Source organism: Aricia agestis, chromosome Z, assembly GCF_905147365.1.
Source record: "Aricia agestis chromosome Z, ilAriAges1.1, whole genome shotgun sequence".
In the NCBI taxonomy this organism is placed as follows: Eukaryota; Metazoa; Arthropoda; class Insecta; order Lepidoptera; family Lycaenidae; genus Aricia; species Aricia agestis.
In genome coordinates this window covers 8,043,478-8,187,656 of record NC_056428.1, presented here as the reverse complement: position 1 = coordinate 8,187,656, position 144,179 = coordinate 8,043,478, and the positions used below count along the sequence as shown (strand labels likewise).

Below are 144,179 nucleotides of genomic sequence, written 5' to 3'. Positions count from 1 at the left end.
TTCAAAGACCGTCGCAACTTCTTGATCATTAGTAATCTTTTTATTTTCAAAGTATAGTTCAAAATCAGAGCTGCGACAGGATACATTTCCAGTCTCACCAGCTATAACCTGCCATGTTGTTTTTATTTTATTTTTAGAGCGTTTAATTTTGTTTTTTATGTACAGGGCTTTAGCAGCTTTGCAAACTTTTCTAAAGGTTTTTGAGTAGTTTTTAACATATGCTTTAAATACTTCACTATTGTTAATACACCTTTCATCATATAGTTCATATAATCTTTTTCTACTAATTTTAATCCCCTTTGTTGCCCATTCAATAAATTTAGTTTTTTTATTACTGTTTCTAACTGTTTTAGAAGTAAATATTGAATTAAATTGAGTTCTTATCACCTTAAATAATTTATTAAAAGCTTCATCAGAGCTGTGTGACCTATCCAATAAATGGATATTTGAATTTAATTTACTTCTAAATTGCTCAATACGTTTTGTGGTCACAGGAATAAACACAAGATTTTTCTTCGCGTCACTGTCACATTTCAAATTAAAAGAAGCTATTTGTCCACAGTGATCAGAACTTAGCTTATTAATTATTTCTTTTTTATCAGGAATAAGATTAGTAAATATGTTGTCAATACAAGTGGCTGTAGTCTCACAGACCCTTGTAGGTTCCTGAAACAAACTGTAAAGGTTATACGATTGAAATAAAGATGTGAATCTAACAGTAGTGGAGGTTAAATCTAATAAATTAATGTTAAAATCACCACATATAATAACCTTTTTATTAGATGCACATATTTTTGACAAAATTTGTTCCATTGTTACTTCAAAAGAATCGTATAACCCTGATGGAGGCCTGTATACGCCCACAATGATTAGATGGCTCAGCTCTATGCAGGCCACCTCTATTATTCGTTCAGTAGAGAGACTCACGATATCCTTACGTTCCTTAAACTTCAAATTGTTTCTGATTAAAATTAGAGAGCCTCCTCTAATGGCATTTTCTCTACTGAACGAACTTGCTATCTGGTGATCATTGAAATTGAAAATGAGTTCATGTGATCTGAACCAATGTTCAGATATACACATAATATCAATGTTAAATTCCTTTAAAAATAACTCAATTTCAAGTTCTTTACCTACCATACCTTGTAAATTCTGATGCACCAGATTAATCAAATTACATTTATTTTTCCTCAGTTTAATTGAGTCTATCAAGTTATTGGTAGGATTTTCAACATTTAGACTTGAACTTAATTCATTTGTGCAAGAGATGTCCTCCATTGTCTTATTGACATGCCCTATTTTTCACTTCTTTTTTTTTTCGTCGAAGGTTTTCACATTTACCCACGTATCCCCACGCGCAACTTTATATATTATTTGATATCCTAATTATTCATAAATGAAAAATTAAAAAAATCAGCTGCGGAAGTTGGCGGTCCTGGAAGTTATGGGGAAAAATGTATAGAGGTCGGAGTAGATAGTTCGGTATCTTTTGCGGTTACTGCTGACATAGTTTACAAAAACAATATTAACCACAATATTTTGATAGCAATAGCTTATTATATTCTATTTTGCACTCGTCCTGCGTGAGTAATATGTAAATATGCATAACATTGATTTCATATCTAAAAAACCAGTATGTAAGGGGAAGCAAATATCTTCAAATTGCACACTTCAGCGTGTATTTCATATTAAGTGACACTTATTTAAATTTGTTATTTCCATTAAAATGTCAACTATATACGTGGGGGACCCATGCTTTGTCACGAATGGGCCGGCTCGACCGGAGAAATACCACGTTCTCACAGAAAACCAGTGTGAAACAGCGCTTGCGCTGTATTTCGCCGAGTGAGTGAGTTTATCGGAGGCCCAATCCCCTACCCTATTCCCTTTCCTACCTTCCCCTATTCCCCTTTTCCCTCTTAAAAGGCCGGCAATGCACCTACAGCTCTCCTGGTGCGGCGAGTGTCCATGGGCGACGGAAGTTGCTTTCCATCAGGTGACCCGTTTGCTCGTTTGCTCGCCCCCTTATTTCATAAAAAAAAAACTTTCAACTGTACTAAGGGCGATTTCACCGTTCCCTATATCGAGCGTGGCAGAACCTTGGAATCGTTGTCCATAGTTCTACAGCAAACATTAAATGTTTCTGAAAACAACTTGTATTTTGTAAATACTATGTATGTAATGTAATTGTTCTGGAATGATGATCGATCCCGAAAAATTTGGAGTTTATGCCTTAGAAACTGCTCGAATTTATGTTAGTAACTATGATTGGTACTACATGCCATCCTCCGTGCACAAAATACGTAGGTATACACGGAGAAAACGTGATCAAAATTTTTTCTGTTCTTCCTATTGGGCAACTGTCGGAAGATGCACAAGAGTCGCGCAATAAAGACTACAGAAATATGCGCCTGCACCATGCTAGAAAATGTTACGTTATATCATATAATGAAGACGTATTTAAAACGCTTCTATATAGATTTATAGTAACGCTTCTATGTAAACATTTCAAGTTTAAGAAAACCTTATGTGAGAAATGTGAAGGATCTTGATGAAGAGGCACTAAGTCTTTTGAAGGTGGTACCTGATGGTGATCCTACATTTACATCGGAAGTAATTTTAGTTAGGATTAGCGACATGGGGTACCGAGGAGGGGGCAGGGGGGGGGGCAGCTGCCCCCCCCTGGATCATGTTGACGTCCCTACTAAGTATATTATCTAGTACTTTTATCTATAAAAATTAAAAATTATGAACGAAATTTTGCCATTTGTTTGCAATACAATATTTTTACAACTAAAAATTAATAATTTTTTATTCTTTATAAACACCTAGCTTATGAAAAATCTGATTTGCCCCCCCCTGGCACCAGAACTTGGGTAATTTGCCCCCCCCTGGCCCAGAACCTGGGTACGCCCATGATTAGCGAGGATAATAACAATTAGATATAACATTAAGTAACTAAAACCTAGTTATATAAAACCAATAATATTATAAGATTTGTCTAATCTGAGATCAATTAGTTTGGTGTGAGGTATAGATAGGTACTATACGATTTTATAATTTTATGTATTTTATTATGCTTGTGTGATAAGTAATAGGCATGATGACTATTATTTTTTTCTTATCGGTAATTGAAAGACCCTTAAAAAATAGAAACATCGTTGAAAGAATGACTCTGATAGCTTAAAAATTCACCAAGATATGACAATTCAAATCCATACTAATATTATAAATGCGAAAGTATCTCTGTCTGTCTGTCTGTCTGTCTGTCTGTCTCGCTTTCACGCCAAAACTACTGAACCGATTGCAATGAAATTTTGTACACAGTTATTCTAGAGTCTGAGAAAGGACATAGGCTACATTTCGATGTGGGAAAATATCTTATTTCCATGAAAATATCGATGAAAATGAATTCGCATTGCGCGTGGCCAGCGCTCATCCCGGGGGTCCTGGGTTCGAGTCCCGCAGGCGGAACAAAAAGTTTTCAATGTTCCTGGGTCTTGGATGTGTATTAAAATAAAATTTCAAAAATCTTAAATACCTATATTTTATGTAAGTATAATATTATAAAAATCCAGAAATATATCGATGCAATGAACATTTGAGTTCTAATACGATTCAACAGATGGCGTTTTATTTTTGCTATAACAGCAAATACTAAAAACAAAATAAAGGAAATATAAGGGGGACTCCTAAACATTAAGAGACATGAAATTTTCACAAAATCCTCAATTATATACTTACGTACTTTAATATTTGATAATAAAATTGAAATAAAATAAATAATTAAGGGGGGCTCCCATACAAAAACACATTTTTTCCCCTCCTTTAGCTCTATTACAGTTTACAGTACGGAACCCTTCGTGCGCGAGTCCGACTCGCACTTGGCCGATTTTTTTTTGGTGTATTTCTTTTAGGTTTCCGTACCCAGAGGGTAAAAACGGGACCCTATTACTGATGATTCGATGTCTGTCCGCTGTCCGTCTGTCTGTATGTTTATCTGTCTCTAGGATGCATCCCAAGAACGGAAGAACTAGAGAGTTGAAATTTTCATCGATTATGTATTTGTTTTGCCGCTATAGCAATAAATACTAAAAACAAAATTAATTTAATATTTCGGGGGGCTCTCATACAACAAACGTGATTTTTTGCTATTTTTTCCTTTTGATAATAATAGATGTCTCTGCTGGTCGGCTACATCGTGATATAGCTTGCACGAACAGTTTCATATAGTTGATAATGCGCTCTAATCGACAAGAGATGTCACTGTTGGGCACCTACATCGCACTATCGATGACGCGAAGATGTTTGGTATAGCCGTTTAACTTTCTAGGCAAACATTTTTGTTTTTAACTAACCGTATACCGATGTTCTTTGCATTAAAAATATATTTTAAGACCTACTATTATAGTATAGTATACTAACTATCCTAAAATTCCTAATCAATCTGTTTCAAGTTTAAGTAAACTTGAAGTAGATTGATAGTTAAGTAACTAATTATTATTATTATAATTAAATAATAATAATAAATTAATGAACTATTCTTATTAATTAAATATTTGCAAAGAAATGCTTAGACTACGACTATTCTTTGAACTTACGTACTTACGTACCCAAAGGGTAAAAACGGGACCCTATTACTAAGACTTCGTTGTCTTTCCGTCTATCCGTCTGTCTGTCTGTCTGTCTGTCTGTCTGTCTGTCTGTCTGTCTGTCTGTCTGTCTCTAGGCTGTAACTCAAGAACCGCTATAGCTAGACTTCTGAAATTTTCACAGACTGTGTATTTCTGGTGCCGCTATAACAACAAATACTAAAAATAAAATAAAATTAATATTAACGGGGGGTTCCCATACAACAAACGTGATTTTTTGGCCTTTTTTGCTCTATATCAATAATGGCAACAGGTACGTACTTGAATTTTTTCAAAGTCCTTAGTTATATGTCTACTTTAATATTTAACAAATTTTTGCCTAATTTTGTTCTATAATGGTACGGATATAGGTTAAGTTGGGTTTGATAATTTTTTTGTTGTTTTAGTACCCTAACAGTTTTGAGTATCGGTGAGTCAGTGACCAAATTATGGGTTTTTGGACACCTTTAAAATATAAAGTATAATAGCTACGATATTCAAACTTTGCGCATTTAATAACTATACCCATGTCACTATATCTTAAAAATTTCAACTATCTGGCATTATTCAACCAAAGTTACGAGGGTTCAAAAATACGACGAAACGTTCCGAGAAAAGGTAGGTAGTGCCCTTGCGCGCATAGCTTGGCTCATCTTGGCGGGGGCACTCCCGTGCCCCCAGATATATTGTGTGCACACTGCACAGCTGTTTTTGGGTATTTTGATTAATAAAGGGCCGCGCTACACCGGAATGGCAGCGGCGAGGCGAGCACTTTCAGCGCTGCCATTCTGGTGTAGCCCGGCCCTAAGAGGGGTACCACTTACCAGGGTTTTAAAAAGTTTTTAAATTTGACACAAAATTTGTTGACACCGCGTGCTATAAACTAAAGTCCACGCGGACGAAGTCGCGGGCAACAGCTAGTATCTCATAAAAAAGACCTGCCCGAAACGCTCCATACAAAGTACTACGAAAGTATGACGTCAGTCTTTCGTAGTTTGTACGCATCGGGAGACAAATTTAGTATATTAAATATTGCGTTTATGAAAGTGGTTTCATAACAAAAGTTGCTTTTAATTGCATAAGTTATCGAATTGTAAACAAATATTAAGAAATTTAATTGAAAAAAAATTCGACTTGAGTATCCAACTTTGAAGGCGCATAACAAAAAAAAATACAAATGCTATCAAGCTGAAATTTTGGGAACACTTATTTTTATCGTGATTTATTTATTTTATTAACAAAATTTGCTAATCTTTGTCCTTGTCATCATCCCTATTGTTTAAGTTTTCTTAATTTTACTCAAATTAGTACTTATTTATAAAAAATAAACATATCAATTCTACTCGTATTACTTTTTTCTCTTTTCTTTTTTTTTAACCTAAAATAAATATGTATACATTGAAAAAAAAATACAAAAATTGATTATTTTTAAAATCTTTGTATATCACTGTATACATGTGCCAAATCTCAATACAATCCGATAAAAAACCTTGAAGTTACAGATTTTTGATCCGATACGGGCCCAAATTTTCCACTGTGCGAGCGGGTAACAGCCACTGTACAAGGCGCGCTGATATGAATGTTATTTTAATGTCCTTAACGTCGATATTCGTACTGACAGACATCGACCTGCTAATTTTAGGGACTACTGGGCCTCAAACTAAGTTAATATTTTAACACATTGACATTGTATAAAATTCTATAATTGAGAAACTGACCTAGGGGATTTTTAAAATATTGTATATTTATCGAGTCATTGAGAAAATACTAATTTGGCGATGAATCCACGTCGTCCTTTTTCACCTGGCATATGAAAGACGGGCCTGAGTGTGAAGAGAGAAGGAAGATGTTTGATTTTTTGTGTTAGTCGCCCTCTTAAAGACAATTCCATACTATTTTTCCGTATGAGACGCGGAACACAAAATATTAAAAAAGCCATTACATACATTCAGCATAAACCTTGTTGAACTCCTGGAAGTCTTCAATGTTCGCCATCAGGATGGTTGTCTTGACGACCGCCTCCATCTTGGAGCCGCCGGCTTCTAGAACATGGCGCAGGTTCTCCAGAGCCTTGCGAGCCTGGGCGCCGGTGCCGCCGGCAACCAGCTTGGTGTCAACATCACAGCCCAGAACTCCAGAAACGTATAGAGTGTTGTTCGCTACCACCGCTTGGCTGTAACGTGAAATTTTATTGTAATGGCGGTATTATATTGGACTTGCTGACTAGCCTACAACTCGGTAAAATTTTCACTTTCGTAAAGCGAGGGGATCTGCCTGCTCCTCCCCGATTCATTGTTACAATGATTTGGGGGAAACATTGTGTAAACTTAATAAAAGTTAAAAGCCTTTGATTGTGCAAACGCAAATTATTATATCAAGAGCATGATTCATTATACATAATTTCCGAACGAAGAATTATGTTACTTATACAGGGTGTCAAAAGACCGCTTCCGATAACTTCGTGGGGTTATTATAGGGCATGAAATATATCCATTGGTGCAAGAAATTTTCATGTAATCGCCAGTTTTTAAAATAGTCAAAATTTTCAACACGCAATGTATAATGCGTGCAGTTAATGAGCGATAATATCGCCCGCCGCCAATGAATGAAACCCCGGGCCGAGCCGGCCCCCCCGCGCCGCCCGCGCCGCCCGCGCCGAATACCGCGCGCGCGGCTCTGCGCTAGTCATGAGTTAAGACAAAACAGCTGATCGTGGTGTGCCCTATACCCTAGCCCGTAGGTAGTGAATAAACCACCAATATTGTAATGATTATTAAATTACAATAGTTTTCACGATTTAACAAAATGTTACAATTTATTAATTACCGTTTCTCAGGTTTTTACTCAAAAATACTCAGTTTTTACTTCCGGCCAAAAAGGAAAAGAAATCATAATTCACATCCGATCATCATCCGATTTACACATCTGTAAAAATACATACACAGTTACCTACTGCACCTATCAATACCTATCAATGGAAAACATACGTGATAACATGTTCACTGACCTGTGATCAGCTGTCTGCTTTTATGAAATGCAGTTCGAACTGTGCTCCATGATCCATCTAACTCGATGTAGATTGCAGAGTTATTCAACACTTAACAAAAGTAATTACAGGAGACATTCCAATTCTTTAAACACTTTTTATTGCACTGTTTAAACCGCACTATCGTCTATCGACGACGATGTTCACCTGTCCCTTAAAGCATCGCACATTCATCGGACGTATCTTGTCACGGCCCGTTATTAATTACAAACATAAAAAAAAAATAGTTAACAATACACAAAACAAGCAATAATATGACAACATCTAAACGTAAAATTACAAAACTTAACAAAAACGTCACAGTACCTACACCAGCACGGCGCGTGTTAGACAGCCGACTGAACAAAATTGAAGAAAAAACTTTGTAAAATAATAGGGATGTATCCCTGTGCAATGTGAATATTTTGAGTAATCGATAATTTTTTTATCGATAAATCGTATTAATTGTTTTACATACGAGTACGTATTGATTACTGTCAAACTAAAAATAAACAAATATTTACTCAATATTAAGAAAAGCGACAATAATTAAAAGTTATTTAATTAATTAGGTATTAAAGTATTTTAGACGCGCATAACGCGTACCACGGTATAACAATTTTAACACGGTATAACACTTTATCACGATAATGTAGGTATCGAATTTAAAAAATGAGATGAGATCTACTAAATAATAGTTATAATTTTTATTATTTAATGGTAATTTAAATATCGACTAAATAGTATTGAATTTATAGGGTACAACACTTAGATTGTCCTTGAAATGGATTAGCGACACGTGCGTCGGCACCTGCAGAGCGGCGCGCTTTGTCGGCGCCGCGATCAAAGCAAGCCGCCTTTTGTCGGTGTCTTTTGACTACTTCCGAAAGTCGATACACGACGAACATTATTTCAAAAATTAAAATAGATTTTTTAATTTAGTAGCCATTTGAGCATTGAGGTAATAGGTTGTTAGAGTTGTTAGGAGATAAGTTTGATTTTTTAACAATTACTTCAAGTATCAAAACGTGGTAGTATTGTGTAAAGTGTTAATAATTGATTATTATTTCAGTTGTAATAAAATACTTTGTGGTGTGAATTGTGATACATTTCGTTAACGAGAAGTTTTTTTGACGTTCTTGGTGGTGACTGGTCTTATTGCTTGGTGTTAAGGACTATTTTCAAAATGCATAAAGAAGTAAGAACACTTGAACTCAACATTTTTCACGTAAGTTAATTGCCAGTTTTATGTATGAGGTTTTTTCGTGTATCATCTGTTATTTCGATTGATAAGTGACGATTGCGGATAAACAGTTCATCCGCATAGGTTTCGTTACTTACGATGAACTTTTTAACGAGTCTAATAATCTTAGAAGTTTGCCATACTGTCGTAAGTTGTTACACATGCACAGACAGTTACTTACATTTTTCTACATGAGCTACCATTAAACTCTTAACACTGCAAGTAGCTTAGATGAGAGGTCAGAGGTCAGAGTTCTAAGTTCCACGTCATGGTGACCTTCATGGGTTTGAAATTGAAAAGACATACATTAGGGTTTCTGTGTGTTCTGTCGTAAGTCGTAACTCGTAGTGTATCGTCATTCGTCGCATACGACCTTTCGACTTAGCGTGCGTAGGGCGGAGCTAACAGCTGATTAACGCGGTCAACGTTCTCGGGTTTGTACCTACTCGGAACACGAGAACGTTGACCGCGCGCTTGCAAATGCTTATTGGGGTAAAAATAATAAAATTTAAAAAAATATTTTAAAATATTTTTCTATGTGGTTTATTATCATGTTTAAAGGGTTTTAATTATAAAAAAATAAAGAATAAAAAATTTAAAAAATTAAAAAAAATTAAAAAAAAATACATATTCGTAATCAGAAAATGTAGTATAATCATACCCCAAAGTTATCGGAAGTGGTCTTATTACACCCTGTATAATTATATATAATTATTACTACCGAACATCGTATCGGTAGTCGGTAATTCGGTATATATTTAATACCGACTACCGATACGACCTTCGGTACGACCAAATTATTATAATATTGGCAAATTATTGGTAAAGGTTTACACGGCTATATCGACCCCTCTGGGTAGAAACGTCGTAAAAGCCAAATAGCCATTTTACAGTACGGCCAAAAAACAAAAATCGAAATTTTGTTTCACGCATATTTTTTCATTCTTTGAAGTTATAATAAACCACTATAGCTCATTATGCTTCGATTTTCGGGTAGTTTACTATATAGAAACTCAAAATATTCTACATTCAATAGTTTCAGAGATCGCATGGCTTTTACTACAAAAAATCTAGTTGTAAATGGCTTTTACAACATATATTTTTTTGCTTCACAACTATAACCATTTATTCATTTGGTTGTATAAGACTTAAAACAACGTTTCATTGAAGGTATTTTTTGAAATAAAAGACCAGTGTAATAATAAGAAAGTGTAATTTGTGTATTAAATGCGACAAACATTAGTGTCGAATATCAAATTATTTTATAGTTTTTCATTATTTTAATGTATAATTGTACTTTTCCGAAAAAAATGAAAAAATGTTTGAAGTCGAGAAAATGTTGTAAAAGCCATTTTTGTTGGTTTCGTGTCTTTTACTAAAAATTTTTTGATAGTATTATCTTCAAGTATTGCATATATTATGTAGTATTAACCACGAAATTTCAAAAATTAATTGAAAAAATTGCGCATTACAACATTTTCAAAGAAGAAAACTGGGTTTATAATGAGTTGAAAAATGCTGTAAAGGACATTTTTTTTTTGCGAATTTGAACATTTCGAATATACAGATCGATAGAGCTCGCGAGTAAGAAACCGTTAAAAACTCATTTTGGTCAAAATGGCTTTTACGACGTTTCTACCCCTCTGGGTAGAAACGTCGTAACTCTGTACCTGGCGGCCATACCATACATATATATCGACCCCTCTGGGTCGATATATATGTATGGTATGGCCGCAAGGTACGGAGTTAACTCGACTGAGTTTTACTCACCTTTAACATTTTCGGAATTTTGAGGCAATGTCATCTGTTCTCGGCAAGTTATGTTCGGTATGGTCCGGTCTGGTCCAAGGTATCAATAGGCTGTTGTGAGTGGTTTAACTTAACCCACAGCGCCTTTAACCTAACCTACAGCGTGTTTTGTGACGGTCTTCACTGTGTTGTGGTCAGAGTTCTAACCTAACCTAACCTACTTTTGGACTTTCTGGATTGTGTTTCGACCATAAACCTATAATGCTAAAGACCAACAAAGAGTGCGAGAGAGAAGAAAATCCTTTATGGAATTATAACAAGATGAAAAGAGAGAGGCAGTCTAATGAAAATTGTAACCACTTTTATTTGACAGGTCGTCAAAAGTCGTCAGTCGTTTTATGCCCTTTCGGTATTTCCAATATATTGTTTAATTTGTTTGTTATTTTTAATAAAATAGTCGTAGATGGGTGTTCAATTTTGTAAATCTCGATTTTAATAACATACATTCACGCGGACGAAGTTTCGGGCAACAGCTAGTATTATTATATTTAAAAATAGTGACTTGCGCTGCAAGTATTAGCAGTGTAAATCATAAGAATAATCCTGAAAAATATACATTTCACAGGTAATTAATCTTCATGTCCTAATTGCTGCGATGTGTTTATTTTTGCTATACTTATCTATATGATGTGTTTATTTTTGCTATAAGTATATATAGTCTTTAGTTCTCTATTTCAAATAAAATATTGTGAATCCTCCCTTTTACTTTCATATTTTGCGTAACTAAAGGTACTATTGTATATATTTTGCGTAACTAAAGGTATATTACACAAATTTTGAAGAAAAATTTTTCATCAAAATTTTTTACATATTATGTAAAAAAATTTCATCAAAATTTTTAACATATTATGTAAAAAAAAATTAATCAAAATTTTTTACATATTATGTAAAAAATTTTGATGAAAAATTTTTCTTCAAAATTTGTAAACATAGATAGACACATAATAATTGTAAGTCATGTAGAAGTAGCCTTGCAAGCAGTCATTCAGCATTCTACTCCCAAGATGTGCCATCGTTTATGAAATCATTTTGGCTTTGGCACAAAACGTTCTTTGACTACTTTTTTTAATTTATTAATCGAAAGATTTTGAACGTTTTCTGGGACCATATGTTTTCATTTGAATATCAAGGAGTCACCTCGATTTCTCATGGTTTCCATCACCAGACCACCACTTTTGTGAACATGATACCTACTCGGAACAATACAATGTACAACAAAAGAAAAATTTTGATAATCGGTTCATAAACGGCGGAGTAATCGTTGAACATACATAAAAAAAATATCCACAGCCGAACGTCTAGACTCCTCCTGTTTGGAAGTCGGTTAAAAATAATTGTAATAAAAATTTAAGAAGTATTTAATTTAAGTATTTAATTTAAGAAGAAAATATAATATATTTTGTGTGTTGTTCACTTTCAACGTTTACTTTCAATGTAAGGGCTGATTTACCAGATAGATTATACCTGAGTAATAAATAAGTAACTTTATAATGTGTTATGTGTATATTATTTACCCCTATAAGAACCTCATGTCATAACATATCAGACGATTGAAAATCATTCCAAAAGAAAATGTGTATCTACTTTTCAATCGTCACCAAAATTTATGATACCTAATTTGAAATACAAATCTGTCAAAGTTGCATATTATTTATTTCTTGTAGAAACTGAGGTAAAATAACTCGAACGGACTATACTATCGATAACAAAATACTATACTATCGATAGTAAAATATACATCACTAGCACACGCACACATTGACAGATCGAAAATGGTCACGCATTTTCGGGTTGTCAGGTGGTCTATACGACAGTATATATTAAGTCTAACTTTGTTTTTGTTTTGGCGGAAGGCTGTTCCCCCCTAGCCCCCATTTTATTTTATGACGATCGCCGGCTGCTGCCGTAGCAGGCTCGCTGCGCTCGCTCGGGTCCCTCTGTGTTGTGGTCTAGGTTCTAACCTAACCTACTTTTGGACTTTCTGGATTGTGTTTGTTTTTGTTTTGGCGAGGGCCTGCGGCCCTTTAGCAAAACCCACTTTAATTAAAGTCATAAGGGCCCCCGAGACGATCAAACGGTTTGATTCAAACCTCACGTGTTTGATGTCAAACGACACGGCGCAGTTTGGTTCAATACGAGCTGTCGTGTACACGTCTTGTGATACAGAAGATGCTCTAGAGTCTAGATTCTATAACGGGGATCGCGATTTTCTTATCTTATGGTTATAACGTTAATATCCTGCGTCAGAAGAGAAAAAAAAAGAAAACTACTTTGGTCCAAATTTATGGTATGGCCTATCGACTAAGATAATATCGTTTTACCCACAAACATCTACAGAAAATGCTAGAAACTACAGCTTCTTTTTTTCTTCTTCATAATCCAGCACTAAACTAAGCGGGTTTGATCAAACACGTCGGAACACGATCAAACAGCGCATCAAACACAACGAAAATATGAAATTTCATTAAACAAGCTTCAAACACGTAAATGTTTGACAAACCGTTCAAACTAGCTTTGTAAACGATCAAATCGGTTTGAGTCAAACCAAAATTTACGTGTTTGAGTCAAACCGTTTGATCGTCTTCGGGGCCCTTTAAGAGCCCCCGAGACGATCAAACGGTTTGACTCAAACCTTACGTGTTTGATGTAACCGTTTGATGTCGGTTTGAACGGTTTGTCAAACGACACTGCGCAGTTTCATTCAATACGCGCTGTCGAGTACACGTCTTGTGAATAGGGATGATGACAAGGTCAAAGATTAGCGAATTTTGTTAATAAAATAAGTGTTCCCAAAATTTCAGCTTGATAGCATTTGTATTTTTTTTGTTATGCGCCTTCAAAGTTCGATATTCAAGTCGATTTTTTTTTCAATTAAATTTTCTAATATTTGTATACAATTCGATAACTTATGCAATTAAAAGCAACTTTTGTTATGAAATCCCTTTCATAAACGCAATATTTAATATACCTGTCGAACAAAGTTGTCTCCCGATGCGTACAAACTACGTAAGACTGACGTCATACTTTCGTAGCACTTTGTATGGAGCGTTTCGGGCAGGTCTTTTTTATGAGATATTTGAATTGTCATATCTTAGTGAATTTTTAAGCTATCAGAGTCATTCTTTCAACGATGTTTCTATTTTTTTAAGTGTCTTTCAATTACCGATAAGAAAAAAAATAGTCATCATGCCTATTGTGATGCAGAAGATGCTCTAGATTCTAGAACGAGGATCGCGATTTTCTTATCTAATGTTTATAACATTAGCAGGGCCCCCGCTACCATATGTGCAATGTGTGCAATGCACACGGGTGCCATCCTCTAGAGGCGCCAAATTGCCATCTTTAGGGGCGCCAAAACTAAAGTCCCAAAAAATTTGCCTAAAGGGGCGCCAAAATCCTTTTTTTGCACACAGGCGCCAGTAGCCCTTGCGGGGGCCCTACGTTAAGGCGGGGATCAATCTCAGACAAAAACGATAACCTTGCACACAACCAAAGACCAAGCGTATACGCATCGCAATAAGATTCATTTTAGCTTAGAATAAAATTGTAACAACAAGGCGGATCTTCTCTATTTTTCATGTTTTTTTTTAAATATCTTTGGAAATAAATATTAAGAAACAAAATTGTTCGGTTAAAGAAATTTTAATATACATTTACTAACAATTTATTCAAATAAAATGTATAATTATCCTAGTTAATACTTATATTTCGATGAAATAGAGTTTTTTCGGAGGTGAGTTTGGAAATTAATTACAGCCAAAGTATTACGTTTTATTAAAATGTTTATGGTTTAAGGTATTTTAAATATTATCCTTTATATCTTATATTTTTTAACACTTCGTTATTATATTGGAACTAGGTACACCGGGAGTCACGGAATAACAAATTGGGGTTTATCCTCGCCTTAATGTCCTCCGTCAGAATGGTATGGTAATGAATGGTAAGAATGGTATGGACTCTGGACTAACATAATATCGTTTTACCCACGAACATCTACAGAAAGTGCTAGAAACTACAGCTTCTTTCTCTTTTTCTTCCTTATATTCTAAACTAGCACTAAACTAAGCCGGGTTTGTTCCAACCTTCAAACGCGTCGGAACACGATCAAATGGCGCGTCAAACACAACGAAAATATGAAATTTCATCAAACACGCTTCAAACACGTAAATGTTTGACAAACCGTTCAAACAAGCTTTGTAAACGATCAAATCGGTTTGAGTCAAATTAAAAGGTGAATGCCCAAAAATGTATGGACCAAAAACCCGGAATCGATTGAAACCATTTATAAGTAGCATAGCAGACTACTTATACTGTATCCCAAATACAATGTCCTTTTTGGATTAAACAATCACCGAGTACTTTAAAAACGATCGTAACTAATTGACTTTTTTTATAGGAATCTATGATAGTTAGGACGACGCGATGCTGCAAACGATAGTGTGACGATTAGTACGTAGTAAAAACATTTTTAATACAGATGTACAGTGTTGTAATTATGTATTCATGAATTTTAAACATTAAATTTTTATCACTTTTTTATCTGACAGTATAGAATGTTAGTTTGGTATAGTAAATAATCTGTATACAATATGTACTGTTTTTTTAGGATTATTAAGTACACGATATCGGTTATATGATCGTTTTTTTTTTATAAAATAAGGGGGTAAACGAGCAAACGGGTCACCTGATGGAAAGTAACTATACTGTCGCCCATGGATACTCGCAACATTAGAAGAGCTGCAAGTACGTTGCCACTTGCCGGCCTTTGAAGGTTTGCAGGTCGTATTGAAAATATAGTGACAGTTTATTTCAGAGTTTTACAGTGCGCAGCAGAAAGCTACGCAAAAAACGCACGGTGGAAGACTGCCACTCATCAAAGTGATGAGGATGGTATATTTTTTGCGTGGAGCGATGGCGAAAAGTTGCAGGTGGTATGATACCGAACAAAGTCTTAGAGCACTCCTCGTGATACAACCGATAGAGGATGTAGAGTGAAGCCACTAGTGATTTAGTTTATTCTTAAAATATATTATATTTGACATACTTTTTTAGGGTTCCGTACCCAAAGGGTAAAAACGGGACACTATTACTGAGACTTCGATGTCTGTCCGACTGTCTGTCTCCAGGCTCTTACTCAAGAACCGCTATAGCTAGACTTCTGAAATCTTCACAGACTGTGTGTATCTGATGCTACTGTAACAACAGATACTAAAAACTAAATAAAATTAAGATTCAAGGGAGGCTCCCATACAAAAAACGTGATTTTTTTCCCTTTTTGGCTCCTAATCTATAATGGCTATATTATGATGATTTTTTTACGAAATCCTCAATTATGTGTGTACTTTAATATTTAATCGCAAAATTAAAATAAAATAAATAATTAAGGGGGGCTCCCATACAAAAAACAATTTTTCCCTACTTTCGCTCTATAACGGTACGGAACCCTTCGTGCGCGAGTCGGACTCGCACTTGGCCGATTTTTTTTCTATTTAATTGTACATTATAAATTATCTATCAACATCGCTTTAACGAGAAAGATCACAAAAACAAAGGAAATAACTAATTGATTCGAAGTAGATACCATACTGTGTATCTCAGATTTATTTTTTCAAATTATCGGTTTCGGTTATGGTTTAGAAAAAAATTAATTGCATATTTTCAATCTACTATTTATGCTCTACTTTGCTGTACATAAATTATTTTAATCGACTATGGGTTTTTTTTTGGGCATTGTCCTTTACGTGTTTGAGTCAAACCGTTTGATCGTCTTCGGGGCCCTTTAGAGTGAATTTTGATAATTTTCTTAATTTTTATCAAATAATTTTGAATCATATAGTTTTGGAATGATAAAATGATCGTCTTTTTTTACGTCCGTGCCCCCACTCATCACAGCCTTGCGATGCCTTGAAAACACTTCGTAAACACCAGAAAACAGATGACCTTATCTCAAGATTACGAAAATTTCAAATTCGAATTTCTTCTAAACAGGGGGTTTCCTGGCGGTGAAAGTGGTTTTTCTCACCCAAAACATCCCTCCTCAACCCATGTCACCACCACAAAATTTCCGTAGGTTTGTAAACCTTAGCCAAATTATTGGCACTATTCGACTCACAACCTCACGAATTAACAAAAGGGCATAAATTATTAAAATGTTACCTGTAGGGACCAACGGGTTTGTAAATTTTCGGAGATGTAACTATCGCTTTCACCACTTTCGACATTTTTGATGACAACAACTTTTGACCACTTTTGTTTAGAAAATTAACAGAACTTTTAAACATAGAGTAGCCACACACTCCCAGTGCAAGACGAGCTCGAGTGAAGTGTGATACTTCTGATAAGTAAATTTGTTAGTGAATACGTAATATTGCGTTAATTTAGAGGCCAATAGTTCAGCAGCGCGATAGCTTATCGTAGGTATACTGGCATAATATTATCACAATATAAATATACAATCCATTGTTTACTTCACATTTTTAACTATTTATAATTACTTACCTACTATCGCTATACACACGGCGCGGCGTGGCCTCCAGTGAGATTATTATTAAAACTAATACTAATAATGTTTTAAAAATTCCTCAGAATATCACACTAATCTTAAATCTGCATGGGGTACGGGGTGACAAGAGTATTCCTACCAAGATAAGAGAAGCGAAGCGCAAGGTGGCATACAGCCCTTGTCTGATGGCCTAGTTAGAATTTGTAATAAAAAAAATATTACTTTATCTATGGAAAAATGTCTCCGATTTTGACAGCTAAGTATGCTTTGAGTCAGTGTTGCCAATTTAGCATATTTTATGCAAAATTTGGCATATTTTTACGTTGTTTAGCATATTTATTTGTTGTTTAGCATATAGCATATTTTTTAGCATATAATTTAAATAAAAAATTAAGCATGAAACAAACGACCCGATTCAACTACTAAGCGTGTGTTCTAAAACAGAGTAATAATTACTCTGAAAAGAGTATTTATTACTCATTATTATCACTACCACATTCTAACGCCGAAATTGAACGCGTTTTCAGCCAAATGAATAAAGTTGAAACTTCGCAACCGTTTGTCAGTGAAAACTTTAAATGCTATTTTATAATTTTTAGAGAGGACAAGGAAATGCTGTTATTCTTACTCAATTCCGGATAACATTCCGCTCTATAGGTACCAACTACTGAGGAGAGTTAGAGTTTACATGTACATCAGCAGCATCAGCTATCGATGAAGAACAAGATATTAATATTTTGTCCGATAACGTAATTGAAAAAACATAAAATAAATTGAGATTTTGTTGACAATTAAAGATTTAAAATTAATAATAACTTTTTTTTACTTTGAAAAGTTTTAGCATAATTTTATAGCAATTGGCATAATTTTGGCAAATTTTTAACGGCAGTTTAGCAAATTTTGTATGAGTCGTGTTGGCAACACTGCTTTGAGTTTTGACATATTTTGACAGTTGACATAAAAGTTCTCGGGATTTTTGTGATTTCCGTACTTGAAAATTGTATACATGTTAACATAATATATTAATTTATTTACCACCTAATTCTAGTTTAACGTTTCTGCTACAAGCCACCAAAAACCTAATAATCAAAAGTATTTAAAAGTTCTACATTTTACCACTTTCATGATATACACATAACCTACAAACTAAAATTAATTATTTTTCTATTTTTAGGTAAACATGCAGAGAATACTTTCTTTAACAAAAACTATTTTTAGTTGGATTCCTAAGCCAGCCCATAATGTAACAGCAAATTTTAGCATGTTGAAGAATATAACTGCTGAAAAATTGTTACCAGTGCAAGTTCCTCTTGTAAATACAGTTTGCAACTTTAAAGTTAAGGGAAAGGTACGTAGACGTTGCAAATCATGTTACTTTGTGATGAGACAAGAAAGACTATATGTAATTTGTCCTGAACACCCCCGACACAAGCAAATGGCTCGGAAGCCAAAGCCTCACAACACATGGATACTTACTCATGCAAGCCAAAGCAAGATAAGGCCGTGGTAAATTCAATGTTAGCATAGTTTTATAGATAATAGTAATAAAGTATTTCCAAATATGATGCTTTTTTATTCCTAATGTACTTTTTTTATCAAAAGTTATAAGCACATGAACATGATAAAATAATAAGTAACCGATTTAATGCGGCGCACCTTTTTGAAGACTTTCAGATTCAGCCATAGCAGCATACAATTTTCTCGTGACACGTGAGCCGTGTCATACGCCATAGAAGTAGATGACACGGCTACCGTGTCACCCGCCACGTTCAAAAAGGTTTATTGTTTTTTTTGGTTTTTACGTGTTTATTAACTTAATTTATTTAATTGAACCCAAACCATTGAAGGAATGGAAGGCTACGTTGTTTTGAGTTGATTTAGAGTAGTTTTACTAAGTTTTAACCTGAAAATGGCAGGAAAGCGATTTTTTTATTCAGATGTTGCAAACCTTTTGTAGGTTTCAAAGTTAGAAAAATGAGTATATTAAATAGATATGGGTTTCCGATGTAAATTATATTATGTTTGTAGATAAATTTAAAGAAGTTCGTTGTTAAGTTTTTCTAACCGACTTTCAAAAAGGAGGAGGTTATACATTCGGCTGTGGATATATTTTTTATGTGTGTTAAACGATTACTCCGCTGTTTGTGAACCAATTTTCAAAATTTTTCTTTTGTTGTATGGGGTATTTGTTCCGATTGATCCGGTTCCGAGTTGGTACCATATTCACAAAAGTGGTGGTCTGATGATGGGAACCATGAGTAATATAAAAAAATATATATGAACTAGCCAATTCCATACATAAAAACTAAGTTTTCTCGATATAATATTATATCGATTTTCGATAAATTTTATAAGCACGATAGTTGGGTTGCAGTAATAAAGCTTTTAGCTTTTTAAGGCCGCAGGGAAACGTTTTATTCCTATGGATAAGGAAGTTTGCGGAAACAGCTATTTAGAAATATTTTCGAAAGAAACAACTTAAATTAAAACAAAAATCGTTAGTGGATTAGTAAGTAATACTTTGATGTCAACGCAAGTATTTTTCTACATTATTGTTTAAAAAAAATTGCGAGAACTTGGAAGTCTAAAATAATAGATTAATATGGGCTCCCAATAGGCCTCTTGGATATCGTTGCTAAGCTACGGCAACGCCGCGGGTCGGTTGACGGCGGAAACTCGTGACCGCTTTTCTCATATGATTCTCTGAATACAAGTCACTGCACTTTTTTGGTAATTGTTTATATTTTTAACACAATAAAAAGTAATGAGCCAAATTACTATTAAGTTTGGATTTCGGAAGATTTCCACAGACTTTTTTCGCGGAAAATCTGTATCGAAAGCTATATTTACTTAAATATACAAGATCATGAAATATTCTTTCAAATTCATTGAATATGATTTTTTACCGTGTATTTATTTATTTGTAAGATCATATTATTAGTTACTTACCTATTACATAGTTATTACTAATAACAGGTTGTCATAGCTGGGCATTAACTCGTTAATCCGTTAATCGTTAATTAACGAAGTTAACATTTTGATTAACGGATTAACGTTTAAGTTAACTTTTAAAAATATTAACGGACCCGTTAACTTCCGCTAATATGCAGAAGTCCGTTAATCGTTAATCCAATGCCTACTATTTACTGCACGGCACCGCGGCGCGGCGGGAAAACAGGTTCAGACAGTTAGTATGAAACGACAAGTGCCGTGCGGGCGGGCAGCACGACGTCGCGGCACGGCAGCAGCGAGTAAAACAAAAACAATAGGTACTAGATACATTTTCAGGCGCGTGAGAAGAGATTTGTTTCGTTTTATCATTTCATTACTCAGCGCCGGTGCTTATAGAGGGAGTGATTTGTTTATTGTTATTATAAATCATTTGCATGTTGATAAAGAAGAGTGCAGTATAATTTAGTTAGGTAGAATACAATAATTATAGAAGTATTTTGTTTTGTCCCTAATATTTTAACTTCCAAAACCTTAAACCAACAGGTTTTGTATGTACACTAACGCAATGATATAAGTTACAACAGGGCCATATTACATATTAACGGATTAACGTTAAATTGCGTTAATTCGTCCGAAATGTAACGCTTTAACGTTTAACGAAGCTAACATTTTTTTTAACGTATTAACGATTAACGAAGTTAACTATTTGATTAACGGTGCCCAGCTATGCAGGTTGTTTACCTAATTAAAAATTATAGGGCGCAAACTATTCCAAAGCAATCATGTTCATGAGGTCTTCGAAATCCATGATGATGGAGAACGAATCATCATTCATCCGTTTAAAAGTAATACCACAGACGAGTAGGTAATCGACTGTACGACGTGAAAGTGGAGCTATGTATTAATTGGAAAATTAATTAAAAGTTGAATAATGTAAACAAATATATTTTCAGCAACTATTTAACCGTACATGCAAAATAAAAATGGAAAATGAAGATATTGTATTTCATTATCAAAGAAAATTTTAATATGTAATAATATATTATACATATTAACTAGATGACGCCCGCAACTCCGTTGTGCCATAACTCTTTAGTCGCGCGGGTTCAGAAACCGTACATTTTCCGTAGACAAAAAATATCCTATGTCCAGTGGCGTAACTATAGGGCTGGCAAAATGCCACGGGCCTCCAGCCCAAAAGGGCAACATTTAACAAGGGCAATTTTTAAGTACATAATATTGTTTATTATAAACGTGACGATTTTTACTGATAGAGCCCCATCAATTTGCCACGGGCCCCGGATCTTATAGTTACGCCACTGTCTATGTCCTTTTTCGGGACTCTTAAGAATATATTATTATGGAGTTATCCATACCAAATTTCAGCAAAATCTATTCAGCAGTTTAGGCGTTAAGAGGTAACAGACAGACACACTTTCGCCCTTATAATATTATTAGTAAATTAGTAATATCAGTAATTAGTATATTAGTATGGTAATATTATAAATGCGAAAGTGAATATTGAAGGAATTAGTAATAAATATTGAACCGAAAATAATTTTATTTATATCGTTTTTTTCAATTACAATTGACAATATATTATTATACATAAAACAATGATATTAAAAATAACTTGCACGTGATATTTTATAAATATTAATGCGAGATTTAGATTTAAGCATGATTACTAATCGGCATGTTGATTTCGATACGTTTCCCAATTCCGTCTCAGAAACGAATAAAACGTTAATTCACGAATCCGAGATTGGAAATTTTTGCACCCTACAGGCTACAACACAACAGTACCTCGTCAGAGTAGACAGAATGATAGAGTATGCCGACTTAGAACTGATGTTGAAATTTTTAAATTTGACGTATTGTGACGAAAATCGTCGCTAGGGTTGTTAACTTGTTACCTACGAATTTAAAACTATGACATATTCGCTGGACGTGTTCCTCTTTGGTCGTATTGTTGTTTGTGTTTTGGCACATGCGATTAAAATTGTCAGAATCCAATTTTGAAATCTTTATTTTAAATATTTAAAAATAAATTATCATCAGCCAGCGCGAGGCACATTCCGTTCATAATCCTAGTGAAACCCGACGAATTTGACAGATATTGAAACCTGTCCGTTTTTTTGCAGTCGAACTACTGGTCGTTATGTCTATTGTGACCTCGTACCGCCCATATTATTTTCCTTATTCAGAGCACTTTTTAACGTTTTCAACGTGTTTTCATTTTTAACTAGTAAACCGTGTTTCACAGCTGATCGCACTCTGACACCCACGTGTTGCCTGAATCTGCCACTCGCCGCGTCACTAGAGATATCCAAGTGGCCTATACAAAGATATTTTACTACAAAATATCTTTGGGCCTATATTACTTCTTTATTTTCTTAAAAGTTTACTCCTATGATATTGAATGTACTGTTACTTCTTGGTGGAAATTCATCTTCAATTAAATAATTATACACTTTCCTTGCATTTATTCAACTTTATTTTAAGATATTTAAGTACAAAATTGTTAAATACACGACCGGTTTCGAAAAAACAACACCTGATAATGATTTTTAATTTTTTCGAAACCGGTGGCACGACGCACTGACGTAAAAAAACGGTCGTGTATTTAAAGTGCAAGGAAAGTGTATAATTATTTAATTGAAAGTTTACTCCTACAAAGCCCGGCCGCACATTATCCGAATTTTTGATCAGAAAAATCAATGAGTTTCTAAAAGTTTCTAGTAGTAGTTTCTATGTTACGTTAGTAACATAGAATATCATTGAGAAAAATACATTTTGACACTTCAGAATTCTGATAGTATGCGGGGTCCACAACAAAATGTATGAACAGAGTGCGTTCCGGCGGTGGTCCGGTGGGCGTACGGTACGGTACGTAAAAAAGAAGACCGCCCCTACTTTTTTCAATTCACAGAATATTCAGAAACGAAGCCTATAGGCTTGTTTTACGTGGAAAATTAAGACGGTTTTGTTCGGAATAGAACCTTCTAAAGTGTAATTTGAGGGAGATACAAGCGTTTTTTAAATGACACGGCTCAGGTGTCATACGCCACACGTAGGGATTGCAATCATTTTCAATCCGGACTGGATTTGACCGGATTACTGTCAATCCGGCCGGATTGATGAAATTGAACTTAAAACCGAAAATCATCGTATTTTTGTTTTCTAATTCAAAAACAAGGCATATTATATGCATCACTTGTAGCAGTTGTAGCTGATTAATGCAATATTTTCAAAGCGAGATAAGGGTGATTCTACAATTTTTTTTTTATGAAATAAGGGAGCAAACGAGCAAACGGGTCACCTGATGGAAAGCAACTTCTGTCGCCCATGGACACTCGCAGCATCTGAAGAGCTGCAAGTGCGTTGCCGGCCTTGTAAGAGGGAATAGGGTAATAGGGGAGGGTAGGGAAGGGAAGGGAAGGGAATAGTTGAGGGTAGGGAAGGGAATAGGGTAGGGGTTAGGGAATTGGGCCTCCGGTAAACTCACTCACTTGGCGAAATACAGCGCAAGCGCTGTTTCACGCCGGTTTTCTGTGAGAACGTGGTATTTATCCGGTCGAGCCGGCCCATTCGTGCCGAAGCATGGCTCTCCCACGTATAAAAATTGGGTAACTCGCTGTCACCAGTCAATATATATTAAATCACACTATATTTTAAAGATTTTATACTTAATTTTAAAAGTATGTAATCTCCTTTAGTTAGTCACTCAATTTCAGATACATAATTTAATTAGAAATTGTATAAAATTAAAAGAGCATGCTCAAAACGTCAGTACTTTGGCCTGTCACAAACCCAAAAACGTTCAATCAAGAGACTGTACATCAGATTCTACAATTAATTTCTGAAAACTCGATATATAATTACAATCTTTAATGTACGTCATAATGAATGAGAGGACTTTCATAATGTAAAAATATTTACAATGTATTTAAAAAAGAGAGGAAACTTTGTCATAGGTTTAATTTGTCAGTCCTTTGTGTAACTTTCAAATGCGATAATTTTCACCAAAAAAGACGTACCTATACATGGTCAAATAACTATTAATTATGTTTAGTTGGTAATATTGTCAGCCAAAAACTGCAGCAAATCTTTGCCACTATTACAGTATGTGTGCTAGCTCGTCGGATATGACATAATCTTGCGCAGGGCCAGTCAAAAACTCAGTACTGTGGGTAAGTCGTTAATTCCTTATAAATCTTAATTTTATTTTGATTTCCATACTGTTTACTATGATTAGTAAAAATTTAATATATTGAATATTGATATTAGAAAATACGAATAGAAACATTAACTTTAATTATAACCTTAAATTTATATCGAAATCATCAGTCCGTTCGTCCGTCAGTTTGGCGTCAGTCCTTTGCCTGAAATCGTGGCCAACGGACTGACATGTTGCCAGAGTACTGATGTTTTTTTGTTTAAGATCACTTTTGTCACAACAATTAAGGTGTGTTACCCATTTCTTTATTTATTTTAGTGTAAAACATAATGTCGCCTACCACAAAAGACAAATTTGACCGAAGAATAATATATTAAATAAGAAAAGTGAAGCTGAAAAGACTTTCTTGCCGAGAATCAATCTACCTCTTCAAATAAGCTGAATTAGCAAAGAAAGACATAGATTATAAAATGTACTTAAGAAATGGAGAAAGGGCAAAGAAAAAAATATTAAAGAAACCTCGGAAGCAAACGGTTAACTTGAAAAAATTGGTCAAGTGCGAGTCAGTCTCCAGCACGAAGCCCTCGTGCCATAAAATGGCTATTTTCGTATGAGAGCTCCCTTTAAGTGTTTATTTTATTTTAATTTTACTATCTACTATTAAAGAAGAAAAGAAAAATAGTATTTTGTGAACATTTCAATCGCCCACCTGGTGCCATTATTGACATTGAGTTAAAAGGACAAAAAAGTATATTCTTTGTATAGGAGACCCCTTAAATATTTTATTTTGTTATAATATTATTGTTTATTATTAAAGTAAGAACAAAATTAAGTATTTCTAGAGTATTTAAAATTACCTGGTTGCATTATTCACATCGAGCAAAAAAGGGCACAAAAATCAAGTTTCTTGTATGGGAGCCCTCTTAAATATTTATTTTGTTTTTATTTTTGTATTATCGTTATAGCTGCAATACGTCATTTGTGAAAATAAAAACTATCTAGCCATCGCTGTCCTTGAGATACAGCCTGGTGACAGACAAATCGATAGACAGATGGACGTACTGACGGACAGATGGACAAAAAAACGAAAACTTTTATTCTGTTGTTTGTCTATATTAATTATTAATGTATACTGTTAAGTAAAAGTATTTAAAGTAAAAAAAATGTTTATTACAATTGCCAAAATTCTTATAAAGGTGTGATAGTGTTTTCCCCACATTATCACCAAATTTTTTCGATATTTAACTTACTAAGAACTTGATACATTAAAATAATTAAAGTGATATACTTAATTATAGTTTATAAGCGTTTAATAAATGCCACAAATGTCATATATTTCTAATATGTTTGCATTATATATCAGTATTGTGTCACCCTCGTCAATCCTCTGGCAGTCAAATTCAGAAAAATCGAAATATTTTAAAAACTACTATAAAAAATGACTGTCCCGATTTGCAACAATATATTCATTAAATGTATTACCCATCTTTTAAACCCAAAGATGTCTAAATTTACCATAAAAACTACAGTAAACAAAATAATATACATCCATTTGTTGCTCATCATTTAAAAGCGTCACTTAGCACTATAACTTCTAATAGAGCTGCTGCGGTTGCGTAGGACCACTAGTTTTTGATAATTTTTGTATAGTCAATAAATATACATTTATGACGTATTTTACACTACTAACAACATCTTTTCAGTCACGTTCAAAGGAATTAGAACGAGAAGTTCCTTTATACTTCGTCGAATACATTTTTTTAGTTGATCAACTATTACTCAATAACTTTGAAGTCTTCTTAGCCGTGACAATTTTCCTTTTAAATTCAGCACATTTCCTACTCCCGTGATTTTTTCACATTTCTAGATAGTCTCTGAGCAAAACCGCGGACAGACAGACGGACAGACAGATAGACGGACAGACAGACCGAAACTATAACGGTTAATTGTTCACTACAGAACCCTAAAAAAGTGAAAATTCATGCAACCATATTAAAGCATATTATTATTTTTAGCAATATTCCACGAAATAAACCTCATCTTGTAACACACTCTCCACCGTGATAAATAAGTTTACTACTGAAATAAAGCTAAGTAGAAATAAACACAATTTAAAACCCTGGATCACGCCGGGTATTATACGATGCATGCGTCATAGAGACCGCCTCCATCTAAAAGTAAAGCACGACCCCAATAACGTTACCCTAAAAGTCACTTATACGAGATACCGCAACTTCTGTAACAAATTATTTCGGAAACTCAAATCTGACTACGACAATAAAAAACTAACCCAAAATCATCACGACCCTAAAAAATTATGGAGAACCATAAAAGAAATATGTGATATACCCCAATCCAAATCGGATAATTCAGAACTTTTGGTAAATCAAACATCACCACATGAGGCCGTGGATTCCTTCAATAGGTATTTTGCAGAGGTAGCCCCTAAACTAGCCGCGAATATACAACAAAACACCCCAAAAACAATGGCGACCCTACACAATAAACTTCAACTAGACAAACATTACGAAGAATCTATTTTCTTATACCCAACCGACATGAACGAAATTGACAGTCTTATCTCAGACTTGAAACTTGACAGCGCTCCTGGCTTAGACTCCTTCTCACCTTCCCTCCTAAAACACATAAAAAGAGAGATAACTTTACCTTTAACGTACATCTGTAACTTAAGTATCGAAACGGGTGAATTTCCAGACTGCTGGAAAACCGCTATAGTGCGACCTATACACAAAACAGGTTCAAAAAAAGATATTGAAAACTACAGACCAATATCTCTGCTACCGGCCCTGTCGAAAATTCTAGAAAAGGTCGTAAACAAGCGTCTGGTCAACTTCTTAGAGAGCCATCGACTGATATCGGACCGTCAGTTTGGTTTTAGGCAGGGTCGCTCTACCGAAGACGCAGTTGAACTCCTAACATCTATTATCTCTAAAAATCTAGACGAAGGTAAACGGTCTATAGGAGTATTTTTAGACCTCGCTAAGGCCTTCGACACTGTATCCATTCCACTCCTTTTGAATAAACTTGAAAGTGTTGGGATTCGAGGAAAGGCCCGCTCGTGGTTCAAGAGCTACTTAAGTAATAGACGGCAAAGGCTAAAAATCGGAAACCACTTGAGTAAGGAACAAAAAATCACAATGGGAGTTCCACAAGGTAGCATTATTTCTCCAACTTTATTTATAATTTACATGAACGACATTTTACTGCAAGAAATACCTAACACAGAAATTATATGCTACGCTGACGACACGGTCGCAATATTTCAAGGCAAATGCTGGCGAAGTGCTTCCCACGCTGCCGAAAGCGGCCTTTTCCGAATCAAGGAATGGCTAAATCGGAACCTTCTCACGCTTAACGTGTCAAAATCCAACTTTGTAGGTTTTCACATAACCGCCGCCACCAAGCCAACAGTCCACAAAATAAAAATGCACCAAAAGAATTGCCCGGTTTTATCGTTTCCCCTCTTGCAGAGATGTCCTTGCGATAACATAAGCAGAGTTGCATCGGTAAAATACCTGGGCATCCAGATTGATCAAAATCTCTCATTCAGACTACATATCACCAATGTGGCTAAAAAAACACGAAAGCTTATATTCCTAATGAGATCCTTAAGACCAGCTTCAAGTCTTCATATAAAAAAACTTGTCTACAGTGCACTCTGTCAATCTCTGTTGCAGTACTGCATCGGAGCATGGGGTGGTGCGGCAAAGTCTTATATGATTGAGCTTGAACGGGCGCAGCGCGCTGTCATTAAAGTTGCTCTTGGTAAGCCACGTCGCTACCCGACTGCAGAACTGTTGCATGAATTTGACGTGCTCAGCGTGAGACAGTTGTTCGTTCTAAAAAGCGTAAAGAAATACTTGAGACGTTGTCATGAATTTCCATCCGAGGTGGTGCTACCAACTATAAGATCAGTATTCGCGTCGCGATTACCGCCGTATATCCATGCATTCGTCACCCGATCGGTAATGAAGAAAGTAAACACTAACGATAATACTCCGGGGTTGTCGATAACATCCAAAACAAAAACCTGGCTTTCATCACTATCTTATGCGGAAACAGAGCTACTAGTGGAAGTACGTTCAAAGGGCATAAATAATTGTAGCATCTCAAATACTAACAATGATTAATATAGCACACGATCTTAAATGGCGTATCACACTCACTCATTCACTCACTCTCTCTCTCTCGCTCACACACATACTGTGTGTATGTGTGTGAGCGACACACACACACACACACACACACACACACACACACACACACACACACACACACACACACACACACACACACACACACACACACACACACACACACACACACACACACACACACACACACACACACACAAACACACACGCGCACGCAAGCACATCACATTAAATTAAATAATTTCAATTTGTATAATATGTTTCCATTCTTAGTGATTATCCTTGTATGCATCTAGTATTACTGTGTAGATTGTAGGTAGTTTTTGTAAAATGAATACTAAAAAAAAAAAAAAAAAAACTTTTATTCTAGCTGTGGATAATAATTATGATCAAATCGTAAGCGCTGCATTAATCAGTAAATTATGTACTGGAAAGACTAAGGACCACCAAGATACAGGCTCTGCCTAGTTTGGGGTCCATTGTAATTTGTATGGCTTACTACATAACTAAAACAAAACTGTATAATAAAACAATTTACCTAGATACTTGTGTGTAAACAAAAGTTACTTTTGAAAAATATTGTAAAAATGTTATGTTATGTAATGATTCAGAAATAAATAAAATAAAATAAAAAATAAAATAAATACTTGTAAGTACATGAGCGAGTGTACGCATATTATGCATGCGCAGCACGGCATACACACGATCATTTACTTACAGGTTGATGTTTAATTCGCGGAATTTTGCTAAAAGTATTAATATACAAAATTTTAAGCTATGGATTTCCGCAAAGTAACGCCCGATTCTATTAACTATTGCCACAAATCGCTAACACCGGATCCAGTCTCCGGATCCGGTATATTGGGACCGGATCCGGTACCCGAAAAATAACGCCGGATCTGGCAAATTTCCGGATCCGGTTTTCCGGATTGCAATCCCTAGCCACACGTTAAAAACACGTATGACACGGCTCCCGTGTCATCCGCACTGAATCGGATTAGTCACATTCCACAAAGAAATTCATTTTGGTAAAAAACCATATACATTTTTTTAGACTACCCTATTTTCGTTTTTGAATGTTTCCCTACTAAATTCAATGAAATATGTTAAGGTCGGGACAATTTGTCGTTTTGATCGATCATCAAGAAAATCGTCCAATCGATCTTTTGAACGTAAAATCGTTTAAGATATTGCTAGACACGTACAATTTGTCGTTCGATTTTAACATCGAGGAGATTAAATCGTTACTATAATTGTCCCGTGTATGACCACCTTTATTACTTAAATCATGTTATAAGATTAATGCTTCAACTCCCAAGCAGCATGCAACCGCGATAACAATAGATAAGCTATTGTGTCTGGTTTTTCGATGATCGAGGTATTAAATGAAATTGTTCAAACCAGTTTTTACAAGTAAAGAGATTTTATCCAATATCAATATTTTTGGGACTGGTTGGAAAAGACAACAATAATAACAATCAAGTGTTGCCAGATGGACGGCGCGCGCCGTACCCCTGAACTAATTTAATTTCCCCCTAGAAATCCCCTAGATTACTTTTCTATAATATTCAATAAAAATATATTACAAAACGTTTTTTACAGCTCGACAAGGCTTTATAAGAACGTGGCGAGAAAAGGAACTAACGCTTCTATCATACAAAAACGTCATTTTTGACAGTTCTCCTTTACCAGCAGCGCCCATTGATATCATTGACATATTCATTTAAAGCCTCCTCGAACTGTATTCATCTTTTCAACTCGATTAGTTGTTGTGGCGCTCAAGTAATTTAAAGATGGTTAAAAAAAATTAGGAACGTGATATTTGGCAAAAAACTGTATTTGACGTGTATTTTGAATTTCCCCTAAAAAATCCCCTAAATATTTTTCCCCCTGTTCTGCCCCTAACTTGGTCAAAAACCCCCTAAATCTAGGGGGAAATCCCCTGATCTGGCAACACTTAAACAGATAATTAATTCAATCAAAGTGAAAGAGATAAGTTGTTGATAAATAAATATATTTTTTCAATGTTTCCAAACATTTTACTGAAACTTAACAATATATATTTTTTACAATAATCTATCATAATTCCTTCACAACCTGTGGATTATCTTGGGGCATCTCTTCTTGCATCATCTTCAATGTTGATGTTACTGAAAATCAAACTCAATTTTAAGTCATTTAGTATAAATTAAATAAAAATTATAGAGCATACACCTTTAAAAAATTAAATTTAAGTGTCTAAACTCTAAACACACCATGCCGAAGTTTCGTGGCGGAAGTTCGGCATGATCCCAGATTGTCACAGCTTAACCGATTCGTTGCCACCTTCATTTTCACTAATTCTCTCTAAGACTCGCCACAGGCCAAGCAGTTTGTTCGATGACGCGCCATAAGCGTCATCGGCCCTGCTAAACGATGAAGCCCCACGGGCGGCATTGGCCACTAGTTATGTTAATATGTTTTATTCACATTTTATTGTTAATAGGCGTCAGAGAGAGAAAAGATAAATTTTGTGCGTTCGTGTTAGTTGTATTCAAAGATATGGCGTATAAATGGAGTAATTCATACTGTTAAAAAAAATTATAAGTAGTCGTCAACCTTTGGTACAAATTTTGCTCAGATGTAGGTATCAATAATTTTAATTACTTCTAGTTACTATAGGGTTGCCAACCTGTCCCAGGACATATCCTAGTTTTTGTAGTGTCCTGGGACGTCCTGAATAGTTTTTAAGCAGCGTCCTGGGTTGTCCTAGCTTTTTAGGGTTCCGTAGTCAAATGGCAAAAAACGGAACCCTTATAGATTCGTCATGTCTGTCTGTCTGTCTGTCCGTATGTCACAGCCACTTTCCTCCGAAACTACAAGAGCTATGCTATTGAAAATTGGTAAATACATGTAGTCTGTGAACCGCATTAAGATTTTGATACAAAAATGGAAAAATTATTAAAAATTTTAGGGGTCCTCATAGGCAACTGAGGCAAAAAAAAAAATTTCCATCTAACCTATGCGTCTGGGGTATCTATGGATAGGTCTTCAAAAATCATATAGAGGTATCTAATATCATTTTTTTCTAACCTGAATAGTTTGCGAGAGAGATGATAAGTCTAAAAAATATATATGATGTACAATACTTTAAAATCTACCAACGAAAATTGTTTTTAACGAGATCTAGCAAGTAGTTTTTTTTTATACGTCATAAATGGTAAACCTTAAATTAATTTTCATTAAATCAACTTACATATAAAAATTAATCAACAACCTTTTTAACCGCCTTCCAAAAAGGAGGAGGTTATATGTTCGGCTGTGGAGTTTTTTTTTTTGTATGTTCAACGATTACTCCGCTGTTTGTGAACCGATTTTCGAAATTTTTGTTTTTAATTCCATAAAGATAAACTTTATTGCTGCTGCGGAACCCTTCATGGGCGAGTCCAACTCGCACTTGGCCGGTTTTATTAATTTGTAGTGTTGCTAGTAAGGAATAATTTCTCAAAGTAATCATATATGACAAACTCAAGGAAAGTGTTGTATTTCAATTTATTGCTTCATATTTCAAAGAAATGTATGAGAAAACAATAAAATGCTGAATGTCGAACCTTTGCCTGATTTTTTCGTTAATTATCACTTTGGAGAAATTGTTTATAATTAGCAATACTATTAATAAAGGATGTTTTTTTATTTCTAAGGAAAAAATAAAATACCCTGTATTATTGCACCATCCATTAGCTAGTATTGCTTATTATAAACATTTTTTCCAAAGTAACAATATACGGTAAAATCGAGGAAAGGTTAGATTGTTGAGGTTTTATTGTATTCCCATACATTTCTTTAAAATATGAAACAATATACTGAAATACAACACTTTCCTCAAGTTTGCCCTATTATACGATTACTTTTCAGAATTGATTCCTTACCAGCAACACTATAAATTGATGCAATAATACAGGGTGTTTTTTTGTGATTTTTTCTTATCTTCTACCTTCATTAACTTTTTTCTCTCATGGTTTAGGGGGATATTAGATTATCATATATATTGGATCCGAGATCATTGAGTCAATGATATTGGATAATGTAATATAGACATATGATTAATTTCTTCCTTGATCATAGATTTTTGACATTTGCTGAGAGATTGGATCCAATACGGTCATAGAAATAGGTGTTGCCAGTTATTTAATATAAAAAATAGTTTTTAATTTCTTGTTCGTTAATATGTTTCAAATAATGTAATGTAATTATTTTTCTAATTATATACTTGGATAATATTGCTGAAATAACAAAAAACAAGCCATATTAAAAATGACGATGTCTTTTGACAAATCGAATTCTCTGAGATCTAGTAACCCTGACGTCAATACCTGTCAGCGTTAGCGCTCTACATTGACTATTGAAACCACATATGACGTAAAATAGGATCAATGAAATATGATAATGTAATATGCAGATATGATCAAATGATCATATATATTGGATCCTATATATTATATCATATAATTGATATGATTGAATATCATATATATATTATATCATATAATATATCATATAAATGATAATTTTTCGGCATACAATAAAATGTTCAACTTTTCAATCCCTATCATATTTTGGTATATGTCTCAACGTGCTACATTGGTGGGTACGAAATTCGCGCGCCTCTTCTCAAATTTTTAAGCTACGAGCAGAGCTATTCAGAGAATACAAATAAAAGTAAAAAGAGACTTGTAAATCTGTTGTAAAGAAGAAGGATTAAAATTGCCCCCCGTCCTACAGAAAAGTTATGTACCTACCTCAAAAAGTAATAAAAAAATAATATAAAAATATGGCATACTTCCGAACGCCATCCTTACTGTCTGACATACGAAAAAAAATGCTATGAATATTCTTTCAGGCGCAATATAATTCATTTAGTATCTAAACACACTATGCCGAATTTCCGCGGCGGAAGTTCGGCATGATTACGTCAGCAATGTCAAACGCATACAATATAACGCGACGGAATTTCAGCATGGTATATCATCGGTAATTTAAAATACATTGCAGGCGGAATCATGCCAAACTTCCATTTCGGAATCATGACTTTTTTTTTTTTTTTTTTTTTTAATTTCTCATCCCCCCTAACTGTGTCAGGGCTTGTTGCTATCTTCTAGAATCATGACATTTAAGAAACGCTTACACGGGCAATAATTGCTCGACGACACAAATGGAGCGATCTGGAGCAATTACGTTTTATTTAATTACAAATTAATAAATACGATCGATCGTATAGAGCATTGATTCCCAAAGTGGTCCAGGTGGACCCCCAGGGTTCCACGGGAGTCCGATAGGACGAGTCGTTAACGGGGTCTATGAAAATTAGGTGACCCGACTTGACTTCTATGAATTATAGGCAGAAAATATTATATTAGCAGCTGATTAAATATTACAGAGCGAGGAGATTTACGGTTATACATAACTAAAGTCAAGACAAATATTTTTATAATTTGCTGTCAATTCACCAAGTATAATATGCCTCCCATTAAAATTATAACTTTTATCTCAGATTACAATTGTAGAAGTTTAAAATTTGATTATAATTGCGATTTACTACTGTTTTTAAAATAATAATCACGGTTAGTTTTGATATTAAATTGATTCTTCTATGATATAACAACATACAAGTAAAAGTGTGATAATTTTTGTGTATGTAGTTACAAAACAAGAAAATATTTGCGTTTACTTTTACCACCCCGAAGTGGAAGCTTATTGGAACCTTGTACTGTGACTGTGACGGGGGGAGATGCGGGGTGTCCACCTGATCTAACAAAATGTTAAAGTGGTCTATGAGAAAAAAAGTTTGGGAAGCTGTGGTATAGAGTTTAGACGAATCGAATATATGGGGGCTACAACACGACGGAATGGTGTGTCATGGGTAATTTAAAATACATTGCAGGGGGAATCATGCCTAACTCCCGGAAATTCGGCATGGTGTGTTTAGACACTAAGAAATAATAAAACCAACCTCACACTCTGTGTCAAATCAATCACATCATCTGCAGATTGAGGAGAGTCCGTGTTATCAGCCACATAGTTTTCACCAACAATTTCAATCTCTTCAGTCTCATTATCTACACTATTTGAATTTACATCTTCAGAATTTTCTTCATTTTCATCATTTCCTACGCTAATTTGTTTAATTCCAGCTATGCCTGCAACAGTTTGTTAGTGAAATAAGCAACACCGTATAACAATTTAATTTATACTTTTCAAAGTCACATCATATATATATATATATATATATATATATATCCATATCTATTGTCTGGTATCTGTAACACAAGTCCACAAGTCCTTCAGGTACTTAGCACGGGACCAAACTGATGAAACTGATGAATCTTACTTATGCATGCCGTCCTAGTTACCTTTTGCTGGTAAAGTTGGAACATCTCTTCTAACTTTTCGTCGTCTAGTTCTGTCACTACGGCGTACCTGGATCATATTTTGAAAGTCTATACTGTAAGTAGTGCCCGCTAGTAAGAGGGAGCATTCAGTTTCCCCTGCGTTATATGAAGCTTCTAGCTCACTGTTGCTTCTTTCATCATACTTCCACCATCCTATGAATAAATAAATAAGTAACAATAAACAATGCAAATTAACCTAAATGTTTTGATGCAAAATATAATTTTATTTTTTAATCTATCAATCCCCAAGTGGCAGCCGGCTGCCAGCATAATAATTGAAAATCGATTGTGTCTGCTATACCCACGATGGAATAACAGGTTAAATTAGTACTAGCAAAACTCTTTCTTACCATTTCTACCTTCATAGTACCATTGATAGGAATCACCATCATTTTCTATGGCAAATGCCTCTGCATTACTTTTCTCTAAAAGAACTGGGTTATCCAGATAATCAGATGGTATGTGATTTCTACACAATGCACACTTCCTGCTTTGTATGGCAATTCCCTATAATTTAATTATGCAGATTCAATTAGATCATAACAAAAAGTCAAAAGTGCTGTCATAACATTTCAATTAATATTCCATACCTTCACACACAGAAAGCAAAATATGTGACCACATGGTAACTTAGTGGGATGGTGACATTTTTCCCTGCAAATCGCACAATCTAGATCTGAAAGGTAACAAAATTTTCCTCTTCAAAATAAAAAAAAAAAATCAAAATTAATTTATTTCTGAATAAATTTAAAATAAATGTTTTCAGAATGTCCTACATGATGCCTACCACCGGTTCGGGAACTAACCCGGCGTAAGAAACTCGCACGGGGCCCACTTTTTTACCAAAAAAAGTGAGAAAAAAATTAATCTTTTAAAATAAAGTTTAATATTTTGTAACTAAATATTATATACAATATCTACATGCACAATTGTAAGTCCTATAATAATGAAGAAGTAGCCTTGCAAGAAGCCATCCTACTCCCAAGGTGTGCCATAGTTTATGAAATCATTGACCTTATAATAGGCTTTGGCACACAAACATTCTTTAACTACTTTTTTAAATTTATTAATGGAAAGATTTTGAACGTTTTCTGGGATTTTGTTGTAAAGGCGTATACATTGACCTTTAAAAGATTTACTGACTTTACTAAGTCTGATCACCGGCATATCTAGCTTGTGCTTATTTCTAGTATTCCTAGAGTGAATGTCACTTTTAAGTTTAAATTTACTTATATTTTTTCTAACATACATTACATTATCCAAAATGTATTGAGAAGCAACAGTTAGAATACCAATTTCTTTAAATTTATCTCTCAGAGATTCTAAAGCAGACATTTTATAAATAGAATGTATGGCTCGCTTCTGCAGCACAAATATTGTATTAATAACGGCAGTGTTTCCCCATAAAAGGATTCCATACGACATCCTACTATGAAAATAACTAAAATATACTAATCGTGCCGTGTCTTCGTCAAAAATTTCCCTAATTTTTCTGACTGCATATGCTGCAGAACTAAGCCTACCTGCAAGATTAACAATGTGAGGACCCCACTGTAATTTACTATCAAGTGTAATACCTAAGAATACAGTGTTGTCTACTAAATTCATCTTCTCATCATTTAATACTACATTGGTTTGGACTTGCCTAACATTGGGCAAAGTAAACTTTATACATTTCGTTTTACTAGAATTTAAAAGTAAGTTATTAACATTAAACCAATGTACTATTTTTGAGAGAGCACTGTTTACCTCGTCGTAGTTCGACTGTTGTCGCTTCACTTTAAAAATAAGTGAAGTGTCATCAGCAAAAAGCACTATCTCATTATTATTACCCTTACCTAGATAAGGTAAGTCATTTATATAGATGAGAAAAAGAAATGGGCCTAATATAGATCCCTGTGGGACACCTAATTCTATTTTGGTTCCTTTGGACCTTTTACTATTTACCTCAACCCTTTGAGTCCTATTTTTAAGGTAAGAAGTCGAAAGGCTGAGAGCAGAGTCTTTAATTCCGTAGTGGCGCAATTTCCTGATCAATGTAGCATGCTCAACACAATCGAAGGCTTTGGAGAGATCGCAAAACACACCTAAGGCATCCTGCGACTCCTCCCATGCCTCAAAAATACTGTAAAGAAGTCGAAGAAAGGCGAAGAATTTAAATTTTTTGTGGTTGAGACCGGAATGTCAGCAAAAAACTTTTCAAAGACCGTCGCAACTTCTTGATCATTAGTAATCTTTTTATTTTCAAGGTATAGTTCAAAATCAGAGCTACGACAGGTGACATTTCCAGTCTCACCAGCTATTACCTGCCATGTTGTTTTGATTTTATTTTTAGAGTTTTTAATTTTATTTTTTACATATAGGGCTTTAGCAGCTTTACAAACTTTTCTGAAGGTTTTTGAGTAGTTTTTAACATATGCTTTAAATACTTCACTATTGTTAATACGCCTTTCATCATATAAGTCATATAATCTATTCCTACTTATTTTTATTCCTTTTGTTGTCCAATTAATAAATTTAGTTTTTTATTACTGTTTCTAACCGTTTTAGAAGTAAATATTGAATTAAATTGAGTTCTTATCACCTTAAATAATTTATTAAAAGCTTCATCAGAGCTATGTGACCTATCCAATAAATGGATATTTTAATTTAATTTACTTCTAAATTGCTGAATACGTTTTGTGGTCACAGGAATAAACACAAGATTTTTCTTCGTGTCACTGTCACATTTCATATTAAAAGAAGCTATTTGTCCACAGTGATCAGAACTTAGCTTATTAATTATTTCTTTTTTATCAGGAATAAGATTAGTAAATATGTTATCAATACAAGTGGCTGTAGTATCACAGACCCTTGTAGGTTCCTGAAACAAACTGTGAAGGTTATACGATTGAAATATCAATACAAGTGGCTGTAGTATCACAGACCCTTGTAGGTTCCTGAAACAAACTGTGAAGGTTATACGATTGAAATAAAGATGTGAATCTAACAGTAGTGGAGGTTAAATCTAATAAATTAATGTTAAAATCCTTTTTGTTAGATGCACATATATAGATCTTGATTATAATGTATGGCCAACTGTTCATAACTGGTTTGAAAAATACCTGGACTGTCTGAATCCATTTTAAGTCTGAGCTTATTATATATTTTTAGAATAACTTGTTAAAACTTTTGTTATGTCTGCTGTCTTCCATATAATTTGTTTTATTAAATTTGCAAACAATTTATTTGCAATTTTACAAGCATGACTGATTGTTGTTGAAACTTAAATGCACAGACACTACTATTTTTTTTTTAATTTATTAGGAGCTGGAAACGAGTCCTTTGCTCCAAAAAAAAAATACAGGCACTACTATGCACAGCAGGGTTGCCAGATGCAATTTTACGATTTCCCCCAAACTGATTTTTATATTTCCCCAAAATGATACGTTTTCAAAAAAATATCCCCAATCGCTTTGTGTAACAAAGCGATTGGGATTTTTGGGGAATGTGAAAAAAAGCGAATATAAAATTGAAACTACTTTTATTCGATTTAGTAGTTTCAATCACTCGACAGTTAAACAGATACACAACACATGGTCGCTCGCTCGACCAAAGAGACAATTTTTTTGAGGGGGTGACAGACGTGCGTGTAAGTACGCGGACTATGGCTCGACGATCTTAGGAGTTAGGCTGGTATATAGATAATATGGTCTCAAGACTCGGTTCGGCTCTGTGATTGGTCCAAATTTGGACAGCCAACCAATCACAGAGTCTGAACCGTGTCTTGAGACCAAGATGCATTTTGAGTTCTGACTATTTATACCAGCCTTAATCGCCTGTGTGTCAGCAAAGAGCCGCGAGCCGCGAGCCTGGGGGCATGGTAATCCGGTGTGAGCGATTTTCGTGTGTCACCGACGCGAGCCGAGTAAGTTCGAGAACTTAAAACCCGCGTAATTTAAGTTCGTACGTCTGTCAGGCCTTTTACGCACTCGACCAAACAAACCAAAACAAACAAACAACAAATTTACCAGGAAGTTAATCGAATGAAAAGGACTTGGTTTCATTTGTTTGTTATGATTTTAGAAGTGCTAACCCCAAAAAATCCCCATAGTGTATTTATTTTCCCCAAAGATACTGTTTCCCCAAATTTTCGCCTAGAGTCAACATTTTCCCCAGAATTGCGAAAAAAACCCCCAATCTGGCAACCCTGATGCACAGATTACTAACTAGAATTAATGTTGACCAAGTATATAATAAAGTACTCTGTGATGTTGACCACAGGGCACAGATTACCATAGACTTAATAATATATATTTACTAGTTTATATATTTTTTTTGTTTGATTTTTGGCACTGACACCTAGTATATATTTGATGGCTGATGATGACATTATTGACAGCTAATTTCAACTTTTTTTTCTTAATATGGCGCTCAGTTTTTTAACCATGGCCAGTGTCAAGTAAAATATGGCGGGGAAAAAAATCATAAAAAGTTTGGGCATTTCTACGGATTTGGATTATTTACTTGATTCCCTGGTACATTTTACATGAATGCAATAATAGAGCCGGTGGCGTCGTTACTTATATAAATAACAAATGGTCACCTGAAGTTACAGAGCCACAAATTGATGGAGCTGACTGTCTCTGTATTTCTGTTAAAAACAAATTTTCTGTTCTATATAGCTATTTACAGGTCGCCATCTTTTACCAATTTGGATCCCTTTTTAAACTCTTTTGCAACTGCAGACCTGTCCATTGTGAATACCCCGTGCGTAGCGGTAGTAGGAGATATAAATATAAACATATGCTCAAATGGAACTACTCAGCTGGATGATGGAAGTAATCGATACCTCTATCTAGTAGCTGAATTAAATTTAGCACCCACAATCTCGAAACCAACACGAGCTAACTCTTGCCTAGATCACATAAACGTAACCTCTAAATTTCAGACTGAGTCAGTAATCTGTAAAACGGACATCACATACCACGACATCGTTATAGACCAGGGTAGAAGCCTTTAAAAATAATGAAATGTGAAAAAAAATTATAATAGAATGAAACCCATTAGAAAAGGAGGGAAATATGATAAAAATGAAAGGAAAAATAATTTACGGGCGATCTGAGGTTGGGAAGGGGATGGGGGTGAGTTTTTAAGGGTAAAAAACGGATTTTCTCGATTTCCGACAAAACTAAAAGTCCTATCGAAAAAAGTCAAATGGAAAAGTTGTAGATAATAAAAAGATCTAAAACTTTTGTATTTACACTTTTTTCACATAACCTCAAAATTTATGTGAAAAATTCAAAAAACCAAGTTTTTGGTTTTTTATTTTTATCTTTTACAAAATTTTTTTTTTAACGAAATTTTGTGAAAACTTACCTTTTTATGTCCCAAATACGCTGTAATTTATTTAATTAAAAATATCTATTTTTTCACCTTATTTTGAATTAATATCGAAAAAACACCCTAATTTTCAATCGAAAATTCACCCGTCAAAATATCAGCTTTTTTCAAAAAGTTGGTGTGGTTTCTGTTCGTTGAAATCTCTACTTTCCGATGGTGAAAAAAAATATATATTTTACTATGGTAAATCTTCTCAGAAAACGCAAAAATTAAAAAAAAACTTGAATTTGAATTTTTTTTTTTAATTATTATAAATAATTTTGAGCTATTTATTAAAATTTAGACTTTAATTACTCGAAAAACGTTAGATTACATGTGACGTTGATAACAAAAAAATTGCAAATAAAAATATACTACTATAATTAACAAACAAATAAGTTAATTAAATTAAAATTTAATAAGACATCTACAATATTTGGAGAAAGTTGTCTAATTTTCGTTAAATTATATGCGTAGATGCTTATTTATAACTATTTTGAGATAAATTATATATATACCTGAGTAGATATACCTGAGTGACCTACGAAAAATTGTAGCCCATCAAAAGGTATTTCGTGGAGAAGTGGGGAAGGGGCTAGGCGGGTCTGGGTCTTACTACATACATACCTACTGTTATATACTATATATTTCGTAGCAGCTGTTACATTAAATGATATTTTAGTACAAGATAAAAAAATAATTATCTCCTTAATTTTGCACAAACAAATTTAGTTAATCCCATGAAAAAAAATATATTTCAAAATCTATAAAAAATATATTTAAAATCTATAAAAAATATATAAAATATATATCGTAAATATATTATTTTCTAATAAAACAAACTTTTGGCCGATTTTCATATATATTTTATACTTTTTTATAGATTTAAAATATATTATTTATACATTTTGACATTGTTTTCTTTAATTTTTTTTTTCATGGGAGTTTATTCACGATTAAATAGTGAAGACATTATTAATTCGATTTTGTCTTTTCAGATTATCAGTATGGATGAATCTGTTTGTATCATTTGCAATAAGGCAGATGATAAGCAAGTGTATGCAATAAAAAAAGCAGCTTTGAATCGTTTAGTGGTATCCAGCAAAAAAAGAATCGACAATAAATACAAAAAATTTGAGACTTTGACATCAGCTTTTATTCATCGAAGTTGTCAAAGTCAATATAATGACGAGACCGCAATAGCTACATTTTGTAGTTCAAGACAAAAAAAAGCAAAGGAAGGAAAAGAAGTAATTAAAGATGCTCTTAGATTTAATTTTGAATCTCATTGCTTTATCTGCGGTGGATTTTTCGGTAATAAATCAAAAGAAAAAATTTCATGTGTTCAAAGCAGCGATACAAGAAATAATGTATTACAGTATATTAAAAAACAGAACACATTAAATGATTTTGATAAATGTAATTAGAATTAAATAAATCAACTTTTTAATTGAAACAAATTGCAGCAATCACATTTTTTAGATGAAATTATTTATAATAATTAAAAAAAAATTTTCGAATACAAGTTTTTTTTTAATTTTTGCATTTTCTGAGAAGATTTACCATAGTAACATATATTTTTTTTTTACCATCGGAAAGTAGAGATTCTAACGAACAGAAACCACACCAACTTTTTGAAAAAAGCTGATATTTTGACGGGTGAATTTTCGATTGAAAATTAGGGTGTTTTTTCGATATTAATTCAAAATAAGGTGAAAAAATAGATATTTTTAATTAAATAAATTACAGCGTATTTGGGACATAAAAAGGTAAGTTTTCACAAAATTTCGTTAAAAAAAAAATTTTGTAAAAGATAAAAATAAAAAACCAAAAACTTGGTTTTTTGAATTTTTCACATAAATTTTGAGGTTATGTGAAAAAAGTGTAAATACAAAAGTTTTAGATCTTTTTATTATCTACAACTTTTCCATTTGACTTTTTTCGATAGGACTTTTAGTTTTGCCGGAAATCGAGAAAATCCGTTTTTTACCCTTAAAAACTCACCCCCATCCCCTTCCCAACCTCAGATCGCCCGTAAATTATTTTTCCTTTCATTTTTATCATATTTCCCTCCTTTTCTAATGGGTTTCATCCTATTATGATTTTTTTTGGTTTTAAAAATTATCGACCCTGGACTATTATCACTGGAATTACCTTAAATTGTCCGCGCTCTACAGAAAAAAAGCGGATGCATCTAAAAATTGACTATCAATCAATTTCGGAAGACCTTAAAAATGTGGACTGGAGCGATGTTACTAAACTAAATATAGTAGATGATGCAGTTCATTTGTTCAGCAGCAAAATTTCAAGCATAATCGACAAATATTCAACTAACGTACCAATTAATCGATCCAAATTTACTTTTAAGCCTTGGATGACACCGGGCCTTATTAGATGTTCGAAGCATAGAGATGCTCTGCATGCTAAATTGCGTGCTAATCCAAGTGACCCTATAACAAAACTTATTTACACACGATACAGAAACTTCTATAACAACATTATCCGAAAACTAAAACAAAAACACGAAGAGTTGAAGCTAGATAAATATAAAAAGAACCCGTAAAAGCTTTGGGAAACAATTAAAAATATAACTCACACAAATAAAATCAAAAGGCATCCAGTAGAACTTACTGTAATTAAACCTAGCATATTGGATTCACTTGATCACTGTAATAACTTTTTTTCTAATGTCGGTCAAAATCTAGCAAATAAGATACTTACAGTTAGCAGGGAAAATGAAGCGTCACTTGCATCTAAAATTAAAATTAGCAACTCACCTACTCAATCCCTTTTCTTCCAGCCCACAGATGAAAGTGAAGTGGATTCAATCATTAAAAACCTGAAAATGGATAGTGCTCCAGGCTTAGACGGAATTACCAACAAACTGCTAAAATCAATTAAAAGTCACATCATTATACCATTTACCTTTATCTGCAACCTTAGTTTATCTGAAGGATTTTTTCCTTCAATGTGGAAGACAGCAGCTGTTTCACCGGTATACAAGAATGGTAGTAAATCAGATGCTAGTAATTACAGACCTATTTCTCTTCTGTGTTCATTTTCTGTGTTCAAAAATTTTAGGCATAATTGTCAAAAAAAAAAATAATAATTTCCGACAAACAATTCGGTTTTCGCGTAAACAGGTCAACAGAAGATACAGTAAAATTATTGACGCATATTGTTTCAGGACGTCTTGATGAGAAACGTACGACGAACGACGTGTATTGGAGCATTTATAGACCTCGCTAAGGCGTTCGACACAAATCCGTCAAAATCTTATTGCGTAAGTTAGAATTAATGGGAATAAGAGGTAACGCCTTAGCCTGGTTCAAGAGTTATTTAATTAATCGCAAACAATGTGTTAAAATTAACCATCATAGAAGCAATTTACAAAATATTAATTTTGGCATACCACAAGGGAGTATCTTAGGCCCTACACAAGCAATTTACAAAATATTAATTTTGGCATACCACAAGGGAGTATCCGTACACTCTTTATTTTATATATGAACGACAATTTAATATAAAACTCCACAAAACCGATATAATTTGTTACGCTGATGACACAGCAATTATTTTTTATGGAAATATTTGGGCTGAGGCAGTAAGCACGGCGGAAAATTCACTTAGAAAAATCGCTAGGTGGCTCCAAGATACTTACTCTGAGTATCCCAAAGTCTAAAATTCTATTCTTTCATAAAACAGGAGCATCAGCACCTCCTGTTAATCTTAATGTCACGGTTCATACAAGTCCTTTAAATAGTCAACAATTATTAGTAAAATGTAACTGTGAGCAACTAAAAAAAGCTACCTTCGTAAAATATTTAGGGGTCATGGTTGACGACAAATTGACTTCCAGGAACATCTTGTCAGCACATCTATAATAAAAAGATCCGAAAGCTTATCTACCTACATATTCAAAAACTTACGTACATGTGCCACTCTACACTTACTTAAAACCATTTATATATCTATATGCCAGTCAGTGATATCATACTGCATACTAATATGGGGAGGTGCAGCAACCTCTAAAATGATAGTCCTGGAAAGAGCGCAGAGGTCAGTGCTTAAAGTAATTTAAAAAAACCCATCTGGTATCCAACATCAAGTGGCTAGTGGTGGTGGTGGTAGTAGTTTAAGGCCCAGTAGTCCCTAAAATTAGCAGGTCGATGTCTATCAGTACGGATTTCGACGTTACGAACATTAAAATAACATTCATATCAGCGCGCCTTGTACAGTGCCTGTTACGCGCTCGCCGCGTGCCTTGATAATAGAAAATAGGAGTAAAAACCTTTTGTTTTTAGTATTACACAAATCAAATATATCAAATCGTTTAGGCAAGGTTACGACACATATACTACATTTTTTGTTTTTTCTAGAAAGTATGTAATTTAGCCATAAAATGATTTAATTATGAAAATCAGCGTTATAACAGGGCATCTTTGAGATTTTTTTCTATCGAGCAGAATTTTTCAAATTATGTACTGATATACCTTTGCGTATAGGAAAATTTCTCAATTTTTTAAATAATGACATCTCCTTTACTATAAACGTGATAAATAAAACCCATTTTATGTAGTTGCAACAACCACAGCGCCTTAACCGATTCCGTGCGGATGTCGCCGCAGGGGCACCATGGGTATCTTTTCTGTATGGCGTGTGACGCCCGAGAGGAGATAAATGTTTACCTGTAAAACTATGATGAAATTACATTTTTCAGAGGTTTCCCCTCAATAAAAGTGGCTTTATTTGTCACGTACTTTATGTGTAGTGTTAGTTTTAGGATATTGCATAAAAACTTACACTCCAGGAGTCTTAAACATTATCAATTGGTAAATAATATGGCCGACGAATTATTTTATAAATATATAACGCCAACACCTGCAAAATCTCACATTTATTCTTATAATTAACTAGCAAGCAGGGGTGGGCCCCTGCTTCACACCGGTATGAAAGAAACATATTTCATTCAAAAACTACAACTTATACAATGTTTATTTGTTTGTAAAATGCTATAAAAAGTAGTTATACATGACTAGCAAGTCAAATGTAATATCCCATTCTACAATATCATAGTAGTCCAGATATGACATTTGGTAATCTTTTCAAATTAATTAAAAACAATTTTGATACTACCTTCACCTCTAAGACAGTTGGAAAAAACAATAAGAGTAAATTTAGTGAATGGGCTACACCAGGTATTATGAAAAGCAGATTAAAACTGTATGACCTTTATAATGAACTAGCTGTTGCCCGCAACTTCGTCCGCGTGAATGTATGTTTTTAAATCGTTTTGAAAAATCCTTTCTTCGAAGACCGCTTGGCGTGGACAGGGGATGGGGGCCACGGGACAGGGGAAAGGAACATGTGACGGAGATAGAGGATAGACTTCTGAAGACGGGATGTAATGTAGGCATCTATCCCTCTTTAACCTACATCTTATTCTCAGTTTCATAATCTACAAATAAACTACAACAAAATAACTCTTGAAGTTGTTTACTTACTTACCCACACTGTAATTTCTTTATGGGCGTTGGCCCACCGGCCACCACACATTCCCACCACTGTAAGTATCTACTTTGGTTGTCGTTGTAAATTTCGAGGAGTTTCTTCAATTCCATTACTTATCAAGTCACCGTTTTTAGGGTTCCGTACCCAAAGTGTAAAAACGGGACCCTATTACTAAGACTTCGTTGTTTGTCCGTCTGTCTGTCTTCAGGCTGTATCTCAAGAACCGTTATAGCTAGAGTTCTGAAATTTTTACAGATTGTGTATATCTGTTGCCGCTATAAAACAAAATAAAATCAACATTTAAAGGGGGCTCCCATACAACAAACATGATTTTTTTGGCCTTTTTTGCTCGATATCAATAATTACAACAGGAAGCAGTTGAAATTTTCACAGAATCCTTAATTATATGTGTACTTTAATAATTAGTAATATAATTAAAATTTAAGGAGGGCTCCCATACAAAAACACAACTTTTGGCCTATTTTTTTTTCTCTTTAACTGTACGGAACCCTTCGTGCGCGAGTCCCACTCGCATTTGGCCGATTTTATTATAAACATGGTATCAAATTCGGGCAATCTATACAACAAAAAAAGAATTTTGAAAATCTGACCACAAACAGCAAAGTAAACATTAACTCCTCCTTTTTTGAAAGTCGGTTAAAAAAAGTATCTAAGATTTTGACCAGGGATGTAAGGTATCATCATGCCAAATTTCATTGAAATCGGTCCAGCGGATTCAGAGATTAGCCTGTACAAACAGACAAACTGACAGAGAAACAAAAATTTCAAAAACAGTTAAAAGGTGTTCTACTACTCTTCTAACATGCCCCTGACTCATTTTTTCAAGTTTATTTTCAATGTACAAAAATTTTACCTCTACGATTTTATTATAAGTACTAGCTGTTGCCCGCGACTTCGTCCGCGTGGACTTCAGTTTATAGCGCGCGGTGTCAATAAAATTGGTGTCAAAAGCTTTTTAAAACCCTGGTACCCCTTAAATCAAAATACCCAAAACAGCCGTGTAGTGTGCACATAATATGATTTTTTTTAATTAAACTTTTTTATACCTTTTAAAGCTTATTTAGCGTTACACAACTTAGCTGCATAATGCATTACACAACTTTAGCTTTGCCCAATAGCCAATACCCATAGGCCATAAACTATTTAGTATTTATTATAGGTAGGAAATCGTTTCTGATTTCTATGTTGGTACGTAAGTTATTTAATAACATGTATAACAATCGGAAGAATCGAAATATTAACTCAACATGGTACCACCTCTTATAGAAATACATATGAGCAAGCGATAGCGCGATCTAGGCGACTCTTGGCGCCATCTGTTCCAGTTTTTGGAACTAACTTAATTTGAACAAATTTACGCATAAACACCCCCTTACAATCCCTTTTTCCAGTAAGAAGTAGCCTATGTCCTTTCTCAGGCTTTAGACTATCTGTGTACAAAATTTCATTACAATCGGTGCAGTAGTTTTGGCGCTGTTGTTTTTGAATTTGATATCTAACCTAAGTTGGTAGGTGAGTTCTTAGTTAATATCGTATATAACAATCGAAAGAATCGAAAAACCTAGCTTAACATGGTAGCTCTTATAGAAATTCGCATGAGCAAGCAATAGCGCGATCTAGGGGACTCTTGGTGCCATCTATTTTGAGTTTTTGGAACTAACTTAATTTGACCAAATTTACGCATTTTCACCCCCTTACAACCCTCTTTTCCAGTTAAAAAGTAGCCTATGTCCTTTCTCAAGCTTTAGACTATCTGTGTACAAAATGTAATCACAATCGGTTCAGTAGTTTTGGCGTGAAAGCGAGACAGACAGACAGACAGACAGACAGAGATACTACTACGCATTTATAATATTAGTATTTAATTTTCGCATTTATAATTTCATACGTGGGAGAGCCATGCTTCGGCACGAATGGGCCGGCTCGACCGGATAAATACCACGTTCTCACAGAAAACCGGCGTGAAACAGCGCTTGCGTTGTGTTTCGCCGAGTGAGTGAGTTTACCGGAGGCCCAATCCCCTACCCTATTCCCTTTCCTACCCTCCCCTATTCCCTTCCCTTCCCTACCCTCCCCTATTACCCTATTCCCTCTTAAAAGGCCGGCAACGCACATGCAGCTCTTCTGATGCTGCGAGTGTCCATGGGCGACGGAAGTTGCTTTCCATCAGGTGACCCGTTTGCTCGTTTGCCCCCTTAGTTCATAAAAAAAAAAAAAAAAAAAGATAGATAGATATAGATAGATGTTCCGCGCGGCTTTGCTTGCGTTATTTAGGAATTTCACATACGTATACGTACATTTTTCCACAAAAAATAGCCTTTATCCCTTCAAGTGGTATATTCTTCATGTTTGCTAAATAACATAAAAATTGCTCCAGTAGTTCTTAAGATAATAAGCAATTTCAAATAATTTTCCTCCGCTTTTTCCACATTTTCCTCTATTTCTTTGCTCTTATTAGTCTTAGCGTGATAAAATATAGCCTATAGCCTTCCTCAATCAATGGGCTATCTAACACTGAAAGAATTTTTCAAATCGGACCAGTAATTTCTGAGATTAGCGTTTTTAAATAAGCCCTTTCATATAATTTCCCACTTTTTTCCACATTTTCCTCTATTTCTTAGCTCCTATTAGTCTTAGTGAGATAAAATATAGCCTATAGCCTTTCTCGATAAATGGTCTATCTAACACTGAAAGAATTTTTCAAATCGGACCAGTAATTCCTGAGATTAGCGCGTTCAAATAAGCCCTTTCATATAATTTCCCCCGTTTTTTCCACAGTTTTCTCTATTTATTCGCTACTATTAATCTTAGCGTAATAAAATATAGCCTATAGCCTTCCTCAATCAATGGGCTATCTAACACTGAAAGAATTTTTCAAATCGGACCAGTAGTTCCTGAGATTAGCGCTTTCAAATAAGTCCTTTCATATAATTTCCCCCGTTTTTTCCACATTTTCCTCTATTTCTTCACTCCTATTAGTCTTAGCGTGATCAAATATAGCCTATAGCCTTCCTCGATCAATGGGCTATCCAACAGTCAAAGAATTTTTTAAATCGGACCATTAGTTCCTGAGATTAGCGCGTTCAAACAAACAAACAAAGAAACTCTGCAGAATTATAATATTAGTATAGAAGAACTATAAATCAAAGTGAACACTTTATAAACTATTAAGATTATATTCAAAAATATTTAAGCAAGTCTGCAGGGCTGCCAAATCTATTCACATTCGAAATAAAATTAAGAATTAAAAAAATAAAGTAAAGACAACGTGGCAAATAATAGCAAGTGAAACTGGAAGAGTCGCCAGTCACAACTCAGATTTTAAATTAAATATAGATACCAAAAATATAACTTCCGACAGTGATGTTGCGACTGCTTTTGAGAAATTTTTCGCTGACATTCCAGTTTCAATTACAAGTAACCTAAAGGACTCTCCTGATGATGCTATATTGTTACTTAAAGAAAATGTAAATGAATGTGATATCGACTTCAGATTTAAAGAAGTAGGTCCTGAGGACATAATAAAAACTTTCAATTTACTAAATATTAAGAACACTAGGTACTGACTTTGGGGCCTATCAATGAAAGTTATTAAATCTATAATCGATGTTATCGCGCCCTACTTAGCGACTATATTTAATGATTGTATAAAAAGTGGCGTATTTCCTGATCTAATGAAACACAGTAAAGTTTTACCTCTTTTTAAATCTGGTAGTAAGTTGGACCCGTCTAATTTCCGACCTATATCTATTTTACCGACATTGAGTAAAATTTATCAAAAGATAATACTGAATCAATTACTAACGCACTTTAATATAAATAATATTTTACATAATAAACAATTTGGATTTACAAACGGACGGTCTACTACAGACGCAGGCGTTGAATTGATCAGTAGTATTTTTAATGCCTGGGAGACGTTGCAGGATGCTCTAGGAGTTTTTTGCGATATCTCAAAGGCCTTTGATTGCGTGCAACACAAAACATTGGTCAGGAAACTCTGTCACTATGGCATAAAAGGCACAGCATTCGCCCTCCTAAAATCGTACTTGTCAAATAGAACTCAGAGGGTTGAGATAAATGGTAAAAAATCTGCTGGTGCAAAAATTGAAATGGGGGTCCCACAGGGGTCTATATTAGGACCCTTCCTGTTTCTTATTTATATAAATGACCTGCCATTCTTAATTAAAGATAAACATGGGATAATATTATTTGCTGATGATACATCTCTTACATTCAATATCAAACGGCTTAATGCGTGTTATGACGAAGTAAATAATGCTCTCTCAAAGATTGTACATTGGTTTAGCGTTAATAATCTTTTACTTAATAGTAAAAAAAACAAAATGTATTAAATTCAAATTGCCCAATGTAAGGCAAACGGAAACCAAAATGTGCTTTTAAATGGTGATGTTATGGAGCTAGTGGATACAGCTGTATTTTTAGGTATTACACTAGACTCCAAGCTTCAGTGGGGCCCTCATATTGCTGGGTTGGCCGACAGACTCAGTTCAGCAGCATATGCAGTAAGTAAGATTAGACAATTTTCAGATGAAACAACAGCATGTCTAGTGTATTTTAGTTACTTTCATAGTATTATGTCCTACGGCATTTTGCTGTGGGACAATGCTGCAGATATAAATACAATTTTTGTGCTGCAGAAGCGAGCTGTGCGGGCAATCTACAAGTTGGCCCGTAATACTTCACTTAGAGAAAAATTTAAGGAAACTGGAATCTTAACTGTTGCTTCTCAATATGTCCTATCAAATGTATTATATGTTAAAAAGAATATATATCAATTCACGAAAAAATGTGATACCCATGGGGGCATTTTCAAAAAAACGTGTACCCTTGCAAAAATATGTCTATATTTTTTAAGGTCATTTATTTACCTTTTTTTGAATGTCATATACAAGGAAAAATATTGAACTAATGGAATAAGTTAAAAAGAACGCTGAAAACGTTATATTATTCTGATATTATTGAAACAAAATCGAATTTTCGACGAAACAGATTCCGTTGTGCGACTAAATGTAAAATATAATTTAATACAAAAAAATACAGCAATAAATGGATTTCTTCGTTAATTTAATCTAGTGAAATGCATATTTAATTGTTTATTAAAAAAAATTTAGATAATTTCAAGGATCAACAAGAGTAGCAATTATTTTTAATCCATAGTGTGACTATGTGACCCAACCACTACGTTATTTTTCATTTTTTTACATGAGTAAGTAATATTTAACATATTTAAAGGAGTTTTTATAACACAAAAACCTTTTATTTAAACATTTTTATTGTTGCACTACTTATAAAAGTAAAAAATTCTTTGATTTCATAGATTTAACTTCAATAATTAGAGGGACGAACATCTCATAATCATAAAGATGTGTTCACATGTCTACGAATTCCTAAGTTATTAATGACATCGGATTATATGCACGATCAAAGTGCCGAAATATCCATGCAAATATGCACGAAAAATGGTCGAAATATGCACAAAATATGCACAATCAAAAGTCACTTAATATTAAAATTTATTATTTTTTTGAAGACTTTTCCGGTAGTGACATTAATAAAAGCGCCAATTTTTATAATTTCATAAAATCCAGGATTTTTAATTTCTTGAAATAAAGACTTTTTATTTATTTATTATACGCCAATAATAATTTTCTACCAAAATTTTCCGATTGCAATCTTAATGCCCATGGAAGTTAAACTACCGAAATATGCACTATCAACGAAAAATTGCCAAAATATGCACTATCGCCTAAAAAGTGACATTATATGCATTTGCATATGCAAGTATGCAAATGCATATAATCTGATGTCTAGTTATTATAAATCTGCAAATATCAACGACACAAAATGATTTTCAACTTTACTGATAGAAAAGTAGTGGAAATAAAATCAAAATTTTTAAAAAACATAAAACTTTTAGGTACTTAAATTTTAAATAGTATATTTGTTATTGTTAAGTAAAGTCGACGCCTTTATGATTTGGCTGTAGCGATATCGATTTTTCTCAGCAATAACTAAAGCTAAGAAATTAAAGTTCATTGGCAGTATTTATCATGTCTTTGTCTTTGATTTACCCATAGCATAACACGATTGGTCAACTTTTATAACACAGAATAATCAATCAAATAGACCTGTGTAAAAAAAAAGGATTCCTATTTTTCCCTACAGAGGAGAGTGATTTAAGCTTCCAAAAATGTACATGGATTGGTTCAAGCATACACTTTAATTTGCCCATAGCTTATATGAAATGTATTTATGGTTTTTAAATTACGCGACAAAACTATTTTGTCGCTTACGCCCTTTCCATTTTTTGCTGTTCCATTGCTTGTTTTCTGTGAGAGGCCGGGCCGGCCTTTCATAGAAAACTAGCAATCTAAAACATATCCAAAACGGTTTTTTACTTTAACGCGGCGTCACCTTAACACATAAGTAATAAAAAATATATTTGTACGTTAATCGTACCAGTTTAAAAATCTCCAATTTTCTTAATAAAATCTGTGAATAAAAAAATAATTAATTTAAAATGTGAACTAAGCCTTATGCTTTCCGCCTGTTGTGACTTGTCCGTTCCATTATATGTGACCATACGAAAAGTCACAAGTCGGAAGTCACGTAATATTACTTTCTTTTACTTTTAAAGTGTTTGTAAATAACCGATAATAGTTATCACAATTTCATTTTTTATACTAAATACTAAACTAATTTTGCAACGTGTCAACAGTAAAAACAGTTGGAGAAAGTATAATAATGCTTACAAAATATGGTCACTTATCTGAACAAATAAACCGTTCCTGAAGAACCATCTAACCTGCGTCCGCGTCTTGTAGCAGATTTTTAACTACTAAATTTAAATTGAAGTTTCTCGATGTACAATGAAATATAGTGCTATCATTTAGTGCCGAAAATATTTTTGTAGTATGTTTATAAAACTAAAAAAAACGGTCACTAAACCGAACATTCCGGCCGGGTTGTTTTTTCATGATTATAATTTTAATTAATTTGTAGTTAAATTATGTTAGATTTTTCAATAACAAGACATTCAATTGATACATTAAGTATTTAAGAATCTAACATATGTTTTTTAAGTAACTTACTTTAAGAAAAAAAATAGTTATTAAAGATTTTGTTACAACTTCTGGGAAGGGGACAGGTGAATTTAATAGGTTTCGGTACTTAAAAACCCTTATAAATCTCATACTAAATAAAATTATATACAAACGTGAATGTATTTTAATAAAAGAAAACTTGTTTATGCTCCTACATTAAAATTACAAAATGTTAGTATGTAATTTTTTACAAATAATCTGTAGCGAAGTCAAGGGACAAGGTAAAAACCAGGGGTACACATTTTTTTGAAAATGCCCATGGGAGAAATACTCGTAATAAACATAAGCTTGAAATTCCGGTGACTAGACTTACTAAAGTCAAAAATTCTTTTAAAGGTCAATGTATACGCCTTTATAATAAGATCCCAAAAATGTACACGTAAATAATCACTTCTAAATACTTGAAACAAACTATTAATCCGTTTACGTTCGCTGTTGGGTCGCTACTAAAAGAAAAACAATTGGAAACAGACGAAACAACGATAAATTACAATTCATGGTGGGTAAGGCTTGAGAGGAGTCATCAAAGTTCCTGGCGCTAGGCGCCTCAGAGGATCCACGAAATATTTGTTAGCAGCCAGACGCAAAATATTGCAAAAAATGACACCGCACTGAATTGGTTAAATAGGTAACAAGCAGAGTCACATTTCTATTAGTATAATGGTGATTGGTGACAAGATGTGGCGATCTTCAAGAGGTAGTGACACATTGAAATTGCTTAAAACTTCTTACTCCTTCACAAACTTTTTACACTTACTTCTTGATAGGGTGCAAAAAATCACAAAATTTGATCTTCAATGAACATTTATTCCCATTTTTTTTAAATGAATTACAATGTTAGTTGGAATGAAGTGCCACAAGATATTATTACATGGTATTACCTTACCTAAAAATATTCAGTTACAATTTTTACTTGTCTCTTACTTTAATAAGATCATTGAGATCTAAAGCTACACAAATTTCCTTTGAGTCGGTGCGCGGGTTCCTGTCCAATATTTCAGTGATGGGGTAGTAGTTTTCACGGTTGTCAACATTCCATCCAGAATACTGAAAAGAAAGATTAAAATATTATGTTGTAATAACTTTTTTTTATTTAAGAATATTTTTGATATTAGGATATCCAGTTCCTATTATTCTTCATTGTTTAAGATAGCACTCAAAATACTTACTACACATGTACATTTGTGAAGAATTCTTCCATTTGATTCCATCGGGATAAACTTTTGTAATAATGCTTTACCATCTATCTTCCACAAGTTGAGACTGTCCAGTTTGGAAATGACAGTGTCTCCCTCCCATTTAACATCCGACTTTAGCAATACAAAGTTTCCAGACTGCAACAAAAACATTAATAGATGTAATTTTATAAGTATTCTTATTGTTGTTGAATACTATAAAAGTGAATATTTAACTCAATATAATATATTGTGTTGTTTACATTAAGGGCTGCGCCACACAGGAATGGCAGCGGCACCGCGAGCACTTTCAGTGTCATACGATTTTAAACTTTATCTTCATTATTGTAATACATAGAATCACTAGAGAAATCTCGGCCGAGTAGCCACCGGCAGCCATAGACTTCTCAAGAGATACTATGTATTACAATAATGAAGATAAAGTTTAAAATCATATGACACTGAAAGTGCTCACCGCCCCCCTGCCATTCTAGTTTGGCACGGCCCTAAGATTCAAATTAATTTAAAAAAAGTAGCCGTACTTACATGGAAATGCTTTGGTATGTCCTTTGATTGACTCGAATCAGATTTGTTTCCATCAGATCCATTCTTGTCATCGTCTGAGCCCTCCTCCTCATCCAGTTCGGCCTCCTCGTCCTCTCCCTCCTCATCCTCTTCTCCTTCGCCTTCCTCTTCCTCCTCAGAGGAGGAATTTTTGCGTTTCTTTTTTGAATTGTTCAATGCCGACTTGGGACCCCTTTTTCTACCAGGACGAGCGGGTTCGTTCTGGAATTTGGTTATTTTAATTAGTTGAAGCACTAAACGATATTCAGGAGTTGTAATATGCACAGCGATAAACTCTAAATGTTAAAGTAGTTTTTATAACCTATCCAAAAACAATGCACGCGCAGCATCTTTAGATTAAGAACCGATTAAAATAGTTATAACATAATGGACCTGCAGGGACATGACTAGCAAATCTTACCGAATCAGCATCCGGCGTCCAATCTTCGCCAGAATCCTGAAATTCTTCCGGCTCGCCCGCGGGTTCAGACCCGTCAGAATCCTCACCCTTTTTTAGAGATTTACGCTTACGCATGGTAATTTAATAACTGTTCAGGCAAATAAGATATACAAAATCAACCCAAGCACGTTTAACACTCACTATTATTATCAAAATTTCTTTTTTGCGTTTGTAATAACTAATAACGTTGTAAAGTAGAGAAGGCAAGCCAACTAGCATAGACAATATCAAAGCTTCCGCAATCGACAGTCAGCTTGCCGCTTGACTTGACGCTTTGGCCCATAGATAATGGCCGTGTTCGTTTCATTTTTTCGCTGTTTGGCAGCTGACAGTCAACTTCATAATTGAGTGTCATGTTTAATAAAATCCCAAGAAGTTTACACCCGTAAACTTCTCGTAAAATCCTAACAATTTCTGTCAGAACTGAAGCCTCCCGCACACAGGAGCGATAATGCCGCTCGGTAAAATCGCGATTCCTTGCACACTCAGGTGGACGAAACTTCCGAACAAAAAAAAATTGGGTTCGAAATTTAAACGAGGTGACTGAAGAAATAGCATAATCTGTGCGATTCAAATATAATTGTCTCGCTCATAAATAGTGTGTACTCTTTCTAACATTAAGTAAGCGTTTCCCGCCAATGTCCGCCGCGGTTTTTAAATTTATTTGAATTTGGATAGATTCAGAAAAATTTTCTCCGTGTTTGAACAATTGTTATACTCGCTTTTGTATTAAAATAAACCCAAAAAAAATTGATAAAATGAGTCAGAAAAAGTACAAAAAGTGTGAAATCTGCATGGGACGTAATATCGATAAGAAAACTACTTATTAGCAAGATTTCCCACCAACAAGGAACGGGAACGGAAATTTTAGTACTAATGTGTAAGATGTATTTTAAAATTTAAAGCAAAATATATTTAAATAAAACGATGCGCGTCAAAACTCGTTTATCGCGCGGGAACCGTACATTTTTCCGGGACAAAAAGTATCCTATGTCCATTCCCTATACCTACTTACTCAAAAGTATATCCATGCTTTTCAGCAAAATCGGTTCAGTGGTTTAGGCGTGAAGAGGTAACAGACAGATAGACGGACACTTTCACATTTATAATAATAGGTAGTAGGTAATAACTAATAAGTAATATAAGTAAAGTATATATTATGACGTATGGATAGTCCACATACTTACTACTTACAATATTATGCAACTGCAACTTTCATTTTACATAATATTATTATTCTTTCAGTTGTAAGAAATAACTTGATACATTTCAATTTGAAAAAGGCGCAATATATCGTTATAATAACTTTATTATCCTATTCATTTGAATATTATTGCGCCTTTTTCAAATTGAATTGTATCAAGTTTTACATTCTTTTGCCCAGTTTTGTAGCAATTATTGATGGTATTCCCTGGTATTACCGATAGTTGTCTACCCATACGCCATCTAGTTACTAAAATCAAATTAAAAAAATAGGAAAATCCCTCATGAACATGACACTCCAGGGCTTCAAATACCGGTATTTTTTCATAACGTTATTGCTTCAAGGGCATAGATAACGGTATGAAAATTTACCTGATACTAGAAATAACGGTAAAAATTGGAATTAATACCGGTAATTAAGATTTATAACGGTAAATATATTATTTCTTTGATAACGTTACTAATTACGTAATATTACTAATTTATGGTTTGTATAGTTAATCATTGTATTGTCAGCACGTGCACCGTGCGCTGGCTGCCGGGCGGACTCTGTTGTTTTGCAGATGACGGGGCGAGGCGGGCTTTTTGTCCACGAAGGAATAAAGACCGCGTCTGTCCGTCGGTGTCTGCAGCTGCCCTCGCCGCGTAGGTACACAAAACACACGACGAGTGGAGGCAGTCAGTTCCGGACGTTCGTTCTTGTGGAGATAGAGAGAATAGAGCTAGCAGCCGCATCGCCGCGCCGTCTGCGTTACTGCATGTAAACTGGTATGTGTGATCCACGGCGGGCAGCCACGGACATACCGCTCTGCCAGAGCCCGCCGGGGACCTGCGGAGCGGTCTTACAGCCCTTGGTCTGGTTGGTAATACATATTGTAGGATTCTCTTTGTGCTATCGTTCGCGGTGAAATTGACCGGTCCGCCCAGCCCCGTCATGTGCAAAGCGCCTCTTATCCGACGGGCTACGCTCCTTAAAATATTCTCCGTGTTATAATACCTACATATTTTGTAATGCTATCATATAACTTTGCGTTTCCTTTTTTAAATGTGTTGATATTTTTAACTACAGTCTACAATATATATGTATTAAACTTATAATTCTAGTAATAAATACTAAGACATACAAATAATTATCAATATTTTGCCCATTCACACATTCGTCACAATTAAAACAAGTAAATAAATACGGACATAGGTATCTTGCATAATGCAGAAAGCATTCATTGACTAAACAAATTGCAGCACCATCTTGACTTGTTAAGTCAAAGTTTTTTTTTTAAATGAAAATAAGGGGGCAAACGAGCAAACGGGTCACCTGATGGGGAGCAACTTCCGTCGCCCATGGACACTCGCAGCATCAGAAGAGCTGCAGGTGCGTTGCCGGCCTTTTAAGAGGGAATAGGCTAATAGGGGAGGGTAGGGAAGAGAAGGGAAGGGAATAGGGGAGGGAATTGGGCCTCCGGTAAACTCACTCACTCGGCGAAACACAGCGCAAGCGCTATTTCACGCCGGTTTTCTGTGAGAACGTGGTATTTCTCCGGTCGAGCTGGCCCATTCGTGCCGAAGCATGGCTTTCCCACGTATGTAAAAACTGGTGCTTGGAATTCGGAAGTTGAGCTGCGAGTGAGATTTGGTGCACGACGCATACCGCATACTTGATACCAGAAATTATCGTTACATTTACCGGTATTCTTATAACGATATTTTTTGGTTATGTTACTAGATATCGTTAAAAAAAAACTGTTATCTGGCTACCATTATGAAAATACCGGTACGTAACGATATTTTTTCGGGTATTCGATAACGTTATGAAGCCCTGTGACACTCAATTATGAAGTTGACAGTCAGCTGCCAAACTGCGAAAAAAAGGAATGAACACGGCTAATAAGGATGTATATAACATTTATAAATTCAAAGATTCTGACCTAAATTCGAAATATATACTAGAAGTAAACCTCCTGCATCGGTTGATACCAAAAAATCAATACCTTACCGGCAAGTTATGGGAAATAATTAATTTTAAAATTTCCATTCATCATACGTAATTTTTGCCGGAAGTGTTACATTTTTTTAGAATTCATCAGAATTGGGAACTTCATATCAAAAATAAACGGCTAAAAAACTGCTTATCAATTTCTTTATACGATTTGCGACTTTTTAAGCCCAAAAAAGTGAGTTCACCGGTAATTCTGAGAAAATATTTCAAATTTAAATTGATGAAGACTTTCCTTCGAAGGGTGCGACAAAGCTTTGAATGAACGTGAGCGGGGCACTGCTGGTAAAGAAGAGCTGTCAAAAATGTCGTTTTTGTATGATGGCAGCGTTTGTTCCTTTTTTCGCCACTTTCATTTAAAGTTGTGTCTTGCCGAGCTCTAGGCCGTCATTTGCGGTAGTTAAATTACATCATTTTTTTCAATAATAATTATATGTCGAATAGTTCTTTAAAAATCTATTATAAAAAATCATTACAATCTATAATATAAAAATGAGTCGCTGAATGTGTTGCTAAGCGCAAAACTCGAGAACGGCTGAACAGATTGGGCTAATTTTAGTCTTAAAATAGTCGTAGAAGTCCAGGGAAGGTTTTTAAGTGACACGAAGTTCACCGCGACAGCTAGTTAATAATAAATGTCTGGGTGTCCAATATTTTACAGATTTAGTTCTTTCGTAATTTAATGGGATGTACTACAGGATTTGATCTTATATACAGTCTGTCAAGAAAGTGAAGAAATTAAAAAGTGGCAACATCGTAATGTCATCCCTTTCAAATCAATCTAAGAAAGAAGGGATGACACTACGATGTTGCCACTTTTTAATTTCTTCACTTTCTTGACGATGTATAAGCGTCAAGAAAGTGAAGAAATTAAAAAGTGGCAACATCGTAGTGTCATCCCTTCTTTCTTTAGGGTGTAAACTTCTTGTTTCTTAGATTGATTTGAAAGGGATGACATTACGATGTTGCCACTTTTTAATTTCTTCACTTCACTTAAATAGAGAAAACATAGAAATGGCTGTATGGGCAACGTTCCCTTTGCCTGTCCCGACCGAGACGAATTAAAAAAAAACTATGGTGTCCATCATAGACATAATAGATACTAGCATTATAGGTTTATGGTGTCCATAGAGACTCTTGCCGGAACTCAATTGTCTATGGTCGTATCAAATTATGTTGCCATTGTAATTAACAAATTGCGGATTTTTGGGTAATAACGGGTAAATTAACTTATTTTAAGTTAATACTGTAAGATAAAATATAGTGTTCTACTGCGATAACTGTTGTCGTATATGTATTTTAAATAACTTTTTTACTATCATATTTAGTAATGTGAAATAGTCGTATTCATATCGAGACTGACAAAATCTTTTGTGCAACACGTCATGTAACAATAAACAATTTTGTGAATTTTCGTTTTGTTAATAGTTAACACTGACTATGTGTCATATCAGCTGATTGCGTCATAGCATTGTAAAACAAAACGCAAAAACAGAAAAACAAGTCGCAGTTTAGGAATTCTTGGTGATAAAAGATTGTGAAATTCTTGTAATTACTTGGAAAACATGAAGTTTCAATATAAAGAGGAACACTCTTTTGAGAAGAGGAAAACCGAAGGGGAGAAAATAAGACGAAAATATCCTGATCGTGTCCCTGTGATCGTGGAGAAAGCGCCCAAGGCAAGGCTCGGAGATCTCGATAAAAAGAAGTATTTGGTGCCGTCTGATTTAACTGTTGGACAATTTTACTTTTTGATCCGCAAACGAATCCATCTGAGACCAGAAGATGCACTTTTCTTTTTCGTTAATAACGTGATTCCGCCAACATCTGCTACGATGGGTTCTTTGTATCAAGAGCATCACGATGAAGATTTTTTCCTTTACATTGCATTTTCCGATGAAAATGTTTATGGATTTTAATCTTTAAAGTTATTATAACAATATTATTTCTTTCTATATTTTGGTGATTTTAGTTGTAAGGCTTTAGCATTATTGATGTATTGTGTTTATTGGTGATAATGATTTCTGCAATTTTCATTCACTACATTGTAAATTTTATGTTCTATTAGAGGTTTTAAACATAATAACACTTAAAGGGAAAGTATTAAGTAATTTGTTTTTTGATTGTATAAATGAATGTAAAATATTTTCACATTAAATAATTATATTCAACACATTTTTCATTTATTATTGTTTCACCACAACTAAAACTAGGTATTTTAAAACCGAATTACTTACATCTGTTTTGCTTTGCTTTATTTAATTTTACAAAATGGATAGTAATCATTGTAAACAAAGAAGAGAGACAAATCTAATTTCTTTTTATCAAGTAAATTCTCATAGATCTGTTTGTAAATCAACTATGATAAAGAAAAAACAAATAATGTAACTTTTATCTTGAATAAATACATTGTTTGAGCCCAACTTTATTTTTACTTGCGACAACAGCACAATTATTGTGTACTGCCTGAGTATCTCTTAGGACTTAGACTAATAAGTACTACAAACAAAATAAATTAAATACTTATTTATTAAATAATAAATATATATTATTCATGATAATTATAATAATAAGTAATAATTTTATATATCTTATACTTATCTTTAAACGAGCAATTCTTATATATAATGGATGCTGTTAAGCATTGGTGTGTCATCCCACATCGGACTACTTTTGAGTAATCGGCGTTTTAAGTTTTTTTGGAATAATCTTTACTTTCTGTTTATTTTAAGCAAAAAATGTTATTGTGCGGTATCATTCTTTTTGTTGAAATGCGTAGATTATAATTATGAAAAAAGAAATTAATTTTACATTCGGTTTTAAGAGAAAAAGTATAAAAATGGTTAATGCTATATTGCTATAGGGCTTATTACATATTATAACATTATTGTCCTATTATATAAAATTACCTCTTCACGCCCACATCGCTGAACCGATTTTTACGAAATTTGGTATGGAGATACTTTGAGTCCCTGAAAACGACATAGGATCCTTTTTATTCCGAAAAAATGTATGGTTCCCAGGCATTCAATAGAAATTATTTCTGCTTATACCGCTACATGGATTTCAATGATATTTGGTATGAAGGTACGTTATGTGTCGGGAAAGGACATAGGATACTTTACATCCGGGAAAAAGGTATGGTACCCGTATAATAAACAAAAATGATTTGCGCCTAAACCGCTGAACCGATTTTGATGAAAATTGGTGTGCACATACTTTCACTCTCGTGAAAGGACATAAGATAATTATTGTCTTGAAAAATGTATGGTTACCAAGTTATAAAGTTTCCTATTTTGTGCCTAAGCCTCTGAACAGATTTTGATGAAACTTGGTATGGAGATACTTTAAGTCCCGGAAAAGGCCATAGGATCCTTTTTATCTCGGAAAAAAGTACTGTTCCCAGGCATTAAATAAAATTATTTCTGCTTATACCGCTACAATGGATTTTGATGATATTTGGTGTGCAGATATACGTTATGTCTCGGGAAAAGACAAAGTTCCCGCTTCTTCTTCCCTTCCCGCACTTCCCGCAGAGTGCTCTTGCGTATTGTGCACACACTTGGGCACTATAAAATTACTCCTACATAACTGGCCTGTTTTCATTGAAACCAGAGTGCTCTTGTGTATTGCGCACACACTTGGGCACTATAAAATTACTCCTTCTTAACTGACCTGCTTTCATTGAAACCAGAGTGCTCTTGTGTATTGCGCAGTGCGCACACACTTGGGCACTATGATTTTACTCCTGCGTAACTGGCCTGGGTTTATTGGCTACCGCCACAGAAACCGGTGTGGGAGTTTTTAGGGTTCCGTAGCCAAATGGAAAAAAAACGGAACCCTTATAGATTCGTCATGTCTGTCTGTCTGTCCGTCCGTATGTCAGAGCCACTTTTCTCCGAAACTATAAGAGCTATACTATTGAAACTTGGTAAGTAGATGTAGTCTATGAACCACATTAAGATTTTGATACAAAAATGGAGAAATTATCAAAAATTTTAGGGATTCCCCTAGGTAAAACTGAAACGAAAAAAAATGTTTTCGTCTAACCTATTCGTGTGGGGTATCTATGGATAGGTCTTCAAAAATCATATTGAGGTTTCTAATATAATTTTTTTGTAACCTGAATAGTTTGCGAGAGACACTCTTCCAAAGTGGTAAAATGTGCCCCCCCCCCCCCTCTAACTTCTAAAGTAGGGGCATGATAATTCTAAAAAAATATATGATGTAAATTACTATAAAAAACTACCAACTAAAATTGGTTTGAACGAGATCTAGCGAGTAGTTTTTTTATACGTCATAAATGGTAAACCTTAATTTAACTTTCATTAAATCAACTGAAATATAAATATAAATCAAAAACCTTTTTATTTCATAGAAATTAACCTTATTGCTGCTGCGGAACCCTTCATGGGTGAGTCCAACTCGCACTTGGCCGGTTTTATTTATTATAATTACCAGCATTGGACACTGGGCATAATTATTGAAATACTCGTTAGGGGGATATTAGATTATCATATATATTGGATCCGAGATCATTGAGTTACATACATTAACTAAATTTAATCAAAATCGGTTCAGCAGTTTAAACGCAAATTAATAAAGTTTATTGCGTGAAAACCAAACATTTTCCATGATAAAAAATATTACTTATCCTATGTCCTTCTCCAAAACCTTACGTAATATCTACATTTACGTAATATCTACGCGCACTCAACAAATTAATTTTTGTTGACTGCGCGGGAACCGTATATTTTCCGGGACAAAAAGTATCTAATGTCATTTTAATTGATTTAAAGTATCTGCATACAAAATTTTATCACAATCGGTTCAGTGGTTTAAGCGCAAATCATTTTTGAAACATAGTACATAAATGCTATATACAAAACCTCACTTACAGGAATAAGCATTAACCATTTTTGTACTCTAGAATATGCTACAGTGGGTTTTCAAAAAATGGATTCACTGTCGTAAACCTTATGTTATAAAGAACAAAACTGCATTATTAACTCAAAACCCGATTTTATGTGGAATGAAACACCAATGCTTAACAGCAGCCATATACAGAGTGTAACAAAAATAAGTGATATTACTTAAGAGTATGTATGTGTTCCTTGTAGAGAGTTCACTGTGAAAGTAGCAGCGCTGAAAGACCAATTTTTTTTTTTCACTTTTGTATGGGCAAGCGCCCGAACGTCACGAGTTTCCCCATACAAAAGTGAAAAAAAATTTTGGTCTTTCAGCGCTGCTACTTTCACAGTGAACTCTCTATAAGGAACACATACTCACCCTAAAGTATTATCACTTATTTTTGTTACATCTTGTATACTTAATTGGAATCTCGGAATCGGCTCCAACGCTTTTATGAAATTTAGTATATAGGGGGTTTCGGGGGCGATAAATCGATCTATAAGCTAGGAATTATTTTTAGAAAATGACATTTAATTCGTGTTTTATCGAATACCGAGCAAAGCTCGGTCAAATAGCTATAAATAAATAATAAGTGATAAAATAAAATAATTATATTTAATATTATAAAACAGCGACCACATGACATAACCCAATAGACGCCTAATGTTTTGATTTGTCTTAACAAATTATTGTGTCAATGTGCTGAGGTAAGCGACACGGGGGGAGAAAGAAGAAATGCATTACGATTGGCAAATTCAAATTCACGGCATGTCATAAATCAGAACTAGTAATGGGAAGTACGAGAAGCGCTTGTCAAAAGAAATAAAAAAAACCAGTACATATTTATTTTTTATTTTAAAGTATAGAATGAAGAAAATACTTATAATAATAATTGTGCCAAGCTTCTTTAGATATACAAAAACGTCTTCGGATTATATTAAAAAAGTACTTACCTATATTTAAAAATATACTTTTATACGTGGGAGAGCCATGCTTCGGCACGAATGGGCCGGCTCGACCGGAGAAATACCACGTTCTCACAGAAAACTAGCGTTTCGCCGAGTGAGTGAGTTTACCGGAGGCCCAATCCCCTACCCTATTCCCTTCCCTACCCTCCCCTATTCCCTTCCCTTCCCTACCCTCCCCTATTACCCTATTCCCTCTTAAAAGGCCGGCAACGCACCTGCAGCTTTTCTGAAGCTGCGAGTGTCCATGGGCGACGGAAGTTGATTTCCATCAGGTGACCCGTTTGCTCGTTTGCCCCCTTATTTCATAAAAAAAAAAAACTTTTTTTTACAAATTATATATACTTTTTTTAAACTTTCAAAGGGCAAAAATTATGTGATATTATATGATTTTTGCGAAACTTTTATCGTTTACGCTGCACAATAGGAAAAATTACCCGATTTTGAAACATTCTTCATTGGTGCTCCGCTCCTATTGGTCTTAGCGTGATAATATATTATAGGCTACATAGGATATATAATAAAGCCTTCCTTGATTAATACTGAAAAAAAAATTCAAATCGGTCCAGTAGTTTCTGAGATCAGCGCGTTCAAACAACAAACAAACACTTCAGCTTTATATTTATTATTAGTATAGATTATTTGACTTGCTAATTCCGCCACATGATTTCTAAGTTACAATGAAATTGATGGAAATTTATTTCTGAAAATAGTTGTTCGCCAATAAAACTGCTTGAAGTTTTAGTGACTAAAAATCTTTACTTGGTTACTTTCTTTACGCTTTCAAGATAAGATTTCATGATTACTTCGCAACGCTGACAAAAAACTACGCTCTGTGATGGCCCTCGCTACCATATGTAAAATGTGTGCAATGCACACGGGCGCCATCCTCTAGGGGCGCCAAATCGCCATCTTTAGGGGCGCCAAAACCAAGGACCGAAAAAATTTGCCTAAGGGGCGCCAAAATCCTTTTTTTGCACGCAGGCGCCAGAAGCCCTTACGGGGGCCCTGGTAATAGATGGATGGTTTATCCATATTTCCCTTATTAAAATTGGCAAAAACAGTGTTGGTACTGCAGAGCTCAGTAATCGTCGACAATTTTTATTGCTATAAATTATAATCATTAATCAGTTGCTTATCAACAGTCCAACTCAAAATGACTTGAGCATAATATCACGCTTTGTTTCGATTTTCGATAAAAAAAAAAATACCTCTTAAGAGCTCACCTGACTCTAAAAATCAAACATCGTCCTTTTATACCCGTGCGAAGCCGGGGCGGGTCGCTATATACTAATAATTATATTGTATTCTGTGTAACTACCCACATTGTAATAAAACTACTTTGATGTTATGCCTTACCTTTACATTATAAACATCGTCCTTCTCTCTTCACACTCACGCCCGTCTTTCATAATTATGCCAGGTGAAAAAGGAATCATCGCCGAGTTAGTTTTACTTGAATAAAAGACGAACTATAATGATTATGAAAAAAGTGTTTTGAGCAAATTTAGGTTTTATCAATACCTTTTTAGATATTAAAAAATATTAAAGAAAAGACAGCAAACTTCGAAGATCCAAGCAAAAATGTGTCTAAAACAAGGTTTTTTGTAAAAAAGAAACTATCGAGCATTTTTTGAGTAATCGTGTTTTCGTGAATCTTTATGAACTGAAGTTACTTGTGTCAAAAAATCAGTTTTCTAGACCTTACAGATTTTGAGATCTAGGTTAAAGTATGTAGTCATGTTAGGGTCATATGGGCTCTTAAAGATAGTTGGTATCACATCACTAGTGACGCGTGACGATAGCGGAGGAAAGGATAAGCATTACTAATTTGTATTTGATAGAAAGGGATATGACTTATGTCAAATGCTTTCGTCATGGATTCAGACCAGTGTAATTTGAGCTCTGAATAAATTGATTCTTGACAGTAAAAAAAATATTTTTTATGAAACGCACGAGATGTACACAGGTCACGGATGTGGTTGATACTAAGATAGATTTCGCTGTCATTATCTAAAGTAAGACCTATAAGTCTTACATATTGTCTGAAAGTATTTGCCTTGCATTAGGCGTCTAGAGGCTATGTGGTCGCTGTTATAAAAAATGTAAAAGTGAGTTTATTTCTTTTTTTGTTACGTTTTCTCGCCTTTCACTTATATATATATCACGCCTATCACGATTATCACATAAATTTTTGAACACCCTATGAAGAGAAGAGATGTATCGTAATATAAGTACAGAAATATATTGAGATGAATTTAGATGTATCAAAATATAAATGTAAGTATATTTTCATATAAATCGGTATCTTAAGATACGAGGATGTAAAAATACAAATATACTTAGCTGTTGCCCGCGACTTCGTCCGCGTGGACTTTAGTTTATAGTTGTTCCCGTACATCCATTGAGTCGTTTACGCGCAAATCAGAAAAGTATATTGTGTGGGAACCGCACATTTTTCCGGGACTTTTTTGTCCCGATTCCTTGTTCCAGATTCAAATTAGTATCTCCAATCTCCATGCCAAATTTCATCAAAATAGATTAAGTAGTTTAGGCGAGAATCATAAAAGTTTATTGTGGGGGAGCCGTATATTTTCCGGGATAAAAAGTATACCTTGTCCTTTCCCAAGACTGAAAGTATTGTCATACCAAAATTTCATCAAAATAGATTGAACAGTTTAGGCGATAATCATAAAAGTTTATTGTGCGGGAACCGTACATTTTCCGAGACAAAATTAGTATTCCTTGTCCTTTCCCAAAATTCAAAGTATCTTCATACCATATTACATCAAAATAAATTGAATAGTTTACGCGCAAATCATAAAAGTATATTGTGCAGTAACCGTAAATTTTTCCGGGACAAAATGTATCCTATGTTCTTTTTCGGGATTCGAAAGAATCTTTATACATTGCTTTATACCAAATTTCAGCAAAATGGGTCCAGTCGTTTACGTGTGATGTCGTGACCACGCGAAATATATCGTTCCGCGCAGCTTCGCCCGCGTAAATTAGATATTTCACAGACAAATTAGTCCACAAAAAATAGCCTATGATCCTTGACGTGGTCTACTTCTTATCTGTGCCAAATAACAGAAAAATTGTTCTAGTAGTTCATGAGATAAGTCCTTTCAAATAATTTCCCTCGTTTTTTCCACATTTTCCTCTATTTCTTCGATCCTGTTAGTCTTAGCGTGACAAAATATAGCTTATTCCCTTCCTCAATAAATTGGCTAACACTGAATTTTTTTTTCAAATCGGACCAGTAGTTCCTGAGATTAGCGCGTTCAAATAAGCCCTTTCAAATAATTTCTTCCATTTTTCCACATTTTCCTCTATTTTTTCACTCCTATTAGTATTAGCGTGATAAATTAATATAGCTTATAGCCTTTCTCGACCAGTAGTTCCTGTGATTAGCGCGTTTAAATAAGCCATTTCAAATAATTTATCCCGTTTTTTCCACACTTTCGTCTATTTCTTCGCTCCTATTAGTCTTAGTGCAATAAAATATAGCCTACAGCCTTCCTTAATAAATAGGCTATCTAACACTAAAAGAATTTTTCAAATCGGACCAGTAGTTCCTGAGATTAGCGCGTTCAAATAAGCCCTTTCAAATAATTTCCCCCCGTTTTTTCCACACTTTCCTCTATTTCTTTGCTCCTATTAGTATTAGCGTGATAAAATATAGCCTATAGCCTTCCTCGATAAATGGGCTATCTAACACTGAAAAAATTTTTCAAATCGGACCAGTAGTTCCTGAGATTAGCGCCTTCAAACAAGTAAACAAAATAATATCATCATAATATTAATACGTGAACGAAAAACCTTGTATCCCATTTTACGAAAAATGGGGAAACGTACAATAGGTGCATGAAATTTTTGCACAGTTATAGTTTATATGGAGAAGGAGTGCATCAAACTAATATTATTTTGAAATTATGCTTTTATCATACATTTTTTTAACAAATAAAACATTACACACACTACAATACGCATACTCAAGAAGATGACAGATTTTTGAGTGACAGACCTATACATACGAATCTCTTTTATTTATGGTTGAAGTCTGTTGACAACAAGTTGTTAGTTGACAAATTGAAAATGGATTATAGTTTTTTTTATTAAATCTAAGATACCATTAAGATACTATTAGACAATGCTTGCACGGCTAGTCTGAGATCACCTAAGTCCCAGAGACAAGAGTTGAAAAAAAAATGATAAAGTCAATATTTTTTACAAAATATAGGTAGTAGTCCTAATGTCGGTGAAACTAAGGTCAAATTTCGACCATTGGGCGATCTCTATTAGTATAGATAGCTGCTGTGTGTGGTCTCGACGATTTCTATAGAAAGATGCATTGAGATGTATCGAGATGTATCGTGCTATAAATCTATAATATACATCTTTACATTACCTGCGGTGCTAAAATGGTCGCTTTGAAGAATCATGATATGAATCATAATATGATTCATTTTTCTAAAATCGCAGAATGCAACAATGCTTGCAATTCATTTCTGTATTTTTGTACTGATTTGACATTTGTCAGTTTGACAGTTTTAACAATTCATTTGCTGAATTGATTGAGAGGAATTTCTAAATGTGACCATTTTAGCCCCGCTGGTCTGTGTGTGACAAGCTTTATGCTCGGTCAGGCCAAAGCCCACGTGATACATTTTCAGCTGTCGTAATTCGTATATAATAATATGTCATAAGATGATATTTTGATAAATCGAATTTTCGCGAAAATTCTAGGGATTTTTCGAAAATACGGATTATTAGATAATGGTGATAACATTTTTCAATTATCCTAAAATAATTAGGTTTTTTGGGAAAACGCGAGACGCGAGTCGCCTTAGGGGGATATTAGATTATCATATTATATATATTGGATCCGAGATCATTGAGTCAATGATATTGGATAATGTAATATAGACATATGATTCATTTCTTCCTTGATCAAAGATTTTTGACATTTGCTGAGAGATTGGATCCAATACGGTCATAGAAATAGGTGTTGCCAGTTTGCCATTTAATATAAAAAAGAGTTTTTAATTTCTTGTTCGTTAATATGTTTCAAATAATGTAATTTAATTATTTTTCTAATTATATACTTGGATAATCTTGCTGAAATAACAAAAAACAAGCCATATTAAAAATGACGATGTCTTTTGACAAATCGAATTCTCTGAGATCTAGTAACCCTGACGTCAATACCTGTCAGCGTTAGCGCTCTCCATTGGCTATTGAAACCACATATGACGTAAATTGGATCAATGAAATATGATAATGTAATATACAGATATGATCAAATGATCATATATATTGGATCCTATTTATGATCATAGAAGTGATCATATATAAATGATAATGTAATACCCCCCTTAGTAACATTGCACATTCTTAACGCTGATTGGCTTGATTTTTGCTTACTGGCTCACTCTTATTCTGATTGGTTACTATCTTTTCCTATGTATCTTTGAGGTAATACACCATAGAATTATAAAGGACAAAACTCAGAATTAGTTTCTGGTTCTGTTAAACTTTCAGTACTAATTTCACATGTATCAGTCATTTTGTATTTACAGCAATGATATTCTACTTAAATACAGATATGTTACGTCCATACTATTTTCCGGCTAAAATGTCTTCCGAACAATTTTCAAATTCAAAATTGCAGACATTGACAAATTTGACAGATAAGTGAAACAAAAGATACGAAAAACCATTTTCATAAAAGAGATAGTTCTATTTTTAAACGTCGAATCGTATCGCTGTCTCTTTCTTCGCCTGAGCTATGACGAAAATTCGATTTTCTCAGATTGTTCGAAAAAATAATTGAAAATGTAAATAATCGAGGTATTTATTGCAATCAAGACATGTGGTAAGAGATTCCATGTGTTTTGTACCAATTATGACTCGAAAGTACCTAAGTACTTTCGAGTCATAATTGGTACATTTTCGAAACACGCACGACGTTATTTTCAATTTATTTAGGTAAGACAAGACGCGGCACGTTCGTGACTGCGCTCGATGCAGACTAAACAACAGACGGCCCAATTGGGCCGTATTTGAAGCTTCACAAGTCACAACGCGCGCGCTAGTAACATATCTGGTTTGAGTATTTCATCATTGATTTACAGAGACTTTTAGATAACTTTTCGCACTAATTTTCAGGTCTAACTGCAATTTTAAACACATTAAATATCAAAAACTGCTAGCTCGCTTACAAAAACAACCACAAACAAAACAACGCGTGACAAGTGACAATGAATTGACATTTAAAACGTCAATTCTTCAACCAATCAGAGAAGATGTTGTTGTGAGGCGCTTAAAGCGACCAATCAGTGATTTTTTTCGATAATAACTAACGATTCGTTTCGCAATCGTACTAAGGCGACTCGCATTTTCGCGAAAACACTACCTTTTGTCAGTAAGATTGAAAAATGTAATCAACCCTAGAAAAACAAAACCCTAGAATTTTCGCGAAAATTCGATTTATCATATATACCGACGCGCTCAGAAAACTTCGATAGCGCGATGCAGAAATGTTAGGCGAATTGTGGGTACCGCCACATCACTCCCCCCCGAAGACCGGAGGTCGAATCTTGAAGTCTTGTCGCTTGAGTCGCCAGTGCCAGTGACTTCCAGTGAGTCCCAGTGAGTCGGAACTGTAAGCTGCTGCACGGGATCCAGTGAGTCGGATAGCTGCCGTGCCGTGCCGGGGCCGATGTTACGTGCTGACCAGGAGAGATGTGCCCTGCTTGCTGACCGGTCAGTGTAGTGAGAAAGCCCGATGATGCCGATGCGGAGTCGCCCAGGCCGCGATACATTGCGGCTAGTGGACGAGGTACCCGATGAGGCGATGCTGGCTGGTGCGGTGCGGAGGGGCGGGGAGTGATGATGATGAAGGAGGCGTGTTCTGTCGAGGGTCACCAATGTGGGATATGCGTGGCTGCCACACTACCATAAACCATTATTTTAATTTTAGTCTCGAAATACTTATTCGTAGAATTCAAGAGAAGGTTCATATTAGGAGGGAGGTCATACGAAGTTCACCGGGTCATCTGGTGAAGTCATAAATTATTAAAAATGCACGTTTTGCATTGCTGCAATGGCTAATGCCTATTGCCTACACGTCCATCTTGAACGACGTTTAGATCACAACTGAACACGGCCATCATGTAGAGGCGTTGCGATCATTGAATAGCCATCGCATGCGCCATTCGATCGGCCAGCGCTGGCCACTCATGTAGAGGGGCAATATTAGAGGCGCAATTAAAAAGTGTTAGGTGTTGTTGTAGTACTATTCAGCTTGTTAAAATGGCAAAAAACTCTTTGGATAAAATAAAAGATAAGTTTGTTTCGTATTTAACCGATTCCGTGCGGATGTCGCCGCAGAGGCACCATGAGTATCTTTTCTGTATGGCGTGTGACGACCGTTTGCGCCCGAGAGGAGATAAAATGTTTACCTATAAAACTATGATGAAATTACATTTTTCAGTGGTTTCCCCTCAATGAAGTGGCTTTATTTATCACGTATTTTACGTGTACAGTGTTAGTTTTGGGATCGGCACCGTATCGCCTAGAGCCGTTCAATATTGTTTGTATGAAATTCCCTACTGCAACGCACATTAAGCGGAACCGTAACGTGATCGCCTCGTCTCGGAAGGGGACAGCGGTCGGCGAGCCGTAAGCGAGGCGTCGCATAGCCGTAGCCGAATTAACGCTACTGATACGCTTTGGTAATACGTGCATACGTTAGGTTGACGCCTGGTGAGGTGAAAGGCGATGCGGTGACGATCTTTTTCCGAGTTGATATGTGTGCCGTGTGCGTGACCCTAATAGATTAAATCGAATAGTTTCAACTCGTTATGAAAGGGTATAAAAGGGGTGACTACATGCAGGCGATGCTAGCTGGCCGCCCATGGCGCCGGATAAAAAGGGGCGCCCAGGGCGCTGGTACTGCTAAAACCGTCACTGTCTACATGTGTGAGGAATAAATAATAATAAAAAACAAAGTATGTAAGTATATATCCATGTCTTATTAAATGGAAATGGTTTAATATCATCACAAATGTTAATGTTGTTTTACAATTTATCAGAATATTACAATTAAATGCGAAATCAAAATTACAACTTAAACAGTATTTCAGGAACACAAACCTACCAAACACACAACCAGAAATCAAAACGTATTAAGCAAAATGTTGATTTTGTTGCTTTATAAAAATAGCAAAGATAATAATAAATACAACTGGCAAATAGTTCCACGGTCATAAAACTAAAGTAATAAAGTATGTAAATATGTATTTCTAACTACAAATTGATAATTATAGAATTTAACAGAAAATTAAAAAAACATACAAAAATATTTTAAACAAAAACCTTCAATGTCAAATTTAGTCTTGACAGAGGCACAGTATAGCAATATGACATATCCCTACAGTAGTGAAACGAATGTACTCGCGCAGAGCAACGGAGGGGTACCCGCGGGGACGCGGGCGGTGCGCGCACAGGGGTAACCACGTGACGTTGGCGCGTTGTCTACGAATTTTGTGTTATAAAACGATAACTTATCTTATAAACAATGGGATAATATAATAAATGTTCAGTGTAAGGATGTAAATCTGATTCAAAAAACAAAAAGGATTTAAATTTTCATAAATATCGGCTCACAGTTTACACTAATATTGTGTTGGCCTTGGCAGCATTTATTTGCATCTCTGTTTTATTGTTTACGTTGTAAGATGTGTAACATAGATAAAGTATTATAGTATAGATGTAATCTTAGCCCGTCATCGCGTGGCTATTTTGTGCTTATTTTCATACAAGTAGTGTGCGTTTATTTTCTTGAATATTTCTATTTGTCGATCATTTTAAAGCACATTATAATACAGAAAAGAAAGTCATTTAGTTCATGATATCGTTAAACAAGTAATGAGAATCCGTAAACACGCGTAAAAAGCTATGCAATTTTTGTAGCCAAATTATTAATTGATGTGACATTTTTAGCACTAATGTATGTGCACGTGCATTAAGCTTATAAATTATCTTTTTGGCTTACAAAAATACCGATTTAAAAGCCCAAAAAACGTTGTTCAAAACTTCAAAACTTACGTATTTAATGTTAAATCAACGTGTTTGAGGCATTATTTGGCCATTCTTATGATTTATTATTTAGCGGAACCACAAAACTCAATAATATCTAGCATTAAGTGTTCACTAAAAACCTTTATTAACATTTTTATTACATGAAATATGCAAACTGACTTCTAGTAGGTAGGACACATGCTTTTGACGCTTATACACCGATAGAAGGCTCTCTCCTAGTAATAGTAACTCAATGATGTGTAACAAGGAGAGAAACAATATAGAATAAATTAAAAATCTGTCAAATACCCTGTTACATACTAATTAGTACAACCTACCTAGCTAGGTACGCACACCAAGTGTAACATTTTGTTCTTTGGACCGCCTAAGGGCGGTCCTTCATAAAGCACTTCAAAACTCTTATTATGTACGCGGTAAGCCGAGCACGTAATAAGAGTTTTGATGTGCTTCTGTTACACATGACGTGTGATTAATTATTGGATATTTTATATATTCGAAATTTCGAATGCGTCTTCATTATTTTAATCCTTCGATCGTGATTCGTGGATCCTTGGAAATCTATTGTTATTCTATTGTGTCTCGCTCACCGGTGAGCTTATGGGGCTTGATGGGTTAATTAAATTTTTAAATAGAGAACTAAAATCATCTGAAAATAAAGTTTCACGTAAATATCTGGCATTACGATATAATATGTAAATATAACACGCTGATAATCAGATTAAATGATAACATTTGCATTACAAGCACAATATTTTATTTTTATTTTATTTCCCGTTCCGTGGCAACCCTGGCATATCTGCTCGGTACTTGTCATCGGTGGCGGCATCGTGCGACATCAAAGGCGTTTCGTTACTGTAGGGACTAATATTGCTATACTGTGACAGAGGTTAATCTACATATTTTTATCAGTCAAACATTAATCTGTAGACTGTACTTAAACATTCAGCAGTCAGCAGCTATTAAGCAGCTATTAAGCAATTAAATTTTTGCCTACTTTGAGCAACAATAAGATGTATCACCACAAAGTTTTAGGACAAATCGTCATACGCATTGGTATAAGTACCTAATAGAGCGCATCTTAAAAGTACGCACTGAATAACTATAGTATTTTAGGTCATAAAATACAAGTTACAACATATATTATAGTTCTGTTATTCTAATTCTAGTATCTATACGTAATGGAATATCGCAGCACGGTGCAGTCAGCAAAAGTTGTGGACCATACTGAATCATTGGATGTAGCTTTTAGCACTCGTGGACATAACTAAATACTTAAGTTAATTGGCGCGGCGTCAGGCGTGACATAACAGCGCTTCTTAGAGAACCTCGACCTGCGGTGAACTGTTGCTGACCGTACCCATCATCATAGCCAGGCGGCCGCTCAGTACCGCATGTAGTGCGAGCGGCGACTCGGCCGGCCGCGCCGCATGCCGCGCCCGCGCGCGCCGCTGTCGCTGTCTGCAACGATACACTCTAATTGCTACAACTTATAAACATAAGTACTACAAAGTACAAACAATCGAGGTCGTACCGGTCATTACTACTAATTTAGTCATTTCGTTCGTTTAAACTAAGCGGCTAATCAGTTACAGCTAAACAGGACAATTTGCATTGGTATTAAAGTATTGTAAGTAAAGTAATAATCAAGATAGTTCCAACGTTATCAAAGTTTAAATAAGTTTTGGGCAAAAGATTCTAAGATTAATAAGGATTTTTTTAGTATTGAATACATTATACAGTATGGGCAGAAAAACAAGTTGTAAACCATTTATCTCAGACAAGATGCGTTGCGCTATGTCATTAAATTAATAGTCTGGACTCTAGACTATGAGGACAGCTAGCTAGATTATGCCCGCGACTTTAGCTACATTACGTTCGCGCCGAAATTAGTTAATCGCGCGGTTAAACCGTGGTAAATAAAAATAATCATTTAAGTTCTTTCTTGAACTAATTATAATATTGTTAGGCCTCATCCAAATCGGTTGGCCATTAACATGTGTTAAGACTGAAGTCTGAAGGTGAGCGACTGCAGCCGACAGACAAACACGTTTATATCATAATATATTCGGTAATCAGTAGAACGTTATGAATGGGAGAAATCTGTCTTTGACGTGATAACAAATATTGTATATTGTAATATCGTGACTAGCCCATTTGTTTAGCTGACCTAGCGGCACCGACGCACTCAACTCTGAACTCATATTAGACATAAAAAACCACAAAAGCATATTATACGAAATAGCTACAAATAGTGCAACTACCTTTAGTTTATTATAACTGTATGCTGAGGAACTGCTTCTATCTTGAATTTTATTGCTGCTTATTGTTGATACATTAAAGATAAATGCTACTTTTGTGCATTATTTTGTGTTTTGTTACACATTGAACAATTTTATTATAAATAATAAAATTGTTCAATGTGTAACAAAACAAAGTGATAATACTTTATTAGTAATAACATCGTAAAAAAACTCTTTCAGCGCTGCTACTTTCACAGTGAGCTCTACCCGCAAAATTTATCATTTTATCTTTTTACACCCTCTTTTTACAAAAGTGTGCTCTGCGTGCAGTTGTTGTAAATTGTAATTTATAATAATATGTTGTTGTTTTTTATGGCAGATGGCGGACCTACGTAATTTGGTCGCATTATGTCAAACCCAGCCCACAGATATCTAATACTGTTGAATTGCCATAATCCGACCAAATGACGTAGATCAGGTATTCGCGTTTGAATCGTTCGATACGTACCTGCTGCGCGCATCCACCGCTGGTGGGGCGAGTGCGGGGTTTGCGGAGTGGGGGGCGCGCGACGCGGCGCCGCGCTCGCCTCAGCCTCGCGACCTTCTTCCGCCACCTGCGAGAATATATTCAATTTAGGACTTTCTTGAGATACGTTATAGAGTATGGACCAAGAGTGGCCAACACGCGCACCCTCTGTTACCTTGTGGCCTGCGGAGCAGAGCACATTTTTTTAAAGTAAAAAAAGTTAATACTAAAATTACCTTATCATACCTAATTACCTACTATAAAAAGCAAACATACATTTATTTAACTTTAATTCATCAAGCCCCATACGGTCACCGGTGACTGAAACACAATAGAAATTCTAATGTGTCTCGTTTTTCCACAATCGGCGGGTTAAAATAAAAGCTCTAAGTTCTAATAGGAAAAATAAGTATCCGATTTTGACTTTCATTCCACTACGAGTTTAGATAACATTTTGTAGTGGGGCCCGGGGTAAAATTCTACTTTCGAATTTTGGCCCGTGTCAAAAAGGTTGGTCACCCTTGGATTACGGCCGTTCCCAATATTTGATCTATCTCTGGTTTTGCCCTACCAGAGATAGAAATAGCTCAAAATTGACATAAAATATATGTCTCTAATGTCTAATGTGAGCTATTCCTATCCCTAGTAGGGCAAAACCAGAGATAGATCAAATATTGGGAACGGCCGTTAGAGTATAGACTATAGTCCTCTGTCAGACTATAGCAGTACAAAATATCGCGGGCTTCAAGCCAGAAGGGCGTATAAGAAAATAGATGTATTGCACAATACTTAGAGTTTTGAAATATTTAAAATATAAAAGATCCTTTCAAATAGTATTTTCATAAACACATGCAAATTTTCAGTTGTACAGATCAATTTTCTTTAAAAAAAACGCGATGGCTCGAATCCCGCGATATGTATACAAGAGCATTAGCGATACGGGAAACACTCCTTTCCCTCGAAGAAGGACAAACAAGTATTTAGTAAAAAACCTATACAAAATGCTCCTTAAAAATTAAGTTCTATCGAAGACGAATCTACAACATTGTCATTCTAAACCTAGAATATGTATCCTGCACACTACACTTTTGTTTTCCTTTGAAGAAAAGTTTCTCAAAATAACGTTCTAATGCTTAGCAAGACGCTTTTTGGAGCTATAGCTGGTTAGGAGTTTTAATTATGTAAAAAAAAAAAACAAAAAGCTTAAAAATATGCGATTTAAAATTATTATACCAACGGCAACATGACTAGACAGAATACCTCAGACGTAAGTAACACTGTCGTGACAAAACACCTATGTCTACTATACCAACCGCATTCAGGATTCCATTGTCAAGATAATCAGACGTACGATAAGTGCTTCAGACGACAAGGACTTTAACATAATGTTCGAAAACGAGAAGGGTAAAAACCAAAATCTTTTGACATTATTAAAAGAATAAGGAGCTGTTTTCGAGGAACCGACTATCTACAGATTAATACTTAAGAAGCTTAGGCCTCTAGGGCCCAAATGGCTTGTCATGTTTTCCCAAAAAACATTTTGCATACACACAAACTCCATAAATATACCACTCCTTCTAACTGATAAAAGAGAATAAGTTCCTTTACTACTTCCTGATAAGTGGCTATCCAGCACTTAACTGGACATATGAAGTATGGAAAATCTGTCAAAAAAGTTGTGAATAACCTATTCGGCACTTTATCAAAAAGTGGTGAAACAAGCCCTATGTATAAAATAGAATAAACTAGTTTACCTGTTGCGGTGAGGAGGGCTCACTTCCCTGCGAGCTGACTGCCGCCGACTCCTCCTCGCCCCTCGACTCCTCCCACTCCTGCCCCTCTCCCTCGGGCCCTGTTACACATTCACTAATTAAAAGCCGCACTCAGATATATTTAAATAGACGTTCAGCGCGGCTTCGCCGGCGTAAATTAGTGACTCCACAGATAATTTATCCCACAAAAAATAGCCTTATAATCCCATCCAAAACATCCTGTAAAAAAACCAAGTCTCGCAACTCAGTTTTTATACCGTAAAAATTTATGAGATCCATGCAATACCAAGTCGGTTAATTTATTCAGTCCCTACCTAGGGGACCTTCTGTCTCAAGTTAGTACGTAAGTTATTATCATAATATCAATATTAAAAATCTTTTACGTTTTAAATAAATAGATCGACTTGGACATCCGTGAATATGAGCACATAGCATAGCAACCCAAACCTCCACTTTGGGTTCATACGATGCTGCAGCAGCAGCATGTAAATATTTAGTGTTTATCTACTTCTTACTGGTTGTCGCAATCAAAATGAGCCCAAACACGAAACCTCTGCTCTAAGTTGGCGAGGAGTTGGATATCCTATTGATTACCAGGTGAAGCTGCAACACCAGGTCAACTTTCCAGTAATATGTGTATACGTATATTGTATATTCACAACTAGAATGAAATATAAAACCCATCAAACGACTACAAGTTGCTAACGGCCTTTCATGAACCAGATAAACCCTGATTGTCCAGCACTTAGCAGGCTGATGATGATGAATTATAGCTAAGAACACTCTCGATCATGTCAGCTTTCAAACAAAAAAAAACTAGATCAAAATCGGTCCACCCGTTTTGATGCTACGATGCCACGGACTGATACACACACAGACAAACAGACAGACAGACAGACACGTCAAACTTATAACACCCCTCTTTTTTGTCGGGGGTTAAAAATGGTAATGAATAGTCCGGTTAACAAATGACTCAAACGAGGGTATAGAGTGCGTAAGCGGGAACCTAAGCGATTTTTGCTGGAACTTATTCAGGGTGATTAGGGACAAAAATACTAAAAGTCCTGACGTCTAGGAGGTGAGCCTCTGCAGCTGCAGCTCTTCTGATGCTGCGAGTATCCATGGGCGACGGAAGTTGCTTTCCATCAGGTGACCCGTTTGCTCGTTTGCCCCCTTATTTCATTAAAAAAACTGAAAATTTCATTCTTATGAGAAAAAAATCTTATACATTTTTATAGCTAATAGTCAAATTAATAATAATTGATCCAAATCTATGGTTAGTGCAGGCTATTTTTACTTAAAAACACATTTTTTAAGACTTTCTGCGGTATGAGGCTTAATGTTCTTTGTAATTTCGAGTAATAATTTTTCCTGTTATCTAAGTTACTAAAAATCTCTTAAATGATTTCATCATTGCCTGTTCTAGTCACAATGGACCGAATTTATGTCAGAACAGCCTGTAGACCAGTCCAAAACCAGAATAATCTGGTAGAATCAACCCAAAATTAAGCCGATGCGATCAGTAAAAAGGCACCAGGAGAGCAACCAGTCTCTAGAAACCGACCAAACCGTGCCGAAGGGTTTGTATGCGTTTGACATTGCTGACGTAATCATGGCGAACTTCCGGCGCGGAACTTCGGCATGGTGTGTTTCGACATTTAGCGTGATAATATATGTATAGCCTAATTCCTAAAGCCTTTTAGATAAATAAGCTATCTAACATTGAAATAACTTTTCGAATCGGGCCAGTAGTTCCTGAGATTATCGCGTTTAAACAAACAAACCAAACTCTTCAGTTTTATTCTATTAATATAGATAGACTATAGATGATTACTTAAGTTAAATTTATTTAATGAAGAGTTTGACAGAAAATTCCCTCCAGAACGCCATAGGACTCTGCCGCCCATAGGCTCCGGCCTATACTGCCTATACATAAATCCCGAGCTGGGACAGTTATACGTACTCTGCGGCGGGTGCGCGGGCGGTAACGCCGCAGCGAGGTCGGGATGCGTGTCGTGGTGGCTGGCGGCGCCGCCCGCCTCGGCGAACGTGAACCGCGCACCACCCTCCGCCGCCGCGCCCGCTCCGCCCACACCGCCCACCGGCGACACTACCGCCTCGCCGAAACTGCACAACATTAAGAAGGCCGGTCAACATACTAAAATTTTCTGTTAATGATGAAAACAACTTTAATTCGAATCGGAGCCGGCCATGTTTAAATTTAATTAAGAGCCCCCGTAGACTGCAGACTTTTAATCGGCCTATAGTGTAGTTTGGCTCTCGATCAGTATGAAGCTGTATGGAAGTGCGCTTATTAGGATTCCGAGTCGGCCGATAATTAAGTTGGACGGGCTATACGATTACCTTAAGAGGAGTCCACACACCGATTTTCCATACAAACGTTGTTCCCTGTTTCCTCCCTGGATAATGCCGCTAGAGTTATGATTTTTTTCCTGAATATCTATGGCCACTATTAGCATGTCCCTATGTTTTCTTTTTTTCATAATTTTATAATAAAAAAAGATAAGAACGTCCAAAAACCCAAAAAAAATGGCCAGATTTTCCTCTGTGTTCAAACACCCAGAAAACAAAACTGGCTAAAATATACAAAAAAAATAAAACATAGGAACACAGCTAAAGCCTTGCTTTAATTCTTAATGAAAAAAGTACCTACTTAAATCGGTTAGGTTTTAGAGAAGGAATCAGCGGACAACGAATCTTTAGAATAGAGACAACACGACAAAAGTTCTTTTATTAGAACTTTTGTCGTGTTGTCACTATCGCGCTCTGCGGTGGGAGACTTGAGATTGGGGACTTGAGACAGCAATACATTTTCAAATACCTATTTTCAATTTCTCTCGCCCCTGGTGTATCCTCTTAATTTACATAACTATCGGCAAACTGTCGGCCGATGCTAAATCAGTACGACGTTCTTCAACGCGCGCACCCGACGTTTGGTGAGCCGACTCAACATTTTTACTTAAAAACACATATAAGCATGTCAACTATGTCTGTACTCTGTCTGTCTATTTTACAGCACTTATTCAACCCCACATGTATTCCTGGGCCTCTATCACAAGCTCTTAAAACCAGCCAGAATACTGAATGGCTCGCATTTTGGTACCACCTCTATTTTCCAGCCAGTCAGTGGTCATGTGTCACAAAACTCACTTCTCCATTGATAACTGAGTAGTTATTTCGTATCATGACAACACAACTGACATAAGCTGGCTGGCTTTTACGTCAAATACAGCAATTCAATAAACACCAACCAACGAGTAGCTATTACTGAATAGTTTACATTTTAGTAATTTTATTTATTAATATTACATACTTTTTAGTCTTAAATTATATTGCTATTTAGTTGGTTAGTTACTTAATAAGTTATATTTTAGTCTACAGCATATATTTTAGTGAAAATAATTCGTTATAAAAACTAAACATTCGAAGTGTCCGAATTTTTGGAAAACGATTAAATATTCTCAAGTTTATCACGAAGCGAGACATAAGTAAAGACGCCTTAGAGACCTTAGTAATCCATTTAGTGTTAGTGAGGTTTCAGAATAATAACATAAGTGAGGTGTAGTATAATAATACAGTACCTATATGTCTAGTCAACAATAAGGTTTGCATTTGTGCGATGAGCTAAGACTGCATTGATTTAGTACACAAGAAACACATACAAGGTATAAGGAACACAAGTGTTGTGTATAATTACTGTAAAATAAGTATGAATTTTCACCAAAAACCTACAGACCATACAATCTTATAGTTGCATTGTAGGTTTTTGTGTTATTTCACAAACTATTTCCTTGTAAACCTGAAGTATTTTGGTATAATATGCATGATAAACACTGCACCAAAGAGGTAAATTCAAAGGCATATTACTTACTTTTAACAAGAATTTTGAGAACACCACCTTTTAATAAACTTTATATGTATAACATGCTCCGGATAAACATTGACACACCTAAACTACTAGAAAAGTTAAATAATTGATAATATCATAGAATCCAAATTAGCTAAATTTGGATTCTATGATATTATCATCACTTTTTCATTTATAACTTCTTCTCTTGACTACAATATGGTATTATATGATGGGAATAGTGTAAATCACTAAATTTTACTCAAAAATAAAAACCTACATTACAGTACTTTTCCAAAAAAGACTTACTTAATAAGAATTGCATAACAAACATATGGAACTTATTGTTCATAAAACATATTATCATAGGAACATATATTATTAGGTATTACCAAAAATACTTTTGTACCTCAATAATAATAATAAGTATTAGTTTTATATTAAATTAGAATTTAAAATACATGAGGACTTAATATGTACTTCTTAGGAACCTATCTTAGGAGCATTTCGTACAATCTTTTGATTGCAGTAGGTCTTTGTGTTATTTCACAAACTATTTCCTTGTAAACCATGCATGATAAACGCTGCACCAAAGAGGTCAATTCAAAGGCATTACTTTCTCAATAACAAGAATTTTGAGAACACAACCTTTGAAACTTTAGATTCATGTATATTCACGAATAAACATTGACACACACACACACACACACACCTAAACTACTAGAAAAGTTAAATCATAGATAATATAAAATCCAAATTAACTAAATTCTTACATGCACTTTTTCATTTATAACTACTCTTGACTACAATATGATATAATATACAATGGGAATAGTCACTAAAACTCAAAAATATAATCCTACATTACTTATAGTACTTTTTTTAAAAAGACATAATAAAAATTGCATAACAAACATACTTATTGTTCATAAAACATAATATTTTCATTGGAACTTATATTATTACTAGATGTCCCGCGCGGCTTCGCCCGCGTAAATTAGAAATTTTACAGATCCGTAGGTACATTTTCCCATAAAAAATATTTCCCCCGTTTTTCCCACATTTTCCTGAGTTTCTTCTGTCGTATTAGTCTTAGAGTAATAATATAATATAACCTTCTCGATAAATGATGAGTCTTACTCGATAAATGATCTAACACTGAGATAAGTTTTTAAATCGGACCTGTAGTTTCTGAGATTGACGCGTTCAAGCAAACATACTCTTCAGGTTTATAATATTAGGTACCTAGGTAGATATAGATTTTTTTAAATTATCGCTTGACAAACTCGAGTCTCGATCTAAAAGACTATGAAATGGTATAATATGGTAGTGATGATGATGATGATGATGATGATGAAGAATGTAATTTGCATAGTAGCATATGCTTTCTGTTCTTAAAACAACGCCGAAACTCCCAAACTTGTATCTATAAAGAATCAGGAATTCTCTCAGCACCTTCCGAACCACGGTATACCAGGTATGTCTCGGTGCAAAATCTTACTTGTTGGTAGCATATGCTTAGAATACTTCTCACGAAACCGAAGTCACCATATGTTTCCCTATAAGTTTTGAGGAGTTCCCTCGATTACTTATGGATCCTTCATCAGATCACCACTTTTCTGAATATAATACCAAATTGGGATGATACCCTATATACCAAAAGAAAAATTTTGAAAATCGGTTAACAAACGGCGGAGTAATCGTTGAATATAAGAAAACGAACATAACACCTCCCCCATTTTGAAAGTCGGTTAAAATTGTAGCCTATGTGTTATTTATTTAATATTTTAATCAGCACATGAATTGAATAACAAATTTTTTTTCAAATTAATCGTAGCACCATCTGTCAGGACAAACTAAAATTGAAATAGAATAATATTGAATGCGATGATAGCGCCGTCCGCCGGATCTAATGTAAAACATTCCAAAATCAACAACTCCTTATAAATAAGAAATTAATTGAAAAAACATTTTCCAGTAGACCAAACTGTAAATCTAAACCATTCTCGAATCTCCACGAACACACACAAAAAATTTCATCAAAATTGGTCCAGTCGTTTAGGAGGAGTTCAGTCACATACACACGCACACAAGAAATATAAAATAAATAAAATAAAATATCTTTTTATTCAAAATGGGTATCATGATACACTTTTTGAAAGTCGAACGAAGAAACTACGTTGCCTACCACCGGTTCGGGAACTACCCCGCCGAGAAGAACCGGCGTAAGAAACTCGCACGGGGCCATCTTTTGCAAAAAAAAATGGAAAATTACAATGTTATGGCTTACAGCTATGTAACAAAATTAAAAGAAAAGTAACCTGCATGGAGCCACCCTATTCCCAAGGTGTGCTGTCCTCGAAGAAATCATTGACTTTATAATACGCTTTAGCACACAAACGTTCTTTAACTGCTTTTTTAAATTTGTTTAAAGGTAGATTTTGAACATTTTCTGGGATTTTATTGTATAGGCGTATACATTGGCCTTTAAAGGATTTGCTTATTTTGGCTAGTCTGAACATTGGTATTGCTAACTTGTTCTTATTTCTAGTATTTACATTATGATTATCACTTTTCTTTTTGAAAATATTTATGTTCTTTCTAACATATAAGAGATTTTCCAAAATGTATTGAGATGTGACGGTCAGAATTCTTATTTCTTTAAATTTTTCTCTTAGAGATTCCAAAGACGACATCTTATAAATAGAACGAATAGCTCGCTTCTGCAGCACAAATATTGTATTAATGTCCGCCGCGTTTCCCCACAAGAGGATGCCGTAAGACATTATGCTATGAAAGTAGCTAAAGTAAACTAATCGCGCGGTCTCTACATCAGTGATTTCACGAATTTTTTTAACAGCATATGCTGCAGAACTAAGCTTATCTGCCAGTTTCGCAATATGTGGACCCCATTGTAACTTACAATCCAGCGTTATGCCTAGGAATACGGTGGTGTCTACTAAATTCATTTTCTCATCATTTAATAGTACATTGGTTTGTACTTGCCAAACATTTGGCAAGATAAATTTTAAACATTTTGTTTTATTAGAGTTCAAAAGTAAATTATTAGCATTAAACCAATGTACTATTTTTGAGAGAGCACTATTTACCTCGTCATAATTAAATTGTCGCCTCTTCACATTAAAAATTAGTGAAGTGTCATCAGCAAAAAGTACTATCTCATGCTTATCTTTAACAAGATAAGGTAAATCATTTATATAGATGAGAAAAAGAAAAGGCCCTAAAATGGACCCTTGTGGCACACCTAGTTTTATTTTGGTTCCATTAGACCTTATGGAGTTAACTTCCACCCTCTGCGTTCTATTTGTAAGGTAAGATTTAAGAAGTTTAAGTGCCGGGCCCCTTACACCATAATGGTGTAGTTTTCTTATTAGAGTATCATACTCCACACAGTCAAATGTTTTAGAGAGATCGCAGAAAATACCAAGTGCATCCTGCGACTCCTCCCAAGCTTCAAAAATACTACACAGAAGACTAATGCCTGCATCTGTTGTAGACCGACCTTTAGTAAAACCAAATTGATTATTATGTAATAAATTATTTGAGTTAAAATGAGCAAGTAATTGATTTAGAATTATTTTTTCAAAGATTTTACTTAAAGTCGGCAATATGGATATTGGTCTATAGTTGGCTGGGTCTGATTTCTTCCCAGCTTTAAATAGAGGCATCACCTTGCTGTGCTTCATTAAGTCTGGGAACACACCACTTTCGATACAATTATTAAAAACTAAAGCTAGGTAAGGGGCAATGATGTCAATTACTGATTTTATAATTTTTGTGGACATACCCCAGAGATCAGTGGTACTTTTAATATTGATTGATTTGAAAGTCTTGATAATATCTCTGGAGTCAATATCTCTAAAAATAAAATTGACATCACATTCCTTGACATGTTCTCTAAGTATTTTTTCTGCAACTGTAGGTGATGAATTTAAGTTCTTTGTAGTTGAGATTGGAATGTCTGCAAAAAACTTCTCAAAGACTGTCGCAACCTCAAGATCAGAATTGATTTTTTTATTATTAATTAAAAGTTCAAATTTAGAGTTACGACAGGCGACTTTTCCAGTCTCATCCGCAATTATTTTCCAGGTGGTTTTCACTTTATTTTTAGAGTCTCTAATTTTCTCTTTAATTTGAAGTGCCTTCGCTGCTTGACAGGCCTTTTTAAAAGTTTTTGAGTATTTCTTGACGTACAATTTAAAAGCTTCACTCCGGTTTATAGTTTTCTCGTTATACAAATCATATAATTTTTGTCTACTTACAATAATACCTGCAGTTGCCCATTTTTTGAAATTATTTCTTTTATTATTCAAACTGACCGTTTTAGAAGTAAATATATAGGTATATTAAGATATTAAGATTAAGATTACCAAAAATACTTTTGTACCTCAATAATTATAATATTAGTTTTATATTATTACATTAAAATTTAAAATACATGAAGACTTTAGTAAGTCCTCATGTATTAAAAATTTTTAAAAAGACGTGGTCGTCTTAGGGACCTATCAGACAGAGTGGTCACGCGTTGAAGCATTTGTGTTGGAGCAGTCAGTGTGTGACTGAGGAGCAATTCTGACACATTCAGAACTCCTCCTGTGTGAGTATATAGAGGTACTCACACGGGAGGCATTCTAAAACATAATACAACACAAAGAACACAAAACCCTTGACCACTCTCTGTCTGAGATATCCCCCGCCAAAACAACTTTAAAAAGCAATGAAATAATATTTACTGCCTTTAAGTTCAAATAATTCCTAACATGTGTAAAGTAATATTTTAGTCCATAATTGTTGTCAGGGTGTGTCGGGGGACCGCTAATGTAGATGTTTGATTTCACATAACAAGTTTAAGGATCAATTCACAGCGTCATCGCGATCATTCATTCTGAATCGAGATAGGTAACCAGCGACTTGGCGGTTGAAGGTAGTAGTTTACTTGGCGGTCCCCCGACACACCGTGATAACAATTATGGACTAAAATATTACTTTATACAAGTTAGGAATTATTTGAACTTAAAGGCAATATATATTATTTCATTACTTTTTAAAGTTGTTTTGGCGAAGGTTTTTTTAAATTTCTTAATTTATTATCCTTTGGGTACGGAACTCTAAAAAGATAAAATCATATTTTCAAATCGACTTTATTTACCAATCATAAGCTTTTATTTGATGATAATGGTGAAATACGGTTTCCTAGGCCAAGTTCTACTAGAAATATGAAATTGTTCAATGAAATTGAATATTGGACAACTAAACAAGCAAACTCTCCCGGAAGAAAGACACCGGAGAAATAAATATTTAGTAAATTAAGACTTCAGCAAAAATTAAATACAATATGTTATATAATAACACTAGTGACCCGCCCCGGCTTCGCATCGGGTATAAAATATATAGCCACGAAAAAATGATTAAAATCGATTCAGCAGTTTTACTTGTATTCATTATTACTACCCGTGGCCCGCATTGGTCGGTACCGCCGCAAAAGCTACTTCCCGCAATTTTTAAATCTATACTAATATTATAAATGCGAAAGTATCTCTGTCTGTCTGTCTGTCTCGCTTTCACGCCAAAATTACCGAACCGAATGTTATGAAATTTTGTATACAGATAGTCTAAAGCCAGAGAAAGGACATAGGATACTTTTTTTACTGGAAAAAAGCGTTGTAAGGGGGTGAAAATGCGTAAATTTGTTCAAATTTAGTTCCAAAAATGCATAATAGATGGCGCCTTGCGTCTCTTACATCGGGCATAGGAACAGCCCAATGATAAAATTTCCGTGCTCCTAAATATCCCTATCCTCAAATGTTTTTTCTTTTAGATATCCCTATGTTTAAAATATCTATTCCTAAATAGACTTAATTTCAAATACATCTACTCCTTGATATTTATTGTTATCAAACAATTCCACTCTGCATATTAGTATTTTTAAAAGTATTTACTTTGATATGTATACACTCCAAAACATTTCTACTCCTAAATACTACAACTCCTAAAAATTTGTATTGTAATTATTTGTACTGCGATTAAATCTACTCCGAAATAATAGATTTATTCTAGAAAAAAACTTTCTTCTAAGAAATTTCTACTCTTGTGTTTGGTGGGTAACATTCTGTAATTGGTAAGATAGGTTTTGGAATCGGAGGCTACAGATGGTAAGGGAGAATAGATGATTTTTAAATTTAGATAATTGTTTACGCGCGTTATTTAAACATTTTTCGTTGTTTTTTGTTAATATTGTGCAAATTACATTAAAAAAATATAAACTTTATTTATTGATTGATTTAAAAATCATCTATTCTCCTTTACCTCCTGTAGCCTCCGATTCCAAAACCTATCTTAACAATTACAGAATGTTTGATAACAATAAATATCAAGGAGTAGATGTAAACACACCGGCAAAATTAGAGGAACATAACAAAATTTTCAATTTTTTTAAAATTGTTCACTGATTTTTATATATTTATTTATTTATTTACTAATTGATTATTAAAAAATAAATTTTATATAAATTTAGGGCATAAAAACTTGAAAAATAGAAAAAAATCAGCAAAAATCAAAAAATTAAGAAAATCTTTGAAATTTCAGTAGTAAGTTTTTAAGATAAATTCTCCATTATTATTAAAGAAATGCCATGTTAAAAGCGTGTAATTCCTTCTATGGATCTCAAGATGGCATGGATACGCCATTCCATGCTTGCATTTTAATTGTCAATCATTTCCTGTGGGATATTCTCCTACCCCTCCAGTAGCGCCAACTCGAGCTCCTGGACACATTTTGGAGCTGGAGTTTTAACTCGTACCGTTCACCCATTGATGTGCCACACGTCTTCAATCGGATCCACATCCGTAGACCACGCTGGCCTCTCCACCTGGGCTACGCCAACATCGTTTAGGTAATAATGCCCGATTTTCTCACTTTATGGACGCACATAAAATTGAAATTACTACCTAAAACTGTGTAAAAGGAACACCATGTAGTTCCAGGATTTCGGTGCTATAGCCCTGTACTGTCAAAGTACCATCATCTATAATCATCAGCTCCATGCGGGCTCCAAATCATATGCAACTCCAAACCATTACGAAGCCTGCATCATAGGCCACTGTTTCCGGTAAGTTTGATGGCCTGTAGCTTTCCTTATGATTTATCCACATTCTTTATCGCCTGTCAATACAATGTACACAGAATTTGCTCCCATCACTGTACAGCACAAGATTTCACTCACTTGTCTAATTTTGATGTTCACGCGCAAATCTTAGCCTGGCTCTTCGGTGTCCTGTCTCAAGTTTTAGTGCCCTTGCTGGCACTTTTGAGTTTAATTTAACTTCTTTGAGTCTTCTTCTTACTGTACAATCACTTACATGTTCATCTTGGATCTGTTCCGACAGGTTTCGTGTCTACATAGCAGTTTGAGGTCGATTTCTTAAGTTTTGTTTCCTTACAAAATGATCATCCTGAACCATTGTCACCCGATATCTGCCTTGTTCTCGTCTCCGAACGTTAGATCCAGTCTCTCTGAAGCGTTGAAAGTTACGATGAACCACGGAAGCCGACACACCTAAGGCCTGACTGACCGGACGGCGACGGTGTGACCTTTCTCTATCGTGGTTACAGCTCTAGCTGTCGCAGATGCTGGGAAATCACTAATTTTGTATCTAAGCAATGTGGTCTTCCAAAAACCAAACAATCAAATGAGCTGAGCATACCTTGCACCCCGCTAAAACGCCATTCTTATCAGGAACACTTACAACGTCAATAATCGAAAAACACTTATTAGGGCATAATTGCTATAAAAACCTGTCAACTTGCCAGTTTTGTTCAATATTTTATTTCTTGAATGAGCTTAGAAGCTATAAAAAAGGCTTTCAGACAGCCCGACCCACTTGAGTTCAAGTTTTGGCCCTTTTTACCTATGTTCCGCTAATTTTGCCAGTGTGTGTATTTGAAATTGAGTCTATTTAGGAATAGATATTTTAAACATAGGGATATCTAAAAGAAAACACATTTGAGGATAGGGATACTTAGGAGCACGGAAATTTTATCATTGGGCTGTTCCTATGGCCTTACATCGCGCTAACACTTGCCCAAAAGTCTTTCTATAAGAGGTGGTATTATATTACATTCAATTTTCGATTATTTTTTTATTGTTATTTCCTTTTTTACGTTATTTAATAAATCAGTACTTTATTTATGCAGAAAGCCAGTGACATAACCTTAAACTTATCAATGATAAATAGTTTATGGGTAAAGTTGTGTAATTGCGGGGCTAAATAAGCTTAAAAATTTGGCATAAAATATAAAGTTTAATTTAAAAAATTGAAATATTATGTGCACACTGTTTTGATTTAAAGGGTACCAGGGCTTTTTTATAAAAGCTTTTGACACCAATTTTGTTGACATCGCGCGCTATAAACTGAAGTCCACGCGGACGAAGTCGCGGGCAACAGCTAGTCTGTAATATCTTCGAAAATATTCATTTAAGTCATAAGCAGTAAAGAGCCATATAGATGTAAGTACATTAAATCAACAATGTATTTAAGTTATTTAATTGGATAAGGATTAATCCTGTATTTATTAAAATTGTTTCGAAAATTAGCCATTACTTGTCGTAAAAAGAAAATGACAAAAAATGTTATTGTGGGATATCCATATGAGATAGACATATACCAACGCGAAGTTTTCTGTAGACCTTTTCAATGTGTACAGTACTTGGTACATTATTTTGTTAAATCTCGTAGGGTTCAATATAAGCGGAAAAAAAATGTAATTATTTACGACATCACATTAAAAACCCCAACGATAACAGTATTTCTCCACTATTTATAGTTTGTGCGTTTTAAGATGATATGGGTGACAGTTCTCATATTCCTTGCTACGGATTTTTTTACAAGAAAACAAAAAAAGTCAAAATGTAATAAATTATATGTTTCCTATAATTGTAAATGAATAAAAATGAAGAGTTGCTAAATGCTAACTAATTATTATAAAGTTATAAAATATATTAAATGTGAAAATAGGAGTTTTTTACGTAAATATTTGAAAAATGACAGATGCATGAAACGAAACTTATGCCAATAGATTGACACTGTTGAATCGAAATCAAATCGATAAAAAGGGCGGCCATTTTAAATCGCCGGCGCCACTCTGAAACGTCAGTACGAAATCGATAATTTCGATTGCAATTCCTTTACGAAGTGATTCGATATTTTTAAAATATCAATTAATTTTTTTAGGTAACTTCCCTACTATTGTCAATTATAATGTATCACCCATATCATCTTAAAACGCACAATCTATAATGAATGTTATTATACCTATAATAACCTTCCTCTTGAATCACTCTATCTATTAAAGATAACCGCATCGAAATCCGTTGCGTAGTTTTAAAGATTAAAGGGAACAAAGGGACATGAGGGAAAAAAGCGACTTTGTTTTATAATAATATGTATAGATAATAATACAGTTAAAATAAATACAGTTGTTTACACAATTTAAATAAATACAGTTGTTTAAATAAAAGGTTGTTATTTTATCGACGTTGTATAATAGATATTTATGCAAAAATCAAGTAACTTTGCAAAATATGGCACCTGACTGCATGCGCTAAATTAGCAACATTTTCGCTAATTTGAGTGTTGTGAATATAATAATTGTACTGAGTAAAGTTTAACAAAACTATACTTATATTATAAATGCGAAAGTATCTCTGTCTGTCTGTCTCGCTTTCACGCCAAAACTACCATTTTGTATACAGATAGTCTTAAGCCTGAGAAAGAACATAGGCTACTTTTTTACTGGAAAAAAGCGTTGTAAGGGGGTGAAAATGCGTAAATTTGTTCGTTAGTTCCAAAAATTCATAACAGATGGCGCTGTGCATCTTTTACATCGCACTAACGCTTGCCCAAAAGTCTTTCTATAAGAGGTGGTATTATCTTACATTCGATTTTTTTCGACTGTTATTTCTTTTTTACGTTATTTAATAAATCAGTACTTTATCTATGCAGTGACGTAACCTTAAACCTATCAATGATAAATAGTTTATGGGTAAAGTTGTGTAATTGGGGGGCTAAATAAGCTTAAAAATTATGTGCACACTGCACAGCTGTTTTGATTTAAGGGATACCAGGGTTTTTTATATATTTATAAGGGTTAGCTTTTGACACCAATTTTGTTGACATCGCGCGCTATAAACTGAAGTCCACGCGGACGAAGTCGCGGGCAACAGCTAGTGTAGTTATAAGCCATTCATAAAGTCAGGTTACTTTGAGGTTTGTAGTGTTTCGGGACAGCAAGTTCACCAAACAAGTCGCTGTAGATTTTCGAACTTGTTTATTCTATACACAAGCATAATGCAAATGTTTTTAAAACGTTAAAAAAAATCAAGCTAGGGTAAAACAGCGAGTTAAAAGATCTTGAGCAGCTTGTGAATGAGAGAAAAGAAAGAGGGTTACGATAATACACTTTGGAAGGGATAGTGAACATATCACGCTATTTTTTTTAAAACGGGCTTTGGCCCACGACACATTCCCACCACTGTATCTCCTACGTCGCCAGGATCGACAGCGGTATCCAACCATGAAAACCCTTTGATATGATCTCAGGGAGCCCGAGGGAGATGCTAAAGCTGTCTTGGGACCCGCAACGAAATTAATCAGAAGAAAATAGGCGTATTAGAAAGAATTCCAGATTCCCTCCCCATATAAAGCGGGAGACAGCACAAAGTTGCAATGACCGAAAGTCAAAGTAAAAAAAAAAACAAAAAGAACCAAAAAAGACCAAAAGTTAAAAAAACATATCACGCTAGCAAATTATAAATTAATTGAATTGGTTTTCTTAATCTGTATACTTAATATTTAATTAAATAGAAACAAAACTAACCCGTCGTTACGTCTTGGGACGTAGAGAGTGGGTGTGGACGGCACGATGCTGTCGTCGGCGTCGTCGCCGCCGCTGCCACCCAGCGACAAAGCACCGCTCGCTACAGGCATATATAAAAAACAATGTGTTATAAAAAATTAGTCCTAATTAGATATGAATTATGAGTGTAAAACGCGGGGGCCTTCTCCCCTCTTTATAGATGATACGTCATGCGTTTACCCATTCATGTGTAAACGCATGACGTATCATCTATATCATGCACCGTTATCTATATATTATCATGCACCGCACGTAGTCCACGTACACAATGGAAGTAGCTCAAAGTGTAAAAAGAGTGATTAGACTGTTCACCTAAGGTCCGCTACCTTATCACGTAAAAAAATATATATCCACAGCCGAACATATAACCTCCTCGTTTTTTGGAAGTCGGTTAAAAATAGCGATCAACAATCTACTAGCAATAATCGCGCGAGTGATTGCTGGGTGTCATGAATGTCACAAACAATGGTGTCATGTATAGTGATCGATTGCAATCGTATGGTATTTGATAGCTAAACTTGTGGACTACTAAGATGAAAACCTCCTCTATTTTTTTTAAGCAAAAAAGAACCAGTTTAATGTGCTAGAATTTTCACAAAAAGCCATTAATTAAAAAATGCAATTTTTTTTTCTTAAACTTTGGTTTTTCTATGTTTGATTCCACGAAATTTATAACATATTGCCTGTGTAAGCGTAGTCCACAAGTTTAGCTATCAAATGAAACCTTTTTTATCTTCATAGGATATCTACATGAGAAGTACATCAGATTAGTGTGAACGCCCGAGAAAAACTAAAATGGCTGCCATTTTACAACCGTGAGAGAGAAAAAAAATTTGAAAGCCAATTTGTCGATAAAATATGCCATAGATAATGACATTAAAGGATGATACGGGTGTAAAGGTGGGTTGCACCAACTTACTTACGGCCGTTCCCAATATTTGATCTATCTCTGGTTTTGCCTACTAGAGATAGGAATAGCTCACATTAGACATTAGCGACATATATTTTATGTCAATTCACTGTTAGCTGCGATCGATTGTATGTCAAACCAGAGATAGATTGAATATTGGGAACGGCCGTGAAACTATAAGGCTGTTTATAAAAACGCCGCGGCGGCGCCGCTCCGTTACTCATCCTTGTGTTTTATTTGCCCTTACACACGGCGCCGCCGCTGCGGAGAAAAACGCTTAAACCATAACAAAATGTCAAATGAACTGCCAAATCCCTAGTAAAAGTCCATAATGGACGCCATATTTGACGATAACCTTAACCTCAACTATAACCACGCCTCTGGTGCAAGTCGCACCCCACCCTTAGTTTTTTATCATAAGAGTTTGCTCTTACGTTCCGTGCCGCTGCTGATGGCCTCAATCTGCTGGTGCGGGGCGGGCGGCGCCTCGATGTCCGCGCCCTCGCCCGCCTCCTCACCCATCGCCGCCTCGCCTGCCTCCGGCGACTGAGCCGGGGACTCCTACACACAGTGCACATTGTTAACATTGTGAGCAGTTTCACGATACACAACTACCCCCTTAATAATGAAAAGATAATACAGACATTATATTTCGTCTTGTCTGTAGAAAAAAAGTCACTTAGCAGATAAGAAAGAAATTAAATATTAATTCATCATCTCGCAGAACATTTAACGAAAAGAAGAGCTCAAAAGATAAACACAAAATATAGGGTGAGTTATAAATTTTATAAACTGAGGCCGTAGCCAAAGTCTCTTTCGTTAAAAACGATGACGAACTTCGTTATCAAAATGTATGGGATTTGACTTTAGTCTTCGCAAGCGAAATGTCATTTAGCGATGATATAAGTCAAACCGCACCATTTTGATAACGAATTTCGTCATAGTTTTTAACGAAATATACTTTGTCTAAGGGGGCAGTTTTATTAGTTGGAGGGCTAAGGCTCATGCACGAACAGCATTAACATAAACAGCAGCAACAACACCCTTTTTTGCTTAACGTATATTCACCATAATAGGTAAATAGCGAAGAAAAAAATCAAATCTTTTTTTCATGAAAAATTCCATGAAAAAATGTGAAAATTTACTGTCCTCTACTCTCGCAAACTGTGTTGTGAATTTTAAGATACTCCCTTTCCAGAACGTAACACGTAGCAGGAACTTAAGGTGAGACCGCACTAAGCGACACTATGGCGGCAGCGGCATCACGTTCCATACAAACGAGTGCGGTCACGCCTTAGGGCCAACCCACACGTACCACAACCACACCACGTGGTCGGACGTACATTTCGTATAGTAAAATATGAACTGGACTATTCACACGTACCAAATTTTGCAATCCATGTCGACCACTTGTGTGATACCGGCCACATCGCAAACACAACGTTGCGTCGATGCAATGACAGTGCGCGCACACCGCCCGCGCTCTTGCCTCCTCCGTTTCATTGACTTTCGTACGTAAACACATCGCAACTACTGGCGACAACGCAACCACGTCGATATTTTGTCGGTACCACAACGCAACTACAAAAAGCTGCAACGACACCAGTCACACGTAACCACTGCTTGACGACATTTTGTCGTTGCGACGTGGTGTGGTTGTGGTAAGTGTGAGTTGGCCCTTAATTCCACTATAGAAGATGGCGACAAACACCGCTGTCATCAAATGTCATTACAGCTAATATTAATATGATAAATCAAAAACCATTAGTACAGAATATGCGTTAATGCCATCCTGTTAATTTAATATAACACACAGTACTGCAAATTAACAATCTGCTCCGCTGTTTTTATAGAAGCGTTAAAATATTAAATACCCATCACCAAATTCACCCATTGACAGTATATTATACAGAGTGTTCTTTAGACGAGGGTCATATTTAATTAACAAAAAATAAAACAAATGTATCAGTAAATAAAAAATAAAATGGCAACACAATTTAAAAAAATATATCTATAACGCGTCAATCGCGTATTCTCGTCTTTAGATTATTATCGACAATCGCGTATACTCGTCCCAAGACTATCGACAATGGCGTATACGGTCATAGACTACCGTCAATCGCGTATACGTCCATAGACTACCGACAATGGCATACGCGAGTACACACTTGTGCGCTTTTATAATTTTGGATGTGGCGGTAATATCCGGTCCGCGGTAAAACGATAACATACGGAAGTATGTATGGAAATGTATGGTAATATAATATGAAGACGCTTTTAAATTTCCGTCGACGATAACTTTTTAACGTGCATGTTAGAGGACATCACGACGTCTGTGTACACTCTTCTGAACCGCACAAAACGTCCGCGGTGCGTAAAATCAAAAGGGCATTTAACGTACCCAACGTTTTATTGTGGAAGTCGGCGACCACGATAACGTGACGTCCAGAATTATAAAAGCGCACAATCGCGTGTACTTCCCTTGACTATCAGGCGGGTCCACACCAAGCAAGCAGCCTCGGGCAGCCCGAGGCTGCTTGCTTGGTGTGGACCCGCCCGGAGCCCGAGTCGGGCTAAGGTAATATTTTAGTCCATAATTGTTGTCACGGTGTGTCGGGGGACCGCCAGGTAAACTACAACCAACAACTGCCAAGTCGCTGATTATCTCCATTCGGTTCGCTGTGAATTGATCCTTAAACTATAATGTTATGTGAAATCTCAAAGCAAACATCTACATTAGCGGTCCCCCGACACACCTTGACAACAATTATGGACTAAAATATTACTTTACACAAGTTAGGAATTATTTGAACTTAAAGGCAGTAAATATTATTTCATTACTTTTTAAAGTTGTTTGGCGAGGGTTTTTTTAAATTTCTTAATTTAATTTTATTTCATACTTTTTAAACTTGTGTTGGTTATAGTGCAGAATAATTCCTATCAACGTATTTACCATCTATCAATGTCCTTTTCGATGAGGCCGTCAATATGAGCCCAAACATGAAACCTCCACTTTGGGTTCATACGAAGCTCGGTTCCTATAGAATCCAGGTGATGCTGCAGCAGCAGCATGTAAATATTTACTGTTTATACTTTATCTACTTCTTACTGGTTGTCAGAATTAAAATGAGGCCAAACACGAAACCTCTGCTCTAAGTTGGCGAGGAGTTGGATATCCTATTGATTACCAGGTGATACTGCAGCACCTGGTCAACTTTCCATCAATATGTGTATACGTATATTGCATATTCACAAATGTCACGAACTAGAATGAAATATAAAACCCATCAAACGAATACAAGTTGCTAACGGCCTTTCATGAACCAGATAAACCCTGATTGTCCAGCACTGAGCAGGCTGATGATGATGAATTATAGCTAAGAATACTCGGGATCATGTCAGGTTTCAAATAAAAAAAACTAGATAAATATCGGTCCATCCGTTTGGAAGCTACGATGCCACGGACAGATACACACACAGACAAACAGACAGACAGACATGTCAAACTTATAACACCCCTCTTTTTTGTCGGGGGTTAAAAATAGGAGAATCTCGTCTGTATGATCCTAACAAAGCCTTCATTTTTTTAAACCTTTAACAGGAATATTCATTTTGCGGCTGATTTCTCTCCAAGAATCTTCCCTCATCCCCGTTAGTGTAATTGGGATCCCTGGCATCCCAAAGCCATACATTTGCGGCGTACAAACTTATTAGTTGTCGACACTGATCGTTCATTTTTGAACGCGTTACGCGACACAAACCAAAACACCTGACGTCCACACTGCGCGATTCAAACGACTGAGACACCTTTAGTGCAGTGCCTAGAGCGTAAAAATCATGCAAACCTTCGATTTCCGTAATAGTGGATATAAATTGAAAAGAAAAAATGGAATATGTAGCTAATAACATAAATAAAAAAGTTTACCTATTGAAAAGTTGTGCTTTTGATTTTTAATTATTCTACTGCATTTCAGTTACACTCATCATTTTAAATTTTTGAAGATAACCTGCATTTCTTTCAGTTCAGTTATGAAGCAAAATAATAAAATATAGGGAGATCGCAGACGACAGACTTTTTTATTTTTTTTATATCTTTATTGAAATACCAATAAAAAAGGTCCTATGACTTTTACGATAAAGTTATAGTCTGTCAAAAAAGTCATGAAATTAAAAAGTGGCAACATCGTAGTGTCATCCCTATCAAATAATCTAAGAAAAAAGGGATGACACTACGATGTTGCCACTTTTTAATTTCATGACTTTTTTGACAGACTGTAATATTTTTAAAGATATGAAATTTTAATGGTTCGAAAAATTTATAATTTGGGTACTTTCGAGCCATGAAAAATATATTTAAAAAAATAATAATGTCTAAGTAGTATAGCTATAGCGGTTCTTGAGATACAGCCTAGAGACATATAGACAAACAGACAGACGGACAGACAACGAAGTCTTAGTAAAAATATTAATTTCAGAAGTCTTAGTAATAGTACTAAGACTTCTGAAATTTTCACAGATTGTGTATATATGTTGCCGCTATAAGAACAAGTACTAAAAATAAAATGAAATTAATATGGGGGGATCCCATACAAGAAACGTGATTTTTTTGGCCTTTGTTGCTCGTAATCAATAAAGGTAACAGCGAGGCACTTGAAATTTTCACAACATCCTTAATTATATTTGTAGTTCAATAATTAATAATAAAATTAAAATAAAGTAAATATTTAAGGGGGGCTCTCATACAAAAAAAAAAATTGTGTGGTTTGGGCTGTGCGTTGATAGATCACTATGTCAATCAGTCAGTCACCTTTGAGTTTTATATATATATAGACATTCAAATGTTACATGTTTCCTTAAAGCGTCTACCATTAGTGCTTTTACCTTATCATAATAAATATTTATTTGGATATAACTAAACATACTTTATTTAAAAATGTTATGTCCTTTGCGAAATGCATCGTGAATTAACCCAAACAGAATTCGGTATCCTTTTTCCACTCTTTACAGTTTCAGGCATTTTAGAGGTCTCGATTTTGAAGCAAACTGAATTTATTATATTGTAGCCGCCGAATTCATCATTCAGTGAAAATATTGCGTCGAAACATCATGCATAGTAGGTCTAACAAATAAATAATTTATCACGAATAGCACTTTTGGACTTTCATGTTTTGCACAAAACACATAGCACATGTTGAAAAATTTCTGAAAATGTGCCTGATGACCATTAACGGAGAAAGTTACCTAATTTTGATTATTAGCAGTCCACATTCTATGTCAAAAATAAAGAATATTAGTGAAAGAATTACTTGGATACGTTAATTAGTTTCCGATTTATAAGCAAAACAAGTTGTAACTATACGACGCGGGCGCCCGGTAACGGTGTGACGTCATAGCACAATTCCGCCGCGCGGGCCCCATACAATAAACGTGATTTTTTGCTCTATCTCAACAACGGCTACAGGTAGGCACTTGAAATTTTCACCAAGGTCTTAATTATATGTGTACTATGTAATATTATAATAAAATAAAAAATTAAGGGGGGCTCCCATACATCCCATACATATATATATATATATATATATATATATATATATATATATATATATATATATATATATATATATATATATATACTCGTTTAAAGATATAAGATTTAATATGCGATACACACGCGATAAACTATGTTTATAATCATAAATTTTTTTGATCATAGTGATTATATTTTGTTCTTGACAAATAAATTCGTTGCTAAGGTGGTTACTATGTTTTTGGCAATTTACACGAAATAACCAAGATGGATATAATATAATTCTGTTTTAAAAACCTGCCACCTGCCTAGGAATCAACTTCCTCGAGTGTACCTTTTTTTTGGTTTTTAATAGGAAGTTTAAATATATTTCAAACGCTAGAAAAAGCCTCTTAATTGTCGATACATTTAACTTTTTAGCTCTTACTTCAATCAATTTTCAACAAATGTATCAGAAAAAAGTTTGGTCTATATAACTCATTTTTGGAGATATTAAAACGTTTTACGGCCATTCCCAATATTTGATCTATCTCTGGTTATGCCCTACTAGAGATAGGAATAGCTCACAATTGACATAAAATATGTCTAATGTGAGCTATTCCTATCTCTAGTAGGGCAAAACCAGAGATAGATCAAATATTGGGAACGGCCGTTAAAGAACTTAAAACTTATAATTTCTCAAAAAATTAAATACGCACAATAAGTGCGTGTAATACACTTTTCGTTACAACTCTGAAATCCGCCCAAACCCCTTTATCTTGGTTACGACGAGCGTTAATCTCTAAAAACATTGCAAAAATCTTATAGTTTTATTTAGCTTAGCAAAGCAATCTTTCTTATTTAAAAATAGTGTTTTTGGTCAATTTTCAATGTAAGCAATCGGATAAGAGTCAAAATATATAACAGAAACAAGAAAAAAATATTTTTTTCTTGACTGATTTTATATGGTGAAATATTATTTTTTAATTAAATTAACTAAAAATAAAAAGCACAATTTTTTTGGTAAACTTTATAGTGTAAATAACCCTCTTGGCAGTCGGGTAAAAAGAAAATGACACCTCAACAACCAAAATCCATTCACTATTACAATTTTCGGAGGTTTATTATATATATAACCTCTGGGCGCTGCACTACTTTGAGTAAATCAAAAAAACCGACCAAGTGCGAGTTGGACTCGCCCATGAAGGGTTCCGCAGCAGCATATTGCTCCACTTATTGCTCCAGAAGCGCATCTTAAGAGCAATATCGTATTTTGCATACTCGATTGGAATTGAATATGAAGCATATCAATTCAACTTATAAAAAGTTGGCGATTATCATTCTAAGAGTTACCAAGAGGTTTTCCGATGAATCTGTAATAATCTGTGTCTTTACAAGAGGTCAATTTTATTCTTTAATATTCTAAATACAGTGCGAGCATTTTTCATTTAGCGCCTAGACTAAAAAGGTCAATGACCGCTACCGCCTCGTTTCGCAGAGTACCTACAGTATAGTCTACCGTAAGTCACTTGTACGTCCCTAGGCTATCGTCAATCTGGTAGAGTTGTGGTAGATTCTATCGTACCCGCAACTCTGCCTTAAGCGATGAGTGGAACACCATGGGGTTTTAGTGGGTAGCAGGAGTCCCACATACCCCGGCCGATATCCCCAATTTGCCGGGGATGCGTAAATCCTCAATTAAAAAAAAAAAAAAAGGAAAGGCTATCGTCAATCGCATATACTCGTCCCTAGACTACCGTCAATAGTATACGTCCCTCGCCTATAGCTACACCCTGCATGTCACCTGCGGCGGTACATTTTCGCTGTCGTCGGCCTCGGCTTCCTCCTCTTCCTCACCCTCCACCTCCTGCTCCTCCTCCATGTCCTCCTCATCCTCCTCTCCTTCCTGAAAGTTAAAGTCAAACAGATCAGAGTGTAGTAGTCATATTGCATTCGCTAGAATCTAGATGTATGGAATTTAATATACGCATCGCAAGCGCTACGTTTAGAGCGCGTTCACACGTGCATTTTCTGCTCGCACGGATTCCAATTGCTATAACGTTTGGGAAAACACTCGAAGCGTGCTGAATGCGCCCCTAAGATTTAGATGAGTTATGTCAAATCAGATACATTTTGGCATAAATTACTTCGATGTTGGAACAAGCGAATGCCTCGAGTCGTATTCGATAACTTCGAGAGAAATATAAGGAACACTTATTGAAATAAAGATTTAAAAATCGGCCAAGTGCGAGTCGGACTCGAGCACGAAGGGTTCCGTACCGGTATAGAGCGAAAGTAGAGAAAAAATTGTGTTTTTTGTATGAGAGCCCCCCTTAAATATTAACTTTTATTTAATTTTATTATTCATTATTAAAGTAACAATATAACTAAGTTTCTTGTGAAAATTTCAAGTGCCTAGCTGTTATCATTATTGATTACGAGCTAAAAAGGCCAAAAAATCACGTTTCTTGTATGGGATCCCCCCTTAAATATTAACTTTATTTTATTTTTAGTATTTGTTGTTATAGCGGCAACAGACATAAGTACATAATCTGAAAATTTCAGAAGTCTAACTATAGCCATTCTGGAGTTACAGCCTGGAGACAGACAGACAGACAGACAGACAGAAAGACAGACAGACAGACGGACAGACGGACCGACGGACAGACGGGCAGACGTACAGACAACGAAGTCTTAGTAATAGGGTCCCGTTTTACCCTTTGGGTACGGAACCCTAAAAACACGTCAGCAAAGTCGCAGGCTGAAACAAAAGACAGAATGGAACGTAGAATAGTAAATAGAAAAAAATATATAGTCAACCTATTAATTTTTGCCTTATAACTTGCACATATGTAAACTCCTGGTAGGCCCAAAAATGTTCACTATCAAATAGAACAAAAACTTACCCTATACATGGTTCCTGTACATCTCTCGTCATCTTCTTCGGAGTCGACGACAATAACACCCTCGTCGTCCTGATCGCAACGCGACGACGTCGGCACTTGATATTCTACCTCCACAGATCTTTCGAAGCCCTTTAAAAATATTTAAATGAAGTTAAAAATTGTGATGTTTTAAACTTAGTAGTTTGGACACATGGTCCTCTGGATACATACTTAGATAAATACCAAGGTACAATCTTATAGTGACTTTCAGGTTTATAACGTACTAGCGACCCAGCTTCGTATCGGGTATAAAATATATAGCCACTGAAAAAATGATTAAATTCGATTCTTACTTATTCGATACTTCCCGCAATTTTTAAATCTGTAATATCTTCGAAAATATTCATTTAAATCACATGCTGTGAAGGGCCATATAGATCTGCATTAAATCAACAACGTATATTTTAAGTTATCTATATTATATTAATACGTGAGCCAAAAACTTTGTATCCCTTTTGACGAAAAATGGGGAAACGTAGGTGAATGAAATTTTGGACAGTTATAGTTTACTAGCTGTTGCCCGCGACTTCGTCCACGTTACCATAGTAGATCACACCCCAAGTATTAATTATTATTGTACAAAAATATTCAATACTAGCGACCCGCCCCGGCTTCGCACGGGTAAAAAAAAAAAAGCCTATGTCACTCACTGAAAAAATGATTAAAATCGATTCAGTAGTTTTTAATCTATACTAATATTAATTATTATTTTTAATAAAAAATTTAAACCGACTTCCAAGGTAAAAACAATAATAATATGAAGTAAAAAGTATTAAATAACTCTTACCCTATAATTGTGCCTTTTTCAGAATTCGTCTAAATCTCCCTAATTATGTGCCTTACGCTCTGGAGTAAAGGTTGAATTTGTTACTTATGTTCAATTTTGTGGTACTTGAAATATTATGTATTTTGAAACAGCATTATGAAACAACATTAAGTATATTTTTTTATATTAAAATGGCTTTGAAATATACCAAATAAATAAGGACATAACGTGATGACTGATGATATTTTATGGTGTTGTGTGTATATTGTATCCATATACAACCATGTGAGTTGTGACATTGGTGACCCTGACATGGTAGTGATGATGATGATGATGATGAATGTAATTTGCATAGTAGCATATGCTTTCGGTTCTTAAAACAACGCCTAAACCCCCAAACTTGTATCTATAAGGAATCCGGAGTTCTCTTAGTATCTTCGGAACCTTAGTTTACCTTGGTGCAAAATCTCGTTTTGGTAGCATATGCTTAGGATGCTTCTCATAAAACCAAAATCACCATATGTTTCCATATAAATTTTGAAGAGTTCCCTCGATTACTCATGGATCCCATCATCAGATCACCACTTTTGTGAAAATAGGACCAAATTGGAGTGAAACCTAATATAACAAAACAAAAATTTTGAAAATCGGTTCACAAACGGCGGAGTAGTGGTCGAACATACAAAAAAAATAAAAAATATATCCACAGCCGAATATATAACCTCCTCGTTTTTTGGAAGTCGGTTAAAAATGGTTGTTGTGCCTCACTTGACATAGATAGGTATAGTGTGTCGCGGACATTTTTGTAGATATTTATAAGATCTACATTTATTTAGAACATTGTATGGTTCTATCTTTTATAGTTTAGGCAGCGTACGCAAAATAAGTAAATTTTCTGGTTGTTTCCGAAAAACTGAAATTTCTTACGGAACCCTATATTTTCCAAAATAAAAAGTAGCCTATGTTACTCGTAAATAAAGTAGCTTTTGAATGGTGAAACAATTTTTAAAATCGGTCCAGTAGTTTTTGAGCCTATTCATTACAATTGAACAAACAAACAAACAAAGTTTACCTCTTTATAATATTAGTATAGAAGTATAGATAGTATAGATACAGATTGACTTTCCTACGATTTTATTATAAATGGATGTTCCGCGCGGCTTCGCTTGCGTAATTTAGGAATTTCACGCAACCGTACATTTTGCAGCAAAAAATAGCCTATGTCCCTTCACGTGGTCTATTCTTCATGTTTGCCAAATAACATAAAAATTGCTCCAGTAGTTCATAATATAATAAGCAATTTCATATAATTTCCCCCGTTTTTTTCCACATTTTCCTCTATTTCTTCGCTCCTATTAGTCTTAGCGTGATAAAATATAGCTCATAACCTTTCTCGATCAATGAGGTATCTAACACTGAAAGAATTTTTTAAATCGGACCAGTAGTTCCTGAGATTAGCGCGTTCAAACAAACAAACAAACAAACTCTTCCCAATTATAATATTAGTATAGATATGGTGATGGAGTGCATCGAGGAAATATTATTTTGAAACGAGACTTTCCACGCGGCTTCGCCCGCGTAAATTAGATATTTCACAGAAAAATTAGTCCACAAAAAAGCCTATGATCCTTCACGTGGTCTACTTCTTATCTGAGCCAAATAACAGAAAAAATGCTCTACTCTAACTACTGTTCGTGAGATAAGCCCTTTCAAATAATTTGCCCAGTTTTTTCCACATTTTCCTTTATTTCTTAGCTTTTAGTCTAAGACCCAATTTCACCAACCTCTGTTTGTTAAATCCTAACAAGGCATTACTTAACGGACCTTGGAAAATTAAAAAGACTGTTAAAATACTTATGTCCCACAGTAAAAATTTAACAGCGGATTAGTAAATGCAATGTTAAGTGAACAACGAGTGAACAACTATCAATTCGTTCATTCTTGTTATAAGGCGACGAAATTGCAATATACAAGATTAATACGACATGTTTGCTGCAATGTGTCACTTTCTTCCATAGTAGTACTAGCTGTTTGACCGAGCTTTGCCCGGTATCCGATGAAAATGACATTTTCTAGAAATGATTCCTAGCTAGATCGATTTATCGCCCCCGAAACCCCCTATGTACTAAATTTCATGAAAATCGTTGGAGCCGATTCCGAGATTCCAATTATATATATAATGCGCCCTACTTAGCGACTATATTAAATGATTGTATAAAAAGTGGCGTACGAGGGCTGCTATTTATGTATCCGGAACTGGCCACTTACAAGAACAATATTTAAAAAGTAATTACAACATTTGAAAATAGAACTCTTTGGTTGAAGAATACATTTTGTTTCATGTGACTGTCAATTATTTTTCCATTGTGGCGTCATTTTGAAAATTGCGTGTCTTCATTTGCCATGGATTTAACGCGTGAACATTTTCGTGCAATGATTTACTACGATTTTCGGCGTGGGCTAAATCAACAACAGTGCTTTATTCAACTCACCGCAACTTTTGGAGATGAAGCACCATCAAAAACCACTGTTTATCACTGGTACAGTGAGTTTAATCGTGGGCGGTCTATGCTCACGGATGAAAATAAAGAAGGTCGCCCAAAAACAGCTGTTGTCCCACAAAATATAGATGCTGTGCGGGAACTAATAATGCGTGATCGTCATGTTACATATCGCGAGATAGAGGCGTCCTTAGGCATAAGTATGACGAGCATACATAAGATATTACACGAACATTTGGCTGTAAAAAAAATATGTTCGCGTTGGATTCCGCACAACTTGACAATCGATCAAAAACAGGCTCGTGTCGATTGGTGCAAAAAAATGATAAAAAATACAACCGTGGTACGTCAAAAGCCGTTTATAATATCTACACAGGTGATGAATCTTGGATCTATGCATATGACCCCGAAACTAAACAACAGTCAACGGTGTGGGTGTTCCAAGATGAGCCGAAACCAACAAAAGTTACTCGTGCAAAAAGTACTTTGAAGCAAATGGTCGCCTGTTTTTTTGGAATTAATGGACATGTGGCTACAGTGCCATTAGAGAATCGTAAAACGGTTAATTCTGAATGGTATACGACCATTTGTTTACCAGAAGTCTTTGAAGAAATAAGAAAGGACAACCGACAACGCAGAATCATATTACATCACGACAATGCTAGCTATCACACCTCAGCTGAAACAACTCAGTTTTTGGAGGGTCAAAAGATCGAATTGACTGGTCATCCGCCGTACAGCCCTGATTTGGCACCTAACGATTTCTTTTTATTTCCATACGCGAAGAACAAATTACGTGGTCAACGTTTTTCGAGCCGCGAAGAGGCTGTTGATGCGTTCAAAATGCACGTTTTGGAGATACCTCAATCAGAATGGAAAAAGTGCTATGAAAATTGGTTCCAGCGTATGCAAAAGTGTGTCGATCATCGCGGCGAATATTTTGAAAAGCAATAAAACCATATTAAATGATATATGTTTGTTTCTTTTTTTAATTCCGGATACATAAATAGCAGCCCTTGTATTTCCTGATCTAATGAAACACAGTAAAGTTTTACCTCTTTTTAAATCTGGTAGTAAGTTGGACCCGTCTAATTTCCGACCTATATCTATTTTACCGACATTGAGCAAAATTTATGAAAAGATAATACTGAATCAATTACTAACGCACTTTAATATAAATAATATTTTACATAATAAACAATTTGGATTTACAAAGGGACGGTCTACTACAGACGCAGGCGTAGTATTTTTAATGCCTGGGAGACGTCGCAGGATGCTCTAGGAGTTTTTTGCGATCTCTCAAAGGCCTTTGATTGCGTGCAACACAAAACATTGGTCAGGAAACTCTGTCACTATGGCATAAAAGGCAAAGCACTCGCCCTCCTAAAATCGTACTTGTCAAATAGAACTCAGAGGGTTGAGATAAATGGTAAAAAATCTGCTGGTGCAAAAATTGAAATGGGGGTCCCACAGGGGTCTATATTAGGACCCTTCCTGTTTTTTATTTATATAAATGACCTGCCATTCTTAATTAAAGATAAACATGGGATAGTATTATTTGCTGATGATACATCTCTTACATTCAATATCAAACGGCTTAATGCGTGTTATGACGAAGTAAATAATGCTCTCTCAAAGATTGTACATTGGTTTAGTGTTAATAATCTTTTACTTAATAGTAAAAAAACAAAATGTATTAAATTCAAATTGCCCAATGTAAGGCAAACGGAAACAAATGTGCTTTTAAATGGTGATGTTATGGAGCTAGTGGATACAGCTGTATTTTTAGGTATTACACTAGACTCCAAGCTTCAGTGGGGCCCTCATATTGCTGGTTGGCCGACAGACTCAGTTCAGCAGCATATGCAGTAAGTAAGATTAGACAATTTTCAGATGAAACAACAGCACGTCTAGTGTATTTTAGTTACTTTCATAGTATTATGTCCTACGGCATTTTGCTGTGGGGCAATGCTGCAGATATAAATACAATTTTTGTGCTGCAGAAGCGAGCTGTGCGGGCAATCTACAAGTTGGCCCGTAATACTTCACTTAGAGAAAAATTTAAGGAAACTGGAATCTTAACTATTGCTTCTCAATATGTCCTATCAAATGTATTATATGTTAAAAAGAATATATATCAATTCACGAAAAAATGTGGTACCCATGGGAGAAATACTCGTAATAAACATAAGCTTGAAATTCCGGTGACTAGACTTACTAAAGTCAAAAATTCTTTTAAAGGTCAATGTATACGCCTTTATAATAAGATCCCAGAAATCGTTCAAAATCTCTCAATTAATAGATTTAAAAAAGTTGTTAAAGAACGTTTGTGTACCAAAGCGTACTATAAAGTTACTGATTTCATGAATGATAGTACACCATGGGAATAAGGTCGCCCCCTGCAGAGCTGTTTCATTATAATATGTATAATAATTGTACACTTGTTGTATTTTATTTAGTCATAATGACACTGTTATTTTATAATATATTTTTTGTAATTTTCCATCTTTTTAGAAAAAGATGACCCCGTGCGAGTTTCTTACGCCGGTTCTTCTCGCCGGGTTAGTTCCCGAACCGGTGGTAGGCATATGTGTAGCCCCGACGTTCAGAGAATATTTGAAAAAATTTATTCTGAATAATATATATTTATATACAAGAATTGCTCGTTTAAAGATATAAGATAATAGTAGATAATGCGACCAAATTAAAATATCACTGATCACATTACATTTGTTACGCTATAATAGTTCTTCTTGATTTATCAGGTTAATAATTATTATCTGTCAAAGCTGAAAACATGAATCATAATACAAACTTTTATTTACATATTCCGGTTTGGTAATTTTGATACAAGTTAGTATATTTGCAATGTCAAGGAAAATCCGAAGGCTGAATTTTAGGCAAAGTGAAAATAAATAATTATTCATAACTATGAAAATAATTAATAAAAAGGACGTAGCGGAAACATGGCGGAAAGACTCAAAAGTCAAAACAGATTCTTTTATTGATATTGCATATTATTGTCTTTGAAAGTTGTTATTTTGACTCATATAACAGCCTGTTAAATATTTAACGGACCTCCATAGCAGGAATTAAATTTAACACCGTGTTAGGTGATTTAACTTGACATTAGGGCATGGTGGAACGCTCGATAGCTCTAACAGGCCATTAACTGATTTAACAAGCCATTATTTATTTAACATTGCTTGATGAAACTGGGTCTAAGCGTGAAATTTTTTTTTAAATCGGACCAGCAGTTCCTGAGATTAGCGCGTTCAAATAAGCCCTTTCAAATAATTTTCCCCCGTTTTTTCCACATTTTCCTCTATTTCTTCGCTCCTATTAGTCTTAGCGTGATAAAATATAGCCTATAGCCTTCCTCGATAAATGGACTAACACTGAAAGAATTTTTCAAATCGGACCAGTAGTTCCTGAGATTAGCGCGTTCAAACAAACAAACAAACAAACACACAAACACAAACTAACAAACTCTTCCGCTTTATAATATTAATATAGATTATGCTTTTATCATACATTTTTTAACAAATAAAACATTACACACACTACAACACACACACTAGGAAAAATGACATATTTTTGAGTGACAAGCCTATACAGACGAATTATACTCTATTATTTATGGTTGAAGTCTGTTGACAACAAGGTGAGAAATTGAAAATGGTTTTTTTATTGAATCTGAGATACTATTAGACACGCTTGCTGCATGCATTACATGCATGCTTACACGGCCAGTCTGAGATCAGCTGAGTCTCAGAGACAAGAGTTGAAAAAAATATGATAGTTAATATTTTTTTTACAAAATATAGGTAGTAGTCCTAATGTCGTTGAAACTAAGGTCAGGCCTGTCCCACTCGCGCGTTTAGGTATCGAACAGTAAGTACCCGTTTAAAGGGGCAGATCACAAGGGACGAGCGTTGACGCGCGCGCAAGATTTTTTCGTCGCATATATCTACGTACTGATTTAACCGCTGTGACATAATCGTTATTAATCTGATAAATATGAACAATTGAAAAAAGTCAAAGAAATATTTCAATAAAGTAATTTAAGACTTTAAAATACAAAAAAGATGAAAAAAAATACACAAACATAGCAAATAAATTAATTTGTTACAAACAAACCGCATACTACACATAAATAAACACAAGTTACTATGTTTAAGTTGTAAAAAATTCCTGACCAGCTCCTACACTATAATCGAATATAAAACTATTATAAAATATACGTTGGGTTACTATTTGATTATTACTATAAAAAAGTTTGCTATTAGTAGCTATATAATTAAAAGAAGATTATTTTATTTTCTAAAAGGTGACAATCTTGATTTCGTCAGAAAGGGTGCCTCTTAAGCGATAGAAAGAGAACGTACATATAGGCAAATATAATTGTAGGCACCTAGCACTGCGCGGTCGGAATTTGAACTTTATAGTATCGTAGCATGAGTTGTTATTTTTTTAAACGGGTTGCACGAGTGAGAAATCTGTTGGTACTACTAATATATATTCTGTGCTAAGGTCGAATTTCCACCATTGGGCGATCACTAGTTTAATTGGATAAGGATTAGTGCTGTATTTATTAAAATTACTTCGAAAATTAGCCATTATTTGTCGTAAAAAGAAAATGACAAAAAAATTATTGTGGGATATCCATAAGAGATAGACATATACCATCGCGGAGTTTTCTGTAGACCTTTTCAATGTGTACAGTACTTGGTACATTATTTTGATAAATCTCGTAGGGTTCAATATAAGCGGAAAAAATGTAATTATTTACGACATCACATTAAAAACCCCAACAATAACAGTATTTCTCCACTATTTAATGAATGTTATTATAACTATAACCTTCCTCTTGAATAACATCTATTGAAGAAAACCGCAAGTCCGTTGCGTAGTTTTAAAGATTTAGCCCCAATTTCACCAATGTCTGTTAGTGTTAACAGCTTGTTAAAATGTAATGTCTTATCTTTCATTCATATGAAAATCGAAAGAGGTAACGTCATACTAATTCCGGCGTTAACTTTAACAGTCGTTGGTGAAATTGGAGCTTAGTCTAGGAAGTTATGCATCGCTCCCATACAGAACCTTTAAAAATTGTATTAAGCTATGAGCTTCATCACATATGTTCCTTAAGTGATTCTAAGCATTTTCAGTCCGGGGGGCAAAACGAAACATGCGGCTAGCGGGGGAGAGGGGGGGTTCAAAGATGGCCGCCACCCGGGCTCTTTAAAAAAATCTATCCTCGTCCTGGTGGCTACTAGGGTAAGATTGGTATCATTTTCGTATAAACCAAAGACGTAGAATCTGTTTCTGATATTAATTATACTAAGTTTCATAGTAATTTTACAAGAAAAACGTAAAAATGTGAAAATCTCACTTGGAGATTTTTGCTTTAAGAGCTCATTACTCTTATATAGTGCTTAAAACTATCATACAAAAAATACTATAATAAACTGCATTTTATGCAGATTCTAAATATATACACTTTTAAATATCTCCTTCTACAAAAAGACGCTAAAAAAAATTAACAACCGCAGCGCGGGAAGCCAGAATATTTCGCTGTCGCGGCGCGGCGGTTGCGGGCGGGCGCGAGCGGTGCAATTACAGTTGAATAACCTTGAACTGAACATTGAATAAAACTAAGGATAAACACAAAATTGCAACATTAAAAAATGATTGCCATCTTTTCAGCAAGCTATATATTGCTACTTCAGAGCACAGAGCTGGTGACCTAGACCAATTTTTCAGCCATGAAAATCAGCCTACTCCACCAGCTTTAGCTGTGGCCGAAATGATGAGATCAGGAACTAAGTCTGACTTATTGAGATGCCTATATCAAGAAGCCGATATTCCGAGTGAAAGCATGACTAATGCCCCTAGAGTAACCGTGAAAATCCTAGATGGACCGGCCGTTGTTCATATGTTGAACCCAGGGTTAGAACAGACCTTTTGCGAATATGCCGACACAATTTTTGTCAATTATATAAAACATGAGTTAGCCATTGTTTCGCGGTTGGACTTAGTTTGGGATATCTACATTCTACAAGCCTGATAGCTTAAAAAATCCACACGCGAAAAACGAGGAACTGGAATACGGACTAAAGTTGATCTTGATACTAGAGTTCCAAAAAATTGGGCAAATTTCCTTCGTGTGGAGTTCAATAAAGAACAGCTTTTTGATCTGCTTTCGATCCGATGTCACTCAATTGATTTATCTGAAGATAAAGAGTTCAACGTCACCAAAAAAGTGCAGTTTTAAATAATGTTAGTCGGGACAGAAGTATGATTGAGCCATGCAACCATGAAGAGGCCGACACTAGAATGTTACTTCATGTCGCTGACGCTATGAATCGAGGAAATAAAAAAGTAATGATTCGTACTGTAGATACAAACGTTGTAGTCGTAGCAGTCTCGTGTATGCAAAAGTTGCCAGCATTAGACGAGTTGTGGATCCACATAGGTACAGGCAAAAAACATACTTATATTCCATGCCACTCTATTGCCAATGCACTCGGTACGTGTTTGAAATGCCCTTAGTACTGAAAAAGTGATAAATTCCCTCTGAAAGTTTAATTCATACTAACTAATGCATACTTAGGGAGATCGCAGACGACAGACTTTTTGTGCGATCGAGTCTGCCGCGCCCATACAGTCGGCATGGCCGCGCCCGCGCTGCGCCATGCCGACTGTATAAAAGTCTGTCGTCTGCGATCTCCCTTACATATTACAGGACCAGAAAGAGCCGAAGTACTGCCAATTTTTCATGCCTTGACAGGATGCGATACCGTATCTTTTTTAAATTCAAGAGGTAAAAAGAGTGCGTTTGACGCCTGGATTGCCTACCCTGAAGTAACTTGTGGTTTTAAGGCATTGTTGGATGGAAGAATAGAAGATGCGGATAGTTACATCCAGAAATTTGTTTTGACAATGTACGACCGGTAAGTATAAAGTAGTTTGATACAGATTCAGCTTACCTATTTCAATATAAGAATTACTGTAATATTTTATTTTTCAGCTCAAGCCCCTGCACTACAGTGAACGAATGCAGAAAGTATCTGTTCACAAAGAAGGACAGACAGTTGGAGAATATTCCTCCAACGGAAGCCGCTCTACACCAACACACACATCGGGTAATATATCATATCAGGAGTTCATGTCTGGGGACAAGTCTAAGTGCCTAAGCAAGACCTTCCGAGTCCTTCTTCCTGGGGCTCGAGGATGGAAGAAAATATTTGGACTCCTGTTTGGTCTTATTTACCAGATGTGGCAAATATGTGCCTAGAGCTGACTCGATGCAGGTGCAAGACAGGTTGCAAAAACCGTTGCAACTGTATTAAAAGAAAATTAAAATGCACAGAGTTATGTGTGTGTGCCGGCAACTGTGCCCGATAATTAAATTATTTTATTAAAAAAAACATTGATTCGTGTTTATTCACAAAGTAAGCATGTTTTGCAAAAAAAATAAAACAACCGCAGTGCGAGCAGCTACACCCGCCTAGCGCGAGTGTAGCTTCCCGCGCTGCGGTTTTTAATTTTTTTTAGCATCTTTTTGTAGAAGGTGATATTTAAAAGTGTATATATTTAGAATCTGCATAAAATGCAGTATATTATGGTATTTTTTGTATGATAGTTTTAAGCACTATATAAGAGTAATGAGCTCTTAAAGCAAAAATCTCCAAGTGAGATTTTCACATTTTTACGTTTTTCTTGTAAAATTACTATGAAACTTAGTATAAATAATATCAGAAACAGATTCTACGTCTTTGGTTTATACGAAAATGATACCAATCTTACCCTAGTAGCCACCAGGACGAGGATAGATTTTTAAAGAGACCGGGTGGCGGCCATCTTTGAACCCCGCCTCCCCCGCTAGCCACATGTTTCGTTTTGCCCCCCGGACTGAAAATGCTTAGAATCACTTAAGGAACATATGTGATGAACAGGGGCGTAGCTACCGCCGTATCAACCGTATCAATTATACGGGGCCCCCGACCTACGGGCCCCCCCAGGTGCGTAAGCAAAAATTAATAAAACTTCATAATTTTTTTTTCAATTTCAGAAATGAGAAAAATAAAAAAAGCAATAATTTCTTTTTTCCCGAGTAAAGCGTGCGTTCAAATTTTAAGAACTTCTATGGGCCTGTCAGACCTGTCACTATTGTCTAATGTCCATAGAGGCAGAAACTTAAGAAAAACTAAAGTCATCATCAGCTATGAATGATATTAATGTTTGCCGAAAAAAGGCAAGGAGACTGGAGTGTTAATATATTATTTAATTTGAATTGTTTTTAAAAATGTGACAGATAGATAATAATTATGATGAATAAATATTTATTTTAATTTTATGCAAACATTTTTTCTTTTTTGAGAAATCTTTACCCTTCCTAAGGGCCCCCAAACAAATTTTTATACGGGGCCCCGCCAAGGTACGCTACGCGTAAAGTATTTCGCCCGTATTATTTTATTGAAGTGACTAAATAAGTATGTCACCATGGCAACGTCCATCGCTATCCCGTCGCACAAACAATGGTCAACACTATTATTTATTCAACAAATGCACTTATCAAAAGTACCCAGTAGCCGATTCTCAGACCCACTGAATATGCATATAAAATTTGGTTAAATCAGTAAAGCCGTTTCGGAGGAGTACGCGGCCTAACATTGTAACACGAGAATTTTATATATAAGAAGATAACCTTTATTATAGTATAGATGACAGCTTATATTGTTATTATGCACAATTGTTAATATGCGCATGTCTAATATATACTGCCAAAAATTTAATACCTCGATCGTGGGAATCACAGACACAATAGATTTTCAATTGAGTTGATGGGTTAAGTATAAATACATTGTTGGTAAGTGCCGCACCTAAAAAATTCTATCAATAATTTATTTTAAAGTCTAAACACGGTATAATTAGAAATCATTTGAAGTGTACCTGTACCCTTGTTCTCTTAGCGGTAACTGGTCGGGATTGCAGGCGTCGCTTCTGCGGGCGCGCGTCGCCCGGCGGCGGATGGGAGGTGCTAACTCCGGGTGCCGCAGCTGAGGTGCTCACACCCGGGCCCGCCGCTCCCTGCGACGTGCTCACGCCGGGACCCGCTGCGCCCTACGGACATTTTTTTTATTTAATAAAATTGATTAAAACTATATTCTATGTAAATTCTATGAAATGAGCCGTCAAATTGTCGGTAGCAGCGCTGAAAGACCAAAATTTTTCGCGCGTCAGGAGTTTCCCCATACAAAAGTGAAAAAATTTTTTGGTATTTCAGCGCTGCTACTTTCACAGAGAACTCTCTACAGGGAACACATACACACCCTAAATTATTATCACTTGTTTTTGTTACACCCTGTATATGTCGCAGCCGACTGGTTTAAATAGCCGTTCAATCAAACAGCTAGCCCTTTGACTGAACAACGCCATTCAATCACACGGCTATACGTCGTTTAGCCGACTTGTTGACTACAACGTTCAACACTACAGCTAGACGACACTTAGCCAACTGGTTTAATGGCAAATTAACAAGGGCGACCATTAGCTTAATATGTAATTTGGGAGAATAGGAAAACTTTTTGTATTTTATTGAAAGATTATTCTCGGATTAAGTTTAAGGGGTGACCAAAAGTTTAATGCAATAAATAAAAAAATCTGAGGCGTGTTTTGTGACGGTCGCCGGCTGCTGCCGCAGCACAGTCACAGTTCTAAAATAACCTACTTTTGGACTTTCTTTGACGACGGTCGCCGGCTGCTGCCGCAGCACGCTCGCTCGGCTCCCTCTGTGTTGTGGTCTAAGTTCTAATCTAACCTAACCAACTTTTGGACTTTCTTTGTTTGTTTTTGTTTTGACGGGAGGTTGTGCCCGCCGAACCTCCCTTTCGGGGGGGCTGCGTCCATCCATTTTATAATCCCGTAATTTCTCCTCGAATATTTGTTGAAATTTTGATTCACTCGTATGTGCCTCCGCAATTTTTGTCTCTTTAATAACACTTGTAACTTTTATTAACTGCTTTCTTTCCGAAAAACAACCACAAACACCTGCTAGTTGACGCCATATTGTAAATAAAACGCACCTAGCGCCGCAGCGGTGCGCACTGAACTACTTCAATAGTGATGATGACAAGGTCAAAGATTAGCGAATTTTGTTAATAAAATAAAGAAATCACGGTGAAAAATAAGTGTTCCCAAAATTACAGATAGCATTTTTTTTTTTTTGTTATGCGCCTTCAAAGTTAGATAATCAAGTTGATATTTTTTTTCAATTAAATTTCTTAATATTTGTATACCAATCGATAACTTATACAATTAAAAGCAACTTTTGTTATGAAACCACTTTCATAAACGCAATATTTAATATACCTATTGAACAAAGTTCTCTCCCGATGCGTACAAAGTACGAAAGAGTGACGTCAGTCTTTCGTAGCACTTTGTATGGAGCGTTTCGGGCAGGTCTATTTTATGAGATGTTTGAATTGTCATATCTTGGTGAATTTTTAAGCTATCAGAGTCATTATTTCAGCGATGTTTCTATTTCTTAAGGGTCTTTCAATTACCAATAAGAAAAAAAGTCATCAAGCCTATTAGACGGCGGCTTTTGGATCAGCTGTAGTGTTGAACGTTTTGAGCGACTAAAATATATTCAATATAAAAGCTAGACGTGTGACTGAATGGCGTTGTTCAGTCAAAGGGCTAGCTGTTTGATTGAACGGCTATTTAAACCAGTCCGCTGCGACATATATAATATAATTGGAATCTCGGAATCGGCTCCAACGATTTTCATGAAATTTAGTACATAGGGGGTTTCGGGGGCGATAAATCGATCTAGCTAGGAATCATTTTTAGAAAATGTCATTTATTCGTGTTTTATCGAATACGGAGCAAAGCTCGGTCAAATAGCTCATATTACCTAATATGAGGTTGATTAGGTTATAAACACTGTTTATGCTTAACACGTTGAGCCCTCCTTGTTCCAATCTCCAGCCTTGTATCCAAATACGTTAAATTAACGTAACTTGAAATTCTAAATGTGTACCTGCGACGTGCTAACTGCCGACGTGCTTATGCCGGCCGCAGTATGCAACGCGCTTAGGACGCCTTTTGTTAAAGGGTGTAAGCAGTGTAGCATCACTTTACACTTTAGTAACCAGTATTAAAAATATATACCTGCGACGTGCTGACGCCAGGGCCAGCTGCCGCCGCCGACGTGCTCACGCCGGCCGCAGTGTGTGACGTGCTCACACCGGGCGCACTGTGCGTCGTGGTCACGCCGGTCGTGTGCGACGTGCTGACACCGGGCGGTGTCTGCGATGTGCTGACTAACGGCGCCGCGTGCGACGTGCTCACACCCGACTGGCTTCCCGACGGTGACGCCGACGTCGCTCCCGCACCTGTTATATTAATAACACAAAGTCATTGCTTTTCTTCATTTAAAAAAAGAATTTCTAAAAAATCAACAACCGATTTCATGTTTCTCGATACGCTAAGTTAATATTGAAAACTTTAAATTGCCCTGATCTGTGTATCCTTCTGTTTACTCTGCATGTAGCCGTGAGTTTAAAAAGTTAATAAAATTAAATTATAAATAAAAAAAAAAGTCGCCAAACAACTTTAAAAAGTAATGAAATAATATTTACTGACTTAGGCCCGTATTCACTTTCATTAGTAGTAAGTGCAAGTTATTAGGGCAGGTAATTAGTTATTAGGAAAAAGTAAGTGTGGACAGCGACTGACTAGTGCAAGTGATTAGCCGGCTGCGTAGTAACGTGATTAGAACTGTATTCACTTTGATTAGTGATTAAGTGCGGATAACCTGTGCGGGTCATTAGTGATTAGGAGAAAGTAAGTGTGGACAGCAACTGATCAGTGCAAGTGACTAGTCGGCTGCGTAGTAACGTGATTAAAAGCGTGTTCTATTTTTTGCGAGTGCAAGTGCGAGTACCCACGTCCCGCGCGCCCTTCCTCCCTTCACTCGCAGCGTGCCTGCCAGCTATGAAATTGAGCTTTATTTTTTCTCAAAGATCAGGTAGACCTTCAGATAAACAAAAAATAATAATAAATAAACATTGTTTTATTTCTAAATAAATTTGAAGCAAATGTTTTCAGAATGTTGAAATACAGCTTTCCGAAACTGAGGAAGGCCTGGCCGTCACAGGCTCTTGGTCCAGTAAATAAGATGAATCATTTTTGAATTTTTTGATCAATTTTGAATTCATTCTGGGGACAATGGAAATAGTGGGGGCTAATTACTTATAATTATCACTATACCTAATTTATTTTTTCTTTCAATTTAAAGAATTTTTTTAATTTATCAAAATAAAGAGACGACCTCTGTGGCTCAATTAGTTGAGTGCATGAAGCTAATACAAAGGTGTGGCAGCTCAAGCCGCGGGTTTGAATTCCGCCGACGGAACAAAAAGTTTTCAATGTTCCCGGGTCTGGCTGGAGACTGGATGTGTATGAAATATATTAAGTGTATAATATAGTATAATAAAAATCTTAAACAATATAATATGTATATTGTATACCTATCCATACTAATATTATAAATGCGAAAGTGTGTCTGTCTGTCTATGTATATTCTATCTGTATGTACTTATATATACTATATTACCACTTCACGCCCAAACCGTTAAACCAATTTTCCTCAAATTTAGTATGGATATACTTTGAGCCCCAGGAAAGGACATTGGATACTTTTTATCCCGGGAAAATGTACGGTACACGCGCGATAAACTATTTTTGGCGCAACGGAGTTGCTGGCGTCATCTAGTCTAGTATAAAAGTATTAAATATTATATTTCCGTTGTCTGGTACCCGTAACAAAAGTCCTTCAGGTACTTAGCACGGGGCCAGACTGACGTGGTGTGAAGCGTCCATAGATATGATATTATTATTATATTATATTAAAAGTGCAAAAGCTTCCAAAAGAGTTCCCGTTTCAGACAGCACCGCATTTAATATTTCTTTGAGTACTTCTTGCAATTGCAGGCTCGCTTCTCGATGTTCGGCCGTACTTGCTGGTTGACAAAAAAACAATCGCTGGTTGACAGCTACTACTGAATTTACTAAATAGAGCCACTAAATTATCACTAAATAAGAATTGGACACTACTTGCACTACATACCTACACTCCACTGCCTCAATTACTAGTCACTTGCACTTTTACTAATGAAAGTGAATACAGGCCATAAGTTTAAATAATTCCTAAGTGTAAAGAAATATTTTAGTCCATAATTGTTGTCACGGTGTGTCGGGGGACCGCCAAGTAAACTACGACAACAGCGACTTTTGCATTTTGTATCACCATAATAGTCGCTGAAAAATTTTGCCAAATCTATGGCATTTACGATTGATGAGAAATTGAAACCTTTCTTAGAAGAAAAAAAGAAACTCCAGGAAGAAGTGAACATGTTAAAATAGAAAGTTCGACACCTAGAGAAAAGCAAAAGGAAGAATAATATTATACTTCACAGGATCGAAGAGAAAGAACAAAAAAGAACAGACTTGTTGGACTTGTCTTAGAAGTCTTAAATACAATGGCAGAACAAGCAGACATCACCAGCTTCGACAAATGGGAAATCAGCAAAGTCCATGGACTGGACAATAAGAACATCAACAAAACCAGACCTATCCTAATAAGACTTACCCTGAAATGGAGAAAATACGATATTCTACAAAATAACACGTTTATAACACCTACTTACGCCACTGAGGATTACCCACCTGAAGTTTTGAAAACAAGAACTGAAAAGCAGACAGAAAGAAGAAAACGAGAAACGAAATGTAGCTATAGTTAAATATGATAAACTCATAATAAAGCAACGGATAAACGAGAAAACTGGCAATGACAAAAGAAAACGGTCCCCATCAAAAACACTATCAAAAAACCTAGACCAAGCTGGCAGCAGCAATACAGCTACAAAAATAAATAAAACTAACGCCTTTCAATACATGAACCGCGCAAGCACAAACGTCGCCTCCAGAAGCAAACAATAGCGACCAACTATGTTTTTTAATATACTAATAGAAAAGGTCTCAATCCGGCTGGTCCGCGTGAGATGTCAGACCACCCTCCAATGAACAATAAAAGATGCAAAAGTCTCCAAATTAAAACTTTGAACACTAGAACTATAAGAATATTATTTATAGAAATCAATGACATATTGATGTGAACATTTAAACCAAAACACTTGTAAAGAAAACTTGTTGATTTTATTTTAATAGCCGTTGATACTTTCGATTTGGGTCGGTCTGAACTGACCCTTAAACTAATAATAATAATAATATCTATGGACGCTTCACACCACGTCAGTCTGGCCCCGTGCTAAGTACCTGAGGGACTTGTGTTACAGGTACCAGACAACGGAAATATATTTAATACTTTTATACAATACGTATATTTAAGATTTTTATTATATCATACACATATTTAATATACATCCAGACCCGGGAACATTGAAAACTTTTTGTTCCGCCGGCGGGATTCGAACCCGCGACCTCCGGCTTGAGCTGCCACACGCTCAACCAATTGAGCCACGGAGGTCGTCAACGTTCATTACTTTTTAAAGTTGTATGGCGGGTTTTTTTTTATTTCTTAATTTTATTTTATGCTTTTTAAGCTTGTGCAGAACAATTCCTATCAACAGGATCACAATTCACATCCCAATGAGTACCATCAATAAATGTACTCTTGGATGAGGCCGTCTATACATAGCTGGGCACCATTAATCAAATAGTTATAGTCTGTCAAGAAACTGAAGAAATTAAAAAGTGGCAACATCGTAGTCATCCCTTTCAAATCAATCTAAGAAAAAAAGGATGAAACTACGATGTTGCCACTTTTTAATTTCTTAACTTTCTTGACGGACTATAACTTCGTTAATCGTTAATCCGCAACAAAAAAAGTTAGCTTTGTTAAGAGGAGTCCACACCGCCGTTTTTCCATACAAACGTTGTCCCCTGTTTCCTCCCTGGATAATGCCGGTAGAGTTATGATTTTTTTCCTGAATATCTATGGCCTGAATATCTATCTATTTTTCATAATTTTATTATTAAAAAAGATAAGAACGTCCAAAAACCCAAAAAAATTGCCAGATTTTCCTCTGTGTTCAGACACCCAGAAAACAAAACTGGCTAAAATATACAAAAAAAATAAAACATAGGAACACAGCTCAAGCCTTGCTTTAATTCTTAATGAAAAAATTACTTAAATCGGTTAAGTTTTGGAGAAGGAAGTGAACTTATAAAACCTGTTGGTTTAGGTTCCGGAAGTTTACAGGTTAGAACAGGGATTCCCAAAGTGTGTGCCGTGGCGCGCTGGTGCGCCGTGGAAAGGCAAGAGGGGCGCCGTGACTCGTGAGTCCATCCTCCATTCCGCAACCACAAATAAAATAAAATTATAATTTATGAATTATAGAGACCAACACTTAGAGCGTAATTACGTTCAGAAAATTATGTACTGCGTCTATTCTTTCTTGACAGACTGTACGTCTTAAACCTGTTTTTCGCGCCACGTCGCGGTGCTGTGCGGTTAATAGTACGCATTGGATTAACGATTAACGGACTTCTACATATTAGCGGAAGTTAACATGTCCGTTAAGATTTTATAAATTTAACTTAAAAGTTAATCCCTTAATCAAAATGTTAACTTCGTTAATTAACGATTAACGGATTAACAGTTAATGCCCAGCTATGCGTCTATATGAGCCCAAACATGAAACCTTCACTTTGAGTTCATACGGAGCTCAGCTCCTATAGAATGCAGGTGATGCTGCAGCAGCTAGTAAGACGTAGATAAATAGTATATATTTGCATGCTAAATATATACTATTTATCTACGTCTTACTGGTTGTCGCAATTAAAATGAGCCCTTTTGAAACGAAACGAAACTTTTGCTCAAAGTTGGTGGGGAGTTAGGTATCCTAATGATTACCAGGTGATGCTGCAGCACCAGGTCAACTTTCCATTTATGTGTGTATATTCATAAGTGTCACGAACCAGAGCAAAATATAAAACTCATCAAAAGACTGCAAGTTGCTAATCGCGGCTTATCACGGACCAGATAAACCGTGATTTTCCAGCAACGAGCAGGCTGATGATGATGAACTATAGCTAAGAACACTCTCAGTCATGTCAGCTTTCAAACAAAAAAAAACTAGATCAAAATCGGTCCACCCGTTTGGATGCTACGATGCAATGGTCGATGCCACGGACAGACACGTCGAACTTATAACATCCTTCTTTTTGGTCGGGGGTTAATAAAATAAATGTCTCAAACCTGTAATTTTAGTAAATTCAAAATTTTACATCCTCATAACTGAATCTCCCGTGACAATTTTTTTGTAATATTAGTTAGAAAAGTAACTGTATATTAATTTATGTTATTTATTCTATCCAAATTGAATTTATTTACCGGGCGTGGAAGGCGGCGCGGGCGGCTGTGCGGCGGGCGCGGGCTGCGGCTGCGCGGAGCTCGCAGCGGGCGCGGCGCTCGCACCGCTCGGCTGCTCGATACGTGGCATCACCAGCGCTACGGCCTGAGGAGACAGTTTAAAAATTAAATCTAACCATTGTTGGAATTTTCTGATTTTCATCCCATGAGGTAAACCTAGAAATGATAACAGGTGTTGAAGAAAGAAAAAAATCTAACGAAACAAATAATAAGTAATTACCTGCTGTGGTGGTTGAGAATGGGATGAGGATTGTGCAGTGCTGTCGCTAGTGCCCGAGCTTCCCATTCCAGCTTCACTTGTGTCCATATCCTATAATAAGCAATTAATTGACATTTTAAAGCCTACAATAATATGAACTCGACATTCGACTCATGTCATGTCAATTCCATACACATTATGTGATACAAAAAGAGAAAACGTGTTAGCCAAGAGAAAAGTTAACGAGTTACCGCCACAATCGAGAATTTATTTAATTCGAACAAAGTAGTTCTTAATACTCTCAGCATTTTCACTGGCGCAGGTCCGGTGGCTCAAATTGTAACAAACAAGGTTAGCTAAGTTTGACGTTTGGTAGTGAATCCTCTCGTTAAATAAATCATATACCTGTGTAGACTCTGGCGGTGCTGCGGAGGCGGCGGATATAGCGCGTGGCAGCGGTCTCGAAGAAGACGCCGGCATGTACTCGGTGCTGTGTGCGTCGTGTGGTGCGGTCGGGCCAACCTGCGCCATCGGCCTGATTGAGGCCAGTGGCGTTTCCCCTCCGCGCCGGCTGGCCGATACGCTCTGCTGCGCTACGCCTGAATAAATTCATGAGGTGTACAGCTTGGAGATAGCTTGGTGCAAAAAGATCACCTTGACTAACACTAGTTAGTGACAAGCAAACATCTGCAGCTGTAGTCTTACATATTCGAATATATAAATATTTTTATATATTCTTCAAAATTTAACATGATACAACATTAAAATTAAATCAAATGTCTTTATTGCCAGAATGTTGTTGATATAAGTCTTATATTATGAAATTAACAGCTTACCAGCCATTGGTTTGATGTTAGCAGTAGGGGGGTCGGTTGTAGTCTTTTCTGTAGTTGTTTGCTGTTTGGAACCCGAGGACTGATTAGCCAATTGTCTTTGCAACATATTCACTTTTTGCAGAAGCGCCTCAACTTCCCTGCTCTTTTCGGCTTGTACTTCTCCTCGTTCCTTTTCTAACCTCGATAAGCGTCCTTCATACTGCGACTTTATGAGCGCTAGCCTAACATCTTGCTCTCCTCGAGTTGCCTGCTCTATCGAATCAATTTTGCTACGCGACTCATCTAATTCTCTGCTTAGATTATTCTTCAGTTCCGTCAGCTGAACTATTTTACTCTTAGCCTGTTTGAGTACTTGTTTTGCTTTTTCCTCTTTATCAGTGTTAGCAGTTCGTAGCGTCTCAAGTTCTTGTTTCAGTTTATCATTATTACTTTTTTCTGCTTCTAGCTGTGCTTTGATTTCGTTAAGTTCCTCTTCGATTTTCTTTGAGCTTTCAGCCAAAGCCGCGCCAGCAGCTGCATCGCCTTCGGTCTTTTTTTTCTCTTCTTCTACTGTTTTAACAAGTTCTTCATATTGGCCCTTGTACTTCTTAGCAATTTTACGGATTTGTAACTCTTTATTTCTTATATCAGCCAAAGAAGCATCCTTACTAGAAAGTTCCTCAGTTAGTTTGTTATGTAGCTCTGTCAAGGAATTGTGTTCAGATTTAATTCTTGTTAACTCTTCTGTTAACCGTGCCATGTCATCCTTAAGTGTGTGAAGTTCTTCGTTTAATTTCTTGTTTTCTTCTATTAAACTGTTCTGTTGTCTCGATAGCAAGGTGTACTGTTCTTCTATCTTACTTTTCTCTATCTTAATTAAGCTTAGCTCGTCGTGAACCTTTTTGACAGATTCTTTTTCGTTTGTAAGCATTTTTGCCAATGTTTCGCGCTCGTTTTGTAGGCGCTTCCAATCCTCTGGGCTAGTCTTATTAGCTCGTTCGACCAATGCATTAACCCTTGTCCTCCACCTAGCGCAATCAGCTTTTAACGAGGTGTTCTCAGACTGTAAAGTTTCATTTTGCGATGAAATGTCGCTTATTTTTTCTTGCAGTGGAGTAAGTTGTTCTTCTAAAGATCTCACAAGGTTTGTTAATTCTTCAACGCGTGTAGTCAGAGTATCTCTCTCTTCTCGTAAAATCCTATTGCTATCTGTCAAAGCATTTAAAGTTTCTACTTTCCTTAAAATATCTGACTGTCTGTTCACTGTTACCATATTTACTTCAGACTTCTCTCTCTCAGAGGCCAATGTTAATTTGCAATCGTCAAGTTGTTTTTCTGTGATTTCTAGCTGAGATCGAAGTCGCATTGTTTCAGCTTGCAAAATATCAAACTTCGCCATTGCAATGTCTTTTTCTTTTCTAAGGAATTTAACTATTTGGAATAATTGTTCGGAAGATTTTCCATCGTCTTCACTCACAGAAACATTAATACTAGAATCATTTGCAGAGTCATTAACAATCATACTTTCTGATTGTGATCTAGAGGCATGACTAACTGATAACTGCGTACCTAATGCTTGTATTTGGTCATGTAATAAAGAGTTTTGTGAGTTCAGATCTTTCAGTCTTTCTGCAAGTTGCTCATTTTCTTTTAATAATATCTTCTCTCTATCAATCCATGCCAATTTTTCAGTTTCCAATTTTTCTAAAGTGCTGTTTTTCATAGCAACCATTTCATTAAGTTGGTTCTGAGCGCGCAATAAATCCTCTTTGACTTGTGATAATGTCTGTATATCTGTTGAATGTAGTATCATTTCGTGAGTGTATTTTTCTTCTGCCTTTTGGACAGCTTCAGAGAGATTCGCTACTTCAGAGCGTGCGCTGTCTAGTTCTTCTCGGCATTTATCAAAGTTTGCCAACGCATTCTTTAATTCTTCTTTTACTCTAAGGAGCTCATTGTTAACGGCACTGCTTGTATTAGATGAGTCACCATTAGACTGTAGAGATATTTCAGCTTCCAATTCGGAGCATTTGTCTTCAAGTTGTTTTAATCTTTGAGCATTGTCAGATAATTTGACCTCTGTTTCAGATTTATAATCTTCATACTCCTTATGTAAGATTTTAAGCTCCTTTTCAGCACCTTCAGATATATCACAGTACTGCTTAATATGCTCTTTTGCAGTAGCCAGCTGTTCAAGAAGTGCTTTTATTTCATCAGTTTTCTCAGTCAGCTTAATTTCAAGTTCTTTAATTTTTTTAATAGCATCCAGTGATTGATCAGAACATGGAGCAAGCGACATCTTGAGTTTCTTTGTTAGTTCTTCATTATTTTTACCTTTCTCAACAAGATCATCTCTAAGTTGTTGAATTTCTTTTCTCATTAAATCAGCAGCATCTTTTTCTTCTTGCATACGAGATTTTGCAATGTCTGTTTGTCTCTCTAGATGTGACGCTAATTCTCGGAATCGATCTTGTTCCTCTTGGAGCCTTCTTCTTAAAGCGGAACATTCACGAGTTGCTTCATCTAATCTAGATTCTATTTTAGCTTTATTTTCTACTTCAACACGCTCCAAACTAGCTTTTATTAATTCTAAGTTTTGCAAGAGAATGGATTGTCCTTGGCGCTCACGATGAACAATTTCCTTTTCTGTTTGCAAACGTAACTCAGTATCTTTAAGTAATTTATTTTCCAGTTTCAAATTTTCAACTTGGATCTCAGCAGCGGCTAGTTTACCCTGAGAGTTAAGTATTTCATCTCGGAGATGTTGCAAAGATACTTCGTGTTTAGCAATTGTTGAGCTGTATGCTTTGTTTTTGTCTTCTAAAGATGAAATTTGCTTTTTATATGTGTTAATATTGGTTTGCAATATCTTTAGTCTTTCATTATTATACTCTGATGTGGAAGCACATTTGCTATTAGCAGCTGTTAATTTACTAATTTCTTGTCTCATATTATCTATTTGATCAAATAACATTCGTTCATTCGTTACTTTTTCCTCCTTATATGTTTTATATTCTTCTCTTAAAAGTTCAAGTTGCTTTTCTGTTTCCTTGAACTTTATTTCGAAAGCAGATGGCTCAACATTTGTTTGTTTAAAAGTTCTTTCAGGGGTAACATCCATTTGCATTGATTCATTTTTATCTAATTCAGATGGATCCAAAACAGAAGACATTTCATGGCGTTTTCCTTTCATTAAATCGTGGTATAATTTTTTAAACATGTCACGTTGTCTAATCAGTCCATTTACCATCTTAGTCTGTCTTTCTTGAGCTTCAGTGAGTTCTGTTACTCTTTGTTTTAATCCGTCTATTTTAGATTCCATTTCTCCACTTTCAAACTGCTCTTTGTGTCGTTCTAATTCTTCTTGTTTATCTGTTAATTCACGAATCATTCTTAGAAGTTTTTGATTGTTAGACTGCAATTCTTGAATGTCACTGAAGGTTACTAATGTTTTTGATATAATTCTTGAAGAACTTGTGTCAGATGATGATGTATTTGCATTAGATGCATCGTGGTCACCATTAACAAGTGCACCTCGATTGTGTTCAATCTCTTTTAATAAAAAGCAGACTTGTCTCCCTAAATCCGCAAGTTCGCCTTTAAGTCGTGAGTTTTCTCTAGTAAAGTGATTAGCAATCTTAGAAGATTCATTGTAATCATCCCTGAGCCTGTTACATTCTATAACCAAAGAATCAATTTGTTGAGTTAGAGCAGCATTACTCTCCATTGCTTCAACATACTCAGCCTTTTGTTTTTGTAATAATGGGACCTTTTCTTCTAGCTCCTGTACAATTTTATTGATTGTTATGTTCAACCTTCTGTTCTCCTCTTTTTCTTGACTAAGCTCATCAGTTACTTTGACCAATTGGGAGTAAATCTGGGTAAGAGACATGCCAGATTTAAGGAGTTTACTAGCTGTAGCAGCAGATGGTGCCAAGTCACCTAGTGCCATATCTAAGTTTTGCTGTGTAGCTGCTTTTAGTAAATCATTGGCATGTTCTAACTCATTCTTCAAGGAGGAAATTATCTCATTCTTCTTTTCCAATAGTTCTTCTTGATCTTGTTCAGCTTGCTTATATTTAGTTTCCAATTCTCCATACTTCTCTGTAGCTTCATTGAGAAGTTTCTGTAACTCTGTAATCCCTTCTGACAACTCTGTTGTTTTAGCCTCAGCGTCGTCATGCATAGTTTTAAATAAATCTGCAAGTTTTGTTTTAGCATCTAATTCCTTTTTATAGTTTTCAGACATTTTATTTTCCACTTCTCTTTGCTCCAATAATCGTTGTGTTAAATTTTCAGCTCTATTGTTAAGATTTTTCTTGGTCTCATTTAATTGTGCAATTGTATCATTAGCAGCATTTAGTTCTTCAATTTTTTCAGCCAACTGTGTTTCCAAACCTACCAACCTACTTGTATTATTCAGTCTCATGGTTTGGAGTTCTGTGGTTAGTCTGTTTACTTCTTCAGTCAAGCCTGCTATTTGGGAATTTAGAAGAACTCTTTCTTGGTCCAATCGCTTTTCTCGGTACTGTAGAGATAGTTCTTTACTTTGTATTTCGTCATTTAATGCGAGCGCTTCACATTTAGCGTCAATAGCAGCTCGAAGCTGCTGGGATAGAGATGTTTCATTTGATGTTAATCTTTCAATTTCTTTGTCTCTTCTTTCTAAAATGCGAGTTAAGTCATTTCTTTCGTCAACTGCGGCATCCCTGGCACTCTTGAGTGTAATAATTTCATTTTCTAGTCTACTTATTTTATCACGAGCCCTTTCCAATTCAGTATTGAGTGTTCCAACCTGTTTTTCAAAGTTAGAGATAGTATCTTCTGCAACCAGTAATTTTTTTGCTGTTTCTTCATATTTAGTTTTAAACTCAATAATACTGGCTTTTGTTGTTGCAAATTTGTCATCTAAAATAAATAAAATAAATAATTATTTGTTTTTTAAAATATTATATTGTTAATATATTATTATAATATTTAAACTCCATAAAGTTAATATACCTAGCGGAATAGAGCAACAATCTCGAGCTGTCAAACGAAGCCGAAATTTGTTTACATCTGTGTGTAAAAATATGTGTACATATACACAAACACAAGCATGATTGAACATGATTTCTATGAGATTAACGTGCGGCACGAGCCGACTGGACGTCAAAAAAAGAGTGCTGCTGTCATGTATCACAAGTCTCTTTTTACCACGCAGTGTTACTGATCATAGTGATTATATTCTCTTTGTTACTGATAGTGACATCTCTCATGCTCAGGTCTTTGTTTCTCTATTCCGCTAGGTATATTTACTTTATGTTAAACTCAATAATACTGGCTTCTGTTGTTGCAAATTTGTCATCTGAAATAAATAATTATTTGTTTTTTTTTTTTTTAATATACATTGTTAATATATTAATAGGTTGGGGAAAAAGTCTTTTCGCATTATAGTATGTATGAACTTGTCATAAAATATCTTTGGCTATAAGCATACCAATAGGGAAGATACGATATTTTTATTTTTGTGTTTATTTTAAAGAACTCCATGTAGAATAGACCACAAGCATATAAAAAAATTAAAACAATGGAATTTACTGCAAATAATGCGGTTTAAAATTGTCTATTTAAATTTTGGCACCAAAACGGATCTATAGTCTGTATGACGTCACTACTGTTTGACAATTATTGAAAATGCCCCCCCTCTCAAAAATTGTCATGCCCCGCATTCCATTTAGCGTAAAAACGATCAAAACGCTCAAAATGGAGGCATTTCGACGTTAAGTGGAACGCGGCGATAGCATGTGTGACGTCATTGAACGCTGATTGGTGTTTTGAAATCCGTTCCGTTTCAAGTTACTTTTAATTCGTAATTTTTGTAAAAAAAAAACAATATTTTATAAAATATTAACCTTGCAGTTAAGTTTTAATAGCAAACTTTTCATAAATATTATATTTGCATGTTCCCTGTTGTATAGACTAGCTGATTTTGATATCATCATTAAAAAGTTTTAATTTTACAGAAGACAATTCCATATTCAAATTAGGTAAATGTGAGATTTTCATTTGTTTTTCTTATTGTTAAAATAAGTGACTGTAATGAAGAAATTCGATACATTTTAAAATTTTATTACAAAAAGGTACAAATGCAACACAAGCCGCGAAAAAAAATTGTGATTTTTATGGACCTAATGCAGTATCTGTGAGAGTAGCCCAAAGGGGTTTGGGTAATATTTGCGTCATTTTCAAATTTCGCGGCCACTCACTAAACCGGCATATTATGAAAGAACATATCAAGGGGAGTAAACTTTATTATGGGGGACATATAGCTAAACTATATCGGAGCCGAGATATTAGGCATTTTAAGTTCGTATTTTCAACTAAAAGTAAATTCAATCATAACATGAATACTCAGGAAAATAAAATAAAAAACTGCATTATTTATTAGCTTATAGCCTTCCTCGATATATGGGCTATCCAACACAAAAATAATTTTTCAAATCGAACAAGCAGTTCCTGAGATTAGCACTTTCAAATACACAAACACTTCCGCTTCATAATATTAGTATATAATAGGGTATAACAAAACTAAGTGATAATACTTTAGGGTGTGTACTGTGTATGAATCTCGTGTATAGAGTTTAGTGTAAAAGTAGTAGCGCTGAAAGAAAACATATATTTTTTTCACTTTTGTATGGGGAAACTCTTTACGCCAGGGCGCTTGCCCATGTAAATCACAAAAAAATGTCTTTCAGCGCTGCTTCTTTCACAGTGAACTCTATACAAGGGACACATAATATATACTCTAAAGTCTAACTAAAGTATTATCACTTAGTTTTGTTACAACCTGTAGATATAGATACAAGTACAATTCATTTTATCATTTATTTTTATTTTTAGTTAATATTCGTATATTTTAGAAGACGCGCCGTCATTTAATGAGTTTTTTAACTATTTATTTTTCTTTTGCAAAAAAATGCAAATCCATTTTTTCTCGAATTTCTTAAAGATCCATTTTGATTTTTTTAATATTTTTGTGTAAGTAGGTAAATAGTTAATATTCTATAAAACATTCCTGCAGCTCCACGTGTATGAGCCGGGAAGTAGATTAAAAGCTAGACTAAAAATTCTGCCGAAAGGTGACGTTCGGCGTCATAACTCATACTGAACTATTGCCAAAATTCGCTAAATAGTGGAAATAATCGACATTATATTATGGGGACAATACCCTAGAGTCATTTTACCTACAAGTCCTACAACACATTAATACACAAGAACAATAATTATACTTATATTTGACGCGGGCGAAGTCGTGGGCAATAGCTAGTGAGAAATATATATCCAACAGATTTATATACCCTTTCTATACCTGTTTGTTAATGATAGCTCCATAAGGTAACGTTAGTTACTATTGATTTTGTGAACTTAAGGCGCAAAAATAAATATACTAAAATAATCGTAGCTCAGCTCCGATATTACTTAGAACAATTTTTATTACTAATATAATTATGTTTCTCTAATAATGTAGTGTTACAAAATAATTGGTTTAATTCCTGGCCTTCCTACCCAAAGGGTAAAAACGGGACCCTATTACTGAGACTTTGATGTCTGTCCGTCTTCCTGACCGTCTGTCTGTTCATCTGTCTGTCCGTCTGTCTGTCCTTCTGTATGTCCGTCTGTCTGTCTCCAGGCTGTAACTCAAGAACGATAATAGCTAGTGAGTTGAAATTTTCAGAGATTATGCATTTCTGTTGCCGCTATAACAATAAATAATAAAAATAAAATAAATTAAATATTTTAGGGTGGCTCTCATACAACAAACTTGATTTTTCTCATACAAAAAACAATAAAATGTTGAATATCCAACCTTTGCCTGATTTTTTCGTTGAATATCACTTTGGAGAAATTGTTTATAATTAGCAAAACTAGCGCATGGTGCATTAATAAAGGGTGTTTTTTTTTCTTAGAAAAAATAAAACAGCCTGAATTATTGCACCATTCGCTAGTATTGCTTATTATAAACAAATTCTCCAAGGTAACGATGTACGGTTAAATCCAGAAAAGGTTAGATTTTTAAGGTTTTATTGTTTTCCCATACATTTCTTAAAAATATGAAACAATATACTAAAACACAACACTTTCTTCAAGTTTGCCATATACGATTACTTTCCAGAAGTCATTCCTTACCAGCAACACTATAAATTGATGCAATAATTTAGGGTGTTTTTATGTGATTTTTTCTTACCTTCTACCCTCATTAACTTTTTCTCCCATAGTATAGTGATTTTTCGTCATACAATAAAATGTTCAACTTTTCAAGCCCTTTCATTTGGCGTATGTCTCAAAATGCTACATTAGTTTGGACGATATGCCCCTGCTTCTTTAAAAATTAATTATTAATTACTTATTTTATTTAAAATGTATTTTTAATTATTAAAGTATAAATATAACTAAGTATTTTGTGAACATTTCAGCCTACCTTATGCCACAATAGATATCGAGCAAAAAAATCAAGTTTGTTGTATGAGAGCCCCCTAAAATATTTAATTTCTTTTGTTCTTAGTATTTATTGTTATAGCGGCAACAGAAATACATAATCTCTGAAAATTTCAACTCTCTAGCTGTTATCATTCTTGAGTTATAGCCGGAGACAGACAGACGGACAGACAGAAGGACAGACAGAAGGACAGACAGACGGACAGACAAACAGACGGACAGACAGATGGACAGACAGCCGGTCAGGAAGACGGACAGACATTAAAGTCTCAGTATAGGGTCCCGTTTTTACCCTTTGGGTACAAAACCCTAAAAAACACACTCGGCCAATTTTAGAAGCTCATAGCGAGGCAATGATTGGAGATAGATACAAAGTGTAAAGGACAAAGTTGTAGAAAATTTAATTAGCTTTTATTATGTAGTAGAAGAAAATTTCGTACGATGCACCGTTTTTGATGAGTAAGCAAAAAACCAAAAAAACGGGACCTTCTGGAGCAAGCAAGTGGAGCAAGATCGGCATATTAGTAGTTACGATGTAGCTGAAGAACTGGGGATTGACCACAAAACGGTTTTATCGCATTTGAAAAAAGCTGGGTACACAAAAAAGCTCGATATTTGAGTGCCTCATGAGCTCACTGAAAGAAACCTAATGAACCATGTACTCTTTTTGTGATTTTTTATTACGACGTAATGAAACCGAACCATTTTTGAAGAAGCTGATAACTGGTGATGAAAAGTTGATCACGTACGACAAGAACGTGCGAAAAAGATTGTGGTCAAAGGCGTCAGGCTTCACAGACTGTGACGAAACCCGGGTTAACTCGCAACAAGGTGATGGTGTGTGTGTGGTGGGATATTCATTATGAGCTGTTACCGCCAGGCAGGACTATCGATTCTGAACTGTACTATGAACAACTGATGTGATTAAAGCAAGAAGTTGAGAGAAAGCGGCTGGAATTACTCATCAGAAGGGGTGTGGTTTTTCAACATGATAACGCTAGACCTGACACATCTTTAGCCACTCAGCAAAAATTACGGGAGTTTGGCCAAGAGGTGTTAATGCATCCGCCGTATAGTTCTTGCATTGCATTGGACTGACCTTACACCTTCTGATTTCCTCCTGTTTCGGTAGCTACAGAATTCCTTAGGCAGTGTCAAGTTGACATCACAAGAGGACTGCCAAAACCACTTGTCGCAGTTTTTTATCAGAAGCCCCAAAATTTTTATAGCAATGGGATCATGTCCCTACCAACAAGATGGCAAAAAGTTATCGAACAAAATGGCACCTATATACTTTCGTCAATTGTAAATAAACTTTATAAAAAAACCTTTAGAATTTTTATATAAAATGCGAAGAATTTTTTTCCCCAACCTAATATTATAATATTTAAGATAGAAAATTAACTATTGAACTTATTAAAAACTCAATACAGAAACATCTACTATATATTAATATTTTTATTAACAAAAAATTTAAACTGACTTCCAAGGTAAAAACAAGTCTTAAAAATATGATTTAAAAAGTATGAAATATGTAATTCTTATTCTTCATTAGCGCATTTTTCGAAATTCGACTAAACCTTAACCAATTGTTCTTAATTTTCATTCGTTTGAAGTCGGTACTTGGTACCAGCCCAGAACTGAGATACTTGACATGGAACTTAGCCAGTACCGACTTTAAAAGAATTTGTTTAGTCGAATTTCGTTAAAGGCGCTAATGAGTAATGAATAATAAGAATTATATTTTCATACTTTTTAGATCATATTTTTAAGACTATTGTTTTTACCTTGGAAGTCGGTTTAAATTTTTTGTTAAAAAATAATAATTTTACTCTTTTTAGTTATCTATAAGATAAGGCTTCATGTGTAAATAGCCACTACGAATCTTAACTACATATTCACATCATGTTACTGTAAAGTGATGCTGCAATTTCTTAACTTTTATCTTTAAAGGTTCAGGAGTTCTGTTCAGTGCCTTCGGATCAAGAGACACCTTTGTCTGAAATTTCACTTATTTGTAAGGCACATATTTTAATTGGCAAAATGTATCCAAAAAAAATAAGTAAATGACATAAACAGCATAAATCTGATAGTATGATAAGTATTTACAGAATTTAAGTATTGACAACCCTATTTTCGGAATATCTGACAAGGTGTAGAATAATGTCGACATTCGCGTGGCACCAGAGAGCTCAATGTCGGCTGCTTGTATGTGGTCTGTTTCTTAATAATAATTATATATCTAAGGCACATAAAAAGGCGGCATTTGTGAAAATTAAAACAGAGAGGCTCCTGTACTTGGTAAATAAATAAATAAAAACTTGTACATTGCACATTAAAATATTTTAAAAAATTCATTTGATTGCTTAAGTATAGTTTATACACAGCCAATACTGGCTGCCAATAAGACTGGCAGCCAGTATTGGCTTGGTATAAACTCGCTTTTAATATAGGAGAATTTTAAGCATAGATTGGAACATAGAAAAACCAAGTTTAACAAAAAAGGTGCTCTCAGTCAGATAGTTAAGAAGTTATAACAATTCGCTTATAAAATATTGGCAGAGTAGACAGAATGATAGAGTATGCCGACTTGTTTGTGTTTTGGCACATGCGATTAAAATTGTCAGAATCCAATTTTGAAAACTTTATTTTTAATATTTAAAAATTTATTATATCAGCCAGCGCGAGGCACATTCCGTTCATAATCCTAGTGAAACCCGACGAATTTGACAGATATTGAAACCTGTCCGTTTCTTTGCAGTCGAACTACTGGTCGTTATGTCTATTGTGATATTGGTCAGACAAGAATGAGCCAGAAAAAAGTTTACAATAGAGAAAAAAAAATTGACAGCCAATTTTTGTTGATACCTACATGATACATCAAAACATTAATCCCTTGACCACAGATTCATAGAAATCAATTGTTTACGCGGTTGAATTTCGTTTGGGAGTTAAAACATTAAAGGCTCAGAGTTCAGACACTGGTCAGGCCACATTGTATATAATAACCACAGTAAGAACTATGGAATAGTCAAAATAAATCAAAATAAATAAAGAATAAACAAAAAATTTACCAAATTTCTTATTGAATAATATTATATTCAATTATTTTACCCGTTTATGGGGAATAAGGTAGCAAAAATATGTTTTATTCAAATCAATTCTCACACTATGTATACAAAACTTTAAATTACAAGTTTTAAATTTTAAAGGAACCTAATAATCAGGTAAGGTAAAAACAAGTCTTAAAAATATGATTTAAAAAGTATGAAATATGTAATTCTTATTCTTCATTAGCGCATTTTTCGAAATTCGACTAAACCTTAACCAATTGTTCTTAATTTTCATTCGTTTGAAGTCGGTACTCGGTACCAGCCCAGAACTGAGATACTTGACATGGAACTTAGCCAGTACCGACTTTAAAAGAATTTGTTTAGTCGAATTTCGTTAAAGGCGCTAATGAGTAATGAATAATAAGAATTATATTTTCATACTTTTTAGATCATATTTTTAAGACTATTGTTTTTACCTTGGAAGTCGGTTTAAATTTTTTGTTAAAAAATAATAATTTTACTCTTTTTAGTTATCTATAAGATAAGGCTTCATGTGTAAATAGCCACTACGAATCTTAACTACATATTCACATCATGTTACAGTAAAGTGATGCTTCAATTTCTTAACTTTTATCTTTAAAGGTTCAGGAGTTCTGTTCAGTGCCTTCGGATCAAGAGACACCTTTGTCTGAAATTTCACTTATTTGTAAGGCACATATTTTAATTGGCAAAATGTATCCAAAAAAAATAAGTAAATGACATAAACAGCATAAATCTGATAGTATGATAAGTATTTACAGAATTTAAGTATTGACAACCCTATTTTCGGAATATCTGACAAGGTGTAGAATAATGTCGACATTCGCGTGGCACCAGAGAGCTCAATGTCGGCTGCTTGTATGTGGTCTGTTTCTTAATAATAATTATATATCTAAGGCACATAAAAAGGCGGCATTTGTGAAAATTAAAACAGAGAGGCTCCTGTACTTGGTAAATAAATAAATAAAAACTTGTACATTGCACATTAAAATATTTAAAAAAATTCATTTGATTGCTTAAGTATAGTTTATACACAGCCAATACTGGCTGCCAATAAGACTGGCAGCCAGTATTGGCTTGGTATAAACTCGCTTTTAATATAGAAGAATTTTAAGCGTAGATTGGAACATAGAAAAACCAAGTTTAACAAAAAAGGTGCTCTCAGTCAGATAGTTAAGAAGTTATAACAATTCGCTTATAAAATATTGGCAGAGTAGACAGAATGATAGAGTATGCCGACTTGTTTGTGTTTTGGCACATGCGATTAAAATTGTCAGAATCCAATTTTGAAAACTTTATTTTTAATATTTAAAAATTTATTATATCAGCCAGCGCGAGGCACATTCCGTTCATAATCCTAGTGAAACCCGACGAATTTGACAGATATTGAAACCTGTCCGTTTCTTTGCAGTCGAACTACTGGTCGTTATGTCTATTGTGATATTGGTCAGACAAGAATGAGCCAGAAAAAAGTTTACAATAGAGAAAAAAAAATTGACAGCCAATTTTTGTTGATACCTACATGATACATCAAAACATTAATCCCTTGACCACAGATTCATAGAAATCAATTGTTTACGCGGTTGAATTTCGTTTGGGAGTTAAAACATTAAAGGCTCAGAGTTCAGACACTGGTCAGGCCACATTGTATATAATAACCACAGTAAGAACTATGGAATAGTCAAAATAAATCAAAATAAATAAAGAATAAACAAAAAATTTACCAAATTTCTTATTGAATAATATTATATTCAATTATTTTACCCGTTTATGGGGAATAAGGTAGCAAAAATATGTTTTATTCAAATCAATTCTCACACTATGTATACAAAACTTTAAATTACAAGTTTTAAATTTTAAAGGAACCTAATAATCAGGTAAGGTAAAAACAAGTCTTAAAAATATGATTTAAAAAGTATGAAATATGTAATTCTTATTCTTCATTAGCGCATTTTTCGAAATTCGACTAAACCTTAACCAATTGTTCTTAATTTTCATTCGTTTGAAGTCGGTACTCGGTACCAGCCCAGAACTGAGGTACTTGACATGGAACTTAGCCAGTACCGACTTTAAAAGAATTTGTTTAGTCGAATTTCGTTAAAGGCGCTAATGAGTAATGAATAATAAGAATTATATTTTCATACTTTTTAGATCATATTTTTAAGACTATTGTTTTTACCTTGGAAGTCGGTTTAAATTTTTTGTTAAAAAATAATAATTTTACTCTTTTTAGTTATCTATAAGATAAGGCTTCATGTGTAAATAGCCACTACGAATCTTAACTACATATTCACATCATGTTACTGTAAAGTGATGCTGCAATTTCTTAACTTTTATCTTTAAAGGTTCAGGAGTTCTGTTCAGTGCCTTCGGATCAAGAGACACCTTTGTCTGAAATTTCACTTATTTGTAAGGCACATATTTTAATTGGCAAAATGTATCCAAAAAAAATAAGTAAATGACATAAACAGCATAAATCTGATAGTATGATAAGTATTTACAGAATTTAAGTATTGACAACCCTATTTTCGGAATATCTGACAAGGTGTAGAATAATGTCGACATTCGCGTGGCACCAGAGAGCTCAATGTCGGCTGCTTGTATGTGGTCTGTTTCTTAATAATAATTATATATCTAAGGCACATAAAAAGGCGGCATTTGTGAAAATTAAAACAGAGAGGCTCCTGTACTTGGTAAATAAATAAATAAAAACTTGTACATTGCACATTAAAATATTTAAAAAAATTCATTTGATTGCTTAAGTATAGTTTATACACAGCCAATACTGGCTGCCAATAAGACTGGCAGCCAGTATTGGCTTGGTATAAACTCGCTTTTAATATAGAAGAATTTTAAGCGTAGATTGGAACATAGAAAAACCAAGTTTAACAAAAAAGGTGCTCTCAGTCAGATAGTTAAGAAGTTATAACAATTCGCTTATAAAATATTGGCAGAGTAGACAGAATGATAGAGTATGCCGACTTGTTTGTGTTTTGGCACATGCGATTAAAATTGTCAGAATCCAATTTTGAAAACTTTATTTTTAATATTTAAAAATTTATTATATCAGCCAGCGCGAGGCACATTCCGTTCATAATCCTAGTGAAACCCGACGAATTTGACAGATATTGAAACCTGTCCGTTTCTTTGCAGTCGAACTACTGGTCGTTATGTCTATTGTGATATTGGTCAGACAAGAATGAGCCAGAAAAAAGTTTACAATAGAGAAAAAAAAATTGACAGCCAATTTTTGTTGATACCTACATGATACATCAAAACATTAATCCCTTGACCACAGATTCATAGAAATCAATTGTTTACGCGGTTGAATTTCGTTTGGGAGTTAAAACATTAAAGGCTCAGAGTTCAGACACTGGTCAGGCCACATTGTATATAATAACCACAGTAAGAACTATGGAATAGTCAAAATAAATCAAAATAAATAAAGAATAAACAAAAAATTTACCAAATTTCTTATTGAATAATATTATATTCAATTATTTTACCCGTTTATGGGGAATAAGGTAGCAAAAATATGTTTTATTCAAATCAATTCTCACACTATGTATACAAAACTTTAAATTACAAGTTTTAAATTTTAAAGGAACCTAATAATCAGGGCAAAATTTTGCAAACATTGCTCTGATAATTTATAGGGTTATTATAATAAAAAAAAAAATATACCTTTGCAAGGTGTTGTATAAAGGTGAACACACACTTAGCCGAACCGAACGAACTGAATGTATCGAATTCCCAGAAGGCATTACTGGGGTCCTGCCAGATTCGACCGATTCGACGCGGGCAAATGTGTGACGTTTCATTCATAGGATTTCATATACAGGTTGTTATGCATAAGTATCTGATACATGGTTGACAACAGCGGTTGTCAACGGCAAAAACGGGTTTGTGCGTTGCCAGCTACACTGTTGTAAACGTGTTGTAAACCAAAGTGTTGAATAGATTTTGCGTGTTGACAACCGCCTGTGACAAACCTGTATGAGATACTTTAAAACCATCAAATGAGCCCGTCAAAATGAATGACGGGCTCATTTGATGGTTTTAATGATAACGGTGTTCACCCCAACAACCTATATAAAGAATTCTAAAATTCGTTTCTTTCGGCTCGTTCCATTATTTCGGCTCCGATAAGTGTGCGTTCAATGTTTTAACTGTAACTGACAATCTAAGAAATGTTAACATACCTACAACCTTTGATTATATACTACAACCTACAATGTTCTAAAAGCATAAAACAACAGGAAGGTGCGTTTTAATGAGGCCATTGATAGGGTAGGTATTTAAATTTATCAATTATTCATATGGGTTTGATTATTCTTATAAAATATAACATTAATTGTAAGCTGAAGGGTTCTGAAACATAAATTTTAAGCAATTCGACGCCGGTACTCACCAATCTGTGATTTACTACTTTCATGTAAGGCTTTTGAAGTTAGATATTCCTCAAATTTCTGGTCGATATAGCAGTTAATCTTGTTTGCAATTGTGTTGGGTATGGTGGCAATTTCTTCGCCGGATAAAACATTATTTAGATGATTTTTATCGCCGGTTTCCACACTGGCGGCTTCCATTTTTGAAAAAATGCATGAAAGACGCAAAATTCAAGCAAAATCTGCGCTTCTGTGATCTGCACTCTTTACTCTAGTCTCTATGCTTTTGGTCTATAGTCTATTGTCCTATATTCTGTAGGCATAGACTTAATTTAAACTGTCGTATAATGTCGGCTGTACACTCTCGCCGAGAGCCTCGGGCGAGTCTCGTGCGATTTTCTCGTTTAGTTCAATAGGGTATTTGACAATTTTTGAAAAATATTTTTAAACTATTCTTTGTTATGAAATAAACATATTGTATTAATATTTCCGGGAAATATTTTGTATTAGCAAAGAAAATGAATATTAAAGTTTAAATTCTCCAAGTCGCGCGAAAAACGCTATTTAGAAAATGGCGACGATCACATGACGTCGATGACGTCACTGGCAAGTAAACAAAGTTACAATCAAAAGAGCTAAGCTGTTTTTCCGTGGTTTTTCTTTAATTAATCCGTGATAATGGTGTATAAATGGTGTGCAGTGCCAGAATGTAAAAATACGTCTTTAAAAACTCCAGAAAAAATATTCGTTTCCGTTCCAACTAATCCCAAAAGACGAAAAATGTGGTTACAATTAGCTCGAAGAGACCCAAAGAGCGTTTTATCGCATTCAAACATTTTTATGTGTGAAGATCACTTTGATGTAAGTAAGTATTTAAATTAAGTTAATAAGACACTAGACAGAAGTTATCTAGAATTTCATACCAGATTATCATAATAATAACCTGTACTTAATGTAGGTATTATGTTTTGAAAATATTGTCGCATATTGTCTTTTGTGTCAAACACAACATTGATAAATAGGTACCGTACGGTACGGTACATATAACATTGGCAAATGTTTGTAAATTAGATATAAGTAGGTCATAGTTGGGTCTTAGAGAAATATAAACATACCATGTCATAGGTACTGAATCCTAAATACATTAACTACTAATACAATAAATAGAGGTATCGGTTGGCCTAAAGGAAACGGGGCACTATGGGAAAAAGATCATCAATCAAAACAAAAAAACCTTTAATATTATTATGTATTATTTTATTACAGATAGAAAAAGATACAACAAACTACTTGAAATACAAAATGGGCTTCAGTCAGAAGATATTTTTGACAGATGAGGCTGTACCGACAAAATTTCACTGTCAAGAGGATCGCAAGAGACGACTGTCCCCTCAAGCTGGACCTTCTCGAGATACGTCCCTTAAAAGGCAAAGAAAAAGTCTTGTTGCGGAATGTTTGGAAAGTCAAAGCACTACTGAAACGGATGTTGAAAGTATGAATCAACAACATGACAGTATTATAGTACCTACAAGATACTGTTATGCTGGAAGGTACATGCCATTTATGTATTTATTATGACATAATACTGAAACTTAAAAATTTGTTGTATGAAATAATCAATATTGTGCGTTTGTCTTTTCAGAAATACCAAAAACTCTAGACAAAGAAACTTCTACTGAAACTGTAGTAACCGTTGAAAAATCTGTTCAAGTAACAATGAAAGTGACTAAACATTTTAGGAGCAAAGCTGTGCAAGTACGATCACAAAATAAAAGTATTTCTACCTCACCGTCCAAAGTGTGTACAACATCCAGTTTCACTTCACCCTTGAAAATTGAACCATGTCGTCTTCATCCATCACACTCAGGAGCTGTTAACGCAGTGAAGAAAAAGATTGTCCTTGAAGATGAAAGATCAGACAGTGAAATATCTTGTTTGGAAAGTGGCCATTTGTCTCCTTTTGTACTTACATCTACATCATCATCATCAAAAGTGACTGACTCTGAGAGTTTTGCCACCGAGACTGAAGATATGGAAAAAATGCAGTGCCTTAAAAATACTATGCGTTTGATTGAAAACAAACCTACACAATGTATATTGGTATTTCCAAAGACTGTTATTTTTTGATTCAGTTAATTCATAAGCACACTAATATAAAAATTGAACATATTTTACTTCGTTTAAAGAAAATTAGACTAAATAGCACATTTTTAGAATTAGAAGATAATTTTGGAATATCTCTATCATATGCAAGTAAAATATTTTTGTCTAATATCCCAATATTAAGTAGTGTATTAACCAAATTTATTGTTGCTTTAGACAAAAAAAACATAAAAAAGAATCTCCCAATTGCATTCAGGCACAATTATTACAATGTCAGTTGTATCATTGATTGTCTGGAAATCGATATACAGAAACCCTCCAAGGCTTTATATCAGGCATTAACATGGTCAGACTACAAAAAAGGGAATACTGTGAAGTATTTAATTTCATGTACACCTAATGGTTTAGTCAATTATGTATCACAAGGGTTCGGTGGCAGAACCAGTGATGTCACCATAGTAGAAAACTGTAGCTTTATAAATGGGTTAGAGCCAGGAACTTACATCTTGGCTGACAGAGGCTTTAAGCACCTTGAACCTTTACTTCATGCAAAAGGAATGAAATTATTAAGACCACCTAATGTAAGTGCTGGTGCAAAATTGACTAAATCTGAAGTTCGACAAACTAAAATCATTGCAAGCTTACGAATTCATATTGACAGAGTCATAAGACGATTAAGGGAATTTCACATGTTAAAGCAACATTCAGTTATAAATACAAATATGCGTCGTTTCCTTGACCATATTATTATTATTGCTTGTGCACTAATTAATTTGCAGGATTCTCTAATTAAATAATGTGGCTAGCTAGTTAAGGAATCAAAATGAAATAATATATTTTTACCTTTATAAAATGTTTTTTATTGCTCACTCACATATATTTGTATTACATAGTAATATGGGGTATATATTGTGTTTCCAAAATGAATCTAATTTATTTATTAAGTTATTTACATAATCATCATCATAGTATTCTAAAATGATGTCAACTTTTTGTGTCTGCTCGAAGTTACTGTCCGCTACACAAAAATAACATTTTTGCAGACCAGTTGCATACATTTGCAGTTGCACCTGCGCTCTACATTTTTCAGAAAGGATGCCATTTTTTATATAATTTCCTTTAGATTTGGTCTTAGTAGGACACTTTATTTCTATAACAGCATCGTTCATTACACCGTCAGGAGATGCAGCAATCACAGGATTGTCTTTACAGATATAAAGCCCGCAGGAAGTTATTTTTTTTTCAATTTCTTGCTTACAGTCTTACGGACAGAAAGTTCTAATTTTCTACCTCTTTTCATGGCCACTGTATCAGGAATTTTCGCACCCATTATAGTGGCCACTAATGTTCCATCAGGTGTGTGGCAGACACTAGCTTCATGGGCCTTTGAAGCAGTTATGCGGCCATACCGCATCTCATACCATAAGCTACTTTTATTCTGCTGCCTTGTTGCTTCTTCTACACTTTTGATAATGTCACTTGTGAATGTACTTTTCATTATGCCTAAGAGCATGTCTATATCATTTTTAGTTTCTTGAGGTAGATTTATCATAAAACTATGTAATGAGTATTTCATAATGTCACTATGCACAAAATCATCTTGAAATTTTAGCAATTCACACTTGTTAATTTTTCTCTTTTTGGCTTCTGAAATAAAATCTTCGTATAGTGCTGATGTGCTAGGTCTGTGTGGAACAGGGGTCTTGGTCATTTGTTCTATAGTGATGAACTTTAAAGTGGTTCCTACTCTAGACAGAACAGGCTTCTTCCAGTAACACTCGACCGATGTACATGCTGGTTCCTCGCTGCGACGGTGGACCCACATCAAAAAGGCTACCGCGTGTTTACATCCGCCAGCTGAAGCCGCACAGTCATGGCACTCACAGCTTATTATCACACCGTCATTTTCATTTACGACCAGGGTAACATTGTAAGCTTTGGTGCGCACTTTATGTTCCGGGCACATTTTGCATTTTACTGTACAAATCCCATTGTCGCGGTACAGTTGAACGTAGCCAACGGCATCATCACCGTACGGCTCTCTTGCAGACCTGCAAATAAAACAGAAAAGGCACTGAATATTTTTACTACATAACCTAAAATACACGAATGATGTATTGTACAAAACCCAAATTTATAATTATCGAGTGGTACTTACACTACTGTTTTTATATTTCTTACTTCAGAAGCATAATAAACTACATTGTTTTAAAAAATAGTTCTACCATGAATGGATCGATCTTAGGTAGGTTGCTGTTATCTGCTCGCACGTAATTGGAGTCCATCTTAGATATTATTATAGCTGTTGTGAGTAACGTAGTTAATATTTGTACTAGAAATTGTATGAAAATTGTGAATAATCACATAAAAATCTAATCAAACACTATTTATCACGTAAACGGCGTACTAAACTCCAGTCAAGAAGCTTTGTTTACTTGCGTGTGACGTCACTACGATTGCAACCAATGAGAGAGCGTTTCTATCACCGAAAAAACAAAGACAATTTTATTCGACTTTTCTTACGAAATCCTCTGAAAATACATATTATTTTAATGAAATTATATTGAAATACGTTTAATTTACCTATAATTTATTAGGATGACCATAAATTATAATTTATTTTAAATGTTGTCAAATACCCTGACGGACCATTATTTTTCTCTATGCATCGAAAGATATCATTGTAATCCAAAGATCTATAATCATATTTAATTTTATTTCTCACAGATAATGACTGATAATGACGTTTATTATTGTTATTTTTCTGTTCTGCACTGTCTAGCGGCGCGACTAGTAGTGAAAAACGCGAGAGTGTACAGTAATGCGCTTGCTTTCCTCGCGAGACCCTTTGTCTCGGGCGCAAATACCGACACCGGACCGTGAGGGTCCGAGACAGGCGAGACGAGGCGAGCGCACCCATTTACACTCTCGCACTCGGGCCGCCTCGCTGTGTCTCGGCGAGAGTGTACAGCCGACATTAAAGGTTTATGGTAGGCATCATGTAGGCATAGACTTAATATATATTATAGGTTTATTTTCTGTAGGTATTGTCAGTCGTCTCGTCTGTCTGTCCAAGTCAATGAATAAGGAAACATATGGAAGTGACATACCTATTAACTACAAAAAAGTGTGGCCGACGCCATATTGCCAACTAAACATGGCGGTCTATAGTGATGTGAGCATAGACATAATATAGCATTATAGGTTTATGGATGTGAGAGACTCGGTTGATATTTGTCAAAGATATCCATAAACTAAGATGTTTTAAGTGAGCGTCATGTTATAATATGCAAGCAATAAACCATTTGAAGTTGCTAAAAAAA

At 35.1% G+C, this 144,179-nt stretch overlaps 6 protein-coding genes and 1 long non-coding RNA gene across 11 annotated transcripts in view; 3 read left to right on the top strand and 4 right to left on the bottom strand.

The window, feature by feature from the left end:
• LOC121738715 (rutC family protein UK114) overlaps positions 1-17,046 on the bottom strand; it is a 21,481-nt gene extending 4,435 nt beyond the window's left edge. The window contains exons 1-2 of the mRNA XM_042130939.1: positions 16,865-17,046; positions 6,578-6,804 (exon numbers count right to left, since the gene is read on the bottom strand). Of these exons, the coding sequence (XP_041986873.1) occupies positions 6,578-6,804; positions 16,865-16,989 (352 nt within the window). The 5' untranslated portion in view covers positions 16,990-17,046. The remainder of the gene's footprint in view (positions 1-6,577; positions 6,805-16,864) is intronic.
• A 4,137-nt stretch (positions 17,047-21,183) lies between these two features.
• LOC121739212 lies at positions 21,184-40,923 on the top strand. The gene is made up of 3 exons (XR_006037412.1): positions 21,184-21,193; positions 23,917-23,921; positions 40,833-40,923. It is a non-coding gene; the product is annotated as an uncharacterized LOC121739212 (long non-coding RNA).
• Positions 30,553-38,201, bottom strand: LOC121739211 (E3 ubiquitin-protein ligase RNF146). 2 transcript variants are annotated; one of them, XM_042131564.1, is made up of 6 exons: positions 38,050-38,201; positions 35,536-35,621; positions 35,296-35,452; positions 34,907-35,098; positions 34,507-34,693; positions 30,553-30,679 (listed from the first exon to the last, which is right to left on the bottom strand). In XM_042131564.1, exons 1-6 carry the CDS (start codon positions 38,066-38,068, stop codon positions 30,622-30,624), a joined length of 699 nt encoding a protein of 232 aa, XP_041987498.1. In that variant the 5' UTR covers positions 38,069-38,201; the 3' UTR covers positions 30,553-30,621. The 2 variants fall into 2 exon arrangements, with proteins under 2 accessions (XP_041987498.1, XP_041987499.1); XM_042131565.1 differs by having other exon boundaries at positions 30,555-30,667; positions 38,050-38,200.
• A 12,828-nt stretch (positions 40,924-53,751) lies between the features above and the next one.
• On the bottom strand, positions 53,752-55,407 carry LOC121738931 (neurofilament medium polypeptide-like). 2 transcript variants are annotated; one of them, XM_042131211.1, is made up of 4 exons: positions 55,126-55,407; positions 54,687-54,932; positions 54,135-54,299; positions 53,752-54,012 (listed from the first exon to the last, which is right to left on the bottom strand). In XM_042131211.1, the coding sequence occupies exons 1-4, from the start codon at positions 55,237-55,239 to the stop codon at positions 53,875-53,877; spliced, it is 663 nt and encodes a 220-aa protein (XP_041987145.1). In that variant the 5' UTR covers positions 55,240-55,407; the 3' UTR covers positions 53,752-53,874. The 2 variants fall into 2 exon arrangements, with proteins under 2 accessions (XP_041987145.1, XP_041987146.1); XM_042131212.1 differs by having other exon boundaries at positions 54,687-54,926; positions 55,126-55,405.
• A 4,393-nt stretch (positions 55,408-59,800) lies between these two features.
• Positions 59,801-60,783, top strand: LOC121738932 (gamma-aminobutyric acid receptor-associated protein). Its single transcript, XM_042131213.1, has one exon. It carries the CDS (start codon positions 59,926-59,928, stop codon positions 60,277-60,279), a length of 354 nt encoding a protein of 117 aa, XP_041987147.1. The 5' UTR covers positions 59,801-59,925; the 3' UTR covers positions 60,280-60,783.
• Positions 60,784-74,178: 13,395 nt separating this feature from the next.
• Positions 74,179-138,996, bottom strand: LOC121738298 (nucleoprotein TPR). Of its 3 annotated transcripts, none has more exons than XM_042130267.1 (15): positions 138,777-138,996; positions 122,817-127,703; positions 122,386-122,579; positions 122,002-122,091; positions 121,743-121,866; positions 116,495-116,718; positions 114,272-114,442; positions 102,008-102,136; positions 100,906-101,007; positions 94,030-94,156; positions 92,647-92,746; positions 79,846-80,009; positions 77,865-77,962; positions 76,093-76,198; positions 74,179-74,802 (listed from the first exon to the last, which is right to left on the bottom strand). In XM_042130267.1, the coding sequence occupies exons 1-15, from the start codon at positions 138,952-138,954 to the stop codon at positions 74,726-74,728; spliced, it is 6,771 nt and encodes a 2,256-aa protein (XP_041986201.1). In that variant the 5' UTR covers positions 138,955-138,996; the 3' UTR covers positions 74,179-74,725. The 3 variants fall into 3 exon arrangements, with proteins under 3 accessions (XP_041986201.1, XP_041986203.1, XP_041986202.1); XM_042130269.1 differs by having other exon boundaries at positions 100,918-101,007; XM_042130268.1 differs by having other exon boundaries at positions 114,278-114,442.
• Positions 138,997-140,843: 1,847 nt separating this feature from the next.
• Positions 140,844-142,091, top strand: LOC121739523. Its single transcript, XM_042132023.1, has one exon. It carries the CDS (start codon positions 140,844-140,846, stop codon positions 141,651-141,653), a length of 810 nt encoding a protein of 269 aa, XP_041987957.1. The 3' UTR covers positions 141,654-142,091.
• The last annotated feature ends 2,088 nt before the right edge of the window (positions 142,092-144,179 follow it).

Coding starts and splice junctions, on each gene's coding strand:
- LOC121739211 (XM_042131564.1), bottom strand. Junction 35,099..35,295: donor GTACTATGAAGGTAGAAATG/GTAAGAAAGAGT, acceptor ATTTATTCATAG/GATGGTGGAAGTATGATGAA. Junction 30,680..34,506: donor GATTTGACACAGAGTGTGAG/GTTGGTTTTATT, acceptor CTTAAAATTGAG/TTTGATTTTCAGTAACATCA.
- LOC121738931 (XM_042131211.1), bottom strand. CDS start 55,239: ATGCGTAAGCGTAAATCTCTAAAAAAGGGTGAGGATTCTGACGGGTCT. Junction 54,933..55,125: donor GGACGCCGGATGCTGATTCG/GTAAGATTTGCT, acceptor AAAATAACCAAA/TTCCAGAACGAACCCGCTCG. Junction 54,300..54,686: donor ACATACCAAAGCATTTCCAT/GTAAGTACGGCT, acceptor TTTTTGTTGCAG/TCTGGAAACTTTGTATTGCT.
- LOC121738932 (XM_042131213.1), top strand. CDS start 59,926: ATGAAGTTTCAATATAAAGAGGAACACTCTTTTGAGAAGAGGAAAACC.
- LOC121738298 (XM_042130267.1), bottom strand. CDS start 138,954: ATGGAAGCCGCCAGTGTGGAAACCGGCGATAAAAATCATCTAAATAAT. Junction 101,008..102,007: donor GTACAGGAACCATGTATAGG/GTAAGTTTTTGT, acceptor TTTAACTTTCAG/GAAGGAGAGGAGGATGAGGA. Junction 80,010..92,646: donor GTCCCAAGACGTAACGACGG/GTTAGTTTTGTT, acceptor AATGTTGTGCAG/TTTCGGCGAGGCGGTAGTGT.
- LOC121739523 (XM_042132023.1), top strand. CDS start 140,844: ATGTATATTGGTATTTCCAAAGACTGTTATTTTTTGATTCAGTTAATT.